Source organism: Cavia porcellus, unplaced genomic scaffold, assembly GCF_034190915.1.
Source record: "Cavia porcellus strain 051 isolate PalLab524CR breed Dunkin Hartley unplaced genomic scaffold, mCavPor4.1 scaffold_22, whole genome shotgun sequence".
Lineage (NCBI taxonomy): Eukaryota > Metazoa > Chordata > Mammalia > Rodentia > Caviidae > Cavia > Cavia porcellus.
In genome coordinates, this window is record NW_026947505.1 from 64033266 (window position 1) to 64177444 (window position 144179).

The window sequence follows — 144179 nt, forward strand, 5'->3', positions numbered from 1 at the left end:
CTCTTCAGTACTAGGAATTGAACTCAGGGCCTTCACACTAAGCTATATCCTCAACCTTTCTCCCTCCTCACCTTCCTTTCTTCCTTTCTTTCTCTTTTATTTTGAGACGAGTTCTCACTAAGTCATTAAGTTGCTTGGACTAGCTTAGATTTTGGGATCCTCCTGCTTCAGCCTCCCAGAATTGCCAGGATTGTAGACATGTGACACTATGCCAAGAAATTATCTCCAGTTTACTTGCTCCTGGAGGAAAGAATGCACACCTCTGTGTTTTTGCATTCCAAAATCAAGGTCAGTATGTGGCAGGATGGTCATATTAATCACATGATAAATGAATAAATTAAAGTATAATTTTATTCAGTGACCTCTTAAATCCATATCCTGGACCCTTAACTGTCCTTACAGTTCCATATTTTCAATCAACAGATGTACAGATCTAGCTTGGTATGCCATGTCACTCCAAAACTCAACCATCTAAAAATAAATTTGTCATCTTCACTCTGAAGCAACTCCTCCTCTGTCACTTCTATTTCTGGTACCAGAATTCTATCAATCAAGCCTCCTCAAAGCCTTCAAGTCATCCTGTGCTACTTCCTGTCTTCACCTTGCACATGAACTCTTGCAAATCCACTCCGTTCTTCTTCCTTGCCACTTATCCCTTCTGGTTAACCCCACTGCCTCCATTTGAATCCTCCAAATCCAATCCTGAAGTATTTCACATGCTGATTTCTCTACACTGTCAACTGTCTCATACATAAATATCCCACCCACAAATTCTCTCTAAACCATGACTTTCATCTCATCAAGCCTCTTTGCAAAAGCAGTTGTGGATCCCTACTCCCTAAGAAATAAAGCAAAAACTTTTAAATCCGTGCTTTTCTCCACCTGTATAGCACCTGCCCTGAAAATGAGCGCCTAAAGATAGAAACCAGGTATCCCTGTCTATGCACTATCAAGTACTGTTTAGTTAAGGTAGAATCTTAGACATATTAAATAGATGAAATCGCTGCCAGCCTTCATTGCTCTAGGTCAAATGTCCTTAGAGAGGCACTGGCCCATCTTTCCAAAAGGACTGCATTCTTTCATAACCCTCTCCCCCACAAAACCTTCAGTTTAAATTAAATGAGTTTTCTCATTGTCTCTTACTGTTTCTCTTATTTAGATAGTTCTTTAGTTCTCTATATCATATTTTATAGAAACTCCCCTGCCTGAATACCCTTCAGTTTCTTCTCCACTTAAAGAAAAGCATACTCATTATTTTAAGTCTCACTTTTCTGGATAATCTCAGCCTCTGAATCCAAAAGAATAGCTTCTAAAACTAACTGTAGGCTTCCCCTGAGTATCCAGTGAATATGTATGAGAAAAGTGTGTTCTCTAGGAAAGAACCATGTGAAAGGATTAGGGTTAATAGTGTCCAGATCTCATAGAGGGCCCCAAACAATACCTGTGCCCAAACACCTTGGAAACCCTTACAACTCACAATACATTTGGCAGAGTACACAAAATGGTTAGTGTTGCTACTGTGGAATAATTACCCATAGACTGAGCACTAGACCCATCTAGAAAACAAAATGAAAAAAAAATAGACACAAAAATATCACAGTCTATCTTGTGGTTCCGATCTGAAACATCTCCTAAAATTCTCACGTGTTCAAAGGCAGGGGTTCTGGGAAGATACTGGCTGATGGGCGCGCTTTGTGCATTGTGAGTTCACAGCTGAATGCATTGTTAGGAGGTGGGTCCTGGTCAGAAGAGGCAGGTCACCTGGAAGAGCGTCTCCTTCCCTGGCTCCTCACTTGGTCTCTGCTTTCTGGCTGCCGTGGGATTGTAAGCCTTCCTCCACTCCCTTCCACCATCCTATTTCAGCCTTGTGGTCTAGCAACCATGATCCAAGACCATGAGCCAAAACAACCCTTTTCTCTTTTAAATTATGAGTATTAGGTATTATGTCCCAGTGACTGGAAAGTGAATATATTTAAGGCTCTACTTTAAAATCGATAAATATTAAAAAGTTTAATACTAATTAGTAAGTTAACAATAATCTATTAATTGGTAGCTGATTTGTACTGGAAGCTCTCCTAAATTTAATAGTAATTTTAAGTACTGATTTAAAATTCATGAAAATTGACATTCAATCAAAAATCATGAGGCATGCAGAAAAGCAGAAAAAATATGACTTCTTGTGCAGAGAAAAATTAATAAATCTAACAGATATTAATAAACAAAAACTATGGGAATAAAGAGGCCTGAATCAAACTTGTAGAAATAAATATTACAATGTACTCAATGAAAGATACACTGAATATTGTATTAGGTTATGAATTTCATAAAGTTGCTGATTTTATTGAACTAGTAATAGAACTATGCAAAATAAAATGCACACAGAAAAGAAAATCAAAAAGTGAGCAAAAAAAATGAACAAACATGAGCTAGCTATGGAGAACTTTAAGAATATAATTGAGAACCAGGACTGTAACTCAACAATACAATATTTGCCTAGCATACATGAGGCCCTGGGTTTAACTCCCAATACCAAATAAAAAGAATACAGTTGAAGTAGACTGTCCACCAGAAAATAATTAAAGAAATAATGGCCAAAATTTTTCCACATTTTATTGAAAACAATAAATCCATTGATGAAAGGCATTCACAAAACCCTAAGCACAAGAAACCCTAAGCACAAGAAACCCTATGCTAAAATCCACCATAATCAAATTTCTCAAGATACTGGTAGAAAAAAATCTTGAAAACAACCATATAAAAGACATGTTATACATAGGGAAGCAAGACAAATTAAAAGTCAGTTTTCCATTGACAAGAAAATTTAAAATCCTTCAGAGTGAAGAGAAATTTTACCAGATGAAAATAGATATTTACACAAAGAAGTGAAGAGTATAGGAACTTGTAACCTAAAGGGTAAATATGTTTCAATTATTATTTAAACTTCTTTTCAAATGAAATTGTACAAGTCAAAATAACAACAAGAAGTACAGAGTTTATAATGTATGTTGAAATAAAGTATTTGTCAGCAATAGAAAGGTCAGAAGGGAAGTGAAATTACATTATAATAAGATTTTATACTATATGTGAAGTGATACTACTTGGATTTGTTGTAGGCAAAAATAAATTAAAGTGTGTACTGTGAACCGTAAATCAATCATTAAAATAAAAAGGAGGTAATTTAATAAGGCAATTAAAAGGTAAAATAAAATCATAAAAATTCTACAAAAGAAGGCAAATAAAATGGAAAAAGAAAAAATAAAGATAAAACAAATAGTAAATATCAAGAGCATAAAGTTAAATCTAAATACACAGCTATCCACTTAAAGTAATCCAACTTAAAAGATAGAAATTCTCAGATAAAATAAAATGTCAAGCCCCATCTGCATGCTACCTACAAAAAAAGACTTTTCATATAAAGTCACAAATAGTCTAAAATTAAAATAATAGAAAAATTATTCCATGTTAACATAAATCGAAATAAAGCTGAGTGGTTATATAAATATCATACAAAGCAGATTTTAAAACAAATAAAATTATATCTTTGTGCATTTTAAGAGTCCATATTGTTACATGGTCAATTCCTCTCATTTTTTTAAAATTTTATTTAAAGAGAAAAAGGCAAAACAAAAAAAGGGTAGTGATAATGCAGAATTTCAAAAACAATAAACATTGAGAAATCACTAGTTCATAAATTACATACTGTCAACTTAGAAATAGTTGTTCAAGTTACAAAATTAAAGTGCACAAAGTGGACATTCAGACAGTGAGACGGCAAACAGTTCTGCTAAATGATCCAACAAAAACTTAGTAATATGGTCAATATCTTACACACTTAAACATACATTCAGTTATATCATTTAGAGCACTTCCTTTTCCTCTGTTTTTTACAATAGCAATTACACACTTTGGGTTTATTATGCCTACATTTCTTATTAGTGTTTACACTAGAGGTACAATGTGATATTTACAAGTATGATTCTTATATATTTCTCTTATGAGGAAAGTCTCAAGTTGCCTCCATTTACCTATGAAGGCCTTAAGGTCACCCAGCACATATATCACTGCGACATGAATTTTTCAATTTTTCTGGGAAAATACTCAGAAGAGGAATACCTGGATTGAATGGGACTTCCAATCCTAGATTTTCAAGAAAATTCCACAATGATTGCCACAATGGCTGCACCAGTCTACACTCCCACCAATAGTGGAGAAGTGCTCCTTTTTCCCCACAGCCTCGCCAACATGAGTTATCATTTGATTTCTTGATGGCAGCCTTACTTTCTGGAGTGATACTTCAATTTCTTCCTTTCCTATCTTTATTCCTTTTATTTCTCTCTCTTGTCTGATTGCCCTGGCTAGTATTTCCAGAACTATATTGAATAGGAGTAGTGATAGTGGACATCATTGTCTAGTTCCTGATTTTAGTGTGAAAGTGTTCAATTTTTGTCCATTTAGTATAATGTTGGTTGTTGGTTTGTCGTAGATGGCCTTTATGAGATTGAGGTAGACACCATGAATTTTGAGTTTCTGAAGGGTTTTTAATCAGAAACATGTGTTGAACTTTATCAAAAGCTTTTTCTGCATCTATTGAGATGATCGTGTGGTTTTAGCATTTTTGGCTCTGTTGTTGTGATATATTACATTCATTAATTTGCATATGTTAAACCATCCCTGCATTCCTGGAATGAATCCCACTTGGTTGTGATGTATAATCTCCTTGATGATTTGCTGCATTTGCCAGTATTTTATTGAGAATCTCTGCATCACTGTTCATTAGTGAGACTGGTCTATAGTTCTCCTTTTTGGTTGGGTCCTTCTTTGCTTTTGGTATCGTAGTAATACTTGCCTCCAGGAATGACTTAGGGAGGATTGCTTCCTTTTCAATTTCATTGAAGAGTTTAAGGAGTATTGGCATCAAATCTTCTCTAAATTTCTTGTAGAATTCAGCTGTGAATCCATCAGGACCTTGGCTTTGCTTTGTTGGTAAGTTTTTAATTACATGTTCAATTTCAATAGCTGATATTGGATTATTCAAAATTGCTGTATCTTCTTGGTTAAGTTCATATAAGTTCATTTGTGTCTACAAATCTATCCATTTCCTCTGGGTTTTCCACTCTGTGTGCATAGACATTTTCAAAGTAGATATTCATGATCTTTTGAATTTCCATGGGCTCGGTTAGCAATTTACCCCTTTTTCAGTCCTTATTGCATGAATTTGGGTTTTTTTTTTCTTTCTTTTTCTTATAAGGTTAGCTAGAGGTTTGTCAGTTTTGTTCAAAAACCAGCCTTTGATTCATTAATTCTTTGTATATTTTTGAGTTTCAATTGCATTGATTTCTGCTCTAATATTTACAATTTCCTCTCTTCTATGAGCTTTGAGTTTTTTTGTTTTTATTTTAAAGAGATTAAGACAAAAGAGGACATAACAAAGCAGATCAGAACAGAACAAAGTAAGCAACACAGCAGTTCACCACAAGAAAAACTGTAATTAACATAACTACCATAATGTCTCTTTCTTTGAAATAGTTGAGCATAACTTCATATACAATAGTATCAAGCATAACAAAATAGTATAAAACGATTCAAGACAATGCAAGTATTACAGGGCATTCAGAACCAAACAACAGAGAATGAACAATGGCTACTGTATTATCTCATTTTCCATAGAAAATTTGTTTATACTATCAGACATAATAAATCCAATAAGATACAATATGATAGAACCAATGGAAACAGAAGAACAAAAGCATGGTAGAACTTTAGAGTAAGATGAAATTAAATCACCATTGGCTTTTTTTTCAAAATAGAAGTTCATAATATCACAGATAATAAAATCAAACAAACTAGGATAAAACCATTCCAACTAATGAATGCAACCATTATAAGGTTTCAAAGCAATGTAATGGGGAATCATAGTTATCATAAACTCTTATGGACTCTTACTTTTTCTTACACGAGGGAGACTATATAGTATTTATGTATGTGAGTTTGATTTATTTCACTTATGAGTATGGTCTCAAGTAGTGTCCGTTTATTTATAAATATCACATTGTGATCATTCTTTATAGCCGAGTAGTACTCCATTGTATAAAAATACCACAACTTTTTATTGATTCCCCCAGTTGTTGGACGCTTAGGTTGTTTCCAAGATCTGGCTATTACAAATTGTGCTGCTATAAACATAGGTGCACACATATCACTGTGGTATGATGATTTCATTTCTTCGGGGAATTTGCCTAGAGGTGGAATAGCTGGCTCAAATAGGGTTCCAATCTCAGGTTTTGAGGAATCTCCAGACTGTCCTCCACAGTGGTTGCACCAGTTTACACTCCCACCAACAGTGCAGGAGAGTTCCTTTTTCCCCATAGCCTCTCCAGTATTTGTTGTTGGTGGTTTTCTTGATCCTGGCCATTCTTTCTGGAATGAGATGGAATTTCAGTGTTGTTTTAATTTGCATTTCTCTAATGACCAAAGATGATGAACATTTTTTCAGTATTTATTTGCCATTTGTGTTTCTTCATCTGAGAAGTGTGTATTCATCTCAGATGCCCATTTTTGGATTGGGTCTTTAAATTTTGGGGGTCTGGGGGCTGGGGATTTAGCTCAGCAGCATAAGTGCCTGCCTTGCAAGCAGGCAGTCGTGAGTTCGATCCCTGGTACCGATAAAAACGTAAAAGAAAAAAAAAAATTGGGGGGGGTCTGATTTTCTTTTTAATTCTTTATATGTTTTAAACAGAAGTCCTTTGTCTGAGGACTCCCAGTCTGTGGGCTTTCTTTTCACTATGCTGGAGATTTCTTTTGAAATGCAGAAACTTTTTAATAAGATATGATACCAGTTATTGATTCTGGGAAGTATTTTCTATGCAGTTTGATCACTGTTCATGAATTCTCTACCTATCACTATGTCTTCAAGAATTTTATGTAATTTTTCTTACAACAGACTTACTGTTTCTGTTTTAATATTCAGATCTTTGATCCATTTAAATTTAGTTTAGTACATAGTGATAGGCATGGGTCTAGTTTTAGTTTTCAGCATATGAAGAGCCAGTTTTTCCAGCACCATTTATTAAAGAGACTGTCATTCTTCCAGTGAATATCTTTGGCCCCTTTATCAAAGATAAGGTAGTTAAGTGTGTTTGTTGTGGTGGTTGTTTCTTCTAATCTATTCCATTGATCTTCAGATCTGTTTTTATTCCAGTACCATATTGATTTTATTACAGTAGCTTTGTAGTATAACTTTCAGTCAGGGATTGTGATGCCTCCTGCCTTGCCTTTGCTGCTTAGAACTGTCTTTGCTACTCTAGGTCTCTTCTGGTTCCAGATGAACTTTAAGAGTGATTTCTCTAGATCTATGAGGTATGTTAATGGTATTTTCATTGGGATTGCATTGAATCTGTATAACAGGCTTGGGAGAATGGCCATTTTCACAATATTTATTCTTCCTATCCAGGAACAAGGCATGTCTTTGCATTTTCTGAGGTCCTCTTTGATTACTTTTTCAGGGTATTATAATTTTCCCTGTATAGATCTTTTACTTCTTTCATGAAATTAATTCCTAAGTTTTTTACTTTTTTGGGCACTAGTGTGAAGGGTGTGGCTTCTCTTATATCTCTCTCAGTGATTTTGTTGTTAGTGTATAGAAATTCTATTGATTTTTTGAGAATTGATTTTGTACCCACCTACATTGTTGAATTTATTTATTTTATCTAAGTCTTTCAATGGAGTTCTGGGGGTATTATATGTAGAGTATCATGTCACCCGCAAATAATGATAATTTAACTTCTTATTTTCCTATATTTACCCCTTTTATTTGTCACTTCTGTCTAATTGCTCAAGCTAGTACTTCCAGTATTATGATGAATATGAGCAGTGATAAGGGACATCCTTGTCTTGTGCCTGATTTTAAGGTAAAGGCCTTCAGTTTTTGGCCATGTAATATGATGCTTACTGTTAATTTGTCATAGATGGCCTTTATCATATTGAAGTAAAGACAGTCTATTCCAATTTTCTGTAAGGTCCTTTTCACAAATGAGTGTTGGACCTTATCAAAACCTTTTTCTGCATCTATAGAAATGATAATGTGATTTTTTACTTTCCTCTTTATTTTAGATTAGATTTATTGATTTACATATGTTGGACCATCCCTGCACGCCTGGGATGAATTTCATTTGGTCATGGTGTATAATCTTGATGATTTGCAGAATCCTGTTTGGCAGTATTTTATTAAGGAATTTTGCATCTATGTTCATTAGGGGGATTGGCCTGTAGTTCTCTTTTTTAGTTGGGTCTTTCTCAGGTTTTGGTACGAGAGTAATATTTGCTTCCAGGAATGACTTAGGAAGAATTGCTTCCCTTTTGATTTCACTGAAGAGTGTGAGGAGTGTCAGCATTAGGTCTTCTTTTTATTTCTTGTAGAATTCCGCAGTGAATCCATCTGGGCCTGGGCTCTTCTTTGTAGGTAAAGTCTTAATTATGTTTTCAATTTCATCAGTAGAAATTGGGTTATTTAGCAGTTTTACATCTTCTTGACCCAGCTTTGGTACTTTATGTTTCTAGGAATCTGACCATTTCTTCTGTGTTATCAAATCTATGAGAGTACAGGTTTTTGAAAAAGGTCTTGATGATTTTCTGTATTTCCATAGTCTGTATTAATTTCACCTTTTTCATTCTTTATTGCATGAATTTGAGCTTTTTCTTTCCTTTTTTAATACGGATGGTGAACAGCTTATTTTTTTTTTTTTAAAGAACCAACTCTTTGATTCATTGATTCTTCGGATTTTTTTCTCAATCTCTGTGGCTTTAATTTTGGTCTGATCTTTATAATTTCCTCCCTTCTTTTGAGTTTGGGCTTGACTTGATCTTTTTTTCTAGATGTTTGAGGTTAGCATCAGATTGTTTATTTGTATTCATTCTGTTTCTCTGATGTGGGAATTCAGTGCAATAAATTTTCCTTTGAGGACTGCTTTCATTGCATCCACAGATTCTGATAAGTTGTATTTGTATTTCTGTTTGCTTTTAGGTATTGTTTAATTTCTTGTTTAATTTCCCTTGTGACCCACTGATTGCTCAAGAGTGTATTATTCAATTTCCATGTGTTTGTGGAGGTTTTGCAGTTTCTTTTATCATTAATTACTAGTTTCATGGTGCTATGATTTGATAACATCCATGGGATAATTTCAGTACTTTTGTAGCTACTTAAATATGTTCTGTGGGCTAGAATATGGTGTATTTTAGAGAATGTCCCATGTACTGCTAAGAAGACTGTATATTTTGATTCTGTTGCGTTGAACACTCTGTATATGTCTATGAAGTCCATTTGTTCACAGGTGTGATTCAGCTCTGTTATTTCTTTGCTGATTTTCTGTCTGGTTGATCTGTCCCATAGTGTCAGTAGTGTGTCAAGGTCTCCCGTTATTATTCTGCTATTGCTAATTTGATTTTTCATTTCTATCGAAACTTTCTTTGGATAGCTAGGTACTCTGGAATTTGGTGCATAAACATTTAAGATTGTTGTCTCTTCCTCTTGAAGTTTTCCCCTAACTGGTATGTAGTGACCTTCTTTATCTCTTAGGATCATTCTTTGTTTGAAGTTTACGTTGTCTGCAAACAGAATAGCTACCTCTGCCTTATTTTGTGTTCCTATTACATGAAGTATTGTTTTCCATCCTCTGCCTCTCTGTGAGTTTCCTTTTGGGTTAGATGAGTTTCTTATAGACAGCATTTGGTTGGATGTTGTTTCTTAATCCATTCTGCCAGTCTGTTTCTTTTAATTGGTTAATTGGGACAATTTAACATTGATGTTTATAACTGTTATACATTGGTTTATTGTTGACATATTATCTTTCTACTATTGCATCTTTTTCTTTTCATTCTGCTTAATTGTCGGCCTTGCTTAGTGGTTTTTTCCTATGTGTATCTAAACTGTCTTTCAGTATTGTGTGGTTGGCTTGGTGATCATGAAGTTCTTCAGCTGTTCTTTGTCACGGAAGTATCTTATTTCTCCATCCATTTTGAAGGACAGCTTTTCAGAGTACATCACTCTAGGTTGGAAATCATTTTCCTTTAGCATATGAAACACTTCACTTCATGCTCTTCTTGACTTCATTGTTTGTGTTGAGAAGTCTGCTGTGATTCTGATAGGTTTTCCTTTATAGATGATCTGTCTTTTCTCTCTAATAACTTTTAATATTCTATTCTTATATTGGATTTCTGGGATGGTGATCATTGTATGTCTGGTGGTAGTTTTATTTTGGTTGTGGCTACTTGGAGTTCTTTATGCTTCACTAATTCATATTTCAGTTTGCATTCTCATGTTTGGGAAATTTTCAGCTGTTACTTCTGTAATAGCCTCTTGATATCCTTTGTGTTGTCCCTTTCTTTTTCATTTATCCCTATCAATATTATGTGGTATATCTTTGCATCATCTTGCAGCTGTTGAATTGTTTCCTGATTCCTTGTAATTTTTAAAAGATCTTTCCTTTCTTGTTCACTAGTTGCAATCTTTTCTTTGAGGTCTGAAATATTATCTTCACTTTCATTAAGGTGGTTTTAACAAGTTTTAATAGAATGTTTGATTTCCTGTATATCTCTTTGAATCAGCTTCATGTATTCTGTTTGTTTCTTATTTTGTTCATCCAGGATTCTATCTTTCTGGTTTTTTTTCCTCTAATTTTTTAACTGTATCTTCTTTAGATGTGTTCAGCATCTCTTTCATAGTTTTATCATTTCTTCTTTTACCTGGGACATCATTTCTAGTTTGAATTCCTTTAAATTTTCCCAGAGTTACTTCTTTATTTCAGTTGCTATTATTTCAGGTATTTCAGGCGTATGGCATATATTTTCTTCTGTGTACATGGCTCCTATGCTTTCTTGGGATGGGCTGGATATTTGAGACTGCATTTTGGTCTTTTGTTTTATAATTCTCCTATATTTCCATGTTTCAAGTGTTGTTCCAAGGCCTCCCTTGGGCATGTTGGAAATCATCTCCTGTGCCCTTGGCTCCTGGGACTGAATGGACGTTGCTGAGTGTGGTCCAGTCAGGCCCACAGGACCTCCTGTGCCACCTCCAGTGTTCCAGGAGGCTGGGCAGGCACCTAACCTCTGTGAATGATGGTCTAAAGCTCTCCCCAGGCAAGAACCAATGCACTGGACCTCGCTTTATGTGCTCTGACTCCCCTGATTGAAGAAGGTCACTAGGTATAATCTAGTCAGTTTGCAAAAGCTCCCAAGTCTAGTCTAGTGTGGCTTGAAGCTGGATGGGTCTTTGACTACTGGCAGCAATGACCTTATACTCTCCTGGGGCTTGGAAGGGTTAGCAGGAACTCACCACCACGAGAAGCCCAGTTCCCTTCTATGGCAGCACAATTCCCAGAATTGAAAGAGGTTTAATATGTGTGACCCAGGCAGGCCTCTAACCTGCAGTTCCCACTCTAGTGTTGCTGGAAGCTGGGTGGGTCCTTGACCACTGGGAGTAATGATCTTAAACTCTCTTGGGGCTTGGGATGGGAAGGGAAGCAGGAACTCACCCCTGCTGGCAGCCCAGTTCCCTCCTCCAGCAGCACAGTTCACCTGATTGAAAGGGGCCTTGGGTTAAATGTGCTCTTCTTTTTATAGACGCTTGAGGTGAAGCATTAGGTTGTTTATTTGTGCTCATTTTGTTTCCTTAATATGACAATTTATTGCTATGTATTTCCCTCTTAAGACCACTTTCATTGCATCACACAGACTGCAGTATGTTGTTTCTGTATTTCCACTGAATTGTACATAGTGCTTTATTTCTCCTTTACTTTCATCTATAGCCCACTGGTTGTTCAGAAGGTTATTTAAATTTCATATTTTTATGCAGGTTTTACAATTTCTTTTGTCATTATGTAGTGACCTTCATTATCTATTTTATTCATTTTAGGTTTGAAGTTCACATTGCCTGCAAATAGAATAGCTACCCCTGCTTTTTTCTGGGTTCTTGTTTCATGGAATAATGTTTTCCAACCTTTGGCATTTAATCTATGTTCCAGTTGTTTGCTTTCTGCTTTTCCCCTTTGTTTAATTGCTTGTCCCACCTGTCTGGAAGAAACTAGGAACATGAGAGGAAGAAGCAAAAGGCAGTCTCTGGCCTTGAACTCAAGCAGGACTGGTCCGGGAGATGTAAAAACAGAAGAGATTGGCAGTCACACACACAAAGTTTGTGAAGCAAAAGCAACTGAAGTAAAAAATTTCATGAGGCTATAAAACAACTTAGAATACAAATACTATTAAAGATAAAAGAAGAAATGAGAAACATAATAAAAGAATCTCTAAGCACTCCTAAAGAAGACACAGATGGAACAATAGAAGAGCATAGGAAAGGAGGGAAACCTTCAATGAAAATTATAAAAAAAAATTTAGAACACATGAAACAGATTCAAAGAGATTACTCAGAAATTAAAAACTCTATTGAGAGCTAGCAAAACTGCTTGAAAAAAAACTAAAGATAGACTCTCAAACCTTGAGGATGGGTTTGCAACTTGCGATCACAAAAGGAAAGATCTCTTAAAAATAACAAGTAACCAGGAAGTAACAAAACAAAGCTAGAAGAAGAAAAAAGGAACTATTACTTAAGAATAAAAAGTGCTACTGAAGAAAGGGTAAGCAAAATGAAATACAAGGTTACTTACAAAAATAATTAAAGAAAATTTCCCAGGCATAGGAAAAGGAAATGATATTCAGATAAGTGAGGCATACAGAATTCCAGCCAGCTATAATCAAAATAGATCTATACCCAGACATATAATAATCAAGATCCCAGATATTCAACAAAAGAAAGGAATATTAAAAGCTGTCAGAGAAAAGAAGGAGATCACCTATAAAGGAAAACCCATCAGAATCATAACCGACTTCTTGACAAGCCATCAAATCAAGAGGAGCTCGGAGTCAAGTATTCCAAGTTCTGAAAGAAAATAACCTCCAACCCAGATTGATGTACTCTGTAAAACTATCTCTCAAAATTAATGGAGAAACAAGATGCTTCCATGCCAAAAAGGAACTGGGGGAGTTCATGATCACGAAAGCAATCCTATAAAAAATACTGAAGGACATTCTAGAAAAAGAGAAAATAGACCATGGTTTCACGAACAGCAGCAGAGGGGGCTCACTAAACAGGGAAGACAGTGGAATGAAGGGGAAAAGTATACAGCCAATGGCAGAAAAATAGCATGGCAGAGATAAGGCACAGAAGTTTGGCCATATCACTTCAAATCACCACTAAAAAGAAACACAAGCAGAGTGAATCAGGAGATAGAGTCCATCAATATTCTTTATAAAAGAAATACATTTAACCCAAAAAAGGGTTTAGAGACTGAAAGTCAAAGATGAGAAAATGCTTTATGTGATTGGGAACCAGAAATCCGGGGAAGGGTAGCTTGCTCATCAGCTGCAGATTGCTTAGAAAGCCATGACACTTTTAAACAATGGAAAACTACTCAGCCATAAAGAAAGATATCCTTGAGGCTTCTGTAGACAAATGGGTACAACTTGAGATCATGCTCAGGGGTAAAATGTTTCAGAGTCACTTAGGTGAATAGTGCGTTGCCTCCTTAATATAAATACTAAAGAAGTTAATGAGATCCAAAATGTACAATGTACCCTGTGAAAGTGAAAAGGGAGGGATTGTCTAAAAAGGGAAGGCATTGTTAACCTACTATCATTATTTGAAGCCCATATTGTTTTCATTGTTGTGTTTGGTTTTATTCTGTTTCAGTTTGTCTACTCAGATTTGATGGCATGGACAGCTATTCCAAAAATAGCAGGTAACCAAAAATGGTAACCATTTTTTATTTCCTATTAGCTTGACTTGAAGCCTTATATTGCTTTCACTGTTTTATCTTGACTGATTTCATTCTATTCTGTTTTGTTTGATAGTAGCAAGTCTAATGGTATAGGCAAGTATTTTGGAGACAATAAGATATACTATGATACCCATTCTGGTTGGAGTATTATCTTCTCTTGAAGTCCTATAATGTCTCCAATGTTTTGATTTATTGGTTTTGTTTGGTATTGTTTTGTCCAATTTTATTATGCCTGATGATATAGGCAATTCTTTTGAAGATAACAAGAGGCATTATGGTAGTCATTCTTGATCTCCTTGTGTTTTTTTTAAGTTATGTACCATGTTGATTCTTTTGTTTTGATTGATTCTTTTTTGCTTTATCTCATTTGGTATTATTATCTTCAAAAGGAAAAAACAAATTAGCAATAGTTTCTCAGGTAAAGACAGAAATGGCAATCTTAATAAAGGAGTTATTCTTCATACCTAGAGAAGAAATAGATTTTAAAAAAATACAAGAGCATGAGAAATTGACTGAAACCTTGAATTAACAATATACAAAACAAGCAGAATGCATGAAACCAAAGAGATATCAAAGAAATAAATTTCTATTGAAAGCTGGCAAAACTGTTTAAATTAAGTTGAGGATAGAATTTCAAACCTTGAGGACAGAATCACAACAAGTAATCATGGAAGAGTAGAACTTTCAAAAATAACAAAGTACCATGAAATGACAACAGCTTCAAGATGATGCCAAAAGAAACAATATAAGACTAATAGGCATCAATGAAGATGCAGCAGTCAATGTGAATGACATTGGTAAACTATTTGTAGAAGTAATAGCAGAAAATTTCCCAAACATGGGGACAGAGTGTCATATGCAGATAAAGAGGCATATAGAATGCCAAACCATCACAACCAATATAAATCTACACCCAGACATATAATGATTAAGATCCCAGACATACAGCATATAAACAGAATACTAAAAGCTGGTAGAAAAAACACAACTCACCTATCAAGGAAATCTCATTAGAATCATGGCAGACTTTTCAGCACAAACTCTCAAGTTAAGATGAGCTTGGAGTGAAGTATTTCAAGCCCTGAAAGAAAACAACTTCAGCTCAAATTGATGTATTCTGCAAAACTTTCTTTCAGATTTAATGGAGAAATAAGATACTTCCATAACTGAATAAATTCATGCCCATCAAACCAAACCTAGAAAGATTACTGAAAAACATACTAGATAGAGACAAAAAATGATTACAATTTCCAGATCAACAACAGAAAGAAACCACCAGACAGGCTAAGCAATTAAACTAGGGGGAAAAGCAGAAAACAAACAGCAGGAACATAACACAACGAAGTTGAGCCATACATATCAGTTACATCTATCAATGTAAATGGACTTAATATACCTATTAAAAGAAATAGATTGACAGAATGGATCAAAAAATATGATCCCACAATATGTTGTATACAAGAAACACATCTGACTTAAAAGTAAACTCATTGATAAAAGTCAAAGGATGGAAAACAGTAACCTAGGTGACAGGAACTGAGAAAAATCAGGGGTAGCTATTCCATTTGCAGACAATATGAACTTCAAACCAAAAATGATCAAAAGCTTCCACTTGTTAGTGGAAAAATTCAAGAGGAAGAGCTAACAGTTATAAATATATATGTACCAAATACAGGAGCACTCAACTATATAAGACAAATACTAATGGGTATGAAAAATCAAATACACAAGATAACAGTTGTAGTAGGGGACTTTAATACCCCATTGTCACAAAGAGATAGATCAACTAGAAAAACAATCAGCAAAGAAATAACAGAACTAAGTCAAACCTGTGAGCAAATGGACTTAGTAGATATTTACAAAGTGTTCCACCCAAGCACATCAGAATACACTTATTCTCAGCTGGGTATGGGACATTCTCTAAAAGAGACCATTTATTAGCACATAAAATATTCTTACGTAAATGTAAAGGGTTTGAAAATATTCCATGCATATTATCAGACCATAGTACACTTAAATTGGAAATTAATGGCAAAAGAAACTACAAAACCTGCATAAATACATGAAAATTAAATAACCTCCTGAACAATCTACTAGAAGACAAGGTAGGTAGAAATCTTGGAGACATAGGAGTAGGCAAAGAATTCATGAAAAAAAAAAATGCAAACCACACAGGAAGTACTTCAAGCAATTATCAACTTTTGGCACTTCAAAAGACATCACCAACAAAGTGAAAAAAAAAAAAAAACCACGGAATGGGAAAGAATTTTAACCAACATCCCTCAGGCAAAAGAATTATATTCAGAACATATAAAAATTGAAAAACAGCAAGCCCCCCAAATTCAAAGACCCTCTCCAAAAATGGGCATCAGAAATGAACACACAGTTTTCAGATGCAGAAACACAAACGGTAAATAAATACATGAAGAAATGTTCACTACCACTGGTCATCTGAGAAATGCAAATTAAAACAGCATTGAGATTTCATCTCATTTCAGAAACAGTGGCTGCCATCAAGAAATCAAATGATAACAAATGTTGGTGAGGCTGCGGAGGAAAAAAGACATTTCTCCACTGTTGGTGGGAGTGTAGACTGGTGCAGCCACTGTGGAAATCAGTATGGAGAGTACTCAAAAAATAGGATTGGAAGTCCTGTTTAATCCAGGTATTCCTCTTCTGTGTATTTTCCCAGAAAAATGAAAAGGTCATGTCACAGCAATATATGTGCACCCATGTTTATAGCAGCACAATTTGTAATAGCTTAGTTTTGGAGGCAACCAAAATACCTGTCAATAGCAGGGTGTATGGAAAATATGTGGTGTTTTTATATGATGGAGTATTACTCAACTATAAAAAAGGATGATTTTGAGGCTTTTATAGGTAAAGAGGCAACTTAAGACTATGCTCATAAGTGAAATAAAGCAGACTCATATTTGTAAATATCATTGTCTTTCTAGTATAAAAAATAATAAAAACTGAAAGAGTAATAAGATCTAAAATATATAATAGATATTCTAATAATGAAAGGGAAGGAAAGTTCCCTAACTGTATAACTGTACGGATGTTTATATGTGTAAGATAGATAACCATATTATTAAGTTTCTATTAGATCATTGAACAGAATGGTTTGCACTGACATTGTTTGATTGACTGTCCACTTGTTATGATTTGGTTTTGTAATTTGAACAACCATTTCTAAGATAACAATATGTAATTTATCAACTAGTGGTTTCTTAGTGTTATTTATTTGAAATTCTATATTATTTCTACACTTTTCTCCAAAAAAAAAAAAAAAAAAAAAAAAAAAAAAAAAGAATTGACACAGACATTATGTTGGAAGCATTTATATGGGCTCCTAAACACAGCACAGACTTCAGCAGGAACTCACGTGGGTAAAGGCCAAAAAGGAAATAGCAAACTTCAGGAATATCTACATCAGTAGCCTGAGTTCTTGATCTAAAGTCCGAGAGTTCTTGATTTTAAAGGATCCACATATAATCTTCCAGCGCACTATAAACCTTCTGAAAATATGTGAAGAAAGTACGTATATATTTTCCCCTTCTAGAGTTTATCAAATTCTTAAATAGGCCAGTAATCCTTCCTAAAATATTTAGAATAGCTGGTTTTGGAAACAAAAACAAGTTTAAAAAAATATTAGCCATAAAGAAGCCTTACAGGAATACAACTTGAAATGGTAAATTTGATCTATTTTTCATGGTTAAACTAAAACAACCAGTAAATAACAATGAAGCAATCCCTAAGATTGCAAACAGAGACTCCTCCTCAAAGGCCGAGGACACTTGAACGGCTGGGTTAACAGCGTGGGATGCCTCGAGCAGTGGGCAGGAGGTCAACAGTGCCAAAATAAAATTAGTGAACTTTTTACTACAATATCTCTAACCTTTTATTAATCTTAGCAAAATCCTTATTTATAATATAATCCAGAATAGTTCCAAAGAGCTTTCAATCACTCTAGCAAAACAACGACGATTCTCAATTTCAACTATGTTTCAGGCTGCTATTTAAAAATCAATGAGATTTTTCATAACACTTAGCTAACACGTGTATAGGGTGAGTTCCTTCTTCACCAGATAAGAAAAAGGAAATACCTAATAGGGATATGATTAAAGTTCATTTTCTTCACGATGGATAGTGGAATCAAAGTTTAAAATGTTTCTACAGAAGAAACTGGTAGAAGATTAATAATTATGGCAGCAGTACAAAAATTTTGAAATGTAAATTTCATGAACAAAGTATGTCATTTTATGACAGGCAGGAGCACAAGGGAGAGTGCGTCCAGGTGCTCTGGCTCAGAGACACAGTAGAAAGAAGCACTGACTGGGTTTGCCGGGTTTTTTCTCCTTTTTAAAAAATGCAAACTTTCATTTGAGCATGAGCAACTGCTAAAAAGTTATGAGGGTGAGAAGGAACAAGAATGCTTAAACAAGACCAGTCAGGTTCGTTTGCAGCATTCCCGAGGATCTTGCCGTTAAAAAAGTAAAGTAAAAATAAGAAAAGAAAGAAAAAAAACTTTAACACCTCACTTTGATTTGTGCGATGCTTTCCCGTTTCCCGCACTTTCAATCTTCTCTCCCTCCCCTCTGCTCCCATTCATACTGTTGGGTTCTTTTTTAAAATCCATTCCGATTTTCCTCTAATATTTGTGTATAATTTTTCCTCCTTTTAACTAAGCCCCTTTGAAATGCCTCCTTTTGTGCGTCTCCAGGCAGGGGGCAGGGTCTTTGCTCTCCGCTTTGGCCCAGTTTACAGGGCTTGGGCTTCACGGGGAGCTCTCAGGAGAATTGTGCAAATTGCACCCGGGCTTCTGTTGGAAGAGCCACTCATCCCGCAGACCCCGTGCTGTGCCTGAGTGCATCAAGGCCGTGTCAGCCCCTTGATGCTGCCTCACGCTGTGATCTTCCTTTGCACTGTGTCATATGTCAGGATGGTTTTCCCACAATGCATTCTTTAGTTCAGTGTCAGGGAAAAAGAACAAATAATGTGCTCCTGTGGCAGCCAAACATGCTACCTGCAAGGTTGGGCGCAGGACACATTTTCTCCTCCAGAGTGAATTCCCTCGGCTGAAGCTGTCTTTCCTCCCGCGATCCTCACCCTGCCTGCCTCCCCCCGCCCTCCCCTGGCTTTAGCTTCTTTGCAAAGTGCTCTCTGAGGGCTATAGCATTCATCTGACAGCAACATTTGGAATTGCAGACAATCTTAGTGAATTCATTGATCAGAATGCGTGTGCTAAATATATTGATAGAAGACATAATGACATAAAGTATTCCATGTTGTCTGTGAAATGCTTAGTCATGAAATCAGGAAAATTTGAGAGGACAATGGATTTCACGGGAAGGGACCACTGAGAAATCATTTCTAAATGCATGAAAATATCCTTTTTAATTACCAGTTCACTTAGTTATGAGTTTGGTTTTTAAAAATGACTATTAAAGAACATGTCCATTTGCCATTTTAAATAATCAAATTTTGTCGCCCTTAATCTGAAGCTGCTTCTGTGATATTTAATCAGCAGACTACTCAGAATTTCTCACACATGCCAAGCCGTAGCACGTACAGTTTTTAGAGATGTTTCTTCAGATGTTGTATATCCATCTACGTTAGGTAGAAAGTAGCAAGGAAAACACAATTTGTAAATCCTTAGAGCATCTAAAAGGATCAATGAAAACATCGAACTTCCTCCTCACCTCTGAAGATTCTACAGCTTGTTCTAAAGGGCAAAAAGATAAAAAGATGAAATCATAAAACAGTCCTATAGCAAGAAGCAGCTCCTGTGCACACCTGCTGGACAGCCTCACCGGGGAATTTGTCAGAAATGCAAGTTCAACCCTACCCAGACCTTTCAATTCAGAATCTGCATTTTGACAAAATCCTCAGTGCCTTGTGCACACACTAAAGGTTGAAAACACTGCGTTGTGCTGTAGTGCTCAACAGGTTTCTTAAAAGATTTAGTCTTAGCTAATGACATCCAAATATTTTGCCCTATCAGCACATACAATCACCTAACTTGCTCAGGTGTGGTCACAAAGCACTCTCATAAAAGTATAAATGACATTCTTTGTGTCAACAGAGAAAGAGGAAAACAAGTGCAAACACTGGGTGCAAACATTTCTTTCCTATTTGTGGAGAAATACAAGCAGAAAAATAGAATATATATATATATATATATATATATATATTAATGTACATGAAAATGGCTTAGCAACAAAATTGAAGCAGATCCTGGATTGTTATGCTACTAAATGAAGGATAGAGATTCCTGGTAAAGGTTAAAACAAAACAATTCAAATTTGCTGTTTGTGCTGACTGGATAATTCTAAAGGAGTTTGCATTATGGTATTCTACATTGAGTCATTTAGGTACTTAGACCATACATAAATTGAAAATTGTTATTTTCCCTTCTAAATTGAGCTGCTGAATATTCCTGAGCCCAGCTCTGAGAAGCTTGTTTTTCTCTCCTCTCTTTCTCTTTCATCACTCTTGTTGTCAAGTTTTGAATGGCTGGTACTATAGCATGTCTTCTCATGCCAGTAAAAGTATTCTTTAAATTCTTCGGCAGAATTTATCCTCCCTACACCTCCGTTCCACCTCTGCTTTTACAAATACATGTTTACGTTACCAGTTCCACTCTGGTTTGTAACCAGGTGAACTCTAGAGCAATATTTATTACAAGGTTCATGCTTACTTATTGATAGCTGTGTTTCATCATAGGTTTATAAATGGAAAATCTCATTTCACTGATGATAAATCTGAGCTCAAAGATTCTCCAGCAACAGTGTGTAAACATTTGTGAAACAGTGTTATTTCAAACATAGCAAGTCAGGTCCCACTCTCCTATTCTTGAGATACTGCTCATGGTAAACATTAGGAGAATTCTGTTAATTACATTAATTTCTTATTTCCACATCACCTTAATTTTTTTAATGTCAGACACCTTTTTTATTTATTTAAATTTATAAACTAATTTGGGGACAGTTTCAGATCTATAAAAGAGTTGAACATAAATATACAGTTGCCAATACCATCTCAGCCTATTGTTTCACAGTTCTTAACTGAATTTAATAGTTTACATCAAGGTTCACTGTATCTTACGTCTGTGGGCCCAAATACCCATTTTTTATTACAACACTGCTAATTTTTTTTATTTTCTTTCTATGTAATTAAGAGAAATATGTCTAAAGGTATTTCAATTTACCTAAATAGTATGAGAAATATGTCTTAAAATATTTCACATTACCAGAACAACAACTATTGTTCTTTTAGCTTCGTGTTCTTCACAACTTTAAATGCCAGATCTTTCTGATACAGTCATCTATTCAACCAATATTGATGGGACACCTTAGTGCTTTTAAAGTGGAACTAGGAGGAAAAGTAGCCGTACTCCTCATAGCTGCATCCTGGAGACAAATTCCTTATAATTGGTATTTGGTAATTAGTATTTGTATTGATATCAGTATTTGGGTCACCTAAGAAGAATTCCTCTCCTATTATATTTATGTCTAGACTCTACAATACACTCATCTTATCGAGATGTGGGCAGAGGGATGATATAGAGAACAGGAACTCACACATTTAACAAACATCCTAGGGGATCCTTATATATACTGAAGTACGAGAACTACAGACTGCTGTGCCTGTATAAACCTCCTCTTTATTGGTAATGACCAACTTTGGCTTTCTCTGTTCCTCCCCTGTTTGATAACAGACCATAATAACGTCACTTGGCTATTCTTGAAAAACAGCTACTAAATGTTGATGATACTTACCACAGGAACATTTATGGGAGAATCCTAAAATACTTGAAGAAATGTTTCGTAGGTGCACAGCCTGGCATAACCATAAATTCTGAATAATACTGCAGCTGAACAGATATAAAGTTCCACGGCCTCTGCTTCTTTGCATTGTTTTTTTCATTGTTTTGTACACTCATGTGACTCCTTTTTAGTCTAACTGGACATGGAGCTTTTCCCAGTTGGTTAGCTGTTGAAATACAAAGTGAAAAACACCATTATTCCTAGTTTTACTTGCTTTTTAGTAGATATTACCTACAATTCAGTGCCCAGTCTGCAATTAAAAAACCGAACGATGATTCAGAGCTATTTTCCTCAGAATCATGGGGATAAAACTTTAGATTTCTGTCCAAAAAAAGTAAAAATAGAAGAAAAATCAGAGTCCATTATAAGGTGTGCCTGCATATAATGGCACTAGGAAAATACAAAACCCCTCTTTTTGAAGAAAATGTTAAAAACCACTGAAGTTACTAAACAATGCAAATGCAAGGACATGTATAATCAATTACCAGCAAGAAAGAAGTTGTGTAGGAGTTAGTGGTCAGCCCCTGGCTGAAAATGCCACATTACAATCATCATCAAGGGCAAGCTCCCACCTCCTGCCCACCTCCCAGTGTAGGTATCAAGCATCCAATGGAAGCATTTGGGCTCCTTTGTTCTCTCTGAATACTTCACTCCCCGTGCTTATCAGACTGTTTCATGGGGTGTGGTCAACCTGCTTAGGCATAGAGTCAACCAGCTCTTCAAGTTATTTTTATAGCCTCTGTGCCACTCATCTCCATCCAAGAAACTGGTTTTTCAGTTCTTCCATTCTATTCCAATAATGTTTATTATACCTTTTTCCATTGCTGAAGTTATTCACCTGAATGGAGATACAAAGTCAATGTAAATGATTCTCTTTTTTCCTAGTTAAGATGCCCAAAGCAAAAGCAGCTTACTTTGGTTTATTCTTTCTTCAAAAATTTGTAAGAAGGTAAACAGTTGTTTTTTGAGTACATTAGGTTGTGGGTTTAGGCCCTCTACTGGTTGCTGCTCCTGGTGATAAGACTATGTTACTCTATTATTTGTTACATGCCCCTCTCTATACCTAGTACCTGTCCAGAGCTCACATCTAACTCATTAGACTTAATGCTTCCACCGTTAGTTTATTTGAACTATTTTTTTTTTTTGTCTTTTTCATTTTTCTCGGTACCAGGGATCGAACTCACGACCGCCTGCTTGCAAGGCAGGTGCTTATGCCGCTGAGCTAAATCCCCAGCCCCTATTTGAACTATTTTTAATACCATATGCCTGTGGCAGAACATCTAATCATGCATAAACTGCTACCTTCTACAGTCTTTGTCAGAGATCCTCAGTCACATTTTATCTGAGGTACAAGAAATCTACCTTCACAATGTCCAAACTTCATCTAACAATGTCCAATTTTTTACTTTTGGTCAAAACTCTAGTCTTTTCTTATGACTTAGTTAATTGTCATATTCCTGACTACATTTTCTTATTCATTAGATAACAGACTAAATTATCTCATCCAGCGGGACCTACACCTCACCGGTACATCTACACACCGAGAGACTTCCTTCTGTGTTAATGCTGCATCCCCCTCTCTGTACTTAGCACCTTCTTTATCTGCTATCTGTCATATCCCTGGACTTCCCCCAAAACAAATGTTCTTGAATGAGGATAAATATTTAGGGTCACAATCATGTAAGAAAAGGGTTACTCTAGTTTCTCAATAGCTAGAACCTCATAAATAGATGCTTATTGTTGTAAGACAACCAAGGAATGTGCCAGATTCAGTGCTGGGCTTTTCTATACCCAGCAGATGATCAAGTATTTTATATAAAGCATTTTGTGTCTGCTTTCCCTGGACTTGATGTCATTATTGCTGTCTGAATTGTAAAAATCTATTCCATAACCTCTATTTGTTCAGGCAGCCTCCTTTCTGGTTAATAAGTGTTTTAGACATACACAAACATATATACACACAAATATTATATGTATTTATGCACATGTATGTGATTTCTGAAGATGTGGCCCTACACTTTCAGAAATATTTCTCTGCTTAATGCAAGCAATTATTGATGATAAAGACTGTCTAGTAGCTCTTTATAGTCTTTGCTTGGTCATTCCATATTCAACACTTATATTTAATAGTAATTCAGTACAAGAAAAAGAAAATACCTCTGGACCCATCCTTGAGTTTAGAGTGGTGAAAGATAAAAAGTTATGATAGTATTCTAGCTCTGAGAGACTCGGAGTGCCTATTTATTTCTCTTCTGTGGAAGTGCACTTGAGAAGTAAAATGTGAAACCCTACCCCAGCGTGAGATTAAAAGCAGAGGGAGGTTTTCCTCATAACTACAAATGATCTACACGGAAAGAGCAAGTAATGATGAGTTTTTGAAAATGATAAGATTGTAGCAATCTGATACACTGCAAGAAATTGGCAAATTGTAAAACGACCAACACCAGAAGGAGCCACAGTGAAGCTCTAATTTTACAGACCCTCCAGCCTCAGCAAATGGAAGAGACACAGGCAGCAGGAAGGTTTTTCTTCTTTCAGAGGCCTCCAGACCTCCAAAATCATGAGATACAGCAGGTTAGCCATGCAGTCTGCATCTGAGAAATTAAAGGATAATGGCCAGAGGGCACAGGGCAGCTGAGCTACCTGTAAACTCATTTCTGTGATTGTTTTAGGGATACAAATCTTGTTGGTTTTATTGAATGTGGTGAATGCCAGCTTGTTATGAGCATTAACAAGGTCTGCAGAAGTGACTTCCAGCATTGACTACAAGGCTCCCTTTGGAACAAGATTACAAACTCCAGGGATCATGCAAAGTGATATCAGTTTTTAAAAAGGGACCTTCAGCAGCAGGTGAAAATTTGAGAGCCTCTTGGAGCTAGTAGTCATCTGTTGAAAAATAAATCCTCAATATCTACAGACTGAATCTTGTCCAGACTGAATCTTTATTACTTTAGACTGACACTAAGTGCAAATGAAACCAATGAAATGCCAAGGTGATATATACATTTTGTAGATCTCTAAGACCCAGGTACAAAAATTTTTGTTAGGTTTTTGGGATTCTTGGTTATAGTCATAATAGGTGGACCTTGAAAATTGTATTTTAAAAACTTCTTGTTTGCATTATGTTTCACCAGTGAGCAGTTTTATCCTTCCCTATTCTGTCACAACACCGACACACAGCAGCCACTGTACACTCTGCACTCCCTGCATGTTGCACCTTGCTGGTGTCTGGTCTACTGTTCCTGACTGTGTACCGTGGTTGGACCTTGACTTCTCCTTCACACCTCAGCCCGTATCCCTGGCAGGGCTGTGGTTTTCCAGGCTGCCCCTATCTCAGCAGGAAATTGTTCCGTGCCTGAAGATGAGAGACCAATATATATCATCTCTACAAACTGAATGATTCTAGTTTTTGCTTTTCTGCCATTATCTAATAGCTAATGTAAAATCTTCACTGCTAATCATTTTTCAAATGTTAGTATTGCTCCCTACCTCCTTTAGTTTTTGTATTTAAAGACAAAAGGAAGCAATTAGCTTAAATCTTTTTTTATTTAAAGAAAAGGAAACAAAAAAATACGTGGAGATAAAAAAAAAGGGTAGAAATAATACAAAATTACAGAAAAATAAATGGTAAGAAATCGCTGGTTGATAAGTTACATATTGTCATCTTAGAAATAGCTGTTCAGGTTACAAAATTAAAGTATTTAAAATGACATTCAAAAAGTGACACTGCAAACAGTTCTGCTCAATGATCGAACAAAAACTCAGTAATATGGTTATCAGTCCTACACACTTGTTTTACATCTCAAAGAGGGTAAGAATAAACATATCAAAACAGAACAAAACAGTTTAAAAACAATTTAAAAAAATACAATTTCAAAGCAAGTCCACTGTCTATCTAACTGTCTCTAGTTTCTTACAAATTGTTGTCCCCATCTTCACCCACATTATATACATATTGCATATTATAGAACTAATCAAATCATTACAGGATGATGAAGGCTTTTTAGGTCTTCAAGATCTAACATTGGGGAAGACAATAATAACTACTATCGCGTCTCTCATTCTCTTCGTGGTAGCCGCCCCCATCTTTACATATGCTGAAATTGAACTTAAGAGACTAGACTAATATCATTCTGATCAGTGAATAATAGTATTGCTAGAATTTATATCATAATGCTGCAAAATTAGCTTTGGGTTACTTCTTCTTCAGAGTATCTGTCCATTACATCTTGCATTATTTAATCTGTTCCCATAAATAATTTTTTAAAAAAAACTCATGTGTGAATTTCTACATATATATCTATCCTCTCTGTATTATAGGGAAAAACAGGTCATAACAAGACAGCAAAACAAATCCCTAGAAAAGTATGCAATGGATAAGACATATAAGGCCACAATATAGGTGATCTTCCATAGTTACTATGTTTTCTCTTGTTATTTTCAATAGATTTGTCCACATCATTGGCTTAATATAGTTAAACATAGTATTACCTATTTTTATAAAAACACAACTTTGAAAGCATTGTAGGATTTGAGAACTGTTAATAATTATTACCAGTATGGATATCCTTTACATCTTGTCATCCTCAGAGCAGTTGCCTCTACTTTTAGGGTTGATACTAACAAGCATACCAAATTCAAATTAAATCACCAAGGCAAACCCATGGTCTTATGAATCGGATTCAATTAAGATCAGTCATAGTAAGACAATGTAAGTAATACAAGATTTCAGTTTAAGTTAATAGGAAAGTAAGGATAGTTACCATGGTATAACCTGTTATTTTTGGGTCAGATGTCTGTGCCCTCAAATCTGACATGAGTGGACAGACCAGAACAAATTAAATTCAAACTAAATATGGCGATGAGACTACTGTGTATTTTAAATTCTGATACACAATTAACAATGACCTCTGCCTTTTTTAATAGTGTTTCAGAGCTGTCTATATTAAAGACTATAGCTTACCATCTCTGCCTCATGTCTGCTACTCCACTTTTCTGCTATAACTTGTCCACCTTATTCCCTCATTCCACTGTCTGACCTGTTTATTGAGGCCTCTCTGCCACTGTTGCTGGAATCGTGGTATCCCTTCCTCTCTTTTTCTGTAATGTCCTTCAGCACTCTCTGTAGGGTTGAGTTGGTGGCCATGAACTCCCACAGTTCCTCCTTGTCTTGGAAGCATCTTATTTCTCCATTAATTTTGAGAGAGAATTTTAACAGGTATATGAGTCTTGGATGCATATTATTTTCTTTCAGGACTTAGAATATTTCTCCCCATTCCCTTCTTGACTTAAAAGTTTGTGTTGATAAGTCTGTTGTTATTTTGATAATTTTCCCATTGTAGGTTATCTGCTTCTTTTCTCTGGCTGCTTTTAATATTCTGTTCTTTTGGTGGATTTCTGGAATCTTGATCATTATATGTCTAGGCGTAGATCTGTTTTGGTTGTAGGTAGCTGGTGTTCTGTATGCCTCTTTTATCTGGATATCATTTCTTTTTGCTATACATGGGGAATTTTGCTTTAATATATCTGTGAATATTCTTTGTTCATTTTTGGTTGCTCCTGCTTCCAGACTCACATTCTTTATTCATTTTTGGTTGCTCCTGCTTCCTCACTCACATTCTTTATTCTTAAGTTATGTATTCTTTTGTCATCTTCTAGCCTTTGAATTGTTTCTTTCTGGTTCCTTGTTATTTTTAAGAAGTTTTTTCTTTCATGATCATATGTCATAAATCTCTCTTCAAGTTTCAGAAGGCTGGCTTTAGTTTCTGTCAGGGTATTTTGCCAGTGTTCAATGGAGTTTTTTAGTTTCCTGGTGATCTCTTTGGATCTGTTTCATGTATTCTAAGTTATGTTTAAATTCTTCTTCAGAAGTTTTTCTTTTCTGATTTCCTCAGTTCTTCCATCTGTGTTCTCTTGGGTGGAGCTTGTCATTTCCTTAATTAATCTCTTTATATCTTGCCTCACTTGGATCAGGAGTACAGCTTTAAATTCATCTATGAGGTCATGTAGGTATTTTTTAATTTCAGCTGATGCTGTGTCCAGTATTGGATGGTTACTGTGCTTGTTCTCTTCAGTGTTTACTTCTCCTGGGCTTATTTTCTCATGTTGGGCAGCTGGAGATTTTTTTTTACATATCTCTTGTCATGTTTCTGGTTTCTTTCAGACTGGAGTGTCCTGGGGGTTTCTGGCCCTCTCCGTATTGCTTACGGCCTTTCAGAAGCGTGCTGACTTGAGTTTTTGCTGTCCTCCCCAATTTGCTGTCATCTGGCATAGGCTAGGGTGCAGGGGCGGTACAGGCTAGCCTCCAGCCTCTGTGCCAGTCAATCCATAAATTAGGCTGTACTTTCTGGATGTCACTGAGTTGTGACTATTTTGTATCTGCTTATTGGGCCCCAAGCAGAGGCTTGGTTCAGCCCCAGCAGATCCTGCCAGTTCTCTCTGTGCCAGAAGCAGCTGATCAATGTCACCATGGCACAGGGTTCTGCCCAAATCCCAGCTGTTCTCTTCCAGACCTCTCTGTGCCAGGAGCACCAGGACAGCAGGTCTGCCTAATTCCAAGATGTGTTCTACTAGTTCTCTATATGACACTGAAGCCAACACGGTGCCAGGCTCTGCCCAATGTCAAGATGTCCTCCACCAGACCTCTCTATGCCTGGGGCGACTCGGTGATGTCACCGAGCCACAGGTTCTGCCCAACTCTAAGATGTCTTCTGCCAGACTTTCTGTGTTATTGATGTCACTCTGGTGGTGGGCTCTGCCCAGTTCCAAGATGTTCTCTGGCCAATCACAGCAGCCGCGGGACCCAGTGTCTAGTACTCACCAGGGCTCAGTGCAGGTCCTCCTCTCGAGTCTACTGCACACCATGCCACTTATCCTCACTGTGCTCCCAGCACAGCATGGAATGATCAGAAAACTGCACAGCATTCAGCTTCAGAGCTCCAGAGCCTTTCACAATCTCCTCTGGTGCAGCCAGGCAGCCCTGGCTGCTTCATGGGGACCCAGGTTTCAATTTCCAGTCACCAAAAGTCAACACAGCTTTTCCTGTTGGGTCCACTGGTGAGTTTGCCGCATTAAAGGCACAGGATTTGCAGCCTCCCATTATCAGCCTTCCCAGTCTCAGCACGACTTTAAATCCTCCAGCCGCACTGTCTTGGTTAATAAGAATTGTTATCCATTTATTTATCCAAACATGGCCCTCTCCATGTTTTCATATTCTAGCATCTAATATGATTTCTCCGGAGAGACTCTCCGCCCAATCCCCTAGCAAGCCGCCATTTTTGAAACTCTAGCTTAAATCTTAAAGATAGTAAATTATAACTTGTGCTTTACACTAAACTTCAGAACTTAACGTGGTTATTTTCTCAGTAGCAGCACATGGTATTTTTTGGCTTTCATTGACTTATTTAACTGACATTTTTCCTTCCATTTTCTTATTTTTTACATTATCAAATATCTTGTCCAAAAGAGCTTTGCTAGGATTAATGAATCATAACTCATGGTTTCCATTCCTCTAATTATTTCAATGTAAACTTTTCCAAACTGTTTCTATTTTCATTGATTTTCACACATTTTGAAGTTTTCTCCTTTTATTTATTCTAAGTAGTGGACTTTTATTCCTCAGCATGACTGTATTTTAATGCTTCCCTCATCGGTTATATGTACCTTTCCATTGCAAAATAATTGTAACAACAGAGTGTAATTATGTCTTAATCACTGCATCCATTTTGTTCAATGATCCCTTTACTAAGTGGAATTATATCTCACATTCACATCCTTATCAAGTGCTGCTTTTCAAAGAATGTGCTACACAGGCTTGCTGAGTTTTCTCCAGCATTTTCCTTTTCCAGAACAAAGTATTCTTATAGTGGATGATGTACAAAAATCTGATAGCAATTTGGCCTGGAAAATATATTTGAGTCATGTTGCAGGCAAGAAAGAACTGTGAAACTGAATTTCCCTTCCAATACAGAAATTGATGACCTTTAAAGATGTAGTAAATGATTTATCTTTTAAAACTTGACTTTTAAAGATACATTAGAATTGAATTTTTAAAATATTGATAATACTTGCTCTTCTAATGATTTCTTTTTTCAGATATTTTACTAAAAAGAAATTCATTTAAAATAAATAAAATTAATATGCACTCCTCACTATAGTTTTACTTTCGGTTTTTATTTTATCACACAAATTATCCTTTTTAAAAACAGAGTATAAGTCAATGAATAGAACAATATCTTTATAGCAATATTTATTTTTAAGCTCTTAACTACTAGGCACTTTATATGGATCATCTCCTTTAATCTGCAGGCAAAATAATGTTGATCCTATTATTATCTTCATTTTATAGATGAGCTAACAGGTTTTTAAAAAGATTAAATGACTTCACAAAGTCACACAACCGTTGTGATTATAGCATCAATAATGTGACCTCATTTGAACCTACAGGCTGATGAGGTCTGTGAACTTCTGGGTTATATAAGTTAAATAGCATTTCCAAGGGTCAAAAATGGGAAAATCAGAGTCTATTACCTTAAAATCACTGGATGTGAGATATTCATGTTGTGTGCATACGTCAGGCCCTGACACAGTGGGTTTGTGCACCCAGACGTGTTTCTGTGAGATTGCACAACAAACAAGATAGATGAGGACTAAATCACTCTTGGCTTGATCCACAGTCAGTCCATTGACACCACCTGGCTGCTGTTTTATCATTTTAGTATTTAAAAGTGTTTTATAATAAAAAGATTACAAGTTTAAGAAAAAAGGCTGATCATATTTGGAAAGCTTCAAATCAGCAACATTTTGCTATGTCACAAGTGAGTCAAAAAATTGTCAGATATATGTACCTATATTTATATACAGTCTACATAAAATTATTAGTTCTTGTGTCTGCAAAGAACATGGGTCATTTATACACTATTAGCATAGGATATGTGGTTTTCTTTTTTAGTGTCAATTCTCTTATTCAACACGATCTAAATGTAAAATTTTTGAAAATTTTGTGCTCTGAGAAGTAATTACTTATATCTCAGGAATTATCAAAGAATTCCAAAGCAGTAAGCATCAAAGCCCAGGAAAAATCAGTATAATGTCTTTCTTTAGATTGTGAAGGAACTGAATTTCAAGCGTATGATAGAGATTGATAGCATCATTGCTTCAATGAGCTGCAATTATGCCAATTAATGGTAAATCAGATAACAAGATCCTAATAGTGGAAATATTATTATTATTTATACACATGCTGTACATATAATGGTATACATGTGTTTCTTTCCACAAATAAAATGGAGTAGTTTAAGCTCCATTTCTCAGCAAACACTGTAATATAATTCACATTGTTTGTAGCCTAGTTGCCCATAAAACTTTCAACAGTTGAATAAATACCTGAGGCCTGCCCTGTCTTTGTTCCAATTTACTTGCACACCTGTGAGCCCTTTCCCAGTGCTCCAACTGGAACACCAGGCGCCGGGTTCCAAGTGGTTTTACTAGGATCTGAGTGCTTAATTTCCTGCACGCTGTATAAAAAGTACCCTTATATTATGTCAGTCTCCAAAAGCATAAAACAAAGAGAAATAAACACTGATTTTTATATGGAATCCCTCATACATGAATTATCCCAAAGAGCTTTACAAACTAAATCCGACACCGGTACAGAGATGGTATAAACAAGTACAGCACCCTTGGAGTGCTCAGCAGTAACTCAGAGAGGCCACCTTGAAATGCCAAAAAGTGGATTTCTGCCCCAGTATTTCTTCTCCAAACAGAGTGTCTGCCTATCATGCTTGCTGTCAGTCATAGTATTCCGCACATTTAATGCAAGGAAAGTGAAAATCCTTTATTAAGAGATTGATTTAGTAGCTTGCACAAGCACTTCCAAAGGAGAAACACGGTGTACCAACATTAAATCAATTTACTTGGTACCAGGTCACCAGTGACAAGTGTAATTGATGGCTGCTGGGTAGGATTTAAATATGATCCATCACACCCAACCCCATCTTTATTGTTTCCACACCCCACCTAAAGTTTGGGACAACCAAATTGTGTGTGCTTAAGTACTTAGGTCACACTCAGCATATTTCTGCACTCATTTTCCTGTTATTCATTTCATTTTGTGAAATATATATATATATATATATATATATATATATATATCTTCCTCATTACATTAATGGTTTTATAGGACATCATGTGTCATCATGATAGCAATCAGTCTCCTTGAAAAGCAGCACCTGCCCAAGTCCTACTAACCTATCAGTATCTTGACAAAACACTGACTACACAAGTACAATAAAGTAATTCCAAATCATATGCATTAAAAAGAAGAAAGTTATATAGTGTATCTTTAGTTTTTTGGAACCTATATCTAAATCACTAGGATGAAAGATTGGGGTGGTACTTTTTAAAATGTTAGTGGGGGAAAATGAGCCTTTTAAACAACTCATAGAGTCAGTAGATTCAGTACTTCTCCTTAAATTTTCTGGGAATTCCTTTGGATCCAGGGCAAACTGCCTCTGATGGAACAATGTGAAAAGTAGAATGTCAAATACTTGGTTGTTGCCCTCAGGAGCCTCTCCAAAGCATATGTTAGCAGCAACAGCTGTTCATCATCCTCTAAAAACAAGGGAAGAAAGAAAGAAAACAGAACAGAAAAGGTAAAGAACAGAAAAGAAAAGACAGAAAAAAAAAAAGGAAAAGAGAAAGGTCCAGTATTGGCAGGATTGTCCCTGTGTACTTGACAGTTTACAGGAAGAATAATTTTTCTTCTCTTGGGTTTGTAAATGATTCTTAATCACTGGGTTCTTGGATCACCTCATGTCAATCCTCACACACGTGAAGCATTTTAAAAATCAGAAGCTGACAGGGACTCAGAGCAGCCTCCCTGGACACTGATCAAATGTCCCCTCTGCTCACTGAGTCTGACTCTCCTCTGCAGGGGAGGGTATTTGAGAAGTCAGCTGAACTATAATAGAACCTTTTCCCCCTCCGTTGACAGTGGCTTCATTTGGAGCACTGGGCTGTGCTAACTCACCCATCTGTCATCTACCCCAGTCCTTTCAAGCTTCCAGAAGCGCAGACCCTCACTTTGCCCATCATCGCCCCTTGAGCCTCCCTTCCCCTTCTCTGGACCAATCCTTCCATTCTCTTACCTGTGTTCACAGCTTAAGAGAGACCCACAGTCAGCAAGAAACTCATCCCTGGGCTTAAATCTTACCATGCTCCCTTGACTAGGGTTATATTTTGTCCTCCTAATAAACATTATGTTAGGGAAACACCTCAGATGTTAAAATGCAGTACAGGAGCTTCTAGAGCTAGACTGACAAGTCTCAAACACCTTAAGTATGCTGCCTCAAGTCCTCAAGTTGTGTGGTTCTGAGTAATTCTCACTGTGATTCATTCTTAAGTAGCTGTGATAAGAGTGTCTACCACATGTTTCTTTTTTATTTGGATTAATTGAATCAATTTATGCAAAGTGCATTCAGCACATAGAAGCACTGTTATATATTAGTTATTTTGGTCTTTGCTAACACTGAAATAGTTCACCTATGCTACCAACTTCAACATAGGTATTTCTAACATGCACATCCATTTCTAGCCCTCTATTTGGTAGCTTCCAAGTTGCTGGGATAAATTACCTGACACCTATGACATAAAGGAGAAGAGATCTACTGTGGTTTAAGGTTTCAGAGGTTTGGTCCATGGTCACTCAGGTCCAAGGCAGGAACATCATGCTAGAAGGGTGTCATGGGACAAACATGCTTAGTTTAAGGAGGCCAAGGAGCAGTTCAGGGCAAGAGTAATAGAGAAGAGAGCAAGAGCCAGATATAGCACCCACGGTCACAGTTCCATGACTCACACAGACATACCGGCCAAGTGAGTTGATTTCGTCAACCACCACAAAGTCCAGCTGACTGCCCTGATGAGAAAGGTAAATATCTTCTTTGTGATGACTGAACCGCCCAAGCACCTTCCGTCTTGCGATTTTGCCATGCTGTAGGGTCTTGGAATATGGAAAAGAAAAAATTCTTGAAGTTCATTCTCACAATTGAATTTTGGGGCTTCTCATCTGGCCAGCAGACCAGGGAAGAGAGCCAGAAGGAAAAAGGACATTATGAAGCCAGCTGGACTCAACTCCCTCACGTATCCCATTGGTCAGCAGTTAGTCGCCTGCCTGCCTCTAATGAGGAATGCTGTAGACCAGTGGGTCCCCAAGAGGAAGAAGACTGTAGTGGCCACATGTTAGATTAGTCTCTGCCACAACCACCTCAAGGCCTTTAAGGGCAACAATTCCTGAATAAAAGTCAGGCCTACTTGAAGAGAGAAACAAGTTAGACACTAACTAACTCACTTTGTGCTATCAACATTATCTCCTCTCAGTTACAACCTATCTTCTCCCATTTAGTTGTCCTTACCTACATGAGGCAAGGAGGTCCTCCAGCTCGAAGGTCACAAGGCTAGGGAGCCAGGAGTCTTTCCAGCTTGTCTGTGTCTTTGTCATTGGAAAATGCACAAAAAAAGGAATCAGTAAATTAAGTTTGACCTGGCTCCTTGAGGCTGAGTTGTATTTGCATTAGGTACTGTAAAGTAGTATCAGGATTCAGCATAATTATCCAAAAGACACAGTCCTGTCTTTTGCCAAATATTCATCTTAAATTCTATGTTGGAGAGTTCAGTGACAGTTAGGCAACCTCTACGCTGCCAGTCCAGAATGGAATCATCTCTTTGTGGATGATAACTCTTATCTCTTACTGGGTCATGAGCACCTTATACCCAAGGATTCCTTTTCTATCTTGAGGTTTAAAAATAAAAATAAACTGTACAAAATATTTTTCTAGGGTTTGGATTTATTTCAGTAGAAAAGTGTTTACCTAAAAGTAAAAGGCCTGAGTTTAAATCCCGCACCAGAGAGAGAGAGACAGAGAGAGAGAGAGAGAGAGAGAGAGAGAGAGAGAGAGAGAGAGAGAGAGACAGAGACAGAGACAGAGACAGAATCTTCTATGCTAAATCCTTATTGGAGGTTAATGGCTTCACACTCAAAAAACAAAGAACAAAATTTGCATATCTCTACTCAAGCCCCAAAATTCAATTGTGAGAATGAACTTCAAGAATTTTTTCTTTTCCATATTCCAAACCAGCCCTGGTCTGAGGCTTACATTTGGCAGAATTTTGTGCTGCCCAAAATCTTCTCAAATCATGAAAGACCCAAAAGTCTTGACTTGGATACTACATAGGTTATTGGCTTACCTTATCCTTTTTCTTACAGCTGCTCCCTTCAGGCAATATAATGTAGTAGCTATGAGTGTAAGTCTGAAGCCAGATTGCTTAGGTCCAAATTTTTGTTCCATCAGTTACTATGACATGTATCTGACTGGTCTGTTGCTTAGTCTCTACATGCCTCTGCTTCCCCTCATAGATAATTGCAATAACAATAATATCTATCTCCTAGGACTGATAAAAGGGTTAAGTGAGTTAATAGAGCATGTAGGACAGAATGTGGTATGTAGTATTTGCCAACATGATTGTAAGTCAGGGTACACCATTGTTCACTATGTAACAGATAATGTTTGCTGTTCAGCAAAGCTTACCTGACCTCTGTACTCATCCCTGAGCTATGAATGGATATGCCAGGCATATGGATCCCCTCAGTTATCAATTGCTTGAGCAAACTCAGTACTTTATCTCAAACTGCTTACTACAAACATTATAATTTTTCTAGGTGTCATAGTTTGAAAAAGTAGGAAAACATTGCCATAAAAGTTTTGTCAGAGACCCAAAAAGATCTTATTCTATTGAAGTTAAAACTGTAATAATAACAACCAGGGTTGTAGTCAACGCAATTTTCTACCACATTAAGATTAACAACTTCCAATCCAAGTTTCTCAGAAATTCTTGATAGGGAAGAGCATCACATCAGAAGACAGTAACCAGAGAATGCTAGAATTTCTTATGCACTGACCTGAAATATCTCTATAAGTGATTTTTGATCCAGAAATTATGGGTAGTATCTGACAAAAAGTTTTTTTTCATTTTGAGATACCAGAATTCCCACAGAACGGCCATTGCTCACTCCACTATGACTGAAGGAGTCTGCCTCGGCTAATCTTGGAATCTGTGGACTAAATGGCTCCACTGTGCTCCCTTTGCCCCATGTGTTTCAAATGCTCAGCCCTCTCTTCTCTTAGTTATTTGCAAAGGAGATAAATTCAAAGAATGTTTCATCAGTGACCTAGATATCAATCATCAAAACAAAACAAAACAAAAAACGCATATAGTTAAACCATGTCCATATGTGTGAGTTTGAAACAGTAATATTAATACTATATATTTTACATAACAAATTCAAAATGTTTGCCACACACTCAAAAGCATCAGTTCAAAAACAACTTCTTTCAGATCTGCTTAAAATAGGCCTTCAACAAACCATCCCAAAACCAAATGGGTCATTAGAATGGTATTTGTGTCTCAAGTCCATTATTAGAAAATCATCTAAAAACGATAATCACAATGCTTGTTTTCATAACACTTTCCCATTTTAATGGTACATTCATGTATTTTGACCACAGAACAATAAAAACTATTCATCTTATTGTTTCTTAATTTCACTTCCCTCCCAATGCCAGTTCTTCCTGGCCATTATACAATTTCACTTGGGAGGGGACCATGCTGAAATTCTTTCTAGAGTCCAAAAATCAAAGAAAACTTTCTTATACTATATATAATCTATGTAACAACAAAGATAGTATTTCCTAAGCTCTGACTATGTGCCAAGACAAAGCCCACACTGGGTGCAACCGCTTCCTCACTGAAAACGTTCTTTCAGTCAAAGGGATACATTTTTGTAATCACCACCCTGAAACTTTCTTGAGTTACTGTCTTCATTCATTTTCTGTTGCTTCAAAGAATCCTAAGACAAGGTAATTTATAAAAGGATGGACTCACAGTTCCGAAGGAGGAAAGTCCAGGTCGTAAAAGTGAATGCCTTTTACTAGTTTATCTTCGAAGCCTAGTTTTATATGAGAATTTTTCATCAACTCCACCTTTAAAATGTAGCTAATATTTTTTCAAGTTTTGTAATTCTAGGGAAAAGTGTGCTAAATAATCATTCTAATAATTTAATGAGTGTGATATTTTATGTTGGAAAGAAATTTAGCTGTCAGTTTCACATAAGCACACCTAATGTTTAGTAATGCTGTGTTATTACGGGCAAGTGAGAAATACATAATGTCTGCTTTAATTTATCTCTTTTGATAGTTTAAATTTTTCCTATACTTTTGAAAGTTACCTTTTAAAGTCACGTTTTACATACTTATTTAAACAAAACCATTATAATATTTATATCCAGCTGCTGTACACATGAATGTAATATTATAGTCAGATAACAACTGACAGCAAAATTAATTTCATTATTATTCATAATGGAATATTTACCATTATTTCCAGACTTTTACAGCTTTTGTAGAAATGTCTATATTGCCATTTCTGAATCAAAACAATTTAATTTTCTTACAGTTTGAGCTAATATAAGCATACACTTTGACCTTAAATTATAATCTCTAAATTTTTAAATCTAATAAACATGTTTCCTGGAAGACTCCACGGGATAGCAGCAAGTACAAGTTAGAAAATTAATCAAACATGGTTTTGAATGTTGACTCTGCCTACCTATTAGCTCTGTGACCATATAAAAATTCTTACCTTTGTTGAGCCCTTAATTACTTCACCTATCAAATAGCAATTACAACCTGGAAGGTTACCTTGAGGATTAAATAAGAAAACACATATAAAGCCCCAAATAAGGACCATGCCAGCCTGACACTGTAGAGACATTCAACAAATATTTGGTCCTTTTTCTTTTTTTCTTCTTCATCCTAGCTACAAATTTAATTGGCTCTAAAAACAATTGCCTGAAGGGCAATTGACAAATTGATCAAATAAGCACCACTAATTTGCTGTATGAATTAGGGGTACATGTGTCTGTCTGTGTGTGTATGGTGAGATGAGCTACATATCACACTGTAACTTGATTTGCCTTTCTGGCAAAAGCCGCTCTTATTAAATGCTTCCCATTTATTCTTATCTCAGGCATATGTTCAGGGAAACTTTCATTTTTGTTACAAAAAGATTGTTTTATGAATTATTAATCACTTAGCAAATTCATTATATCATGTCAAGGTAAGTAATCCAATGCTTTTAAAATATAATAGCTACCTGAATTTTACTACTGTGACTGACTGTCAAAGAAAATTGGAGACTTTCTCCCTTCTAAATTATTTTCTTATTGTGCATTTTGGGAAACTAATGGGCAGTGAATTTCAGTCCTTTCTCAACTAGAATTGTACTTGAAGGCATTCATTAAGAATTTGTATCACGTCTTCAGTGATTTTGAAAATCTGTGATTCCAGAAAAAAATGGTATGTTAAATTATTTCTATTTTTCCAAAATTGCTTTCAAAGAAAACACAATGAAAAGAGCAGCAATTTTTAACATGCCAGTGTTCGTAGTGCCAAACGCTTTGTTTGCAGCTTTGCTCTTTTTTTTAAATTCTGTCCAGTCTCATTCTGAGTTTTACTGAATCCTCACCAAGTTTTTGGTGTGGGCTTCAGTGCTTTATATAGACTTGCTTTGTTCTTTGAACTCCTGCTCTAGTCCTCCAGAGTCAAAGTAAACTTCATAACTAAATCCTCCTCACTTTCTGCCTTTCAAAGGATGAGAAACTAGAGGCAGTTAAAGTCTAAGAGAAAAATACTCAAGCTCTTATACCTTAACTGATCAAGTTTTAAATTCTAGCTACTGTATTAAAAAAGACATTATTCTGCTATGGACATTTATTTCAACTATTTAGGACTATTTTCTTCTTTATGACAAAGATTAGAGTGTTATTTCATTTATCCCCAGCCATGTTCAATAGTAGCAGTTGAGATGATTTTTGCATAAAACATAAAATTATGCTACCTTGGCTTAGAACTGTTACTGAGCTCCCATTACATTTAAATAAAGCCTAAGTCCCTTTCTATGTGTTCATGATCCTTAAGCAGCCCAGCCACTAAATTCTCCACATGAAAAGAGATTCTCATTGAGTAAGTCCTCCTGAATTCGAGCAGCCAGGCATTCCTTTCTCATCCCTTGACATAGCATATACACCTTAACCTGTCTGGCCAGCTGGGCTTCTGTGGAGGACATTCTGAGTCCCAAGAGAAAACCATAAACCTATAAAGATGGTTCACAATAACTGGCAGCATTAACTATCCAGTGGAGGTTCAGACACCAGCAATATCCTAAAGACATTATTCATCCTTCTACCATCCCTTAGTTCCTGAGCATGTTCCAGGGCTATTTATCCACGTTTCCTATTAAATTATGCATACTACACTCCATCATTTCTGCTTAGGACAGCCAGCACAGTTATCTTAGTCTGTTTTGTGCTGCTGTAACAAATTACCAGGGACCAGATCATTTACAAACAACGATATTTATTTCTGACAGTTCTGAAGGCTGAGAAGTTCAAGATCAAGTTGCAGGTACCTGATACATCTTCCTGGCCATGTTCTCACACGATGGAAAGCGGAAGAGCACGAGAGTGGACCAGCTCCCACAGTCCTCTGCACAAAGCATGGATTTACCTATGGAGGGCTTGGCCCAGTGGCCTGAGCGCCCCCAGAAGCCCCATTTCCCTAAGCGGTCGCACTGGAAACTGTTCCAGTGTATCCGTGTTGGGGTGCAGGCAGTCACACTCCCCTACAGCTGCTGCTCCCGTTGTTTGCAACCAGGAACTTGACTGTCAAGCTGCTGACAACCTCATTGTTGGCAAATTTCCCCCCATGTCGATGGCTTTCTGATTTCACTAGGTTTCTTTTAGTTCCTTAAAAACTTAATTTTTTTCTTTCTTTGTACATTCTTAGAGTGAAGATTAGTCCATTACTTAGCAATTTTTAATTGTTGAGAATACACAATCAGTAATACATTCTTCATAGCATAAATGAACAAAAGCTAAAATTTTATAACTTCTGCCATTATAATCTACATTGTATACAAAGACTGCTCATTAATGTTAATATGAAGTTTAACTACAAGGAAAATGTAAATATCTAACCTTGTATAGGTTTTCTTTCCATATGTTGGCAAGCATAACCCTTAAGCAGCAAGATAAATTATCTGAAGAGTCAGGCTTCAAAATATGAACAAAAGGAGACTAGAAACTTAGACATATTTGAAATTCTAGAATTTAGAAGAGATGCTTTCAACCGACTGTTACAAACTTTATGCCAAAGAATATTTCTTGATATTTATTTTAATGCCAGTAAAACAAAGGACTGATGACTCACAAATCTCTATAGCTTCTCGATAGCAGTAAGCTGAAAAGGAATTCTGCTAGTTTTTTGTTAAAGCCATACTGTTACAAGACTCTTACACTTTCCCCTATGCTTGGGGACATAAAAGTGAATATCTTTCACACTGTAAATCGGAAATCCTGTGACTTGGGGGATACTGAATTAATCTGGGCTGAAGAAGCAAGTAAAGATGACAGCGGAGATTGAAAGATCCCCTCGGCTTCTTGCACCCCTGTGTGGTAGATATATATCATAAACATGATATGTATATTATGGAGGTACTCTGGGACTTTAGCATAGAGCCTTCTGAAAAAGGTACAGTAGTAACAGGCAGTAGGCATGCTAAAGAGCATGACACTTCGGGCACAATGTCATTTGGGGGAACAAAATATTCTTTCCTTCCCTCTTGGAGCAGCACAAAGAGTGCATCTGTGCCTCGTCAATTCCACTTCACATTATTATGCTCTTCACCCCTTCATTAAAGCACTGGTATGCAAGTGATCGTTTCTAATAATAGGCTCTTCACTCTTAGAAGTGGGCCTTTTTCATTTTTCACCAAATTATGAAATAGCTTCCCATTATAACTTATGTTCTGTACACTCCAGCCAAGACTTTTTTCTAATCTTAAAATGGTGTGCTTTAAATGGGCCTCTAATGTATAATTTTATTGTTTGGGCATTTCATTTTCTTTTTGATTTATGTTTCTTTATAGCTAGTTAGACAGCTCTTTGTGATCCTTTGATGAAAGATTCTACATAAATAAAACTGACTGAGAAGAAGGACCTTGATGGTAGCATTGGCAAGTGCTCTCTGCTCTCTACAAACGTAAGTTCAGGACATGAATCTCACATGAGCGATTCAAAAACTATTCTCACATTCCTTCTTTCTAGTTTTTACTCTTAAAATTCAGATTCAAGGTAGTTATTGTATTTAAGCAACTTTAAAAGAGTGAAGAGTTTCAGATTTTTTTTCACCAAATGTAACTGCCAAGGCCAGAGTAGTAAACAAGTACAGTGTAATGATTATGCCAACCGAAGTCAATATCATTTAGCCTTTTAATTGTCAATTTACAATATAGCAACAAATGTTTAGTATGCACACAAAGCAAGTGCCAAGTTATCTGAAAACTTTTAATACTTATGCTATTTCCATAAATCTTTTTCATACATTTTTCAGGATTTTCCTATTCGCGTCTTGCAATTATTGAATTCCAGGAAATAAATTAGTTTTAATTGTTAATGAATCACAGATGTGACTTTTTCGTCATTATATTTTCAGATGGTTAGGAGTGACTCGACAACAGATTATTTTATCTTTCAACAGGATTTGTCACACTTCACACTGAGGTCTGAAATCTTGTAGTGAATGTCAGAAAATAGTCTGTGCTTCCGGTTAAAGATTATTTTCCTTTTTTTTTCTTTTTTTTAAATATTAACTTTAAATTTCAAATAATAATCACTGCTATTATTAACAATATTTTTTGAAGAATTAACAATAAGATAAATTATATGGAAAATGTATTACTTCACCAATATGGGTGATGAGAAGCGCCTCAACTCATTTCCACAATGACAGTAACAGCAAACATCTACTGAGCAGGTACGATGCACTGGACATTTGCAGTTAGTAGTTTAAAATTACTGCCTTATTTCCACCAATCGGACAAACCTATCGTATGGATACCATGGTGACCCAGCTGAAAGAAGAGTCAAATGGGTTGAAAGCTGAGCTGGAAGATGCTGCAATTGCAGGTTAGGATTTACTGAATATGAGACTCTGGAGTGCTCAGTCGAGAGTTGGAAATACAGTTTGGGTGCTTAGGAGATAGCATGTTGGGTTAATAGAGAAAAGGTGAAAATAAAAATGCACAGGCTAAGGAAATGTATTTATTCACTTACTCAGAAAATTATTTTGACTCCCTCATCCTCAGAGTTCCTGGCACAAGGCAGACAAGACATGGGCTGGCTTTCCATAAGGATACAGTGTAGGAGAAGACATGATAGATGGATGTGCTGTAGTGCCCAAGGAAAGGAATGTACAAACACACACATGCTAATTCACCCAAACGTTATCTAACCCTGATCTCCTTTTCCTCATAAACAAAGTATTAATATCAGAAACTCAGTCAGCTGTTCATGAAAATACTCTTTGAATTTTCTTTTATTCAGTTTATCAGATACACACAAGTGCTGTATATTGGTTATACACTAAAAAGGAAAAGTTTTCAACTATATATCACAGCAAACTTCCCAACAAAGTAAGTAATGGTTTAAAATTCAGTTCACCCAGGTATTTTAAAAATGTTTGCCTATGACTGGAAATCAAGAAGATTATTTCTTAATAGTATTGTGAGTAAAATGTTGGAATTTATGAGTTAAACAGAGGGCATAAGAGAGGTGGTAGTCAAAGGGCACAAAGTTTCAATTACACGGGGTAAATAAATTTAGAGATCTAATGTATAGAATGTGAATTCTCCTTAAGGCTGTATATATTTGCAATTTGCTAAGAGAAATTGATAATAATGTGAACATATGGACATATTAATTACCTTGAAGTATTGTTTACTGTATATAATATCAAAATATAGCATTGTAAACCTTAAATACATAAAATTTTTCTCTACTTTTAATTTTTACTTTAAAAAATTTTAAGTAACCAAAAAAAAATCCTGTTAGATTATTGAACAAAAGGGTTTGTACTGTCAATGTTTGAGTATCTAGCCACTTTTTATGCTTTGATTTTGTAACTTTAACAACTATTTTTAAGATGACAATATGTAATGTTACTAACTAGCAATTTTATTATATGAAATTTTTTGAATTCTGTATTGTTCTGCTTTTTTTCTTTTTTAGTATTTTTCCTTTTTTTAAAATAAAAAAATTTTAAAAATTAAAAAAATGTTAAGCCACATATTGCCCCCAGTTAAGACACTCAACTTTCTTTCTTTCTTTTTTTTTTTTTTTTTGTCTTTCCTTTTTACCGGTACCAGGGATGGAACTCACGACTGCCTGCTTGCAAGGCAGGCGCTTATGCCGCTGAGCTAAATCCCCAGCCCTGACAGTCAACTTTCTATAAATACTCTGAATGAAAATGGAAAATTTTAAGTGTCAAAATTCTAATAATGTATGCAAAAGATATGGTATACACAAAATAAGGTTGTAAAACTATAAATGTTATACTGATAATTGGCTTTCTCTACTTTTAAAAGTACCTGACTTATCTTCCTAACACTGATCATTTTTAAATCATTTTTATGTTTCTTTAGTTTTTATCAACATTATGATTAAAAACTGAAAACTATAAATGCATTGTTGAATAATTAAGTGACAATAACAATGAGCATATGAAAGAAAAAGTCTTATAAATTAAAACCAGCGTCTCAGTTACTTTCCCAGCCCTGGGGCTCAATGCCTGACATCCACATAAACAGGTTTACTTTGACTCTCACATTTAGTCCATGAGCAGCTGGCTCAAATACAGAACAGCAAGGTGTTTGAGCCTGAGGTGCTCATCTCGGCTGGCCAGAATGCAGACAGAGAAGGCAGGCACTAGGGGTAAGGACACGTGGTTTTGAGTCACGCCTTGGTGAGCAACCTTCTCTGACTGGGCCTCCAAACAGCAGAGTCGACTAAGAACTAATTAATGGACTAAGCCACTGATGAGCACACTGCCCCGGGACCCAATTTTCTTCCAAATATATGAGGCTTCTGGGGGATATTTTGGATCTAAATCAAAACAAACAACATAAAATTTTAAGTTAGCTTTTCAATGACGACTTGGGGCAAAAAGTCACTTTACAAATTATATAGCAATCTAATGTGAGGCAATTTAAAAATTGTATTTTTTCTTTATAGAATGGATCTGTCTATGTGAATTTGTGCAAATTGATAAAATTTTTGTCTCGTTCACACATGGTCTAAAACCCTTATAATATAAAATCATTTAAATAAAGATTTCAGCTAAGTGGATATTATAAAGTAATTCCAGTGAAAGTAGTATCGATGTTTATATTGACAGGAAATCCATCATCAATGAAAGAACCCAAAATCACCATGACACTACTTCACGGCTTACTTACTGTTCATAGTACATGTCTACTGCATTTCAACAGCAAGATTTGCTTTATACAGTCCTTTAGATTGATATGGCATCATCATAGTGGATAGAAAACAGCTCTTCCTTAGTCACTAGCAAGGTGAAAAAGGGGAGCTCAGTAGTTCAACATTTCAGCCCAGCAGAAAAACTAGTCACTTAGGAAGTCAGCAGTTAGATGGTGCTATGGGTTGAATATAATACCTCCCTTAAAAGCCCATGTGTTGTTAGAGGCTTGGTGCCAGCTGCTTGGCTTTGAGGAAGTGACTCAATCTAAAGACTGACCTCGTCATGTACACCAACCCATTACATGGAAGTGATAGAAACAAGAAATAGGGACTAGAAGAAAGAAGCAGGTCGCAAACACTGGCCACGGGACTGGTTCCCTCTTCCTTTTGCTCTGGCTCCCTTCTTCTCCCTGCTTCCTGACTGCATGAGGTAAACAGCTTTCTCCTGCCACCCTTCTGCCATGACATTTGTGCCTTGACATAAACCCGAAAGCAATGGAATCAGCTGACCATAAATGTAGGCCTCTAAAACTGTACGCCAACGTAAACATTTACTTCTTTAACATATTCTCAGGTATTTTGTCACAGCAACAGAAAAGTGAAGTCCAGGAAAGTCATTTTTATTGATTCAGAAGAGATGAGTGCTAATAATGTCTCCTGTTGTGATATTTGTCACTTCTTATTTCTATACATTCTATTTGTCTCCCCAAAGCCTTAGCTTCACAGAAAATTAGAGAAAAAACAGGAGAATATCAAGCAAATTTCAGTCTTACTTTTCCTATTAAAGAAGTAGTTACGCAAATTTGGACAGGCTAGTTCAACTTGGAGTTTGTTTGACATAACCGAAAGTGAAAAAACTGATTTTAATACTCTCACATGGACAAAATTACGTGAATCTATTCCATACATTGTTGCCAAATAAAATAATAATTATCCTAGTCATTAAAATGTTTTTGGGCTCTGGGAAGATGGCAGGATAGTAAGCAGCAGAGTAAACAGCTTCTCTGAGAGAAACAGTCCAGAGAATGAAGGGAGTCCCCTGACCCAGCACGAATCTAAAGTGAGAATTAAAACCCATAGAGAGAATAAATTTAAATGAAGAAAAATTTACATAGGAAAATTTAAGTGAAGAAGATGGCGGTTGCTGGCAGTGCCTTCACCTTGAGTCAGACCCATTGTGTGAGAGGAGCTGTTGGAACCTTGGCGACACATGGCCATGGTGATGGTGGTGGCTTTTGACCCCAGAGGCCTCTGCAAAGAGAGCTGGCAGCAGAGGGAGGTGGCAGATGCAGAGGACTGCACTGGCTGGCCTTGATGTAGAAGACACAGGCCTCCCATGGGAGAGAGCAACTGGCTGGGAGCCATGCTGGAGTTGGGTTGGATAAACCAGAACCAGAACTGCTGCTGGCTCCCTGCATGAGCTCCTAGCTAAGCAGACGGGTGAAAATTGCTCAGACTAGCCCCACCCCCACATGCATTTCAGCAGCCACCACTGAAGTTCCCCCGCCAGTAACCAGCTGGCCTTGAAGTGGCAGCCAGCTCTACCCACACATGCACTCTGGCAGCCATCTGTAAGCCAGCACAGTCTGGGAAAAGCAGCGGACAGCCCTGCAACAGTGCACCCAGTGGCCACCAGCAGATACCGGTAGCCAGCACTGGCTAGAAGAACCAAACAGTCTCACTTCAGAGAAATTGCAGCCAATGCAGGAAGTGCTTGGGACACCATTATCCATTTCCAAAAGAACCCAGAAATATGTAAAGGCAAAGAAGCAAAAGCAAACTCTGGCCTCCAACCCAAGAAGAGCTGGTCCAGAAGATGTAAACATGGAAGAAATTGGGAGTTACACACCTGAAATTTCTGAAGTAATGGCAACTGAAGTAAACAAATGAGGCTATAAAAGAAATTAGGACAGAAATACTATCTCAGGTTAAAAAAAATGAAAACCTTAATAAAAGAATTGCTAAGCAACTCTAAAGAAGATATAGATAAAAAAAGAGGAGCATAGAAAAATGAGGGAACCCTTAAATGAACAATGCAAAAAAGATGTAGAATACATGAAATAGATTCAAGGAGATATCCAGAAAACTAAAAACTCTATTAAAAGCTGGCAAAAAAAAAAAAACCCTTGAAGACAGGTTTGCAGCTTGCAGTCATAAGGAAAGATCTCTTAAAAATAAAAAGGAACCAAGAGGTAACAATTCAATAACTGCAAGACAACACAAAGAAACATAAGAATAATAGATGTGAGTGAAAAAGTAGGGGTCAACAAAAATGACATCAAAAGTCTGTTTACAGAAATAATATCCGAAAACTTCTGAAGTATAGGGAAAGGAAGAGGCATTCAGATAAGTGAGGCATATAGAACTCCAGCTAGCCAGAACCAAAATAAGTCTGCACCCGGACATATAGTAATCAAGATCCCAGAAATTCAATGCAAAAACAGTATATTAAAGGATATTAGAGAAAAGAAACAGATCACCTATAAAGGAAAACTCATAAAAATCATGGCAGATTTCTCAACACAAACGATCAAGTCAAGAAGAGTTTGGAGTGAAGTATTTGAAGCCCTGAAAGAAAACAATTTCCAACCCAGATTGATGCACCTTGCAAAACTATCATTAAAAACTAATGGAGAAAAAAAAAAACTAATGGAGAAACAAGATACTTCCTTGACAAAGAGTAACTGGAGGAATTCATGACCACCAAACCAACCCCACAAAGAATACTAAGGGACATTCTAGAGAGAAATAAAATAGACCATGGTTTCAAGAACAGTGACTAAGGGGGAATCACCAAGTGGGGCAGATAATGGAATAGAGGGAAAAATTAAGCAACAAACGGCAGGAAAGTAGAATGGCAGAGATGAGGCAGAGCACGTTGGCCATAACCACTAATCTAGATGGCCTTGATTCACCAATAAAAAGAAACACAGGCAGAGTGGATCAGGAGACAGGATCCATCAATATGCTCTACATAAGAAACACACGTAACCCAAAAGGGAATTCATAGACTGAAAATCAAAGGAAAGAGAACAATGCTCTATGTGACAAGGAACCAGAGAAAAATGGGGGTAGCTAGCCCATCAGCTGCAGAGTAGGTAAGAAAGACGTGGCACTTTTATACAATGGAAAGGTACTCCACTACAAAGAAAGATAACTTTGAGGCTCTTGTAGGTAAATGGATAGAACTTGAGATCATGCTCATGGATGAAATGGTTCAGAGTCACCTGAATGAATGTTATACTGTCTCCCTAGCATAAAAAGTAAAGGAGTTAGTGAGATCCAAAATGCACAATACATACTGTGAAAGGGGAGGAAGTGTCTAAAAAGGGAAGGCAGGAGCCTTGTTAATCTAGTGTCATGATTTGAAACCTGTATTTTTTTCATTGTTCTGTTTAGTTTAGTTTAATTTTATTCTGTTTCAGTTTGTGTAATTTTATATTTGATGGCATTGACAGCTATTTCAAAGTTAGCAAAATACATTATGGTAGCCATTAGTGAATTCCTATTAGCTTGTTTTGAAGTTTTGTATTGCTTTCATTGTTTGTTTTGACTCATTTTATTCTGTTTTTGTTTGATTGTATCACATCTGATGGTATAGCAACTACTTTGAAGATAACAAGAGGCATTATGGTAACCACCATTGTTTTGAAGTCCTATACTGTTTTCATTGTTTTGTTTTTATTGGTTTTATCATGTACTATTTTGTTTAATTTTATTATGCCTGATGATATGGGCAATTCTTTTGAAGATAACAAAAGACATGTGGTAGCCTTTATTGATTTCCTCATATTTTGTTTTGAAGTCACATACCATGTGATTGTTGGTTGTTTTATTTTGACTGACCCTATTCTGTTTTATTTTTTGGTTTTATTCTCTTCAAAATAAAAAATAAATAATAAAATGTTTCTAAAATCATGTTACTTCACAAAAACTCCATTGAGAACATGCTGCTTTGTCCTTTATGTTCATAGTTTTCATGTTTTTTCCCAACATTTATCAACAGAATTTGACTTTCAACTTTAGAAGCCAGTATGAAAATATTAATAGTCTTTTCCTTCCCCTTGCTTTCCTTTACCCTCCAAATTCTATGTTTGCTCATTATATTTACATTATATTCTGGCATCATAATTATGTCTTTTGCATTGTTGATATTAAGCTTAAAAGTTGGACTTTGGGCTCTGTAAATATTGCTCATGGGAAAACACAAGTAGTAAACTGTAATTACATTCACTTTCATATAAAGTTCTTTCTTTCTTAAAACTTCTCATTGTTCTTCTGTCTAGCAACTTATTAGTCTGTCATTCTCTTCATTTTGTCAATTCTCCATCTAATTGAACATTCTATTTTGACCTTACTCCAAAACTTTCATTTTGAGATTGCTGCTCTTGATTTTTAATCTAGACTGACTGCTCCTCAAACAAGCCATGCTGGAACCCTGACTCCTCTTTGTAGTTTTCCTGGGCTAGTGCTAAAGTCCCCTGCATTGCATGACTTCTTGTTCTTGGTCCATTTTGTTAGGTACACAATCAAATATATCCATTTCGTTAGGTACACAAAGGTTTTCCTGATAAAATGGGCTTGAGAGATGTCATACCAATTTGCTCTTCAGGGTAAGGATAGAAACCTGCAGTAAGTATCAGTAATCAACTAAACTGTACATCTCACTCAGAACTCTCAAAGTGTCCCAGTTGCCTTCCAGTTCTTTAATCAGCATTCCAGGGCTGAAGACTCCTTTTAGGCATACAAAAAGTAATACTGTCTGAAACCAGTAATCTAGAAGTATATGGAACTACAGAGAGATTAACATCTGCTAGTACCTGCTGGTACATGCTGGGTACATACCTAAGCAATAAATTTCATGATGTGTACAGGCACCCCAGTTCCTTCAGCCCTTGAATGTAGCAATCTCAAGATAAGTACTTGGTACCATTTCCAGTTTCTTTCATGATTACAACAGAAACAACTGATGTCTTTGCTCTGTGGTACAATAACAAAATAACACAGACTGGGTAATTCATCATGAACAGAAATTTATGTGAGTTTTGAGTGAGGATGGAAAGTCCACCCTCAAAGGGCTACGAAAGTCCAGTTGTTTCATCATGATGTAGTAGAAGGCATCACAGGGCCAGGCAGGGTGAGGGACCAAAAGAAGACCAAGTTGGCTTTTGTAACAGGTCTCACAACAGCTAAATCATTCCTCTGACAACAGAATTAAAACATTTGTAAATAATAATCTAATCACTTCTTAAATACAACCCTATCATCATTATTGCGTTGGGGATTAAGATTTCAACACATGAAACTCTGGGGCATATTCAAACCACAGAAGAAGGCTTAATAGTTACTCTGCTTGTATCAGCTACACTTCTTCCTGTTTTTATTCTCCTCATTTCCCTACAGTGGTTGCCTCCCACATAAATTTTTCACATTTACATGTGTGGCTCAGGTTCTTCTTCTAGAAAAACAGAAATAGCAGCACAATTTGTAATAATTAGATCTTGGAAATCATCTAAATGCCCATCCACTGAGTAATGGATAAAAAAGATGTGGTATTTTATATAGTGGAATACTATTCAGCCATAAAGAAGGATGCACTGGAAACTTTTACAGTTAAATGTATGCAACTTGAGACCATGATCATAAATGAAATAAATCAGACACATATGTATAAACACTGTACTGTCTCACTAGTGTAACAAACTGAAAGAAAAACATAAATGTGTTTATATATACATATATATATATATATATATATATATAGTTAACATTGTTATACTGCTGATTTCTCTCTGAGTTCATTGAAGAAAAAGATTTGTGCAGTATTGTTCAGACAATTGACTGAAGAAGTCTTGTGCTCTAGGTGAATGATTTGGAAATGACAATTTGCGAAGTTTGTTTGCAAATCATTATTGCCCTGATTGATGTGTTTTGAAATTTTGTTTTGTTTTTTCTTTTTTATCTTTTCAAAATCAAATAAACTTTTTTAAAAACAGCAGTTTTAGCTCATACTTTTGCTACATAGTACATCATTTAATCTCCACAATCATCTGAGAAAAATGATTAGAGATTAGAATAACACAGTATTCAATCACAGATGCAGGAATGGAGATCAGAGAGTCTAGGGTACACAAAACACAGGATCTCAGCTGTTCCTGCAGAGGTCAAAGCCACGGTCCTGTTCACTGCACTGTGTGCCTACACTGAGGAGGGCGATCACCTCCCGGAAGCCTCTATCTTATTCTGGAGAAAGGCTGTGAACCTATAACCAATACAAACCTTTTTCCTTTGCCATCTCAAATCCCTGTGATACTACACAGTATTCATAAACATACATTTTTTCCATACCTACTGTCTAATTTTCAATAAGCTAGCCCTAATTTCCTCCAGGCCTATGTAGGCCAGTGCTTATTTTCATGGCTGATTAATGGTTCTGATTAGTCCTTGAAGCAGGAAATCCAATATCCCTTAGGGGAACCCTAAAGATGCAGATGACCATGAATTCAAGGAAGCCTATTCACAACAGAAATCAATGGAGAAAGGAGGCAATGTTAATGCAGGCAACATTCTACCAGTTTCTAAATGCAAGAGCTCAGGGAGAGCGGAGGGAGGGGAGGAGACAACAGAGAATGTATTCAGAATACCACATTGCAGCTTCATCACTCTAAAAGCCAGCTTTAACAACTCCCTTCCCATTGTGGAAATTTAAAGCTTCCTTTTTGTGACTTTTGACTGCTTTATAGCCCTGAAAGAAAACTTCACCTCTCTCAGAGATTACCTCTTGGATTGAATATGTGGCCAGGAGCTGAGAGAGCTTCATTGCACAGAAGTCATATCACAGCCATATCACAGAGAGCAGAATAATTTCAAGAATATTAACATCAAAACAACTGTAGAAATGTAAAAAATACACAAATTTTTATAGCAAGTAGCTTATTTTTAAGATGATCATAACATTTTCTAATAAGTTTTTGATACATTTTTTAAAAATCTAGCTAATAAAACTGTCCCTTCGTCACCATGTAATTATCCTGCAGGTTAATTCTTTACAGATGCAGAGATGGTGCTGTGTCCCTTCAGCCTCCTCCTAACTATCCAACACAGCCCCAGTACGCAGGAGTGGGAAGAAGAGCGGGTTTTTCAAGGTCAGTGTGACGAGGGAGACAGGCTTTGCTCAATAACTGCTTCTCTCTCTCCTTTCCACGCGTGACTCAGCCATGAAGCCCTGTATTTTTCCGGAAGATCTTTCTTTTATCCTACATGAGTTCCATTAAAGCCATTGTTAAATAGTAGTTTGAATTGAGAATGACTGTACACAGCAGATGAATCAGAATAGTTTACATCTACATTGTGAACAATTGTCGACAATTATTTTACTTGGAGATTGGCTCTGTGCTGCTGCAGGTAGAATGCAGAGCAGCTATTTTCACACAAATTGAATAGTGTATTACATGCACAGAGCTTCAGAATGGTGTCATTCATTCTTTGCAGTATCAAGTAATTGATGGAAAGGGTAAAATAAAGGAGCATGCATCCATTTAGTTCAGCTATATCAAATGTTGTTATTTTGCTTTGGTTCTATAATCCAGTAGATAATTTATTCACAAAATCATGTTACAAAGCAAATTTTTCCATTGGAAAACAAAGTGAAAAATCACCTTAGATCGGAGGCTCCAAATCCAGGTCATCCCAAGGAATAGCCTCTCCTACACACACACACACACACACACACACACACACACACACACACTAGCTTGCAAAAAAAGATGATGCCCCCAAACAAAAAACATTTTTGTGCTACATGAAGCACTAGCTCACTGCCTGTGATGAAGCTGAAATGTAAAAGCCATTGATGCTTCTGAGTGACATCTGTTGTTTCAACCATCCAGTGCCCATCCTCCAAACTGGCCTTGGGGAACAACTAGCTCTATTCTCAACATATGCATTTAGACAGAATTTACTTTACTGCCAAGACAAAAGACAGGTTCTAATTGGCCTAAAACAATTGGTAAAGCTCATTCCTTTCAGACTGGGATAGGCACATGAGCCAATCTAAGTTAGAGTCTTTTGCTGAAAATTTTGAAATAGACTAAGAATTCTTCCCAGATGGGACCTGAACCTTGAAAAAGGTCGTTCAAAATGGCTACTGCCATCTTTTCTCCAGTTAAATTTTGAGAACTAAGCTAAGGCCCAGAGCAAAGTGGAACCAACAGATGATGAGAAACAGAGTGTTGATCACTTTAGTTAAGCCATGATTAGAAAGCAAATTTCTGGGTCATTCTGTTAACATGAACATGAACGTAATGGTGTAATCTGGGGTAAAGTTAATACTCTGGAGTTTGCAATCTGGAGGAGTCCTAAGAGATACAATAGATAAGACTTCTTTTTGTCTTTTACAAATCTGACAAATTTATGGAACCCTGGTATTGATATAATTATGACAAAACATTCAAATTACCACTACTGTAGTCTTTCTGGGACTTCATACGTTCTTCTTATGCATAGTAGCATATTGTTCATATTGGCTATGCTTTTTGACTTTACATCCCCACTCATAAACATGTAAATAATACATGGAAGTCTTTAAGTACCTGGAAGTATTTCAAAAATGCTGGCAAAGACTAAGCTATAGAAACAAAGATGAGTGCTATCCTAACTCTCCCAGGTACAAACCTGGAATTTTATAGAAGATAACATAGTCTACTAAAATCGGTAAATGGCATAAATTAACATACATCAAATTCTAAGAACACATGATTTCAGAGTTACATTGTGAATTTTAGCAAATTTGTCAAAAGTTTCATATCCACATGTATCAGACACCTGGCCAAGATTCCCAATCTACCAAATGAGTGTATAGTAAAGGCTTAAATAAATGAGACAAGTGGTGTGATTTTAGGGCTCCAGGAGGATCTAAACCCTCTTACAGAGTTCAGGACTCCGGGCGCTAAGACAAGGAACATCTCTGCATAACCTCTATTTATTTAGTTTTCAAACAGGGAAAACGTTAGAGTAGAAAATGCAGGAAACCAGACCAGGACCTTGGGAGTGATTCAAAGACTTTTCCAAGTAACAGTCTATGTTAATTCAGAAGAACTAACTTAGGAGAAAGTCTCCAGTTGATTTTCACTACAGGAGTGAAATGCCCACAGCTACAATCTGTTCGGGGTTGGAGCCAGGAATCCTCAGCTGTGGCCTGTCTTGCCCTTCGAAGTGTCTCTTTGTTCTCAGTTCAACCTTGCCCCAGCCATGCTGCAGCCTTGCACGAGTATTCAGTTGCAATTGCTCCCTACATGGTCTTCCATTTTGTTTTGTTGTTCTATGGGATGTGTGGTCCGTGGAAGCTTGGAAAAGCTGCGTTAGGAGAACTCCCACAATTAAACCCTGTACAATCCATCAACCTATAACAGTGGTCAGTTACCAGTGTAGCCAGCAATTATCAGAAGGTGTTAGTGATTTGTGCCTTTTTTACAGCTGACTTTTTACTATGGCATTACATTATATCTCCTGAAGCTACACTTTTCTGCAGGAGGCTCAAGACCAAGTTAAGAGGAGACTATATTAAATATAATCAGTTTCTTACTATCAAGGTCAGTTGGGTCTCCTCAAGAATTTTCTTGGAAACCATGCATAGCACCTCTTGGCTCTTCTGTCAATGTCAACTACCTGGGTGAGTCACAGTCATTGCTTGACCAAGTTGCTTTCCATGAAATTTGGGAGACTTTTTTTTTCTTGGTTACTCTCCTTAGGCACCCCTTACATTGAAGTGTATGGGGTCTCCTGTATGGTCTCACACTCTTCTTGATCAGAAGACCAGGAACTCACTGAGTATCTTTGGGTGGTGAAAACAGTTCTTTTATGTCCTGGGTCCTCATTGACCTTGAAGGGCTGGGGCCAAAATATTGGCTACCCATTTGTCTCTCTAATTTTTGATTTCTAAACCTCAGTTGTTGAATTTCCAGAAGAAAAATTGGTAACAATACAGCATATCAGAGGCAGTAAGCTTAACACTACTAACTTACCTAAATATGAATCACCTTAGAACATTAAATGAAACTTTTGTTCTACTACCCATGGATAATTTAATATTTAAATACCTATAGAATGTTAACAGTTACATATTTTACACATAAAATCAGAAATTGAAACCATATACAACATTATAGTTTGACAATCATGACATTTTGTAACATACCTGGATTTTCATTTTGACATAAAATATCCCTTTTGGTCAGTCATTTCTATCTAATACATAAGATGCTTTTACCTCACTTATTGACCTTTAGTGGGATGTGAATCTCATAAGTTTTTGGTCCTGGCAGAGGTCTGAATATGAAGTCTATTGCCATAAATAATCCCCATTTTACAGTTTGGAAGACTTGTATATCTGGAGGCATGAATATGTTTAATGCATCATGAGGTGAGTAACAATTAATTATCACGGCTGCATGAAGACCTTTGTATCAGAGCACCTTTAAGTAAGAAGCTTATTGTCTAGAAAATGTAATCTCTTGACTATGACCAATGTGAGCATATCTCAATAATATATTTTAAAGAAAATTTATTGGGATGTCTCCCAAAATGCTATGGAGATTATTGGAGCTCCCTTGTTAATGAACAAGGACTGGAGAAATTTCTCCAGGCAGCTACTTCTTTATTCATCAGTTGGAATCCTGTCCAATCGCTCCTCCAAGCCTGAAATGTCCCTCAAAACTTCAAAATTGCAAAAAAAGGAAAAAATATTTATTGGGCTCAATTATAACAGCTGCTTACAGAATAGACAAAACAAATACTCACAAAACAGTTTATATAATCAGAGTACACTCAAATATATTTGGCCAATTTGAATTACAAAAACTTTTATAGTTTTCATATTTGTAAATATAAATAAAATAGTCTAAACATTTCTTTAGGTCAATTATCTGAGATCTCTTGTAATAAGAATTAGAAGGAGTAAAACTTTTTAAGATATGCTCTAGGTTGATGGTTTATCTGATTGGAATTTCCAAATTGTGGTTTTAATAGTCACATGTAGGTGTTTCTGCTAATGGGAAAGAATGTCAGTGGTGATTTTAACTATTTGGGGGTGAGCAGGCCAGATTTGTGTGTATAAAGACAATGTCACTGAGAGCAGCCAGCTTACAAGGTATTCTGGGGAGATCATGAGCAGAGGCAGTCCTCTGGGGCCTGGGGCTGTGCCTATTTTTAAATGCCTGTTTCTGTTTAAAGCTGTTATTAAATTTATAAGATTCGCTAGGAATATTTTGTCCTATCAATGAACCTATCCATGTTATAAAATCAGTCAGCCTCCCTTGTGTTGTAAAAACCAGCCAGCATTATTCTTGAGCAGAGGAGTTAATCTCCAGTTCTACTTACAAACTAAAAAGCAAATACATTTGGATTAAAACTTGTACATTTATTTTCAAGAGCTTCAGGATTATATCTAGACCTGATTTTGAGTATTACCCATAGACAAATAAAGATCTCTTGGTCTCTGGAAGAGACAAAAGAAGGGAAAAACTTAACATTCTGACAATTTGTACATGGGGGATTAAATACTGCCATGTACTGGAATTTCTCAAGGCTAGGACAGTGAAGAAGTGACATAAAAGTGACTCCAAGTATGGCACAAGAACCAAACCCTGACCATTCAGATGCAAAAGTGAAATAAAGTTAAGAATCTTCCCAGGCTGTATAATCTTTAGCAAAACATGCCTCTAGAAGCAGAAGTTATGAGTGATTCCAGCCGCATGGTCAAACAGAAAATTAAATCAATAATCAAAGAATCAGAAAGGCTGCTTTTAACATTCTGAAAGAGAGTGAAAGAAAATGAGAGTGTCCCAATTCCAACTTTAGGGCTTAATTTCTTATAAATGACTTTCAGCAAAAGTTCCAGAAGCCTGTAAAGAGATCTACCACCTCTGGGGATGTACAGAGGCCAGTAATTGTCCAGAAGAATCAGCGGGGAAAGAGTATAACTGAGCAATGAAATCACCAGGTTCAGTTACACTCATGTCAGTGGAAGACACCGCAAGTGATAGTTCCTGATGAAAGTCACTATTTACTATAGTAGGAATTACAGTAACTCCCTTAGAGATTCAACTGGATTTTCCCAAGGTCCCTTGTAAAGGCTCCAGCTCCTGCTGAAGCAGTTCCTCCAGAGACTCTCCCTTGGTGGCCGTAGCCTCAGCTGAACGCTCCTTTACTTCCTCCATGGCCAAATCAGAAACCATTGACTGCGAGTTCTGTTACAGACTTAAAACTGAGTGAACCAGATTCCAATTATTAACACCTCAGGGGAAATGATTTTTCTTGCACTATGTTACTTTTTAGTATTTTTCCCAACTCTTTCCCAATTATCAATATCTATAGTTCCTGTCTGAAAGAACCATGGGTTATATTTGGTTACCTCTTGCAACATTTTGCTAGGTCTTTCTTTGGCACATGAGCTCCTGAGCATCTGAGCAGGTATTTGCTCTGTGGCTGAAAACTTTTCTCCATTATGCTCCCAGATAGAACAGCTTGTTCACAGTGGGAAGACTCACCCTTGGTCTTCGCCCTCCTCTCCAGCATCCCCAGCAAAATTTTCTCCCTGTGAAGCCTTCCCCATTTCCACGCTTTCCACTCTAGGTAGACTTATTCATTCTGGCTAAAATTTCTAGTTCGAGGATTTTTAGGTGCTTATTTTAGGAGCTAGTTATCAGGGACCTGAGCAAGATTCCCAGTCTCCCAAATGAGTGTTTGGTGAAGGATTAAGTAAATGAGACAAGTGGTATGATTTTAGGGCTTCCAGAGGATCAAAACCTTCTTGCAGAGTTCAACACTTGGGGGGCTAAGAGGAGGAATATATCTAGGTAAACTGTGTTTCTTTAGTTTTCAAACAAGGAAGGGGTTAGAGTAGAAAATGCAAGAAACTTGAGCAGGACCTTGGGAGTGGTTCAAAGACTTTTCCAAGTAACAGACTATGTTAATTCAGAGAACTACCTTAGGAGAAAGCCTCCAGGTGACTATTACCACAGGAGTGAAATGCCTGGGGCTACAATCTCTGTCTTATTAATTGGGGTTGGAGCCAGGTGTCCCCAGCTGTGGCCTATCTTGCTCTTTGAGACATCTCTTTGTTCTCAGTTTGGGCAAGGCTGGGCCATGCTGCAGCCCTGCATATGTATTGAGCTTCAATGGCTCCCAGCACACATTTCACTGCTCCTTCAAAGAGACTATTCTACTTAACTGGAAACACTCTCACCACTGCAGTAAATATTTGGACTTCACAGAATCGTAACACACTCATTGGAGTATTTCCAATCATGGAAAATCTTATTGTTGAACAGAAGATATCATTTTGGGGAAAAATGATTTCAGTGCTGAATCCTATGCATGAGAATATTGAACTAGCTGATTAATATCACTTTGTTCAAAAATAATGTACAATAAGTCCCCACCTTCTGACAGAGTTCAATTTTTGGAGAACTTTCATAAATAGGATTCACTCATAAGTGCAACAAAGTGAGTCTTATACACCTTTGACACAAATATAAAATGTTAAATCTACAAAACCAAATACACACAAAAATTCTGTAAATAAACTATTTTTACTTTTATGGTTCCCTTAAAATTGTGGTAGAGTACAGTACAGTACAACTGGCATATGCAGTATAAGAAAAAGCAACATCAACTATCGCTTTGCCACAGTCCAATCTCTCAATTATTTTCACTTTGTTTCCATGATTATTGATTTGCGATTCCTAACATTCCCCTCCACTTCTTTGCTTTTCCTCTTGCGTCTGGACATCCTAGGCTCTGACTGAGCTCTGTACTACTTTACACACTGTCACACTGTACAGCAAGGACACAGCAGCACAAGTGTGAAAATGACCATCAGATACATTAGCTGTGATTTGTTCACTTCTATGAATGTTTGTACTGTGAGGCCTGTTTGTATTTGTGAGAGTTTGCAACCTGAATGTTCATGAGTTAGGAACTTTCTGTAGAATAAGAGTAATGTTTGCATGAGTTGAAAAAGACTATTATAAAAGACCTCCAAGTATATTTTAAGAAACTGTTATTAAATAAACTTCTAAAGATGTTTTCTTACACGGTAAATAATGCTTGGGTAAACGTTTAAGATCGTACATGCATATAAAACTACTAGCCTCATTACTTTTGGCCTGGTCTGTTGAACTTAACTTAGTTTCCCTGACAAGATATGTTGAAAATAACAAACTCTTGCAGAATGCAACTTATAATCAAAGCTCATATTACTCTTCATGTCATACATATTTGAAGACAGATTTGAAGATAAAATATTATTAAATTTTAATAATGATCACAATTTGTGATTTTATTAGTCATTCTCATCACTGAGATAAAATACAGGACACCTTCAACTAAAAAGTGAAGTTTATTTTGCCTCACAGATTTCAGAAAATTTAGTGCAGGGTTCATTGTCTCCAAAAATGAAACCTCGTAGCTGAAAGGCATACAGAGGGTGTTCCATCCATGGCAGCCAGCCAATAGGGAGGGAATGCAGTAGCCCAGGAGTAAATATCCCCAGGGATGTTCCTCTTCTAACCAGGACCCACATGACTCAGTGGACTACTGCGCAGAAGAGTAGAGCGCCCTGTAACCCAATCACTTTCCAAACACATGAGACTTCAGGGGTCTAGATCTAAATTATGAGAAAGAAAATATCTCACATGGTATCGCTTCCTAAATATTTTGATGAAATGAAAGTAAGTCTGAAATATGAGTTTGAGAAGATACTTTTAAAAATAAACTCATTGGGATAAAACACAGATTCACGCAAATGCAAAGTACATGTCAGATACAAAAATAATTTTAATTTGCACATGCTTGAAGAAGTTTAATAAACTTCTGTTTGTATAAGTAATGGAAGTACTCATTTCTTAGGGTAAACAAGTAGGTAATGGTGAAGAAAGTCAGATTTCTTTCAAATTGATTTATTCTACTTATTACACATCTATCAAGTCCATCCCTTATAAAATCTTCATGATAATAAGATTTTATCCCTGATTCAATGGCTGAGTTGAAGAAAGAAAAGGCAATTAAAAGCATTTCTCAGGAACTCTCTGAACCTTGTACTGCACAACTCGATCTCCCTTGGATGCGTATGTGAAGGAAGCAGCAACGTTTTGGGTAGACTCAACTTCAGCACCTCAGGCCTGGCACGAGACAGACATTGCCAAGCTCTGGAGCTGACCAGTTCTGAGGCTAGACAAGAATCCTGCACAGCACACCTACCAGGGGAGAATTATCTTGTTGATGTATCATTTGCTTTTTCTAAAGTGATGTTGGGCAGTTTATAGTTTACACATAGAAGTCACCATTAAAATTATCCACCATTAATACACTGTGTTTGAATATTCTTGACAGGATCCTTTGGAAGGCACCGTCATGTAATGCCAAATAAATGTGTCATAAGTCTCACACTATTAAATTATGTGTGTTATCAGAAGAGCTTCTAAGAATATCATAAAATGAAGAGAGATAATGACCCCTGAGAATTATAAAGAAATTCACTATTTTATAAAAGTTTAACTCATTTCTATCTTCTCATAAGTTTCATGATACATGTTACTTTGAATTTATTCAAAATAAAACAATAATTTGAATACAACCTCAGAAATTATGTTGGTATATGTAAAGTATATTTAAGTGTATATCAAAATATCCTATGATAACTAAAGTATAAGCAATTGACATATAATATTTCAGTGAATAAAGAGTGTATTGAAAACCTTCCTTATCCTAAATTATTCCCCTATAACTTGTCTTAAATTATTAAACCACTCAGTTTTAGTTTTTATAGTAAAACCTTTTAAACAAACATAATTGTAGAGAATGGTATAAAAAGTCCTCTTACCCAGCTTCAAAATTTACTCAGTTGTGGATACCTACTTGGTGTAATACTCTTTCTGACGCACACTTAATTTTGTTGCTGAGGATTTAACCCAAGGCCTTGCACACGATAACACATGCTCTACCATTGAATTATACCTCTAGCACACTCAAGCTTTATATTACTTCATTTATAAATACTTGAATATGCATGTCAGAGGAGGAAGCCTTTACTCTCTTTACCAAGATTTCACCATCCCTAAAAAAGTAATAAAACCTTTCCATCTCACCAATATCCCTGATTATCTTATGAATGAGGTTTTTAGTTTAAATCATAACATAAATGAAGTTGATACGTTGCATCTATTTCAATTATCTCTTAGAATTCCTATAAGAGCACAGTCCCTGTTGCTTTTTGCCCCTTTTCTATTTAGTTAAAAAAAGGCCTATTTGTCCTGTAAAGTTTCTTACATTCTGGCTTTGACTGATTAAAGCTATACTACATTAATACAATCTTCTGTCCACCATATATCCAGAAAATTGACAGAACCAGAAGTTTAGTCAGGTTCAGACTCAACTTTTTAGCAAGAAGCCTTCAGAGGAGATATTGTGCACGTTCTCACATCACATCCGTGGATTCACACCGAATGTCTTTCTTTGTGATGAAACTCTTTTAATAGTTCAACATTGCCAAACTTCTCCACTGGTTATAGTCCTGTTAGTCTTCCAATGAACTTTCAGCAGCCATTGGTAATCGTTGCCCAGAACTATTACTTCTAAGGTCATATTTGTGTGAATATGTGTATAGCATCTGATATTCTAGAAAATGTCTTCACAACATGGTGCCATTAGATATCACATTTAGTTATAGTAGGCCTCTTCCAGTCAGCACAATACATTATTTTCTATTTAGGTGCTAGGAAACAAACTAGGAACTCATTTATTCTAGGCAAGTAAGTGTTTTACCACTGAACTACAATCCCAGCCCAAAACATGCAAATTCTTATATTGCCTTTCTGTGTTTCACTGAAGCTTTGTGGCAGAATAGGTATGTTTTCTTAAAGTAAGATATTTTTTAAATCCATCACAAATGTTGCTTACATTTCCCTAAATTCATTTCTAGTATATTTTGCACATTTACATTTTAATATTTTAATTAAAAGTTTAACTTTGTTTTAATACAAAACTTTAAAACAGAAAATGACATAAATTCTAAGGAAAAACCTTAAATATTTTCCAATGTAAATACACCTGTGTAATTACCACCTTGATAGAAATAGAGAACATTATCAGCATTCCAGAAAGGAAAGATAACTAATAACCTTTCCCAGGCAGTATTCCCCCAGTCTAACCACTAGTCTAACATCTACCACTATAGATTAATTTTGCCTGTTTATGAATTTCATATAAATAATTCAAAGAGTAGAGATATGTTTGTGTGTTTCTTTTTATTCTTTTTTATTTAAAGAGAAAAAAGAAAGGAAATTTAAAAACAGAGCAGTAAAAGGGTACAAGTAATACAGAATTTCAAGAAAAAAATATACAGTAAGAAATCACTAGTTAATAGATTACATATTGTCTTCTTAGAAACAGTTGTCCAAATTATAAAATTAAAGCATATAAAGTGGACATTCATACAGTGAGGTTGCAGACAGTTCCATTCAATGATCCAACAAAACTCAGTAATATGGTTTTTCTCAGTAATATGATTGTCCTACACACTGGAACATACCTGCGGTTATATCCCTTAGACCACCTTCCTTTCCTCTCTTTTTGCTCAGTGTTATAACTGGAAGATTACTCATGTTGTGTGTCCACATATGGCTCATTCTGTTTGCACTGTTTTATAGTATTCTCTTCTATATTTATACTGTGATTTATATATTCATAAAGTAATTTAATTTTTATTCTCTAAAATTAAGTAAATTTCATTAGTATCTTTTAATATTCTCTTAAACTCCTAGTCTGTTTTGTTTGCCTCTCATTAATCTACATCAATTATCACTCCATCATATAGTGAAAATTCAGTAGAAAGTAAATTGGTAAGATAAAATTTATTAAAACTAAATGATACCAAGAGTAAAAGATAATTTTCCTTTCTCCAAACTGGCCAGGTCCACTACCTTGGAAAAACTGCCTCCTGAGTAGCTATAAGACTGAACGGATTTAGTATCTTAACTATGGTTTTACTATGTATTTATTGTTCCATCTCATCAATAAAATTAGTGTAATGAGATTGTTTTACTTTCAAAAAAACTAAATAATAGGTTTTAAACTTAGAGATTCAATTAAATGGAGATAAAAAGAAATTTAATTAGTGTGACACTGAGACTATCCATGTCTTCCTTAGTTATGCTCAGCCATTGTTTTATTGTTTTTCTTTCTTCTTTTACTTGAGATAGCATTTCTGATCTAATTTCTTTTATAGCTTCGTTAGGTTGTTTCTTTGCTTTGATTGTCATCACCTCAGAAACTTCAGGTGTGCAACTTCCAATCCCTTCCACATTTATATCTACTGGACTTGTGTTGCGTGGGTTGAAGGCCAGACACTGCCTTTTGCTTCTTGGTTTTAACATTTTCCTGGGTTCTTCCAAACAAGCGGGTTGGGGTCCCAGCCACTTCCTTCGTTGGTTGTCCACCCACAGGGTGGGGGCTGGATTAGGCACATGGGTTCCCAGAGGAAAAGCTACTCAGCTATAAAGAAAGATAATCTCAAGACTCTTGTAGATAAATTGATGCAATTTGAGATCTTGCTCATGGATAAAATAGTTCACATGAGTGAACAATGTATTGGCTCCTAGAATAAGAGATTGAGGGAGTTAGTAGGATCCAAAATGTACAGTGGGTACTGTGAAAGGGGGAAAGTCTTTGAAAAGGGAAAGTGACAGTCATTGCTAAATTTCTTTTACCTTGTTTTGAAGCCAGATATTGTTTTCATTGTTCTGTTTTGTTTGATTTTATTCTGTATTGTATGATTTTACTATATCAGATGGTATGGGAAACTATTTCAAAATGACAAAATATATTATGGTGGCCATTGCTGATTTTACATTATCTAGGTTTGAAAGCCTACATTGCTTTCATTGTTTTATTTTGATCATCATGTTTTGAAGTCCTAGGTCCTGGTCACTCTTTTGTTTTGATTAGCTCTATTCTCTTTTGTTTGGTCTTATTCACTTCAAAATAAATGAAGGCCAGGAATTTAGCTCAGTAGCACAAGCACCTGCCTGGCAAGCATGAGGTCATGAGTTCAATCCTCAGTACCAAATAAATATATAATAAAAAGAACTACAAGTATAAATACAATCATCTAGCTTATCTTTGATTGCCCAGATATTCCACTTCTAGGCATATTCCCAGAAGAACTGAAAACATCATACCACAGTGATATATGTGCACCCATGTTGATAGCATGGAATAGCTGGAAAAAATGGGACCTTCAATCCAAGCATTTTGAGAAATCTCCACACTGACCTACACAATGGTTGTACCAGTCTACACTCTCACCAACAGTGCAGGAAGGTTCCTTTTTCCCCACAGCCTCTCTAGCATTTGTAATTGGTGATTTTCTTGATCCTGACCATTCTTTCAGGAGTCAGATGGAATCTCAGTGTGGTTTTAATTGGCATTTCTCTACTGAGTAATGATGATGAACATTTTCTCATGTATTTATTTGCCATTTGTATTTCTCCATGTGAGAACCATATATTCATCTCAGATGCCCATTTTTGGATTGGGTCTTTGAATTTCAGGGGTCTGTTCTTTTTAAAATCTTTGTATGTTATAGGCAGAAGTTCTTTGTCTCAGGAAAGGTTTACTAAGGCTTTTTCTCAATTTGTGGGTTTTCTTCTCACTAGGCTGAAGATTTTCTTTGATGTGCAGAAACTCTTTAATAAGACATGATCCCACAGTGACCTCCCAAACTGGGAAACTCAGCTAGTGGCTGGAGTGAATCAGAGCCATCCCCAGCACTGGGTAGACTTTAAGAACATCTGTTCTGGGACTCAAGGACCTGCCAAGAGCCCAGCCACAGCAGGCTGCCCATGGCAGGATTCAGGCCTTCCCAGGACATGCCCAGTGACCTCCCAAACCAGGAAACTCAGCTGGCTGGGGTAAATCCCTGCACCATCCCAAGCCCTTGGGGAGAGTTTAAGATCAACTCTTCCAGAGCTCAAGGACCGCCCAGAGCACAGCCACACTACACTGCCCTTAGCAGGTTTCAGGCCTGCTCAGGACATGCCCAGTGACCTCCCAAACCGGGAAACAGCTGGTTGGGGTAAGTCTGCACATCATCCCAAGCCCTGAGAAGATTTTAAGAACATCTGTTGATAAGCGCCTGGGCGATTGCAAGCAGGCAGTCGTGAGTTTGATCCCTGGTACCAAGATAAAAAAAAAAAAAAAAATCTGTTGAGGATCTCAAGGACCCACCCAGAGCCCAACCACACTGGACTGTGCTTGGCAGGTTTCAGGCCAGCCCAGGACACGTCCAGGGACCTTCTCCCAAACCAGGAAACTCAGTGGCAGTGGAGGTAAATTTGCGCTACCAGGAGCCCCAGAAGACTTTAACATCATCTCTTCCAGAGTTCAAGGACCCATCCAGAGCCCAGGCACACTAGACTAGCCTTGGGAGGCTTTGTGGACGAACTGTATTAGGCCCAGTGACCTTCTTCAGTTGCAGGATTTGAGAGTAGGTGAAGTGAGTTCCAGGGCATTGGTCTTCCCAGGGGAGTGCTTCAACCCACCATCCACAGTGGTTAGGTGCCAACCCAGCTACCTGAAACACTGAAGGTGATGGGGGGGGGGGGCTAAGGCCCTAACTGGACCAGGCTCAGCAACTTCCACTCAGTCCCAGGAGCCTAGCGCACGGGAGGTGATTTCCAATACATCCAGGGGAAGGCTTGAAACAAAACTTGAAGCATAGAAATATAGGAATATGACAAAACAAAAGACCAAAATGCAGGGGCTGAGGATTTAGCTCAGCGGCATAAGCGCCTGCCTTGCAAGCAGGCAGTCGTGAGTTCAATCCCTGGTACTGATAAAAAGGAAAAAGACAAAAAAAAAAAAAAAGACCAAAATGCAATCTCAAACCTCCAGCCCATCCCAAGAAACCCCAGGAGCTATATACATAGAAGAAAATATATGTTGTACACTTGAAATATCTGAAATAATAGCAACTGAAATAAGCAACTCTGGGAAGCTTTAAAGGAATTCAGTCTAGAAGTAATCTCTCAGGTGAAACAAGAAATGATAAAAGTAATGAAAGAGATGCTGAACATACCTAAAGAAGACACAGTTAAAAAATTGGAGGAACTAAACCAAAAATTAGAATCCCTTGATGAACAATATAAGAAACAAACAGAATACATAAAGCAGATGAAAAGAGATATACAGGAAATCAAAAATTCCATTGAAACTTGTAAAAACTGCCTCAATGAAAGTGAAGATAAAATTTCAGAGCTCAAAGACAAGATTGCAGCAAGGGAATAGGGAAGGCAAGATCTTTTAAAAATAACAAGGAATCAGGAAATAACAATTCAACAGCTGCAAGTTGGTGCAAAGAAAAACAACATACAATTGATAGGGATAAATGAAAAAGAACAGGATGAAATAAAAGAGGTCAAGAGGATATTTAGAGAAGTAATACCTGAAAATTTCCCAAACATGAGAATGGAAACTGACATCAGAATCAGTGAAGAATATAGAACTCCAAATACTCATAACCAAAATAAAACTACACCGAGACATATAATAACCATCATCCCAGAAATCCAACATAAGAATAGAATATTAAAAGCTGTCAGAGAGAAAAAACAGATCACCTATAAAGGAAAACCTATCAAAATCACAGCAGATGTCTCAGCACAAAAAATAAAGTCAAGAAGAGCATGGAGTGAGGTGTTTCAAACCCTAAAGGAAAATGATTTCCAACCTAGACAGATGTACCCTGAAAACTGTCCTTCAAAATAGATGGAGAAATAATATACTTCCATGACAAAGAACAGCTGAAGAACTTCATGATCAAAAAGTCAACCCTTCAAAGAATACTGAAACAAAGTTTAGATATACTTAGGAAAAACCCACTAAGCAAAGCAGACAATTAAACAGAATGGAAAGATAAAGATTCAACAGCAGAAAGATAACATGTCAATGATACACCAACATATAACAATTATAACCATTCATGTAAATGGTCTCAATGCACCAATTAAAAGAAACAGACTGGCAGAATGGATCAAGAAACAACATCCAACCATATGCTGACTACAAGAAACCCAGCTAACCCAGAAGGATACTCACAGACTTAAAGCCAAAGGATGGAAACAATACTTCATGCAACATGAACCCCAAAAAAGTAGGGGTAGCTATTCAGTTGGCAGACAATGTGAACTTAAATCTAATAATAATCAGAAGAGATAAAGAAGGTCATTATATACCGCTTAGGGGAAAACTTCAAGAGGAAGACATAACTATCTAAAATATATATGAACCAAATTCAAGAGCACCCAGTTATATAAATCAAGTATTAGCAGAAATGAAAAACCAAATTAACAGTAACACATTTATAACAGGAGACTTTAACACACCATTGACAACAAGGGACAGATCCACGAGACAAAAAATCAGCAAAGAAATAACAGAACTGAATCACACCTGTGAACAAATCGACTTGATAGATATATACAGAGTGTTCTACCAAACAACATCAGAATACACATTCTTCTCAGCAGTACATGGGGCATTCTCTAAAATATATCATATATTAGCTCACAGAACATATTTAAATAAATGCAAAAGAGTTGAAATTATCCCATGTATGTTATCAGATCATAGCACCGTGAAATTAGAAATTAGTGATAAAAGATACAGCAAAAACCCCACAAACACATGGAAACTGAAAAACACACTGTTGAGTAATCAGTGGGTCACAAGGGAAATTAAAGAAGAAATTAAGCAATACCTACAACAAACGAAAATACAAATAGAACTTACTCAAATATGTGGGATGCAATGAAAGCTGTCCTCAGGGGGACGTTTATTGCACTGAGTTCCCACATCAGGAAGACAGAACGAATACAAGTAAACAACCTGATGCTACACCTCAAACAGCTAGAAAAAAAAAAAAGAGTAAGTCAAGATCAAAGCCAAAAGAAGGGAGGAAATTATAAAAATCAGAGCAGAAATTAATGCAATAGAGACTAAGAAAACAATTCAAAGAATCAATGAATCAAAGAGTTGGTTCTTTGAAAGAATAAATAAAATTGATAAGCCCTTAGCCAACCTTATTTTAAAAAGGGAAGAAAAAGCTCAAATTCATACAATAAGGAATGAAAAATGTGAAATCATTACAGACTTCGTAGAAATAAAGGAGATCATCAGCACTTATTTGAAAACCTCTACTCTCAGGTTTGATAGCACAGAAGAAATAGATAGATTCCTAGAAACATATGAAGCACCAAAGCTAGGTTAAGAAGATGCAAAACTGCTGAATAACCCAAAATCAATTAATGAAATCGATAATGTAATTGAGTCCTTACCTACAAAGAAGAGCCCAGGCCCAGATGGATTCACTGCGGAATTCTACAAGAAATACAAAAAAGATTTACTGCCTACCCTACTCAAACTCGTCAATGAAATTGAAAGGGAAGCAATCCTTTCTAAGTCATTCCTGGAAGTAAATATTCTCTAGTACCAAAACCAGAGAAAGACCCAACTAGAAAAGAGAACTACAGGCCAATTTCCCTAATGAACAGAGATGCAAATATCCTCAATAAAATATTGGCAAAAAATATGCAGCAAATCATCAGGAAGATCATACACCATGACCAAGTGGGATTCATCCGAGCAATGCAGGGGTGGTTCAACATACATAAAACAATAAATGTAATCCACCGTATCAATAAAGTCAAAAGTAAGAATTACATGACCTTTTCTATAGATGCAGAAAAAGCTTTTGATAATGTCCAGCATTCCTTCATGATAAGAACCTTACAGAAAATTGGAATAGATGGTCTTTACCTCAATATAATAAAGGCTAGCTACAACAAGCCAACAGCCAGCATCATTTTAAATGGACAAAAATTGAAGGCCTTTTTACCTTAAAATCAGGCACAAGACAAAGATATCTCTTACCATTGCTCCTATTGAACATAGTACTGGAAATACTAGGCAGAGCAATTAGGCAAGAGAGAGAAATAGAAGGGGTAAAGATAGGAAAATAAGAAGTTAAGTTATCATTATTTGCAGATGACATGATTCTCTACATAGAAAACCCCCAAAACTCCATTGAAAGACTCCTAGATAGAATAAATAAATCAAGCAATGTAGCTGGATACAAAATAAATACTCAAAAATCAATAGCATTCCTACACACTAACAACAAAATCACTGACAGAGAAACAAGACATGCCATACCCTTCACACTAGCAACCAAAAAAAATGAAATATTTAGGAATTACTTTCAGGAAAGAAGTAAAAAACTTATACAAGGAAAATTATAATACACTGCAAAAAGAAATTGAAGAGGATCTCAGAAAGTGGAAAGACATTCCTTGCTCAAGGATAGGAAGAATAAATATTTAGAAAATGGTCATTCTCCCAAAACTGCTATACAGATTCAAAGCAACCCCTATAAAAATACCATCAACATACCTTATGGATCTAGAGAAATCACTCCTCAAATTCATCTGGAACCAGAAGAGACCTAGAATAGCAAAGACAATTCTAACAGCAAAGGCAAGGCAGGAGGCATCACAATTCCTTACTTGAAGTTATACTACAAAGCAACCTTAGTAAAATCAGCATGATACTGGAATCAAAACAGATTCAATGGAATAGATTAGAAGATACAACCACAATTACAAACACACTCAACCACTTTATTTTTCATAAAGGGGCCAAACATGTTACTGGAAGAACGACAGCATCTTTAATAAATGGTGTTGGAAACCTTGGCTCTCCATATGCCGAAAACTAAAACTAGACCCATGCCTATCACCATGTACTAAATTAAAATCTAAATGGATCAAAGATCTGAATATTAAAACAGAAACACTAAATTTATTGGAAGACAAATTGGATAAAAACCTTGAAGACGTAGGGGTAGGTAGAAAATTCATGAACAGGAATCAAACTGTGCGGGAAATACTTCCCAGAATCAATAACTGGGATCGCCTCTTATTAAAAAGTTTCTGCATGTCAAAAGAAACCTCCAGCATAGTGAAAACAAAACCCACAAACTGGGAAAAAAATCTTAGTGAACTGTCCATCAGACAAAGGACTTCTGTCTAAAACATATAAAGAATTTTTAAAAATCAGACCCCAAAATTCAAAGATCCAAACCTAAAACGGGCTTCTGAGATGAATACACACTTCTTCAAAGAAGAAATACAAATGACAAATAAATACATGAAAAAATGTTCATCATCATTACTCATTAGAGAAATGCCAATAAAACCACACTGAGATTCCATCTGACTCCTGAAAGAAAGGCCAGGATCAAGAAAACCACCAACAACAAATGCTGGAGAGACTGCGGGGGAAAAGGAACCCTCCTGCACTGTTGGTGGGAGTGTAGACTGATGCAACTATTGTGGAGGTCTGTCTGGAGATTTCTCAGAAAGCTGGGATTAGAAGTCTCATTTGTTCCAGCTACTCCACTTCTAGGCATATTCCCAGAAGAACTGAAAGCATCATACCACAGTGATATATGTGCACTCAGGTTTATAGCATCACAGTTTGTAACAGCCAGATTTTGTAAACAACCTAAGTGTCCATCAACTAAGGAGTGGATAAAAATGTTTTGGTATTTTTATGCAATGGAGTACTCCTCAGCTATAAAGAATGATCACATTGGGATATTTATAAATAAATGGGTGCAGCTTGAGACCATACTCATAAGCTAAATAAATCAAACTCACATGTATAAATAACAAATAGTTTCCCTAGTGTAAGAAATGGTAAGAATACATAAAAGTATGTGATAAACGTGATTCCCCATTATATTGCTTTGAAGCCTTATAATGTTTTCATTAATTGGAATAGTTCTATTCTGGGTTGTTTGATTTTATTGTCCGTGATGGTATGAACAGTCATTTTGAAGAAAACAAGACAACAAAATAGCTAGTGCTGATATAATATCATGTTATTTTGAAGTCCCATGAAGCTTTTTTTCTTTTGTCTCCATCAGTTTATTATGTTGTATCTTATTGGATTTTATTATATGTGATAGTATAAACAAAATTTTTTATAGACAAGGAGATAATATAAAAACCATTGTTTGTTTTCTGTTAGTTGGTTCTAAATACCCTGTAATACTTTCTTTTTTTTTTTTTTTTTTTTTTTTTTTGTCTTTTTCGTTTTTTATCGGTACCAGGGATCAAACTCATGACTGCCTGCTTGCGAGGCAGGCGCTTATGCCACTGAGCTAAATCCCCAGCCCCTCTGTAATACTTTCACTCTCTTGAATGGTTTTACACTCTCATGTTGTGTTTGATGCTACAATATATGAAGTTACACTCAAATATTTCGAGGAAAGAGACTATTGTAGCTATTGTTATGTCGGGTTATCTTGTGGTGAAACACTGTTGCTTAAATTGTTTTGTTCTGATCTGTGTTATGTTGTTATGTCTTCTTTTATCTTAATCTCCTTCTTTCTTTTAATTTTTATAATTAAAAAAACAATGTGATCCCAATTATTCATTCTGGGAAGTATTTCCCATGCAAATTGATTCCTGTTCATGAATTCTTTACCATCTCATATGTCTTCAAGATTTTTACCTAATTTGTCTTCCAACAGATTTAGTGTTTCTGTTTTAATATTCAGATCTTTGATCCAGTTAGGTTTTAGTTTATTACATGGTGATAGGCATGGATCTAGTTTTAGTTTTCAGCGTATGGAGAGCCAGTTTTTCCAGAACCATTTATTAAAGATGCTGTTGTTCTTCCAGTGAACATGTTTGGCCCCTTTATCAAGGATAAGGTGGTTGAGTGTATTGGTAGCTGTGGTTGTGTCTTCTAATCTATTCGTTTGATCTTCAGGTCTGTTTTGATTCCAGTACCATGTTGATTTTATTACAGTAGGTTTATAGTATAACTTCAAGTAAGGGATTGTGATGCCTTTGGCCTTGCCTTTGCTGCTTAGAATTGCCTTTGCTATTCTAGGTCTTTTCTGGTTCCAGATGAATTGTTGGAGTGATTTCTCTAGATCCATAAGGTATGTTGATGGTATTTTTATTGGGATTGCATTGAATCTGTTTAACAGTTTTGGGAGAATGCCCGTTAACACAGCATTTATTCTTCCTATCCATGAGCAAGGGAGGTCTTTCTATTTTCTGAGATCCTCTTTGATTTCTTTTTTTTATTTAAAGAAAGATAAAACAAAATACAAAATGGCATAAATAGTACGTGCTTTCAAAGAAAAGAAATAAACACTAATAGATCAATAGTTGATATATACATATTATCCCCCCACAAATAGTTGTTCAAGACACAAAGGTGGAATATGTAAATGGAATTCAACCAAGGAGACTGCAAATCATTCTGTTCAACTATCCAACAAAAATTAAATAATATGGCTTATCAATCCTGTACTCTTAGACATGTACGTATTTATCCATATCTTTGTTTATGTTGAGACCTAACAAAACTTATTACATTAAAATCCTTCTGAACAAAGATTAATAATATTGCTGGATTTCACATCATAACACTCCCAAATCAGCTCTGGGTACTGCAGTGCCCCTTTCTTTCCTTCAAAGTATTTATTTATTTCATCATGTGTCATAGCATCAGTTCTCATAAACTGTTTATAGGTTTTACACAAGCATGAGTCTTAACATGTAGTTCTATCCTTTCTATATTAGGAGAAACAGAACAAATCAGAACAGAACTAAACACATTCCTATAGTCACGTAAAACTAAAAAGACATATAAAACTGCTTTATAAGGAGTTTCTTGTTATCATCAACCGAATTGGCTATATCATCAGATAAAGTATAATTGAACATATCAATACATAACAGAATTAACAGAAATACAACTTTGTAGATAGTGTAGAGCTACAAAAACAGGTAGTAATCAAATCAGAATGGATATTATGGTGAATCATTGTCATTTTCAGTATAGTTGTCTATATTCCTCAACTTGATACCAGCAACCTAACAATTTTGAATAAAATCTGTCAATAATAAGCAGCTATCAAACAAGTCAGATTTAACTAAGATCAGTCATGACACAACAGTATAACTCATACAGGGATCCGGATTGAGTTAATAGGAAATTAAAGATGACCACTGTGCTATGTCCTGATGTCTTCGGGACAGCTGTCTGTGCCCTCAGATCCAGTGCTTGTATACAAGCTAGGATGGAAGAAGTTCCAACCAAGCAGAGTGGTGCGAGTAATAAGGGTTTTAATTCCTGATACATGATTAGCTGTATCTTCTGCTGGCTTTTTTTTAAAGACTATTCCTCCCCTTTTCTCCCCCAGAATGAACTGTGTATTTTTGGGTCTCCCCATCACTCACGGTTTTATATTGGGAGGGGGGCAACCTGCTACTTACCTAAGTGTTTCTGAACTTTCTCATTCCTGGGCTGGATTTCTAGTTATATTTCTTCATTTATTAAAGCCTGTCTATTCAACCTATCCGTAATTACTGGCCCAGTTACTCCTATTGCTCTCTGATTCCATATCACATCAAGTTCCATTTTCTCATATTTGATTTTGGTCTATATAACCTTCTTAAGGCTAATTATATTTCCTATAAAGAGCCTCTTGGTGGACCCTACTTGATGGACCTTCTTGATCCACTCTGCCTGCGATTCTCTCTCTTTTCCCTTAAGTTAGTGTATTTAGGCCATCTATAGTGGAAATTATATCCACTCTTCTTTGCTTCATTTCTGTTGTGCTCTTTTTCTGTCATTAGTTGTCTGTTTGTCTTTTTCATTTCACTTTCTGTTCCATTCATTGTGGCTTCTCTGCCATTGTTTCTGGAATCCTGGTACTTTTCTCTCTTTCTTTAGAATGTCCTGCAGTATTCTTTGTAGAGTTGGATTGGTGGTTGTGAATTCCCCCGGTTCCTCTTTATCTTAGAAGCACCTTGTTTCTCCATTAATTTCTAGGAACAATTGTGCAGGATATATAAATCTGGGCTGGAGGTTATTGTCTTTCAAGGCTTGGATTATTTCACCCCTTACTCTTCAAGATTTGATGGTTTGTGCCGAGAAGTCTGCTGTAATTCTAATGAGTGTTCCCTTTTAAGTGATCTGTTTCTTGTGTCTAACAGCTTTTAATATTCTGCTCTTATATTGGATTTCTGGAATCTTGATTATTATATGCCTGGGTGTAGTTCTGTTTTGATTGTAGGTGGCTGGAGTTCTGTATGCCTCATACATCTGAGCATCTTTTCCTTTTCCTATGTTTGGGAAGTTCATCTTGATTATTTTTGTGAATAGTTTTGCAGTTCCTTTGTTTGTACCCCTACTTCTTCTTTCACATTCTTTATTCTTAAGTTACAGATCCTCGTTTCATCTTCTAGCCTTTGTGTTGTTATTGCTTGTTTCCTTGTTATGTTTAGGAAGTTTTTCTTTTTGGGATCCCACATTACAAATATGTCCTCCAATTTCAGATAATCTATCCTAAGTTTCTTTCAAGCTGTTATGCCAGCTTTCAATAGAGTTTTTATTCCTGGTAATCTCTTTGAACCTGCTTCATGTATTCTATGTTTTCTCTATTTCCTCCATCAGATAATTCTCCCCCTTTTTTTGTTCTTCCATTCTATCATCTGTTTTTTTCTTGGGAGGTGCTTAGCATTTCTTCAACTATTCTACTTATATCTTGGTTTACTTGGTTAGATACTTCACTTTTGAATTCATCTATGAGGTCCCAAAGATATCGCTTTATGTCTGTTGGTGCCATGCCTGATATTGCATGTTTTCTGTCCTCATTCTCCTTTGCATTTACCTTTCCTGGATCAGTGTTCTCAGGATTGGGGACTGAGGGTCCTTTCTTGTTGCCTCCTATTCTTATATTTTTGTTCCTTCCATACCAGCATATATAGGAGACCCAGTTACTTCCTTTGTGGGTTTCAGTTTGTCTGAAGCATGCTGACGAGGTGGTCCTGCCCACTGCAGTGTAGTAGGAGGTACAGACCCGGGCAGCCTATGTTGGCTGCCCCTCCAGGTCAACCTACTGAAGGCTTCACTGCATTAGGATGCACTGCCAGGCACAGGGACCTGGTTTGGGCTAGCCTATTGGGCCTCAGTCCATGACATCACCCAGGTCCAATGCTCCCCACCAATCCCACTTGAGAGGGGAATATGTGACTGAAATCACTGAAGTGCCCTCTTCCAGCCAGTCTGCCTGGTCCCAGAATGTCTGTTGAAGCCTCATTGTCTTGGAAGGGTCCCTGTTCCCCTCACTCACCACAGGTCGATGCAGGGTTCCCTGCCAGCTTTGCTCTCAATTCCATTCACTAATTCCTGCTCTCAGAGCGTTCACATCTCCAGTGGGTTGAAACTAGCAGGCTATCCTGGTTGTGCCAATTCAGGCATGGCACCAGTATTCAAGACACGGGTTCCAGCGGTAGCACCAAGACTTTAGCTGTTCCAATCATAGAACCAGGATTGCATTTCCAATTGGTTTCTCTCAGCTTAGTTCATTCCTGCATCAGCAGGGTACATCTCCCTCTGCTTAGGACTCCTCACACTGCACCATTCCTGGAATCTAAGCTGGCTATCTCAGAGAGCCTCTGTAGCTGCTGTAATCTATCCACCATCTTCTCCAGCATCTCTCTTTGATTTCTTTTTTCAGGGTATTATAATTTTCCCGGTAGAGATCTCTTAGTTCTTTCATGAGATTAATTCCTAAGTATTTTTTTTTTTGGATGCTAGTGTGGAGGTTATAGCTTCTCTTATTTCTATCTCAGTGATTTTGTTGATAGTATATAGAAATGCTATTGATTTTTGAGAATTGATTGTATATCCAGCTACACTGCTGAATTTATTTATTGTATCTACGAGTCTTTCAATGGAGTTTTGGCGGTCTTCTATGTAGAGTATCATGTCATCTTCAAATAAAGATAATTTAACTTCCTCTTTTCCTATCTTTATCACTTTTATTTCTCCATCTTGTCCAATTGATCTGGCTAGTATTTCCAGTACTATGTTCAATAGGAGCAATGATAAGGCATATCTTTTTCTTGTGCCTGATTTCAAGGAAAAGGTCTTCAGTTTTTGGCAATTTAATATGATGCTGGCTGTTGGTTTGTAATAGATGGCCTTTATAATATTCAGGTAAAGACCATCTATTCCAATTTTCTTTAAGGTTCTTATCATGTATGTTTGTTGTACCTTATCAAAAGCTCTTTCTGCATCTATAGAAATGATTATGTGATTCTTACTTTTGCCTTTATTGATATGGTGGATTACATTTATTGATTTACATATGTTGAACCATTCCTGAATTCCTGGGATGAATTCCACTTGGTCATGCTGTACAATCTTCTTGATGATTTGCTGCATTGTTTGCCAAAATTTTATTGAGAAATTTTGCATCCATGTTCATTAGGGAGATTGGCCTGTAGTTCTCTTTTTTAGTTGGGTCTTTCTCAGGTTTTGGTATTAGGGCAAATAATATTTGCCTCCAGGAATGACTTAGGAAGGATCGCTTCCCTTTCTATTTCATTGAAGAATTTGAGGAGATTCAGCATTAAGTCTTCTTTGTACTTCTTGTAGATTTCCACAGGGAATCTGTCTGGCCCTGGGTTCTTCTTTGTAGCTAAGGACTTAATTACATTTTCAATTTCATTAATAGAAACTGGGTTATTCAGCAGTTTTACATTTCTTGACCCAGTTTCGGTACTTCATATGTTTCTAGGAATCTGTACATTACTTCTGTGTTATGAAACCTATCAGAGTAGATATTTTGAAATAGGTGTTGATGATCTTCTGTATTTCCACAGAGAGTCTATAGTGATTTCACCTTTTTCATTCCTTATTGAATGAATTTCAGTTTTTTCTTTCCATATTTTAATAAGTTTGGCTAGGGGCTTATCAATTTTGTTTACTTTTCCAAAGAACCAACTCTTTGATTCTTTGGATTGTTTTCTTGGTCTCTGTTGCTTTAATTTCTGCTCTGACTTTATAATTTCCTCCATTCTTTTGGTTGGGACTTGACTTGCTCTTCTTTTTCTAGATGTTTGAGGTGTAGCATCAAGTTGTTTATTTGTGTTCATTCTGTTTTCCTGATATGAGGCCTCAGTGCAATAAATTGTCCTCTGAGCAGCACTTTCACTGCATCCCACAGATTCTGATACATTGTACTGTATTTTTGTTTGCTTGTATGTATTCTTTAATTTCCTCTGAGATCCACTGATGGATCAAGAGTATATTACTCAATTTCCATGTTTTTGTGTGGTTTTTGCAGTTTCTTTTATCATTAATTTCTAGTTTCATGATGCTATGTCTGATAACATGTGTGGAATACTTTCAATTATTTTGCATTTACTTAAATATGTTCCATGGGCTAGTATATGGTCTATTTTAGATAATGTCCCATGTACCATTGAGAAGAATGTATATTCTGATGTTGTTGGATGGAACATTGTGTATACATCTGTCATGTCCATTTGTTGACAGCTGTGATTCAGTTCTGCTATATCTTTGCTGAGTTTCTGTCTGGTTGATCTGTTGCTTTCTGCCAAATGTGTGTTAAGATCTCGTGTTATAATTGAGTTATTGATTATTTGATTTTTCATTTCTACTAATACTTGCTTTGTACAGCTCAGTGCTCTGGAATTTGGTACACACCAATTTAAGATTGTTATCTGTTCCTCCTGAAGTTTTCTCCTAACTAGTATGTAGTGACATTCTTTATCTCTTTGGGTCATTCATGATTTGCGGTTGACATACTTTGCAAACAGAATAGCTACCCTCAATTTTGGGAGGGGTTTGTGTTCCATGGAATACTGTTTTCCATGCTTTGACTTTCAGTCAGTGAGTTTCCTTTTGGGTGAGATGTGTTTCTAGTAGACAACATATAGTTGGATGTTGTTTCTTGATCCATTCTGCCAATCTGTTTCTTTAATTGGTGAATTGACACCATCTACATTATTGGCTAAAACTGTTACAAATTGGTTTATTGTTGACATGCTATCTTTCTGCTGTTTCATCTTTATCTTTACATTCTGTTTAATTATCTGCATTGCTTAGTGGTTTTTTCCTATGTGTATTTTAACTGTCTTTCAGTAGTCTTTGCAGGGTTGGCTTGGTGATCATGAAGTTCTTCAGTTGTTCTTTGTCATGGAGGTATATTAATTCTCCATCCATTTTGAAGGACAGGTTCACATGGTACATCAGTGTAGGTTGGAAATCATTTTCCTTTAGGACCTGAAATACCTCAATCCGTTCTCTTCTTTATTTCATTGCTTGTGCTGGGAAATCTGCTGTGATTCTGACCAGTTTTCCTTTATAGGTGATCTGTCTTTTCTCTCTGACAGCTTTTAACATTCTGTTCTTATGTTGGATTTCTGGGATATGATTATTATATGTCTGGGTGTAGTTTTATTTTGGTTTTGTGTATTTGGAGTTCTATATGCTTCACTCATCCATGTCACTTTCCATTCTCATGTTTGGGAAATTTTCAACTATTACTTCTGTAAATAGCATTTTCATAACATTTTGCTATCCCCTTCATTTTCGTTTATTCCTATAAATCTTATGTTGCATTTCTTTGCACCATCTTGAAGCTGTTAAATTGTTATTTCCTGATTCCTTGTTATTTTTAAAAGATCTTTCCTTTCATATTCACTAGTTGCAATCTTGCCTTGAGGTCTGAAAATCTCTTCATGAGCCACTTTCATGAATCTGGTTTTAACAAGTTTAAATGGAATTTTTTATTTCCAGTATGTCTCTTGGAATCAGCTTCATGTATTTTGTTTGTTTCTTATTTTGTTGATCCAGGGATTCTATCTTTCTTTTTTGTTCCTCTAATTTTCAAACTATATCTTCTTTAGATGTGTTCAGCATCTCTTTCATTGCTTTTATCATTTTTTCTTTTTTTTTCTTTTTTTTTTTTTGTCTTTTTCATTTTTATCGGTACCAGGGATTGAACTCATGACCGCCTGCTTGCAAGGCAGGTGCTTATGCTGCTGAGCTAAATCCCCAGCCCCATCATTTTTTCTTTTATCTGGGATATTATTTCTAGTTTGAATTCCTTTAAAGCTTCCCAGAGTTGCTTCTTTATTGAATTTCCTGTTATTTTAGATATTTAAGGTGTATGGCATATATTTTCTTCTGTGTACATGGCTCTTAGGCTTTCCTGGAATGGGTTAGAAGTTTGAGATTGCATTTTGGTCTCTTGTTTTGTCATTCTCCTATATTTCCATGTTTCAAGTGTTATTCCAAGGCTTCCCCTGGGCATATTGGAAATCATCTCCTATGCCCTTGGCTCCTGAGACTGAATGGAGGTTGCTGAGTGTGGTCCAGTCAGGCCCACAGGACCTCCCATGCCACCTCCAGTGTTCCAGGAAGCTGGACAAGCACCTAACCTCTGTGGATGATGGTCCAAATCTCTCCCAGGAAAGGACCAATACACTGGAACTCCCTTTATGTGCTCTCACTCCCCTGATTGAAGAAGGTCACTGGGTGCAATCTAGTCAGTTTGCAAAAGCCCCCAAGCCTAGTCTAGTGTGGCTGGAAGCTGAATGGGTCCTTGACTACTGGCAGCAATGATCTTAAACACCCCCCCGCCCCGGCTTGGAATGGTTAGCAGGAACTCATCCCCACCAGCAGCCCAGTTTCCTCCTCTGGCAGCACAGTTCCAAGGAATGGAAGAGGTCACTGTTCATCACCCAGCAGGCCTGAAACCTGCAGTGCCCACTGTAGTACATATGGAAGCTGGGTGGGTCCTTGACCACTGGAAGCAATAAACTTTAACTCACCTGGAGCTTGAAATGGTGAGCAGGGTCTCACCCTGGCTGGCAGCCCATTTCCCTCCTCCAGCAGCACAGTTCACCTGATTGAAAGGGGCTTTGAGTTTAATTTGCTCTTCTTTTTCTAGAAGCTTAAGGTGAAGCATTAGGTTGTTTGTGCTCATTTTGTTTTCTTGATATAACAATTTATTGCTATATATTTCCCTCTTAATACCACTTTCATTGCATCACACAGATTGCAGTATGTTGTTTCTGCATTTTCATTGAACTGTACATATTGCTTTATTTCTTCTCTAATTTCATCTTTAGACTATTGATTGTTCAGAAGATTGTTATATAAATTTCATGATTTTATGCAGGTTTTATAATTTCTTTTTCCATTATGTAGTGACCTTCATTATTTTTTTTAATCATTTTGGGTTTGAAGTTCACATTGTCTACAAATAAAATAGTTAACCCTGCTTTTTTCTGGGTTCCAGTTTCATGGAATAATGTTTTCCATCCTTTGGCATTTAATTTATATTCCAATTGTTTGCTTTCTGCTGTTTACCTTTGTTTAATTGCTTGCCCCACCTGTCTGGAAGAAACCAGGTACATGAGAGGAAGAAGCAAAAGGCAGTCTCTGGCCTTCAACCCAAGCAAGACTGGTCCAGGAGATGTAAACACAGAAGAGATCGGCAGTCACACACAAAACGTTTCTGAAGCAAAAGCAACTGCAGTAAATAATTTCATGAGGCTATAAAACAACTTATAATACAAATACTATTAAAGATAAAAAAGAAATGAGAAAAATAATAAAAGAACTTCTAAGCACTCATAAATAAGACACAGATGGAACAATAGAAAAGCATAAGAAAGGAGGGAAACCTTCAATGGAAATTGTACAAAAAACTTAGAACACATGAAACAGATTCAAAGAGATTACCAGGAAATTAAAAACTCTATTGAAAGCTGGCAAAACTGCTTCAAAACTTGAAGACAGGTTTGCAACTTGCGATCGCAGAAGGAAAGATCTCTTAAAAATAACAAGGAACCAGGAAGTAACAAAACAAAGCTAGAAGATGAAAAGAGGAACTATAACTTAAGAATTAAAATGTTAATGAAGAAGGAGAGGTAAACACAAATGAAACACAAAGTTTATTTACAAACATAATTAAAGAAAACTTCCCAGGCATAGGAAAAGGAAATGATACTCAGATAAGTGAGGCATACAGAATTCCAGTCAGCTATAACCAAAATAGATCTATACCCAAATATACAATAATCAAGATCCCAGAAATTCAACACAAGAAAAGAATATTAAAAGCTGTCAGAGAAAAACAAACAGATCACCTATAAAGGAAAACCCATCAAAATCATGGGTTTCTTGACAAGCCATCAAATCAAGAGGAGCCTGGAGTGAAGTATTCCAAATCCTGAAAGAAAATAATCTCCAACCCAGATTGATGTACCCTGTAAAACTATCTCTCAAAATTAATGGAGAAACAAGATGCTTCCATGCCAAAAAGGAACTGGGGGAGTTCATGACCACCAAACCAATCCTATAAAAAAATACTGAAGGACATTCTAGAGAGAGAGAAAAAAAGACTATGGTTTCAGGAACAGCAGCAGAGGGGGCTCACTGAGCAGGGCAGACAGTGAAATGAAGGGAAAGATACACAACCAATGGCAGAAAAATAGCATGGCAGAGATAAGGCACAGAAGTTTGGCCATAATCACTAATATAGATGGCTTCAATTCACCAATAAAAAAAAAAAAACCACAGGCAAAGTGGATCAGGAGATATGGCCCATCAATATTCTTTATATAAGACATACATTTAACCCAAAAGAGGGTTTAAAACTTAAAGTCAAAGATGAGAAAATGCTTTATGTGATTGGGAACCAGAAAAAGAGGGGAGGGTAGCTTTCTCATCAGCTGCAGATTGCTTAGAAAGCCATGACACTTTTATACAATGGAAAACTACTCAGCCATAAAGAAAGATATCCTTGAGGCTCTTGTAGACAAATGGATACAACTTGAGATCATGCTCAGGGGTAATAAGTTTCAGAGTCACTTAGGTGAATAGCGGGCTGCCTCCCTAATATAAAAACTAAAGGCGTTAATGGGATCCAAAATGTACAATGTACCCTGTGAAAGTGAAAGCAGAGGAATTGTCTAAAAAGGGAAGGCAGTGGCCATTGTGAATCTATTATCATTATTTGAAAGCCATATTGTTTTCATTGTTTTTTTGTTTTGTTTTTTTTTTTTTTGTCTTTTTCTGTTTTATCGGTACCAGGGATTGAACTCACGACTGCCTGCTTGCAAGGCAGGTGCTTATGCCGCTGAGCTAAATCCCCAGCCCCGGTTTTCATTGTTGTTTTTGGTTTTATTCTGTTTCAGTTTGTCTACTTATATTAGATTTGATGGCATGGACAGCTATTCCAAAGATAGTAGGACATAGTATGGTAACCATTTTTTATTTCCTATTAGCTTGACTTGAATCCCTGTATTGCTTTCACTGTTTTGTTTTGACTGATTCTATTATGTTTTGATAGTATCTTGTCTGATGATATAGGCAACTGCTTTGAAGACAATAAGATATACCACAATATCCATTGTGATTGGACTATTTTCTTCTTTTGAAGTCCTATAATGTCTCCAATGTGTTGATTTTATTGGTTTTCTTCAGTATTGTTTTGTTTAATTTTATTATGCCTGATGATATAGGCAATTCTTTTGAAGATAACGAGAGGCATTATCGTAGTCACTCGATCTCATTGTTTTGTTTTTAAGTTATATACTATGTTGATTTTTTCTTTTGATTGACTCTATTTTGTTTGGTCTCATTTTGTGTTATTATCTTCAAACTTAAAAAAACAAATTAGAAATAGTTTCTCAGGTAAAGACAGAAATGACAACCTTAATAAAGCTGTTGCTCTGCATACCTAGAGAAGAAATAGATAAAAAAATATACAAGAGCATGAGAAATTCATTGAAACCTTTAATTAACAATATAAAAAACAAGCAGAATGCATGAAACAAATTCAAAGAGATATCCAAGAAATAAAAAATTCTATTGAAAGCTGGCAAAACCATCACTGGGAAACTATTCAGCCAGTTGCAAAAAAGGAGTGTGGGATATATATATATTAATTAATATATATATATATTATTAATATATATATTAATAATATATATATATTAAACTATTCAGCCAGTTGCAAAAAAGGAGTGTGGGATATATATATATATATTAATCTTCAGCACTTTGATTATACTGTACTAATTTTACATGCATCATCTCATTTAATCTTCATGTATGAAATTGACAGTACTATTAATATTATTTTACACATAAGGAACAAGTAAACAACTTTACTCAATGTCTTATGAATAGCTATGAAATTAATAATATTCTATAAAAACCTGACTAGCAGACTGGAATCAGTGTCAATAATTTAAAACAAGTATAGTTTAAAGTGTTACTGTGACTATTGGAGATACACACAAAGAATATCTAAAGATATACATTACCATATAATATTAATACTCTAGAAATTACCTAAGTATCTAGTAATAAACTTATTAAATAAATTATAAAATATCACACCATAGAAGAACTGGAGTTTCTGACATGTTAACATGCAGTTAGTAACTGCATGTTAAAGAATATTTAACAGAATGGGGAAATGGTTGTAATATATCCTCAAGTGTGAAAAATAAAACAGGTTGTGAGAGAAAAAATATGAACAGTGTAATACAGATTCTAAGTGGTGTAAGTACGTGTTTGTATTCTATGGTAGGTATTTGCTGCCTTAGACTACCAAGCATCCCTCCCCTACTCTTCTTAGCATTTTCTAGCTCTCACTCCTAGAGTCTGCATGCTCTGAGAGAAGTTTCCCCCTCACCTTGCTCCTGAAATGAGGCTTCTCTGATCTATGCAAATCCCACATCCACAATTGGCAATCAGGCTTGCACACAAAATCCATTCCAGGCATTGAGGTACAATATTTCTCTGGGAGCTTCTGAGAGGCAAGGAAAATAGCTTTCTTCTCTTTAAACATAGGAACTAAAGGAGTCATTCTGCTTCCTCTGGTTAGCACAGTGTCAGAACATGCTGTTTGATACCGCTGCAGCTATTTCCACTAACCCAGGAGAGCCAGCCTGAGGTCTACATTGGCACAAAAAAGGGAAAACCCCAATCATAGAAAATTGGGCCCCAACTTCTTTGACAATCATAGATTAACCATAGATTAAGCCATGCCACAGCCAGAGATGCACCTTGGCTTGATTGGTTCCATAAACTAATAAATTGGTTCCATAAGCTAATAAATTTCTTCTTAATCCCATTTGGATGAGAGCTATTGAAATCTGAAGAGTCTCAGTTCTACAGATTCTGAATACAAAAAGTTTGGAATGCCTGGGAATTTTTCTCTATTCCGCAAGTTTTCCACAATACATGTTATTTCATCATCAGTAAGAACAATAAATACTACATTAAATAGATCATCCAAACCCTCCATTTTGAATGTTTCTTGATTATTTATATCTAAGTTCACCATGCAATTGAAAAATCAGTCTACTTTGTAGAATCTTAACACTTGAACGACACAAATGACTGAATGATTATAATAGCACACATTGTGTAAGACTTGATTGTTTTCAAAGCACTTTCCAATTTAGTAATCTGAACAAATCTGCAAATTAAGTTAGAGAGTATAGCAGACTTCTTTGAGTTCAGAAAACATTATTTTTTCCTCCTAGGCTCACAGACACGTAGAGTTTCAGAACTTTTCTTCAGCTGGGTAAGGCCCTGACTGAATCAACCTAATGGACCAGCAGTAGAGCTGCAGCAGTGCTCGGGTCTTTCCTCTTTCTCTTTCTGTGTCTGCTGGTCTGATGCAGGGAAACAGAAATGAACTTCAAGGCCCTATAACTAGGGAAGATATAACATAGAAGGTGCTTGACTCATGGACTAAGTAGAGGGTTACATGCTAACCAGAAACATCTACATCTGAGTTGGAAAGAAGTGAGATTTTACTTTATTAAACTGGCACATGTTATCTATATCAATAATATAAAACTGTCATAAAAAACAGAGAAACAATTTACGTGGTGTAATAGTGGAGCAGGGAGAAACAGAAATTGAGAGAGAGTTCTATTTAAAAATCCCATGTAGTCAAGCTTGTTGTCCAACTCTCACTGCCTGGCAAATGGCAAGGGCTTCATCTGAACTTTCTCACTCCTACTGATTTTCTAAAGTCTTATCTAAGTTTCCTTCTTTGCAGAGCTTTTTCTTTTCACTACACCTGCCTTCTCAGAATATGCTTCTTCAAAATAGGGTATTAGAGGAAATCATTTATCTCATTTGCCCTCTCTCTGTGTCTCTCTCTCTGTCTGTCTCTCTGTCTGTCTCTCCCCCCCCCCAATCTCTCTTTCCTTCCCCCTGTATTTCTCTCTTTATCTCACTTTAGCATCCTCTCGGCACTTCCTAAACACTGAGGGTAAGGCAGGGAAGAGCACCACTCTCTACACAAGAATCTTCTTCTTTTTCTACCACTTTTTGAAGCTTATTAATAAGGAAATGACCCTTTTCTTTATGTGACTGCTATTGGGAACTTGAGACTAGATCCTTTAAATTTTTTAGGTTTTGAAAGGAGGGATTTCTTTTTTTTTAATTTTATTTAAGGAGAAAAAAGAAAAAAAACAGAAAAAGGGTACAAGTTATACAGAATTTCAGAAAAAATAAACAGTAGGAAATCACTAGTTAATCACATATTGTCATCTTAGAAATAGTTGTTGAAGTTACAAAATTAAAGCATATAGAGGGAACTTTCAAACAGTGAGACTGCAAACAGTTTTGTTCATTAATCCAACAAAACTCAGTAATATGGTTATCTATCTTATACACTTAAATATATATGCAGTTATATCTTTTAGAGAACTTTCTTTTGTACAATGACAATTACACATTTTGGGTTTTATTACTCCCACAGTTCTTATTATTTTTTTTGAAAAAGGAAAACCAAATGTGACATACCAGGACAGAGTCAGTCAAATCAAAAGGGTGGACATAATACATAATGTAAAAACAAAATACAAGGTGATCAACAATGGTTACATAATGCTTCTTGTTATCTTAAAAAGAATTGCCTATATCATCAGTTATAATAAAATTGAACAAAATAGTAAAGAATAAGACCAATAAAACCAAAATATTGGAGACATTAGAGGACTTCAAAAGAAGATAATAGTTAACCAGAATGGGCGTCACAATGGATCTTATTGTCTTCATAGTTGTTGCCTAGACTTTCAAACTTGGTACTATCTGGCATAACAGAATAGAGGAAAATCAGTCAAAACAAGATGGTGAGAGCAATACAGAGTTTCAAATCAAGTTAATAGGAAATCAAAGTGGGTTACTATAATACATCCTGCTTTTTAAATTTATTTTGCCCTTAGTTAAAAGCATAAATATGAAAAAGTAGATAATAAAAAGGAGATTGAGATAAAAAAAAAAGAGGGCATAACACCAAAACAGCGCAGGTTAAAACATAGCCATTTAAGCAAAATAGTGTTTCACCACAAGATAATCTCGACATAATAGTAGTTAGCATAGTGTCTCTTCCCTTAAAATCTTTGGGTATAACTTCGTATACTGTAGCATCAAACATATCAAGACAATGTAAAACCATTCAAGAGAATGACAATATTACAGGGTATTTAGAATCAACTAACAGAAAATGAACAATGGTTTCTGTATAATCTCCTTGTCTATAAAAGTTTTTGTTTATATTATCACATATAATAAAATCCAATAAGATACAACACATTAAAACCGATGGAGACAGAAGAACAAAAGCTTGATGGGACTTCAAAACAAGAGGATATTAAATCAGCACTACCTATTATGATGTCTTGTTTTCTCCAAAATGGCTGTTCCTACCATCCAACCTTCTCTACCCCGGGAGAATATGGCAGACAAATAACAGCAGCCATGGAGGCTCTCTGAGATTACCAGCTTAGAATCCAGGAGTGGTGCCTTGTGGGGAGTCCTACGCGAGGGGAGATGTACCTTGCTGACCCAGGAACAAAGTAAGCTGAGAGAGACCAACTGGAAATGCAATCCTGATGCTATAACAGGAACAGATAAAATCTCAGTGCAGAAGCTGGATCCCGTGCCATTGGAAGCCGCGATTTGAATTTCCTGCTGCCTCTACTGCCTCCCGATCCACGGCAGGGAGAGAGGCTCGCGAAAGCTCTGAGAGCAGGAATCGGCCCAAACAGCGTTGAGAGCGGGACTGGCAGGGAGCCCTGCATCAACCTGCGGTGAGTGAGAGAAATGGGGACCCTTTCATAGACTAGGAAGCTCCAACAGAGGACATTCTGGGAATGGGCAGACTAGCCGGAACAGGGCCCTGCAGTGACTTTAGTTGCATATTCCCCTCTCAAGTGAGAGTGGTGGGGAGCACTTGGCCTGGGGATGCCGCGGACTAAGATCCTGTAGGCTAGCCCAAATCAGGGCCCTGCACCTGGTGGTGCACCCTAGCAGTGAAGCCTTCAGTAGGTTGACCTGGAGGGGCGGGCCCAGCAGAGGCTGCCCAGGTCTATGTCTCCCTAGTACACTGCAGTGGGCGGGGACACCTAGCCGGCTAATTCAAACATACTGTAACCGAATAAGAGAAAAAAAAACTGAGCCTCTTACATATGCTTGTATGGAAGGAACAAAAAGTATGGGAAAAGGGAGCAACAAGAAAGGGTCCTCAGTCCCCAATCCTGAGAACACTGATCCAGGAAAGGTAAATACAAAGGAAAATGAGAACAGAAAACACACAATATCAGCTATGGCACCTATAGATATAAAACGGTATCTCCGGAGCCTCATAGACGAGTTCAAAAATGAAGTATTTAATGAAATAAAGCAAGAAATAAGAATAGTTAGAGAAATGCTAAGCACCACCCAAGACAAAACAGATGGTAGAATGGAAGAACAGAAAAAAAGGGTAGAATTGTTTGATGGAGAAAATAGAGAAAACATAGAATATGTGAAGCAGGTTCACAGAGATTAGCAGGAAACTAAAAACTCTATTGAAAGCTGGCATAAAAGCTTGAAAGAAACTAAGGATAGATTATCAGAACTGGAGGACAGATTTGTAAGGTGGGAGCATGAAATGAAAAACTTCTTAAAAATAACAAGAAAACAAACAGCAATAATACAAAGACTAGAAGATGACAAGAGGATCTATAACTTAAGGATTAAGAACATAAAAGAAAAAGTAGGGACTCAAACAAATGAACTACAAAAGCTATTCACAGAAATAATCCAGGAGAATTTTCCTAATTTAGTAAAAGGTAAAGATACTCAGATGTATGAGGCATACAGGACCCCAGCCACCTACAACCCAAACAGAGCAACACCCAGGCATATAATAATAAAAATTCCAGAAATCCAATATAAGAACAGAATATTAAAAGCCATCAGAGACAAGAAACAGATCACTTACAAGGGAACACCCATCAGAATTACAGCAGACTTCTCGGCACAAACCATCAAATCACAAAGAGTGTGGGGGGAAATAATTCAAGCTTTGAAAGGTAATAACCTCCAGCCAAGATTGATATATCCTGCACAATTGTCCCTAGAAATTGATGGAAAAACAAGGTGCTTCCAGGATAAAGAGGAACGAGGGGAATTTGCAACCACTAGTTCAACTCTACAGAGATTACTGCACGATATTCTAAAAATGAAAAATACCAAGATTCCAGAAACAGTGGCAGAGCGGCCACAATGAATGGAGCAGAAAGCCAAATAAAGAGGACAAACTGACAACTAGTGACAGAAAAAAAGCTCGAAAGGAGGGATTTCTGTGATCCTTCTCCACTGTGCCTTCTAAATTCCTAGAATCCAACTGAACACATTCAAAAGGAAACCCTTCTATGAAAATATTTTTAAGGAAAAGTTGTCCTATTTTGCAAACTAGATTCATGATATAATTTCAAGTAACAGCTTGGCAGAAGACAATCAAACTTAAAGCCAAAGACAAAAATGCAAACTTCCAAAGCCATTGAAAAAATTCTGAATATTTTTCCATAAAAAAATACTTTTATTTCAATATATAGCCTTGGTGACCATTTTAAATATACCACACAAAGATACAACCTTTATTTATAAAGCTAAATATGGTTCGATCCAAATTATTTAGTATACAGAATCTAGATAAGTTCCAAAAGTATTATACCTCTACCAAAGGCCATTCATTATAATAAAACTCAAATGAAAATAACCTTATTTTTAGGTAAGTCTGTTATAGGCCTTAATTCACTTGTTTGTGCCTATCATTGCACAGAGCCTCGTGCTAACTGTTCCACTGTGAAGGCAGAAGGATGGGCCTGGTGACCTCTCAAGGTCAACTCAAGTCTTCTGATTATACGAACTGTGTGCAGAAAATTACATGCTAAAATATTGACCCAAAAGCTCTGTCATTTTCCTTCTATAGCTGCTGTCTTTAGGGTTTTATGTTTAAGTTGTATACCCGTGTTTACTTGTTTCTAAAATGGTTTTTAAAACTGTTAGAGGCCATTCTCAACTTTCAAAGCAATACAGGCAGATTTCATATTAAGTTAAACAAAACTGACTGCATGCTGCGTTTTGTACGTGTTGTTATGGCTTTTGCTTTACTTTGTTCTGTGTAGAGACTCCAAGACATACATATCATAACTGTGCTTTTAACTGCCCATGTTTATATTTTCCATTTTGAATATTAATACCACCCATACTAAACTATCTATAAAATAAAAATCATCAGAGTTGAACCTGTTCAACAGATTTTACCATATAAATTTGCATGCTATGATTAAGCTTGTATACTTTTTTTGTCTGTATTAGATAGCCACGATTAACTCTGAAAGTAAGTATTGCACAAACTCCTGCTTTTTAAGTGAAAACTGCCAAGTTGGGGAACTTAAAATTACCTGTAAAACAAAATCAACATAGTTGACAAGTGAGTTTATTTATCCCTGACTTTGAATGTTTCAGAATTTGGTGCCCATAATTCTAGATTTGTGGTACAAAACTCAAACTTTTAGAAGAACATTTCCTGAATACTGAGACTTCTTTTCACATGTTTGTTTTCTTTGATAGACCTTAAATTACCCTGGAAAAAAGCTGAATAAAGACTTTTTTGGCATCTAATATATCATCTACACCCCCCTTTCCCTCTCCCTCCCTCCCGTGCTCCTTGGATCTGCTCTCATCATCCTTGATATTTTGTTCTCTTTTTTTTTTTTATCTGTCACTAATGCACTCTTATGTCTGGAGAAATCCAAGCGTTTTTTCAACTTAGTATTGTTTCATTCTTTTTTATGTTTTCCTCTATCTAGCAGCCTTCAGCTACTTACATTTTCTTAGGTCTATTTTAATAACATATTATTGTTATGCTCTTTAAGTTATTATTTGGCTAATTCATTTATACATTGTTATGATATTCAGAGAAATTTTACTGCTGTATTTATTTTTCTTCCATCAGACACTAACCATATTCAAAACAATTTCTGCATTCTATTAAAATTGGCTGTTTTGAAGTTTACTTACTTCCACTGTATTTTGTTTCACTTTCATTTTCATCCTGATCACAAACACAATGAGATTGTGATCACTGTTTCCAAGATTCCTTTGAACCATTTGGCCTGCAATCAGACCTCATGCATCTCACACAATGCCCAGGCTGGTATTGTTTCTGTTCCTGATTGGCCACTGCACACACTGAATGAGAAAGCAGTCCTGGGTCAGAGTTATAAGCACACGGCCTTCCTTATCTGGTCTGCTCCAAAAAACACAGTCTATTCACAAGAAATTCAATTCTGCTGGTCACCGCTGGACCTTTGATGTCTGCACATTTTTTAAAAATCATGCAGTAATTTCTTTGTTTGATTGCTTTTTCTAATTGTGTGATTTACTATTTTAAAAATTACTATAAACATTTTCATTTTCTAGTGAGATTGTACAGCCTCAAGGTCAAAGATTATTTTCTCTGTCAGATGCAATACCATATATTCATTATTTTTCATTACTTAACTTCTATAAATTGATAATATTAAAAATGCTTTGAATTAATATCAAAAATAAAAACTATGAAATAGCTTCCTCTAGTTTTCCACCAGAAACAAAATTTTTGAGTTCTTTATATTGCTAAAAAGAACCTGAAGTTTTTAATTCAGAAAATAGGAAAGAAACAAGGAGAATGTTCATCAGTAAGTGTATTGTTGAAAAGGTAAAGTTACCATCAGCTCTGGAACATGTCATCAGCAAAATTAGGTACTGATATACCAACCTATTTGAAAAGTACATGTTTTTATTAGAAAGACTAAATATATAGCCAAAAGTATATTTGCTCTTATATTTTGTAATCCAAATATTATGCATATATGTATGTGTGTATATCCATGTACATACACAGGTATCATACATAAACTTTAGGTGTTTCTGATATGTTTTATATCTAGTGTCCCCCAAAGCCTCATGTGCTCATAGTGTGGCTTTGGAAAGTGCTTGAATTATGTAGGTTTATAGGTTACTTGCTATTAGGATGTGGGATCTGGTCAGAGGACTCTGGTCATTGTGAATGTGGCCTGGAGGATCTAGCTCCCTCCATGCCATGAGCTGTTTCTCCTCTGCCAGGGCCCCACTGCCCTGCTGTCCACCCTTGGACCCAGTCAACTATGGATGGAAACCTCTGTGAGTCAAAATATATCTTTCTTCCCAATAGGTATAGGTGTCAGGTAGGGAGACTCAGGGAAGAGAAAAAGGACAGTTTCATAAACACAATTGTAGACACACACATGTATGCATGTCTACATTTTATAAAACAAGCAATGATATATTGTTACAGTGTTATGCATACTTCAGATGAAAATAGATTATTAAAGCATGTTACTTTCAATAAGGTAGAGTGATTTTTAGTGGAAGAGAAATATTAGAAAAGGAGAAAGAATAAGACAAAACTTTAAAAGTATTTAAATCTTATATTGAGAGAATGTAAAATAATGTGTCATGTTGTTTGTGTGTATAAAAGCATTAACCAAGATATTAATGAAAGAGCATTGACCAAAATATTAATGATCCCAGCTGAGGGAGATAGGATTTAACTTCCTTTGTATTTTCTTACTTAGAATTCTTTGAAATTGCTTAAAATTTTTTTTCAATGTGCAGGTTGTCTGGTAAATTATTGGGAAGAGTGAAGTAAAGCTATTTCCATTGTGCATAAATGAAGGGAATTTGTGATGTTTTCTCTCATCATCTCCTTTGCCAATTTCTCTGATTGAGAGACTCCAGTTAAGACAAACCCAACCTGGAGAAGAACAAATTAAAGCAGAGGACTCAACATCATGAGCTTTGTGTGTAGCTCTGACTGATGTCGTGGCCAAAACACAAGAACACTGCAGATTCTCTTCTGGCACAACTGATCTGTACCAGCCCGTCTTCCAAAGGGAGCACAGTCATGTAGAGAAACTGAATCCAGCTTTCTCCAGTGTAGCAGGAAGCCTATTTCCAATATGTTCAGCTGCTGATGGCCTGTGTGACATGAGCTTGAGTAGACAAGAGGCAGGTGCCTGGGTCCAGACCTTGTTGTTACCACTTGCAGTTCTTCAGTTTCCTCATATATAAAATAGGTATAAAAATATATCCTAGTGCACAACACAGGGGTCAGAATCAAATATCAGCTTTAAACTGTGCCTACCACACAGTCCATGGTCAGTGTGGTAATTGCTATCTAGGTGTCCTTGTCATTTCAGATAGAAAATAAAACTTCAATTTGATACTTTTCTTTAATTTTTATTGTTTTCTTAGTTAGTCATTTTACTCAATTATTTGTGCTTCACAAAGCCACATTTTAAAAATGCTACTTTGAAATCACTATAAATATTGAAATAGTGATATTAAAATTTGAGATTTAGGCAACAAATAGTAAGTCCTACAACATCCTATAATCAGTCCATTTGAATATGAGTAAAAAGTGCCTTTTTATGTATTGGACCCCAAAAGTCTCATATGTTGAAGGCTTGATTATGAATAAAGCAACTTTCACAAGTAAGGCCTCAGGAGGTGGATAGACCATGAGGGCAGTAACTTCATCAGTGGGTGAATCCACTGGGTTACTCTTCACCTTCCTCATCCTTTGGTCTTCTTCTGGGTTACTTTCTTAAACAGAACTGTGTACCATTTCAGATGTAGAAGACAGCTTACTGTGCTTTGCATGACTAACCTGCATTAATGTTTCCATTCCCAGCCTGTGCAAGCACTTGTCATCTGGTACTCACATTTGTCACACCTCACTTCCAAAAGGCGACTTCTTCTGGAAACCTCAGTAATTCTCAAGAACCCTATCTCCACAGCCCCATCCAGGGGAACCCCAAGAACAAGGAGACGATTACACTAAGTAAGTGCTAAAGAAAGACAGGTGTGCCTCATAGTTAGGCACCTTAACAAAGTGATAATTGTTACTCACTTTTCTACTGCCATCTGCACATCAATCTTGGCCAACTAAGTGTGCTGTACTACTTTAAAGAGGTATGTATTTGTTTACTGAATATTTCTGTACTATTTACTATGTTCAGACACCACTAGAAGTCTTCTACTAATAGCATATTTAATTTTCATAACAATAGGTAGATACAATTTTGGTTCCTATTTTACAGGAAAAAAAAAAAAAAACTAAGGCACAGATTCTTGAGTAATGAGTCTGGGAACCAGTGCCATGCACAGGCTGCCACCAGACCAGAAACAGCCAGACCCAAGCCTCTCCCCATGAGTCAGCACCATTTATGGCCTGCAGGGAGAGAGAACAAGGTCACACCAGCAAGCAAGCCCAGTCTGAGAACCAGCATCATGTGTGGGCTGCCACCTGACTGGGAACAATCAGACACAAGCCTCTCGCCGTGAGTCAGCGCCATTCATGGACTAGGGAAAAAGAGAATAGGCTGGCAAGCAAGCCCAGTCTGGGAACTAATGCCAGGCACAGGCCTCCACAAGACTGGGAACAGCCAGACCCCAGCCCCTTCCGGCACACCGGCAGGCACACAAGAAGTACAAATCATCTACCCCCACTCCCACATAAGCAACTGGCTTATCTGGTGGAACATGGGCTGTTCCTATGATAGGTATGGAGGTGAAATGCAACTGGATGCCTGTGGTGCTTTGTGATTCACCAACATTGCAGGTCTAGGGCCAGTGGTCTGATCATAGGTTCAGAGGATAGTGGTACACAGTGTAACATCTAGAGGGGATCTCCTTCTGAGGGTTGCAGCCATTGCTGATTCCCTATTATTTTGTTTTGAAGTTCTATATCACTTTCATTGTTTTATTAGGTTGGGTTTTGTTCTGTTTGTTTCATTTGATTTTGTTATATCTGATAGCATGAGCAACTGTTTCAAAGATAGTAAGATATGGTAGCCATGTTGGACTACTTTATTTTTTCTATTCTGTTCTGTTCTGTTTGATTTTTACTATGTCCAAGATTATCTGCAGCTATTGTGAAGACATCAAAAGGCATTATGGTAACTATTGTTGAGTTCATAATGTTTTGAAGCCCTGTAACTCTCACACTGGCTTGTTTTGATTGGTCTTGTTCTGTTTTGTCCTCTTGAAAATACAAAAATAAATGATATATTTTCCAGTAGCTGTGCTGGGACTCAAACACATTAATTTCACTCCAGAGTCAATATGCTCGAACTAGAAGATCTATCTCTAGAATATGTTATATAAAACTCTTTAGTAAAACTCTCAGTGGTGTATGGTCCAACCCAAACCTTTTATTGTAAACTAGAAATTGCTACTTTCCCAGCATATGAGGCTCAAAATATCTCTTCTTCCCCTATTCAAACATCTCGTTCACCTAAGATAAATGCAAATAAGTGCTGGTGCGCACAATGCTTTCCAAACCACTAAAGAACGGGTAGTTGTGACTTCTAAGTTTTCCACATATTTTCACATGGGTGGCATCATTGAAACTAATGTTATAATCTGATAAAGGAAACTTGCTACAGAGAAATTTATTCAGTGACCAGAAGTCTGATAAAGTATCCATCTTATTATAATTTCAGTCAGGAGTGTCCTTCAAAGTTCCATTACACCTTTTCTGAAAACCAGGAGGGCAATTATTCCAATCTGTTCAGATGACAAATAGGTTTTGTTTAAGAGATTGCCTGGGACATTGATGTGTGTAAAAATTTTTTAATACTCAAGAATTTTTTGTGAATTGGTGTTGGCTACTAGGAATATTTTATAGGAATGAGTCGGGGTTGCTCAATATTCTGAGAGAGTCAAGGCAAGGTCTGTACAGAAATGGTAAGGTGCACAGGTTGGGGGAATGAGTCCTTATGGGATATTGATTAGGTTCTGGTGGGTTATTGATCTGGATTATGCTTGGTGGATGGGTTATGATGAATGGATTATGCAAACTATGTCTTTGGCAATCCTCTAAAAGAGACTTTTAACAAAAAATCTTGTTTTCTATATATTCTTTCCTACCCTCTCACTCTCTCCTTCTCCTCTCTTTAACTAAATGATACCCAGAAAGTACATGGATATTTATGAGCCCTTTTTAAAAACAATTTTGCATTTATTTCAAAAATTCTATATATAAGGAAAAATGTTGATTTATTTAAATTAGTAAAAGAAAATTCTGCAGAGTACCCACTTCAACTACAGTTCCAATTATTTTTTTCTTCTGTCATCACAATCATTTGAAAATAATAGAAGTCACAGCACCAAAGTTTTCAAACTCAGGAAATAGAGTATTTTTTAAAGTTCATTCTTTGAAAATAGAAATAAACATTTCTTTAAGGCATCAAAATTTACAGGTAATGCAGATAGTTGAAATGGATTATTCACAATTATTACTTTATCATAATAATTGACATACTATACCAGTTATAACCCTAATAAGTTACTTACTGATAATAAAATGTTTTCAACAGACATATTTAGAGCTGATTTTAGCTACACTTTCTCATAGATATGAGCTGTTTGATAGCCACTAGCTATCAAAATTTATTTTAAAAAAGATTAAGATAAAAGAGGACATAAAAACACAGGTCAGGACAAAACAATTTAAGCAACATAGTGTTTCAACACAAGACAATCTGACATAACAGTAACTACCATAGTGTCCCTTTCCTTGAAATATTTGAGTATACCTTCACATACTATAGTATTAAACATAACAAGACAGTGTAAAACCATTCAGGAGAATGAAAGTATTACAGGGTATTCAGAACCAACTAACAAAAAACAGCAATAGTTACTATATTATTTCCTTCTCTATAAAAATTTTGTTTTTACCAACACATATAATAAAATCTAATAAGATACAACATGATAAAAATGAAGGAGACAGAAGAACAAAAGCTTGGTAGGAATTCAAAACAAGATGATATTAAATCATCACTAGCAATTATAATGTCTTGTTTACTTCAAAACTGCTGTTCATACCATCACAGACAATCAAATCAAACATCGCAGAATAAACCCATTCCAACCAACTTTATACGGCTTCGAAGTAATATAATGGGGAGTCATGATTACCACATACTTTTATGTATTCTTACCATTTCTTACACTAGGGAAACTATTCGGTATTTGTACATGTAGGTTTGATTTACTTCGCTTATGAGTATGGTATCAAGCTGCATCCATTTATTTATAAATATCCCAATGTGATCATTCTTTATAGCTGAGTAGTTCTCCATTGTATAAAAATACCACAACTTTTTTATCCATTCCTCAGTTGATCGACACTTAGGTTGTTTCCAAGATCTGGCTATTACAAATTATGCTGCTATACACATTTGTGCACATATATCACTGTGATATGATGTTTTCCGATTTTCGGGGTATAAGCCTAAAAGTGGAATAGCTGGAACAAATGGGACTTCCAATCCCACTTTTCTAAGAAATCTCCAGACTGACCTCCACAGTGGTTGCACCAGTTTACAATCCCACCAACAGTGCAGGACAGTTCCTTTTTCCCCACATCCTCTCCAGCATTTGTTATTGGTAGTTTTCTAGATTCTGGCCATTCTTTCAGGAATGAGATGGAATATCAGTGTGGTTTTAATTTGCATTTCTCTCATGAGTAATGACCATGAACATTTTTTCATGTATTTATTTCTCATTTGTATCATCTTAGAAGTGTGTATTCATCTCAGATGCCCATTTTGGATTGGATCTTTGAATTTTGGGGGTTTGAATTTTTTTAAATTGTTTATATGTTTTAGATAGAAGTCCTTTGTCTGAGGGAGAGTTCACTAAGATTTTTTCCAAATCTGTGGGTTTTCTTTTCACTATGCTGGAGATTTCTTTTGATGTGCAGAAACTTTTTAATAAGAAGTGATTCCAGTTATTGATTCTGGAAAGTATTTCCCGTGAAGTTTGATTCCTGTTCATGAATTTTCTACCTACCCATATGTCTTCAAGGTTTCTACCTAATTTGTCTTCCAATAGATTTAATGTTTCTGTTTTAATATTTAGATCTTTGATCCATTTAGATTTTAATTTAGTACATGGTGATAGGCATGGGTCTAGTTTTATTTTTCAGCATATGGAGAGCCATTTTTCCAACATCATTTATTAAAGAGACTGTTGTTCATCCAGTGAACATGTTTGGCCCCTTTATCAAAGATAAGGTGCTTGAGTGTGTTTGTAGTTGTGGTTGTATCTTCTAATCTATTCCATTGATCTTCAGCTCTGTTTTTATTCCAGTACCATGTTAATTTTACTACAGTTGCTTTGTAGTATAACTTCAAGTCAGGCACTGTGATGCCTCCAGCCTTGCCTTTGCTGCTTAAAACTGTCTTTGTTATTCTAGCACTCTTCTGGTTCCAGATGAATTTTAGGAGTAATTTCTCTACATCTATGATGTATGTTAATGGTATTTTTATTGGGTTTGCATTGAGTCTGTTAAGCAGTTTTGGGGAATGGCCATTTTCACAATGTTTATTCTTCCTATCATGAGCAAGGGATCTCTTTCCATTTTCTGAGATCCTCTTCAATTTCTTTTTCAGGGTATTATAATTTTCCCTATACAGGTCCTTCACTTCTTTCATGAGAGTAATTCCTAATACTTCATTTTTTTAGTTGCTAGTGTGAAGGGTGTAGCATGTCTTATTTCTCTGTCAGTGATTTTGTTGTTAGTGTATAAGAATGCTATTGATTTTTGGGTATTGATTTTGTATCCAGGTACATCGCTGAATTTATTTATTATATCAGGAGTCTTTCAATGGGGTTTTGGGGGTTTTCTATGTAGAGTATCATGTCATCTGCAAATAATGATAACTTAACTTCTTATTTTCCTATCTTTACCACTTTTATTTCTTTTTATCTAATTGTTCTGGTTATTATATCCAGTACTATATTAAATAGGGGCAGTGATAAGAGATATCCTTGTCTTGTGCCTGATTTTAAGGTAAAGGCCTTCCATTTTTGGCCATTTAGTATGATACTGGCTGTTGGTTTGTCATAGATGGCCTTTATTATATTGAGGTAAAGACCATCTATTCCAATTTTCTATAAGGTTCTTATCATGAATGAATGTTGGACATTATCCAAAACTTTTTCTGCATCTATAGAAATGGTCATGTAATTCTTACTTTTGACTTTATTGATATGGTGGATTACATTGATTGATTTACATATGTTGAACAATCCCTGCATTCCTAGGGTGAATCCCACTGGGTCATGGTGTATAATCTTCTTGATGACTTGCTGCATCCTGTTTGCCAATATTTTATTGAGGATTTTTGCATCTGTGTTCATTAAGGAGATTGGCCTGTAGTTCTCTTTTTTAGTTGGGTCTCTCTCAGGTTTTGGTACTAGAGAATATTTTATTCCAGGAAGGACTTAGGTAGGATTGCTTTCCTTTCGATTTCATTGAAGAGTTTGAGGAGTGTCAGCATTATATCTTGTTGGTATTTCTTGTGGAATTCTGCAGTGAATCTGTAAGGGCCTGGGCTCTTATTTGTAGGTAAGGACTTAAATACATTTTCAACTTCATTAAAAGAAATTGAGTTATTCAGCAGTTTTACATCTTCTTGACGTAACTTTGGTGCTTCATATGTTTCTAGGAATCTATTTTTTCTTTGTTATCCAACCTATGAGAGAAGAGGTTTTCAAAATAGGTGTTGATGATCTTCTGTATTTCTACAGAGTCTGTAGTGATTTGCCTTTTTCATTCCTCATTGCATAAAATTTAGTCTTTTTTTCGCTTTTTTTTATTTAGGTTGGCTAGGGGCTTATCAATTTTATTTATTCTTTCAAAGAACCGACTCTTTGATTCATTGATTCTTTGGATTGTTTTCTTAGTCTCCATTGCATTGATTTCTGCTCTGGTTTTTATAATTTCCTCTCTTCTTTTGGCTTTGAGCTTGACTTGCTCTTCTTTTTCTAGCTTTTTGAGGTGTAGCATCACGTTATTTATTTGTATTCATTCTGTTTTCTTCATGTGGGAACTCAGTGCAATAAATTTTCCTCTGAGGACAGCTCTCATTGCATCCCACAGATTCTGGTAACTTGTATTTGAATTTTGTTTGCTTGTAAGTATTGTTTAATTTCTTCTTTAAGTTCCCCTGTGACCCACTGATTACTCAAGAGTGCGTTATTCAGTTTCCATGTGTTTGTGGGATTTTTGCAGTATCTTTTACCATTAATTTTTTGTTTCATGGCCCTATGATCGGATAACAAGCATGGGATAATTTCAACTCTTTTGCATTTATTTAAATATGTTCTCTGAGAGTTCTAAGCAAGCAGGTGGGCACCCAATTTCTCTGGAGCCCAGTTTGTTTGGGACCCTCACACCTTCTGGGTGCACTGGAACAGCTAGGCAGGTCTGGGGCACCTGCATCCACCTGCCCATGTGCTTGGAGAACTGTGGAGTTCTAAGCAAGCAGGTGAGTGCCACCAGTCCCAGAGGCCCGGTGGCCTGTGGGTACTAGGTGCCAGAGTCCGCTGAGGGCATAGAAGTAGATTTCCAACAGACCGTGAGGAACCTTTCTAATAACACTTGAAAGACAAAAAAAAAAAAAAAAAAAAAAAAACACAGAAAAATGACAAAATGAAAGACCAAATTACAATCTCAAAACTCTAGCCCAAACCAAGAAACCTTAGAAGCGATTTATACAGAAAAAAATATATGCCATGCACCTCAAATATTGGACATAATAGCAACTGAAATAAACAAGCAACTCCAAGAAACTTTAAAGGAATTCAAAGTAGAAATAATCTTAAAGGTAAAAGAAGAAATGATAAAAGAAATGAAAGAGATGCTGAATATATCTAAAGAAAACACAGTTTAAAAATTGGAGGAACTAAACAAAAATATAGAATCCCTGGATGAGCAATATAAGAAACAAATAGAATACATAAAGCAGGTGCAAAGAGATACACAGGAAATCAAAAATTCCATTGAAAGCTGTAAAAATTGACTCAGTGAAAGTGAAGATAGAATTTTAGACCTTGAAGACAAGATTGCAGCTAGTGAACAGGAAAGGAAAGATCTTTTAAAAATAACAAAGAATCAAGACATAAAAATTCAAGAACTTCAAGATGACACAAAGAAAAACAACATAAGATTGATACGGATTAATGAAAAAGAAGGGGATGACATAAAGGACACAAAGAGGATATTTAGAGAAGCAATAGCTGAAAATTTCCCAAACATGATATCAGAAACCGACACCAGGTTCAGTGAAGCATATAGAACTCCAAATATTCATAACCAAAATAAAACCTCACACAGACATACACTAATTATTATCCCAGAAATCCAATGCAAAAATAGATTATTAAAAGCTGTCAGAGAGAAAAGACAGATCACTTATAAAGAAAAACCTATCAGAATCACAGCAGACTTCTCAACAAAAACAATAAAGTCAAGAAGAGCATGGAGTGAAGTATTCCAGATCTTAAAGGAAAATGATTTCCAATCTAGACTGATGTACCCTGCAAGACTATCCTTCAAGATTGATGTTGAAATAAGATACTTCCATGACAAAGAACAGCTGAAGAACTTCACGATCACCAAGCCAACCCTGCAAAGAATACTGAAAGACAGTTTAGATACACATATGAAAAACTCACTAAGCAAATCAGACAATTAAACAGAATGGAAAGATAAAGATTCAACAGCAGAAAGACAACATGGCAACAATAAACCAACGTATAAGAGTTATAACCATTAATGTAAATGGTCTCAGTGCACCAATGAAAAGAAACAGACTGACAGAATACATCATGAAACAAAATCCAAACATATGCTGTCTATAAGAAACGCATCTAATCCAGAAAGATACTCACAGACTGAAAGTCAAAGGATGGAAAACAATACCTCATGCAACAGGAACCCCCCAAAAAAGCAGGAGTAGCCATTCTGTTTGCAGACAATGTGAACTTTAAACCAATAATGATTAGAAGAGATAAAGGTCACTACATACTCATTAGGGGAAAACTTCAAGAGGAAGAGATAACTATCTTAAATATATATGCATCAAAGTGCAGAACACCCAGTTATATAAAACAAGTATTAACAGAAATGAAAATTCAAATAATCAGTAACAAAATAGTAACAAGAGATCTTAACACACCATTGACACCAAGGGACAGACCAACCAGAAAGAAAATCAGCAAAGGAATAACAGAAATGAATCACACATGTGAACAAATGAACTTGATAGACGTATACAGAGTGTTCCATCCAACAAAATCAAAATACACATTCTTCTCAGCAGTATATGGGTCAGTCTCTAACAAAGACCATATATTAGCTCACAGAACATATTTAAATAAATGCAATAGAGTTGAAATTATCCCTTGCATGTTATTGGATCATAGCACTCTGAAATTAGAAATTAATGATAAAAGATACTGCAAATATCTCACACATAGAAACTGAATAACACTCTCGAGTAATCAGTGAGTGACAGGAGAAATTAAAGAAGAATTTAAACAATACCTACAAGCAAACGAAAATACAAATATAACTTACCAGAATCTGTGGGATGCAATGAAAACTGTCCTCAGAGGAAAATTTATTGCACTGAGTTCCCACATGAGGAAAACAGAATGAATACAAATAAATAACTCCCACAAGAAATTTAGGAAATACTTAATGTCAACACTCTTCAAACTCTTCAAGAAAACTGAAAAGAAAGCAAATCTCCATAACTTGTTCCTGGAGGCAAGAATTACTCTTACCAAAACCAGAGAAAGACCCAACCAACAAGGAGAACTATATGCCAATCTCAGCAATGAACATTGATGCAAAGAGCTTCAATAAAATACTAACCAATAGAATGCAGTAAATCATCAAGAAGATTACACATCATGACAAAGTGGAATTTATCCCAGGAATGCAGGGACGGTATAACATATGCAAATCAATAAATGTAATGCATCACATCAAGAGACCCAAAGACAAAAGTCATATGATCACCTCAGTAGATGTCAAAAAAGCTTTTGATAAAGTCTAATATTTGTTTATCATAAAAGCTCTACAGAAACTCAGAATAGATGGCATCTACCTCAACCTGATAAAATCGATATACAGTAAACCAACAGCCAACATCTTACCGAATAGACAAAAACTGAAAACTTTCAACTTACAGTCAAGACCAAGACAAGGATGTCCATTATCATCACTCCTATTCAATATAATTCTAGAAACATTAACTAGAGCAATACAACAAGAGAGAGAAATAAAAGGAATAAGAATAGGAAAAGGAGAAAGTTAAATTACAATTATTTGCAGATGACATGATACTCTAAATAGAAGGCCCCAAAAATCCATTGGAAAAACTTCTAAATGTAAAAACAAAATTCAGCAATGTAGCTAGATACAAAGTCAACACTTAAAAATCAATTGCATTCCTGCACACAAACAACAAACTCACTGAGAGAGAAATTAGGGAAACCACATCCTTCACAATAGCATCCAAAAAATTAAATACTTAGGAATCAGTCTAACAAAGGAAGTAAAAATGTATATGTTGAAAATTATAATACTCTGAAAAAAAAATCAAAGAGGAGTTCAGAAAGTGAAAAGATATTCCTTGTTCATGTATTAGAAGAATAAGCATTGTGAAAATGGCCATTTTCCCAAAATTATCATACATATTTAACACAATTTCAATCAAAATACCATTAGCATACTTCACTCATCTAGAGAAATCTTTCCTAAAATTCATCTGGAACCAGAAGAGATATTTTTGCAAAGGTAATTTTGGGCAACAAAGGCAAGACAAGAGACATCACAATCCCTGATTTGAAATTATACTGCAAAACTACTGTGATAAAATCATCATGGTACTGAAATAAAAACAGACCTAAAAATCAGCACAATCGATTAGAAGATACAACTACAACTACAAACATACTCAGTCAACCATGTCTTTGACAAAGGGGCCAAACATGTTCACTGGAAGAAAGATAGCCTCTTTAATAAATGGTGCTGGAAAAACTTGCTTTCCATATGCCAAAGACTAAATCTAGGCCCATGTCTATCATCATGCACTAAACTAAAGTCAAAATGGATCTAAATATTAAAACAAAAACACTAAATCTCCTGGAAGACAATGTAGGCAGAAATCCTGAAGACATAGGGGTAGGCAGAGAGCTCATGAACAAAAGTCAAACTGCTAGAGAAATACTTCCCAGAATCAACAACTAGGATCTCATCTTATTAAAAACTTTTTTCATGTCAAAATATTCTCCAACAGAGTGAAAAGAAAATGCGTGAACTGGGAAACCATCTTAACTAAATATTCCTCAGACAAAGGACTTCTATCTAAAACATATACAGAATTTTTTAAAGATTAGAACCCCAAAATTCAAAGACCCAATCCAAAAATGGCCATCTGAGATGAATACATACTTCTCAGATGCTGAAATACAAGTGGCAAATAAATATATGAAAAAGTGTTCAGCATCATTGATCATTCAAGAAATGCAAATTAAAACATGTATACAATGGAGTAGTAGTCAGCCTTAAAGAAAGATCACATTGAGGCTTTCTAGGTAAATGGACACAACTTGAGACCATACTCCTAAGTGAAATAAATCAAACTCACATGTGTAAATACCATATTGTCTCTCTAGTGGAAGAAACTGGAAGAGCAAGTAAGATCCAAAATTTACAGGAAATATTTTGTAAGGGTAAGAAACTGCTCAAAGGGGAAAAGTAACTGGGACAGAGGGAAAGAGGGAAGAAGGGAGAGAAGAGGAAAAAGATATATACACACACACACATATAATATAGCTAAGATGACTATTCTACTAACTCTATTAGTTCTTGGAAAACAGTTAAGACTCATGATTAGATCAATTTTGCATGTCTTTATCTGGTAATCTAAGAAACGTTTTGAAGATAAACATATACAATATAACAACCATTGGTCAATTTCTATCATCTTGTTTTTGAAAGCCCATATTCTATTGATTTTGGTTTGTTGTTATTGTTTGTCTCTTTTGCTTTTGTTTTTCTTTTCTGTGCTTTTTTTTTTTTGTCTTTTAAAATAAAAAAATTTTTAAACTACTTAGTTGAATTAAAATGGAACATAGCCTACTGCTGTGGTTTGGATAGGATTTGTCCTCCAAAGCAAGCTTGGTCCCAGTGTGGTGTGGAGAGGTCATGAATCGTTAAGACGCAAGGCCGCATGGAAGAGGATCAGGTCATGAGGTGCCACTTTGGAAAACAATGACATAATTTCTGACGGTTTAGGTCTCTCAAAAGCAGGTTGTTCAAAATAGTTCATCTGATCTCCCCTGCCCCTGCCCCGTCTTTTGCTTTCTCACTGACGCATGTATCCCTTCTGCCTATTCTGTAAGCTTTTCTGCCACATTGTGATACAGACGGGGGCATTATCAGATGTCAGCACCATTCTGTTTGGACTTCCCAGTCACCAGAACCCTGAGCCAAATAAGCCTCTTTTTATACATTACCTAGCATCAGATATTCTCTTTAAAAAACACAGAGCAGACTAAGGCTCCCACTTGCTCTGATTAGATGTATTTAGGGTGCTCTACAAATTAGCTCTAATCTATGTGAAATCCTCGTAATTGCTCCAGAATACTTTTCCAGATCTACAGTGAAGATCCTTAAGAGGGATAGCAGATACCGTGACTGTATCCCCAGCAAGCAAATTCCCATTTCCTCCTGCTGAGACCCATGTCACAGAAGGGGGCTGACATCACCAACTCACTAACAAAACAGTACAACCTTTGTTCAGTATTCAGCATATCCTCAGTGTGCAGTCCAGCCAAAAACAAATTTTGCCTTCACTCTCAGTCTGATCCTGACAATCACTTTCTAATGCTGACAACTATTCTACAAATACTTATTCATTCTACGAATGGGTGGTTAAAACCTCTTTTATGCAAAGAATTATGCTTGACAGTGGAGACAAAACCAAATGAAGCAGGGTGATAATAAGTAGCAAATCAATGTATTATTAAAACCTTTGAGATGCGATAGTGGAAGAGAAGCAGTAGTCTAATAAAAGATTATGAGAGTGAGGTGGAACAGACCTCAGATTCAATGAACAGGAAAGACATCTTAAAGCGGAGACATGTACACTGAGACAGAAGCACAAGAACATGTAAGCACAGTAGAAACACCAAATACAAAATGACTGATAAAAATAAAAAGTACGTTAATCAAGGGACAAAGAAGCAGCCAGTGTGGCTCAAGAGGAAAGTAACAATTTAATATATTTTAGGTTTGTCATATAGGAAAATCTGTGTAATATTTAACTGCTATCACTGATTTATTTCATTTAGGATTATGGTCTCCAGGTACAGCTATTTTCTTACAAGTGACTCAAATTGGTGCGAGGAGCTAAAGATGGCAGATAGATAAGCAGCAGAATACAGAGGCTCCCTGAGACACACAACTCAGATGCTAGAATGAAACATCCTGGGAAGGTCCGGACAGAGAGATGAATCCTCTGACCCAGGAAGAAACTAAAGGGAACAGAACCAGTCAAACATGCAGTCCTGGGGCTACCAGTGGAGCAGCTAAGATTAGCGGCCACAGTGCTCTCGCCCCAGTACCTGAACTCATGCCCCGACTTGCCAAGCTGCCCAAATTCCTGCTGCTGGAATCAAGCTGCCCAAACTCCCCCCACTATAACTGAGCTGCCTGAACTCTCGCCGCTGTGACCCCCTGGAACCTTGGGGGCACTGAAGTTGGAGGTCAGCGAGCCCAACTGAGAACAGAGCTGGCAAAGGACCTGCATTGACCCACAGTGAGTGCTGGAAATAAGACCCTCCCACGAGAAAGGGGCGACCAACTGGACAACATGTTGGAATTGGCCAAGACTAGCAGAAACAAGGAACAGCAGTGACTTCAGTTGGTTGTTCTTTTCCCAGATCAGATTGGTGGGATGTGCTGGCCTGGGTCACACCCCTGGCAGGGACCGAATAAGTCACCCTAAACCAATTCTTTATGCGCAGCGCACACTAACGAGGTGAAGGCCTTGCAGGTTGACTGACCCAAAGGGGAGGGCCAGCGTATGCATCCTGTTTGCACCTCAGTGACCAATGGCAAACTGGAGAGGGCAGAAATCCCTAGCCAACACGCTCCAGAAGAACCATAACCAACAAGGTAAGGGACTGGAACCTCCTCTATACACCTGTTTGGAAGAAACCATGACCAGAGAAAGAAACAAGAAAAAGTCCCTAGCCCCCAGCCCTGAGAACACTGATCCAGGAGAGGTAAATACAAAAGAGATTGAGGGCAGCAAACATGTAATATCAGACACGGCATCAGTGGACATAAAGAGATCTTTGGAACCTCACAGACGAGCTCAAAAGTAAAATATTTATCAAGTAAAGCAAGATATAAGTAGATTAATAAAAGAAATGCTAAGCACCTCTCAAGACAAAGATGGAAGAATGGAGGAACACAAAAAAGGAGAGAAACATTCAATGAAGAATATAAAGAAAACCTAGAATACATGAAGCAGGTTCAAAGAGATTACCAGGAAATGAAAAACTCCATTGAAAGCTGGTAAAAATGCATGAAAGAAACTAAGCATAGACTATCAAAACTTGAAGACAGGTTTGCAATGTGTGATTATGAAGGGAAATTTTTCTTAAAAGTAACAAAGAAATAGGCAGTAACAATAAAAGGCTAGAAGATAAGAGGATCTATAATTTAATAATAAAGAATGTGAACGAAGAAGCAGGAGTAAAAACAAAGGAAATACAAAGGCTATTCACAGAAACAATAAAGGAAAACTTTCCAAGCATAGGAAAAAGAGATGATATTCAGATGTACAAGGCATATAGAACTCCAGCCACCCACAAAAGGTGACTCAAATTTACCCTTCTTTATAAATGATTATCACATCATTGTATACAAATATATTTTCTTTATTCAGTCATCTGTTGATGGGCCCATAGGCTGCTTCCAAGATTTAGCTTTTATGAGTTATGTTATATATATATATATATATATATATATATATATATATATCTGAAGATGAATTAGACACCACAAACTGAAAAAAGAAAGAAAGAAAGAAAGCAATGACCATATTATTCCCACATTGTACATGGCTTTCTTAGCCACAACAATTGAGATATTAAGTGCTGTGCAAAGCTCTTGAAATGTTTACATCAGTAATATAGAAATTCAATAATATAGAAATTGGATGAGTTAACAGGTGAGTGAATGACTGAATGTACTTCACGCTCAGCAAGTATATTTAAAATGGACGGAATCCTGTAGTACTTTAGGGCAGGCATGTCCAACCTGAAGCCCACACGCAGCCCTCAACCAGTAGTAATGCAGTCCCACAAGATCATAAATTGTTAACATTATTATGTATTTTGCATTCTCCAGCTGGGCAGTGCTATGGTGCAGACCATGTACGTGACAGTGCAATGCCATGTAGAAAGAGACACACTGTCGCACTAACTCCGTTTCCCAAGTCCACCACACACAGGCAATCAAACTGAAACCCACGTGCATGAAACACTGCATGTGCTTCTGTGACTTGATAGGTAGGACACAGCATTCATTGATGACAGTGATTCAACCTACATACACATGTGTATGCCTGTATAGGCAGCAGCTGACTGTGATTTGGATGACATATAAGTTTTCTTTGAATTATTAAACTTTGGCTTATTATGTGAGTCCATAAAATAATTTTAAAAGTTAAAATATAAAAAAGTAAATTTTGTTACTTATTTATACTAACTATATTACGTCTTTTATATGCAGCCCAAGACAATCCTTTTTCATTCAGTACCACCCAGGTAAACCAAAAGATTGGTCATCCATGCTCTAAGGTGTCTCTTTTCAGTACACAGCGCATTTCCTATCTATTTGACTCCTGGCTTTCTTTTGAATTAAGAGAGTGGTATATTTGACTGAGATACTGGAACCAACTCTACCAAACGCCCACATTCACTTTTTAGAGCGCAGTATTAATCAGATGGCTTTCCTGAGCCCTTCAGGGAGAATCAGGTTTTCCCTCCTCAGGGCTCCTTCAGTGCTTAGCACATTCTTTAACGGAAGAGTTACCACCCGGAATTATAAGTAAGTGTTCTAACAGGCTGTGAGCACAGTGAATGGTCTCTGCCACTCTACTTCCCAGCACAGTGGGCCTTCTGCAATGTTTTCTGAATGCTGAAGAATGAGGAGAGGATGGCAGGGGTTGGGGGAGTGCTTCGTTAGTCAATGTAGACTTAGAAGCAAATTTCTATGCTAATTTGTGCCAAAAGAAGATTAATTTACTATTTCTGTAATCATCTCCTCTGACCTGATTATGCATTGGAGTCCTGAGGTTTTCTACAAATATTATATTTATGCAGCATGTAAATTAAAATAGCTCTTGGAAAACTAAGAGGTTTGCGTTCCCATTCTATAATACAGGTCTTCTCAATTAATTCAATGTATCCTTTCCTAAATAATGCTTGAGAAGCACCAATAGTTCCACCTAGCAATTCCAACTTTGTCAAAATTAATTCTGTCTTCTGTGTATCCAGAAAGTGGTGCTTGATCCTCCTGTCCATGGGACATAGGCAGTAAAAACATTTGTATCCTTGTCTCATAATAAAAACATAACCCCTTCTGGAAAAACTCATTTAAAGTCACCCATCTTGAGTGTAGAGGAGCCCGCATTACCAGAATTCATTTCTGAAAACACCTTTCTTTTATACCAGTGTCTGGATCAGTAGTTCTCAAAGCGTGTTCCTCAACCAACGGGAGCACTTCACTGGGAACTTTCTAGAAATGAAAATTCTCCTTCCCCCACAGATTTACTGAGTCAAAAATTTCTGGGGGATTAAGGAGAGGGAGGAAAAAAAGCCAGCAGGCAGTATTCCAACAACTCTTCTATTTGTTCTAATGTACCCTGGGAGCTCCATTCTAAATAGTATGGCTTTTAAAAGATTAATAATAAAAATATAGATTCAAGCCATATACAATTTAGTTCATATAGTACAAAACTCCTTAAACTGGGAAAAACGCACCCTGAAAATTTGGAAATACTTATTATCAATTCATTATTCTTTATGTTTGCAGATTGCCTCATTGAATATCATTTCTACAAGAGCCTAAGTTTATGTTTGACATAATACTATAAACATTTTTGTCATAACCTTTCAGCTATAGTTAAGCATGAATTAATTCTGAAAAATTGAAAATTAAACTTATATTTAATCCAAACCCATCAACATTAATATCAATTTTAGTGTATACAGTTTGCCCATCATACTTACAAGAGCAAAAGGATGTGACAAACATGCAACTGTAGAGTCCACTTGAGGAAAAAGTGTTCATAGGTTGAACGTTAAAATAAATGGACTGAAAAAAATCATCTATGAAATAAATTTGGTAGTTTCTCCTGGAAAAGTCGACTTTGTTTTTTGAGGATCCCTAAATGATTCCTGACTTACAGCCTTCAAGCTCTGTTTAATCATAAGTCTTTCTGAGAATCTCAGAAAGATTCTTCTTTCAGGGACATAAACAATGTGCGCTATTAATGTGTACAGCACAATCAGACATTGAAACCATGTAGAAACAGAGCAAATATTCTTACATGAACTTTAGTTAATAAATACTTGAACTTAGAGGAAAACACTTACGTTAATGAGCCTAGTTTTTTATGAGTTATTTTCTCTAATGAGTAAGCACTCTAGTGTTGTTGAACAGTATCTGTTTGTGGTCCAAATGGAGAAGTTTTGGTCTTTATTTTGAACCTTTATTGCTTTCTAAAAGAGGAAAAATATCAGTGTCAAATCAGAATATTTTGAAGCTGATAATCCAGTCTTAATATTATGGTCTTTTACAGTATTTTTAACACTTAGCTACTGAATGACCTCCTTTTTCTCCCCTTTTCTTCTCCCCCCTCCCCTTAAATTCAAGAGATTTTAGCAAGCCATTAACATTCCTTGATTAGCTCTGGCAGATTCTGCAGTCTCTAAATCATTTTCATGGAGGCACATTGCATTCTGGGACAGGTTATCAATTTTGGGTCCCAATGACAGTTTGTCCTTTTCACTGTCATCCTTTACTCCCTTTACAAGGGGAATTGATCCTAACTAGAAAGTAGAAAACTACTTGAGGAAAATTCTAAAGTGTGTGAGTACTGACAAGAAAAAGTTTGGGCTAAAATAGGCACATGTTGTTATCTATGGACCTACGTACAGTGAATTATCTAAGATAAAGTCAGCCCTCAACTAGAATCTGAATATTTAAAAATATTAATAGTTTTATCTACTATTGATGATACACTCTGTGTACCAGGACACATTTCCAGATGAGTAATCAACATCATCTCCTTTAACCTTCATGACAGCGCTCCCTAGGTAGGTAGCACCATTCTCATTTTATAACAGGAAACTGAACTTCAGAAAAAAGTTGTGTAACTATAACTGCACAAGACCTTGTAGAAGTAACATCAAACCTAAGTCTCCCTGATCCCAAGATCTATATTCCTTTTAATATAAAAAATGAAGAATAATTGTTTTTTCCATGTGGGTTCACAGAGATATTTGAGAGCCCTGATCCTCAAGCGTTCTTTTACCCACAGCAGATGGTTTCTTTCTTAACAAAAAGTCTGCTACATAATCTTTCTAAAATATTTTTATTTGTAATTGGCTCTCAGTAATTGCATATATAAATGAGATACGTTGTGACATACATGTACATAACGTATAGTGATCAGATCAGGGTAATTAGCATATCACCTCAAACACATCATTTCTATGCATTGAAAACATGAAAAATCTCTTTACTGGCAATTTAAAATATTTAGCTAACTTTGATTAACCATTGTTATCTTATTATGTGGGCTTGGTGGAGGTTACAGCCCTCAAGTTAACTTCCGTAGGCCCAAAGCCTGCTTTCTCAGTGCTCTGCTGTGGGTCATTTCCTAAGACAGGACCAGCAGGGTTCAGTCACAGGCTGGATTGAGTGCAGCAGTCACCAAGCTCCATGGGCAGAAGGGGTAAGAAAAAGCTTGAAGCAGGAGTGGAGAGGGCGGTAGCTGGGACCAGAGGAAGCCATCAGGAAACCAGGGCAGGCCCTGGGGGAGACCCAAGCCAAGCATCACCTCCCACAACACTCTGCTCAGCTCAACAGTACGTACACGACACTCACAAAACCAGACCAAAGGTTCCTGCAATACCTAATTTGGTACAGAACAACTGCCCAGGGAGTCGATAAGCTTTAGTATAAAAGAGCTATAATGCATCAGCAGAGGACTATAAGAGAAGAGGAAGAACTGTCTTTAATTTTTGATCTAGATATTTCTTATTTTTCATATCAAAAACACATAAAGCCTTATGTAGCTTAGTTTTAATCAAGGTAACACTGTAGTCATTTTGCTCACATCAGTAGAATAGAAGTTCTCAGAGGGAGAAAAATTTATATCATAGACAAACTGTGGATTTTTTTTAAGTCTCAAAATTATTAATTCTTCCTTTGGAATGTTACTGTCTTCCAGAAAAAAGAAACAATCTTTGTAACACTGAGATAACATGAGGATAAGAGGAAAAAAGAAAGAAAAAGAAAAAGAAAGAAAGCTGCACTTAATACTTTTTATTTAACAAATGTTTACTGAACATTTTATGTGATAGATTCTGAGGGAAATAAAAAATGAATAAGACTGCTCACTCTGGCATTCTACTTGAGAAAATACATACATAAACAATTGTAAAACAATTCAACTGGCATTTTAATAAAGGTTCATACCAGGTCTTGCTTGAACACAGGAGGAAGCATGCATTTAATCTGTCCCTCAGAAAACTTCACTAGAGAAAGGACATTTGAGCTGATACCTGAGTGCAAGCTGCCAGAGTTAGGGCAATACGTGGCCTCTCTGGGGAAGTGCCATATACACACAGTGGAAGAGGTCTGTTTGTGACTTTCTTTAACATTATTTAGTTAACATATTCTTTTAAGCACTTTGTAGGCACTTTGTATACTTAATTCTCAAAATAGCTTTAAAAATAACTCAAATTTTACAGAAGATAAAACAGAAGTTTGTATGAGCTAAATAACATGTATAAGATATCCCTTATGCAAAACTAAAACAGAAACCCATACAGATGGACATTATCACAGATTCAAACCCTAACAGAGCACAACCCACATGCTCATGTACAGAAAAGTTGATTGGGGAAGACTTTACACATCCTGCAACTGAGTTTAAACTTGGTAATGTCAAGGCAACAAAACAGGACAAGATTTGGGTTACAGAAATATTACTACTGCGGTGGCAGTAGAAAAAACGGACTATAGATCAAGAAAATAGGGTAGGGCACCTTAGAAAACCATGTAGAAAAAGCAGAAGCAAGAGCCACTGAGGGTCTCAATCATCATCAGAAAGGGAGGAAAGTTTTCATAGAAGAAAAAGAGTAAGAAGTGGTAGTTAATGGTCCTGCGAGCACCAAGTGGGGAACGAGGAGGAGATTGACCATCCAGGATGGCAGTTTCTGGCTGAGGCTAGAGTTTTAGCCAAGCTGAGAAAGGGGAGAAAGATCTGAAGCAAAGAAGGAAAGAATAAAAGAGAGGACAGAGGGGAGGAGGGAGGGATAGAGGGAGAGTGGAAGAGAGGAAAAGAAAGGAGGAGAATGGGAGAAATGAGACAGAAAGGGGCATTGAAGAAGAAAAACCTTGAACAAAGTACTGAAATACAGGCCATCTTCTAGAAATTTGTCACAAACTTCAGGAATAAAACTAAATCATTACAAAAAATTGAAGGGACGGGGCTGGGGATTTAGCTCAGCGGCATAAGCACCTGCCATGCAAGCACACAGTCATGAGTTTGATCCCCAGTAACAAAAAATAAAAAGAAAATTGAAGGGACACTTTTGTGTCCCATGTTCCAGGCATTTTCCACATTTGTTTTGCCATAAAAGCAAGTTCAGAGCATTTAACAAATAGCATTGGTAATTTTTTCAATGAAATGAAAATTGTACTAATTAATAAATACTGGCACTTGGCAATTATCAGCTTGTGATTTGTCTTAATTTATTAAAACAGATGAATATCTGCACTACTGAATAATCACTGTCCATAAAAGTCATATTGTATAATATACAAAGAGAACTAGACTCCATTAGAAATATATTCTCAAACATGTAAGGGTGAACTTATGTGTGAGAAAATTGTAAAACATAAACAATGTGGCAAGATAAACAAGATTTATAAATGGGCATAAGTGTTTGCTTCCTAGATGATATACTTGAGTTCAAAAGCAGCCAGAAATAGGGATCATCTATGAGTCTCAGAGCCAGCAGTGAGTAACATACAGACTTGCAGCTTAACAGGTAGAATTGTAGAAATGATTAACTTCTGTGGTTAAATTACTTTTCTCTTTGTTATTTGTCATTTTGTTGGTTTGATTTCAATACAAATAAAACTATAGATGCAAATTATTGGCAATATACATACTACAAGAGGTACTATTTTGCACTTGTGTAGTGGTTGTGTCAAGGAGACATTTAGAAGCTTAACTAAATGGGTTTAGCAACTCTATACCCAAGGATGTAGAAGACCCACCCTAGGGTGGCTCAGCACCTGGAGGTATAAAAGGGGAGGAGGAAGGACGAATGCATTCCATTTTGGGAGAAGCTCCAGGCTTCTCCTGTGACTTGGACCTCATCTCCTGGCTTCCAGTGTAGACTCTTCAGCCTTTCATCACAAAGCCTTCAGCCTTCCGTCACAGACCCATCAGCCTGCTGCTGTGGACTTGCACAAGACACTAGGTTAAACTCCAGACCTTGAATTGAATGCTTCAGCCTCCAGTGTGTAGACACCCTCTGCACGCACCCTCATCCGACTCTGTGGCTGACCATCATAAGCCAATCTTGTTCCTTTTACATCTGTATATCTCGTATTATATCTGTTTTCTCTATTAAAACCCTGGCTAATACAACTTGTTTGAATAGGATAATAAAATTTAAGCAGCACAATTTATCCATATGTCATATGAATGTATTACAAATTATACAATTAATATATTCTTCACAAATGTGTATATGTTGTGCAAAAATGTTGTATATAAAATATGGTAAATTCACTAGTATTTCAAGTGTTTGTTACTTAAAAGAATACTATGAAATATAGGATTCTCAAGCAAAATAACTTCTTAAATTTGTTTTTGGATTCCATAAATGAATCAATCTTCAGTGTAGATTCCTAACAAATTTACAAGTAGTCATCTTAGAGTATGGCATAGCCACATTGTCAGTGCTATCAAATCAAATCAGTAGATAAATTTCATGATTCTAGCTGGTTGTAATTGTCCTGATCTGATCTGATCTACAGGTTTAAAGAGCCATGGTCTGCTGTGTAGAAAATTAAGTGTAGATGGTTTGATGGAAGCTAGTGATTCTAATAGGAAGGTCTTGGACTGATACAGAAAATATGATGAGCTGGATTAAGACTGGGGTGTGGAGATGAACAACAAATGGGTAAGGAATATTTTTCAGAGTCACTGGAAATATACTAATGAATTGGGTATGGGAAAGAAAAGCAGTGCATGGAGAATAACTGCATAAATGTGGTGTACCTTTCTGATATGGAGAAGACTTCTTCAAAGTAAGTCTAGGAAAAGAGTTCTTTTTTTGGCAATATTAAGTTTGAGCTGCTTACTAGATATGCAGGTGATGTCAGTTTTCTCCCATGTTAGGTATTAACAATGATGAGTATTTTGAAGTATTATTGTTAGAGGAGAAGTGATGTATTTAACTCAGTCAACAGACTGGATAGTGTATGAGTGCTTAATGTTAATAATTGTTTTTACTATTATTTGAAGTGCTCAGAAAATAGTAAATGTTATTGAAACTGACAATAGAGAATAATCAGACTTATTGATTTAGACTGAAAAACCACATGATTGTTAATTAAGTTAAAATCAACAGACATTTTGAGGACCTGACATGACCCAAGTATTGCATGAAGTACTAAGAATATAAATAAGAATGAAAAAAGACAGAATATTTCACAAAAAATCAGAGCAAATTATGGGAAAAAAAGGACCACTCTCAGGAAAGACTTCACAGAAGAATAGAAAAAGACTACAAATTATTGACTATCTTGCTGAACATGCAAGAATGCAAAGGGTTTGACAGAGGCAGCTGCGATGAGTAAGGCAGGAGAGAAGCAGTATGACATCACCTGGGTAGGCTCAGATTCATTTCCACCAGAGGAGACGCGCTTCAACAGGGGAAAGTTGATCAACAGTATTAGCTAGAAAAAAGATTAAAGGTAACTCAAAGCTGAGAAAATGTCAGAAGATCACAGGTGACTTTTATCACTCACACATACAGGAGAAAGCCAGACACCCAGGACTAATGAGAAAGCAGTGAAGAGGCGGTGTCATCTAGGGTAATGCGGTATCATGGCAAAAGTTTGGCACAGTAAAGAGAGAAAGTTACATAGCAGGACCTAATCCTTAACACTCAAGGCTAACAAGGACACAGATGAAAGATTTTCATCCTAACTTTCCACAAAAGAGAAAATTTAAATTGAGCAAAGGTCTGGCCCTGAAGCAACTACAAGAATTAGCAGTAATTTGAACCTTCTTAAAAATGTTTCTTTTTATTTGCATGATATATATATACATCGAGAGAGAGAGAGAGAGATGCCTGAAATCTAAACATACATGTCTACATGTACCTTAAGCAAAGACATACATGTCTTTGTTTGTCATGTCTCTTCTTGCATGCATATACATTTAAAAGCCTCTTTTTATCGATTTATGTATGTCCATAGATATCTTTTATGCATGTCCATTCATACAATAAATTCTAGGCATATATGTATGTCAGAGAGTGTGTGTGTGTGTGTGTGTGTGTGTGTGTGTGTGTGTGTGTGTGTCTGTTTGTATTTAAGGATCTCTTTTTACCAACCATTTTCACCTTATGAGAAAATTGGACCAGTATATCCTAAAGTCATGGCTATAGTTTCAAAAAGAACATTAATTTTATGTTCTCATACTTGGGTGTTTCTTTCTTAATAATATATTGCAAAATGTTTCACTGTGAATACAGGAGACCCATGGAATACAGGTTCTCTACCCTGCCTTCAATATTAACAGATGCAGCCTCTGGACAAGCATGAACTTGTGCATACTACGGATAAGCCTCTGCATGAATTTATATTCTTACCTGAGGATGGTTGGAATGCTCCTTCATATTGTCAAATAGTGTGAGTGTCTCACTCTCTGGCCACCCTAAAGAGATGAAAATTCATTCCAAGCCTTTAAAAATTAAGAAATTTAATTTTAAAAATAGTAAGCCTGATACTGCTAGGTTTTAGAAACTGGTATAAAAGCAGATACGGTCAACAAGGTAATAAAGTACACTGCTCAGGCAGTGGGATAAAGTCACTGTAAGAAAATTCAGGAAAAGACTCTGCCCAAAGCCCAGACTGTTCGGAACCCTCCAGGCTTCCAGGTGCAGTGAAGTGGAGAAGTTGGTTTGAGGCCTCTACATCCCCATCCCGGTTGCACTTGGAGAACTGTGGAGCTTCCAATGGGTGGGCGGGCGCACGCTATCCCTGGAGCCCAGCCTGTTTGGGACTCCCACATCTCGCCATCAGTGTGCAGAGGAGGGGCTGGGCGGATCTGGGGCATCTGCATCAGCCTCCCCGTGTGTCTGGAGGACTGTGGATGTCTCAGCGGGCAGTGGAGCATCACAGGTTCTGGAGGCCCTATGGCCTGTGGTGAGTGCTGAGCTCACTCTGCCCAAGGCCCAGACTGTTCGGGACCCCCCAGGCTTTCGGGTGCAGTGAAGAGAAGTGGGTTTGAGGCCTCTACATCCACCTCCCCATCCCAGCTGCACTTGGAGAACTGTGGAGCTTCCAACAAGTAGGCGGAGCACGATATCCCCGGAGCCCAGCCTGTTTGGGACTCCCGCACCTCACCATCGGTGTGCAGAGGAGGGGCTGGACAGACATGGGGTGCCTGCATCGGCCTCCCCGTGTGTCTGGAGGACTGTGGCTATCTCAGCAAGCAGGGGAGGATCTCAGGTTCCAGAGGCACCGTGGCCTGTGGTGAGTGCTCAGCGCACCCTGCCCAAAACCCAGACTGTTTGGGACCCTCCAGTCTTCCGGGTGCAGTGAAGTGGAGAGGTGGGTTTGAGGCGTCTGCATCCACCTCTGCATTCCAGCTGCGCTTGGAGAGCTGTGGAGCTTCCAACGAGCAGGTGGGCACACAGTGTCCCTGAGGCCCAGCTTATCTGGAACTGCAGAATTCTGAACAGCAGAGGAGGGCTATTGGTTCTGCAAGCCCAGTGGCTTGGGGTAACGGGGTGCCACAGTCTCAGGAGCTGCAAACATAGAAGGGGATTTCCAATATACCCTGAGGAAGCTTTCAAATAACACCTGAAACACAGAAATATAGGAAAATGACAAAACAAAAGACCAAAATTACAACCTCAAACCTCCAGCCCATCTCAAGAAACCCTAGGAGCAAAGTATATAGAAGAAAATATATGCCATTCACCTCAAATATTGGACACAATAGCCACTGAAATTGACAAGCAACTCCAGGAAGCTTTAAACAAATTCAAACTCGAAATAATCTCGCAGGTAAAACAAGAAATGATAAAAGAAATGAAAGAGATTCTGAATATATCTAAAGAAAACACAGATAAAAAATTGGAGGAATGAAACAAAAAGATAGAATCCCTAGATGAGCAATATAAGAAACAAACAGTATACATAATGCAGATGCAAAGAGATATACAGGAAATAAAAAATTCCACTGAAAGTTGTAAAAACCACCTTTATGAAAGTGAAGATAGAATTTCAGACCTTGAAGACAGGATTGCAGCTAGTGAACAGGAAAGGAAAGACCTTTTAAAAATAACAAGGAATCAGGAAACAACAATTCAACAACTGCAAGATGATGCAAAGAAAAATAACATAAGAATTATAGGGATTAATGAAAACGAAGGAGACAACATAAAGGATGTCAAGAGGATATTTAGAGAAGTAATAGCTGAAAATTTCCCAAGCATGAGATCAGAAACCGACCTCAGGTTCAGTGAAGCCTATAGAACTCCAAATAGTCATAACCAAAATAAAACTACACCCAGACATATAATAATCACCATCCCAGAAATCCAACACAAGAATAGATTATTAAAAGCTGTCAGAGAGAAAAGATGGATCACTTATAAAGCAAAACCTATCAGAATCACAGCAGACTTCTCAGCACAAACAATAAAGTCAAGAAGAGCATGGAGTGAAGTATTCCAGATCCTAAAGCAAAATGATTTCCAGCCGAGACTGATGTATCCTGCAAAACTATCATTCAAAATTGATGGTGAAATAAGATACTTCCATGACAAAGAACAGCTGAAGAACTTCATGAACACCAAACCAACTCTGCAAAAAATATTGAAAGACAGTTTAGATACACAAAGGAAAAAACCACTAAGCAAGTAGATAATTAAACAGAACAGAAAGATAAAGATGCAACAGCAGAGAAATAACATGTCAACAATAAACCAGCATTTAACAGTAATAACCATTAATGTAAATGGTCTCAATGCACCAATCAAAAGAAACAGACTAGCAGAATGGATCAAGAAACAAAATCCAACCATATGCTGTTTACAGGAAACCCATCTAACCCAGAAGGATACTCACAGACTGAAAGTCAAAGGATGGAAAACAATCCTTCATGCAGCAGGAATCCAAAAAAAGGCAAGAGTAGCCATTCTGTTTGCAGACAACATGAACTTTAAACCAACAATGACCATAAAGGACAAAGAAGGTCACTACATACTTATAAGGGGAAAACTCCAAGAGGAAGAGATAACTATCTTAAATATATACGCACCAAACTCCAGAGCACCCAGTTATATAAAACAACTATTAACAGAAATGAAAACTCAAATTATCAGTAACACAATTGTAACAGGAGACCTTAATACGCCATTGACACCAAGGGACAGATCAACCAGACAGAAAATGAGCAAAGAAATAACAGAACTGAATCACACCTGCGAACAAATGGATTTCACAGACATATGCAGAATGTTCCACCCAACAACATCAGAATACACATACTTCTCAGCAGTACATGGATCATTCTCTAAAATAGACCACGTATTAGCTCACAGAACATATTTAAACAAATGCAAAAGAGTTGAACTCATCACTTGCATGTTATTGGATCACAGCGCTCTGTAATTAGAAATTAATGATAAAAATTACTGCAAAAATCCCACAAACACATGGAAACTGAATAACACACTCTTAAGTAATCAGTGAGTCACAGAAGAAATTAAAGAAGAAATTAAACAATACCTAAAAGAAAATGAAAATGCAGATACAACTTACCAGAATCTGTGGGATGCATGAAAGCTGTCCTGAGAGGAAAATTTATTGCACTGAGTTCCCACATCAGGAAAACAGAACGGATACAAATAAATAACTTGATGCTACACCTCAAACAGCTAGAAAAAGAAGAGCAAGTCAAGCCCAAAGCCAAAAGAAGAGAGGAAATTATACAAATCAGAGCAGAAATCAATGCAATAGAGACTAAGAATACAATCCAAAGAATCAACGAATCAAAGAATTGGTTCTTAGAAAGAATAAATAAAATTAATAAGCCCCTAGCCAACCTCATTTTAAAAAGGGGGGAAAAAAGCTCAAATTCATGCAATAAGGAATGAAAAAGGTGAAATCACTACAGACCCAATAGAAACACAGAAGATCATCAACACTGATTTCAAAAACCTCTACTCTCAAAAGTTTGATAACACAGAAGAAATAGACAGATTCTTAGAAACATATGAAGTACCAAAGCTAGATCAAGAGGATGTAAAACTGTTAAATAACTCAATCTCTGTTAATGAAATTGAAAATGTAATTAAGTCCTTACCCACCAAGAAGAGCCTAGGCCCAGATGGATTCACTGCAGAATTCTACAAGAAATACAAAGAAGAACTAATGCCGACACTCCTCAAACTATTCAATGAAATTGAAAGGGAAGCAATCCTTCCTAATTCATTCCTGGAAGCAAATATTACTCTAGTACAAAAACCTGAGAAAGACCAAACTAAAAAAGAGAACTATAGACCGATCTCCCTAATGAACACAGATGCAAAAATCCTCAATAAAATATTGGCAAATACGATGCAGCAAATCATCAAGAAGATTATACACCATGACCAAGTGGGATTCATCCCAGGAATGCAAGGATGGTTCAACATACGCAAATCAATAAATGTAATCCACCATATCAATAAAGCCAAAAGTAAGAATCACATGATCATTTCTATAGATGCCGAAAAACCCTTCAATAAGGCCCAACGTTTATTCATGATAAGAACTTTACAGAAAATTGGAATAGATGGTCTTTACCTCAATTTAATAAAGGCCATTTATGACAAACCAACAGCCAGCATCATACTAAATGGCCAAAAATTGAAAGTCTTTACTTTAAAATCGGGCACAAGACAAGGATGTCCTTTATCACCACTCCTATTTAATATAGTACTGGATGTACTAGCCAGAGCAATTAGGCAAGAGAGGGAAATAAAAGGGGTAAAGATAGGAAAAGAAGAAGTTAAATTATCATTGTTTGCAGATGACATGATACTCTACATAGAAGATCCCCTAAACTCCATTGAAAGACTCTTAGATACAATAAATGAATTCAGTAATGTGGCTGGATACAAAATCAATACTCAGAAATCAATAGCATTCCTATTCACAAACAACAAAATCACAGAGAGGGAAATAAGAGAAACTACACTCTTCACATTAGCAAGCAATAAAATGAAATATTTAGGAATTACTCTCATGAAAGAAGTGAAACACTTATACAGTGAAAATTATAATACACTGAAAAAAGAAATTGAAGATGATCTCAGAAAATGGAAAGACATCCCTTGCTCATGGATAGGAAGAACAAACATTGTGAAAATGGCCATTCTCCCAAAACTGTTATACAGATTCAATGCAATTCCAATAAAAATACCATCAACATACCTTATAGATCTAGAGAAATCACTCTTAAATTTCATCTGGAACCAGAAGAGACCTAGAATAGCAAAGGCAATTCTAAGCAGCAAAGGCAAAGCAGGAGGCATCACAATTCCTGACTTGAAGTTATACTACAAAGCAACAGTAGTAAAATCAACATGTTATTGGAATCAAAACAGAGCCGAAGATCAATGAAATAGGTGAGAAGATACAACCACAATTACAAACACACTCAACCACCTTATCTTTGATAAAGGAGCCAAGCAGGTTCACTGGAAGAACGACAGTCTCTTTAATAAATGGTGCTGGAAAAACTGGCTCTCCATTTGCCGAAAACTAAAGCTAGACCCATGTCTATCACCATGTACTAAATTAAAATCTAAATGGATCAAAGATCTGAATATTAAAACAGAAACACTAAATCTATTGGAAGACAAATTGGGTAGAAACCTTGAAGACATAGGAGTAGGTAGAGAATTCATGAACAGGACTCAAACCGCACGGGAAATACTTCCCAGAATCAATAACTGGGACCACTTTCTATTAAAATGTTTCTGCATGTCAAAAGAAATCTCTGGCATAGTGAAAAGAAAACCCACAAACTGGGAAAAGATTTTAGTGAACTCTCTCTCAGACAAGGGACTCTTGTTTAAAACATATAAAGGATAAAAAAAAAAACTCAGACCCCCAAAATTCAAAGATCCAATCCAAAAATGGGCATCTGAGATGAATACGCACTTCTCAGATGAAGAAATGCAAATGGCAAATACATGAAAATATGTTCATCATCATTGGTCATTATAGAAATGCAAATCAAAACCACAATGAGATACCATCTCAGTCCTGAAAGAATGGCCAGGATCAAGAAAACCAACAATAACAAATGCTGGAGAGGCTGTGGGGAAAAAGGAACTCTCCTACACTGTTGGTGGGAGTGTAGACTGGTGCAGCCCTTGTGGAGGTCAGTCTGGAGATTTCTCAAAAAGCTGGAATTGGAAGTCCCATTTATTCCAGCTACTCCACTTCTAGGCATATTCCCAGAAGAACTGAAAGCATCATACCACAGTGATATATGTGCACCTATGTTTATAGCAGCACAATTTGTAATCACCAGATCTTGGAAGCAACCCAAGTGTCCATCAACTGAGGAATGGATAAAAAAGTTGTGGTATTTCTATACAATGGAGTGTTATTCAGCTATAAAGAAGGATCACATTGAGATATTTATCAATAAATGGGCACAGCTTGAGACCATACTCATAAGTGAAATAAATCAATCTCGCATGTGTGAATACCGAATAGTTTCCCTAATGTAAGTAATGATTCAAATATATAAAAATATATGGTAATCATGATTCCCCATTATGTGGCCTTGAAGCCTTATAAAGTTTTCACTTATTAATTGGAAAGGCTTTATTCTGTGCTTCTTGATATGGAAATATTTGAAGCTATAGTATATGACGTCTTATTCAAATATTTCAAGGAAAAAGACAGACATTATGGTAAGTACTATTAAGTCACGTTATTTGGTGGTGAAGCACTAGGTTGCTGAAACAGTCATGCTTTGACCTCTATTGTTATATTGTTATGTCCTGTTTTATCTCAATCTCTTCCTTATTCATTAAAAAAATTATTTAGTTATTTTTTATGTTTTTTTTAATTAAGGGGAAAAATCTAAAAAATTAGCAGGATATATAATAGTAACTTTTTTTGATTTCCTATTAACTTGTTTTGAAGTCCTGTAATATTCCCACTATCTTGTTTTGACTGATTAGACTCTGTTCCATTCTGTATGATAGTATCAAGTTTGAGGGTATAGGCAACTACTTTGAAGGCAATAAGATTCACTAAGATGCCCATTCTGGTTTGGCTATTGTCTGCTTTGGAAGTCCTGTAATGTGTACAATGCTTAAGTTTTATTGGTCTTGTTCTCTACTGTTTTGTTCAACTTTATAATATCTAATGAGATAGACAATTCTTTTTAAGGAAACAAGAGACATTGTTGATAACCATTGTTGATAACCTTGTACTCTGTTTTACATCATGTGCTATGTCTATCCTTGGTTTTGACTGACAGTTTGTTTTGCCATATTTGACTTTTATCTCTCCCAAAAAAAGTAATAAGAACTAAGGAATAATAAAACCCCAAATGTGTAAATTTTGTGGGAAAAAAAGAGCTCTAAAGAATACAACAGCAAGTGTGTTTAGGGGTGTTAAATAGCTGACCATATTAATGTTTTTGGTTGGATCATTGAACACAACTATTTGCAGTCTCACTGTTGGAATGTTCACTTTGTATGCTTTGATACTGTGATTTGAGCAACTATCTCTAAGGTGATAATATGTAATCTATTAACTGGTGATTTCTTACTTTTTTTTTGTAGTTCTGTATTACTTGTACCCTTACACCACTTAGTTTTGTTTTGTTTTTTCTCTTTTTCCTTTTAAATAAAATTTTTAAAAAATTCAGGAAAAATAACACAAGTCCATGTGTAGGACAAACATAATTGTACTCTCCAAAGGATAGCATCTATATTGGTAATTATATTAATAATTTATTTACTGGTTTATATAACTGACTCACAGACTAAATTTAACATGCACAACTGTTTCAGAAAGTTCTGAAAAACAGGCTCTTTTTTTATTTAAAGAGAAAAAAAGAAAGGACATTAAAAAACAAAGCAATAAAAGGGTACAAATAATACAATATTTCAAGAAAAAAATATACAGTAAGAAATCACCAGTTAATAGGTTATATATTATCTGCCCAGAAACAGTTGTCCAAATTACAAAATTAAAGCATATAAAGTGGATATTCATACAGTGAAATTGGAGACAGTTCCATTCAATGATCCAACAAGAGCTCAGTAATATGATTTTCCATCTTACACACTCAAACATACCTGTCCTTATATCCCTTAGTCCACCTTCCTTTCCTCTCTTTTTTACAATAACAATTAGACTTTTTGGGTTTTATTACTCCCACAGTTCCTATTACTTTTTTTGAAGAGAATAAAACCAAATGTGATTAAACAAAACAGATTCAGTTAGAACAGAAGGGTGGGCATAGCACATGATGCAAAAATAGAATACCAAGTGATCAAAAGTGGTTACATTGTGCCTCTTGCTATTTTTAAATTGAGTTGCCTATATCATCAGGTATAATAGAATTGATCAAAATAGTACAGAACAAGATCAGTAAAACCTACACTGGAGAACTTACAGGACTTCAAAAAAAGGATAATAGTCAAACCATAATGGGCATCATAGTATATCTTATTGCCTTCCAAGTGGTTGCCTATACCCTGAAGCTTGATACTATCAAACAAAATAGAATATAGAATAATCCGACAGAACAAGGTGGGGAAAGCAATACTGGGGTTCAAATCAGGTTAATAGGAAAACCAAGAAAGTTACTATAATATGTCCCGCTATTTTTAATTTAGTTTTCCCTTAACTAAAAAAAATGAGAGAAAATAGATTAATTTTAAAAGGGAGGGGGAGACTGAGATAAGAGGACATTGTAACAGGACAATGCAGGGCAGAACCGAACCATTCAAGCATCATTGTGTTTCACCACCAGATAATCTAACATAATAGTAGTCGCCGTAGTGCCTCTTTCCTTGGATTGAGTGTAACTTCCTATGTTATAACATCAAGCATATCGAGACAGTGTAAAGCTATTCAAGAGAATGCAAGAATTACAGGGTATTTAGAACCAGCTAATAGAAAACAAATAACAGTTTCTTTATTATGTCTTTGCCTATAAAGAATTTTGTTTATACTACAGCATATAGTGAAATATGATAGATAGAGCAATAGCAAGCGGAAATACTGAGATACCAGCCAGGATTTGGAAGCAGATTTATTTACATTTACATTAATGGGTACTGATCAGGACCATCCTCAAACTGCCAGGCCCTGATCACTGGTGGTCTAGGGCTTATATGGGGTAACCAAGCAGGAAGTACAGAGGCAGAATGGCTTGTCAATTGGGAATTGGTTTATACAGTGTGCAGCATAGGACCAGCTATGCATCACAGTGTCAGCCATTTCTAAAAGATAGAAGCAACTGGCAAAGAATAGAAAGTATTATCTGGGCAACTGAGAAACTGAAATACACTGGATGGGGAAGAGGGACATTTCCTCCCTGGAAAATCTTTCTTGAGTATATTACCCATGATCTTCTGTGACAACATTCAACTAGAATCAGTAACATTATGGTTGTCAGTGGTCCTGGGATGGGCCCTAGTCAAACTCCTCAGAAGTTTTTCCCTAAATTATTTTTAGGGAGGGACATAATTTAGGCCTGTCTATTCTGTAACATTACTCTGGCAAACATTATTCAGGAGGGTTAACCTGACTTAGGAAGGTGTCCAATGTGTCTTGGATGCTCATCAAATCTTGGTCAAGTGTTCAATTGATTTAGTTTCTTGGGGCAACTGTCCACAGAGTTTAGAAAACAAACAGCTAGAAGGTGGTAGCAAGGACTGGGATAAGCAGAAACCACAGCTAGCAGTGTGGCAGAGAAGCAAGGACTAGGGTAAGTAGAATGCAGGTCAATAACAAGAGTCATAGCTACCAGGGGGCAGGGATGCAAGGACCGGGGTAAGTACCCTGAAAAGACACAAAAATCAAGGGAAATAGGTATGCACCAATCCTGTGAATCATGTCCTCAGTTTCAGCCATGCATGGACTGGTCAACATGCAGAATGACTGGAGCAGGACTTTGAGTGCATCATCTCTCCAGTGTGAGCCTCAAAGGAGCTGTCTAGGAAAATATTTTAGCAGATCTAAGGCTGGATTTCTGAAATTTGTACAGGTAGTTAATATGTACCTGGGTTATAGGTGTGTGCAGAAATGTCTACAAATATAATTGGTATTCTAACCAAAAGCAAACTTTTTAAAAACCTTTTTTAGAGCTTTTTGGCCTGTATGCTGTATGTAATTTTTACTTAACCTGGTTTTTGAGTTACTTCTGCTACAAATTCAGGCCCATTATTACTACCAATGATCGAGTAGGCCATATCTAGGAATAATTTTTTATAGCAAGATCCTACAAGGTTTTATTGTCTTCACAGTACGGGTAGGAAATGGGAAATCAGGGCTGGTGACACAGACCTGAGCTGACTTCAAGAGTGCAGGTGCCAGCACTGTGGTGTAAGCTTGTAGAATATACGGTGGTGATAGGTCTGCCTCTGCACCATTAGTGGCAGCTTTCCAAACAGTGGCAGAAAGCAGTATCAGGAAAGTTTTGGCTAAAATAACTTTGCCCAGTGTGACCACAGCATATTTAGCTTGTAGTAAGAAAGCTACTTCCATTCATAAACAGTGTACTCTGCATCTGTCAGGGAGGGTTATTGTTTAAATTTGATCAGCTTTACAACAGTTTATCAGACAGGCAGTCACAGTCTGTTGAGCCCAGCTCTGTGGGCAGGTATGTGGCAGGATTGAGTGAATTTATCACCACAAGATTCAGGCAAAAATTTTTGTATAGAAGTTGTTGGTACTGTGTGAGATCCAGCAGAGTATATGGCATCTGGACAGTCAGGTCTTGGCCTAAGGTGAGCTTGTCAACTTTCTTGATCAGAAGGACAGTGGCTATTAGATCATGGAAGCAAAAGGAGAAGAAGCCCTTAAGGACTAAATCCAAGTATTTGTGTAGGTAAGCCAGTGGACGCTCCCAGGGACTGACAGTCCAAGTAAATATCATTGCTTTTGTGAACACAAGGATCTAGATTCTATAAAAGCTCTAAGAAAGTTTAAGTTTCTCACTTGTAACCAGTTTCTGCCAGATATTTAGTAGAGCTTTTTTGCCTCTCCAGAAGGTATTTTGGGTATCATTGATCAGAAGTGCTTTTTAAAAGAGAAAACAAGTTTTTTAACCTCTGAGAGGTTGAATCCAAATCAGTTAGCTTTTGAGGCCATAACTAGGATCTTTTCATTTATAAGCAAAGAAAGGCTGGCTGACAGGAGCCAATCAAAAGGAGAAAAAGACATTATTTGGGTCCAAGTTGGTGTACCAGACCAAGTTGGTGTGCATGGCAGAAGACTGAGGCAACGTATACAGAGGGCAATCATGGCAACAATGGCAGCTTGGAGATGCTGAAATGTTTTTACAGGAAGGAGAAATGAGTTTCAACAGTTTGATCATCTATTAACATTGTGCAGTTCTAAAACCTCTTGATTTGTGGTTGAATTCCTAGCCAAATCTCTTGTGGCGAAGGATACTGTTTGTTGCAGGTAGGGGTTGCTCTGGGATACAGTTTCACAATTAGAGACAGGTAAGTAATGGTATATAGGCAAAAGGATCTGGAGGTAGGACCTCTGTCATCAAACACAGGCAATGACTAGCTGGAACCAGTTCAGCTGACTAGAAGTAAGTGCATTGGGAATGAACAGTAAAGCTACTGGTGTTAATTTCACTGCAGCAGCTGACAAGAGTGCCAAGGTGGAATTCTCAGGAAGAATGGGTCTCTCTGTTTCTCTGTCTCTCTGTCTCTCTGTCTCTCTGTCTCTCTGTCTCTCTCTCTCTTTCTCAAACACAGGAAGCAGTTTGGTTTCATTTTTAATTCTGAAAAGGCCCTTTTTCTTGCAGCCAGGGACTGTGGGCTTTAGAAAATTAGTAGTTCCCGTCTCTGACTTCCTAGTGTGTATTGTATACCCTTCAATGATGATGCAACAGACAAAGGATGGAGGTACCTCAAAGAGAAACCATTCAGATGCCCACCTGCCATGTCTCTCCTGGGGCTTGGGAATGACTTAGCTAAGGAGGGTGCAAGGCCTCCATTACACCATATGTTGATCACCACAGAGCCATAGGTGAGGGCCCAATCAGCCATGACAATTTCCCAGTGTTGGGGTACAGATGGAGCAGCCTATTGCTTACACTGTCTGTTCTATTCATTTACACATTCATTCACCAGGCACTCAGAGGTTAAACATTCCAACCCTCTTCCCTTGAGGGGGTCCTGACTAACAGGAATTGATCAGACTTCCCCTTCTGCTTGAACTAAATAGGACTGACAGACAGGCGAACTATGGTGCCTCCAAGGGCTTTACCAGAATCAGGCAGGCAGGCAGGTACACAGACAGACAGACTGTGTCCTCCTCCTTTTGGGGACTGATATAAGCTGCTCAAGCAGAGAGCTAGGAATCCTCCTCCATACCTGTAAGGGAACTCAAGAAATTTTGAATTCCATCAGGACCTGGAGAGGTTCTTGCTCCATCCACAAGGACCACAACCAGTGATCAAAAAGATCAGCTTGTTTGGTCTTCCTGGCCAATTTGCCAGATGTAATGTCCAGCAGGAACACCAGAATGACACCCAGAATTTAGAGAAAGATTTAGTTACATTGATGGGCACAGATCAGGATCATTCTCAAAATATCAAGCCTTGATCCTTGGTGGTCTAGGGTTTGTATGAGATAAGCAAGCAGGAAGTACAGTGGCAGACTGGCTTGTCAATTGGGAATCATTTTATACAGTGTGCATCATAGTGACCAGCCAGTTATAAGAAAGAAAAGTAACAGGAACTGGAACAGGAGCTATTATCTAGGCAACTAAGAAACTGAAGTACTGGCTGCAGGGAGGGTGTGCTTTCTGTTATAGCAGATAGATAGATATTATTCTAATGACTATATTAAATAGTTTCACACATAATATTAGCCAGTTGGGTGCTTACTCTGTGCCAGTGCTTGCTTTACATATATTAGTTCAGTGCTCTTAGCAACCACATGAGGTACAACTCTAATTCTCATCTTATAGACAAGAAAGCCAGACAAAATGCTTAAATAATTTATACAAAGTTATCAAACAACTAATTGGCAGCTCCAGAATTTTAAACTCAGGCAGTTTTACTTATGGTCTTTCACCTTCTCCATCACTTTCTACTCTCTGCTACAAATATTTATCTACTATCTATGGTCTTACGATCATTTTACTATGCATTGGGACACAATAATGAGCAGACAAATAGGCCTGAGTCTTCATGCACTTACAAAATATTGGAGAATCAGACCAAATTAAGAGTCAAAATACAGTGTACTAAGTATAAAAATGGAAGATACACAGGCAAAATAACTGAAGCCTAGGGGCATATAGGAGAAGCACAGTTTAGGTATCTTTGCAGGGAGAGTGAAAATTAAAGAAAGATCCTTGAAGCAGTAAACAAAAACTAGAAAGATAAGTAGGAGAAAGGAAACTGGAGGTAAGATTGTGAAGATTAGGACTGAAGACTGAGTATGGACAAAGGGAGGAGAAAATATTTGCAGAATGGAGCAAGTTATTACTACTTCCAGAATTGGAAAAAAGAAAGGCATGAGGCAGAAGGTGAAGTTGGAGATCACATAAAGATTTACACCATCTTTAAAAGCTTGGGTTCTGTTCTAAACCAAAAAGCTGCTCTTAAATGGTGTTAGAGGAAAAGAGGTAGGAGGATCACATGTTCAGGTACAGCCTAGGCTATTCAATGATTTAGCAAGATCCTGTCTCAAAATTTGAAAACAAAAGGGAAGTGATAATAGGGAAAATATAAAGGACAAATTTAAGAGATTTTGGGCTGGGGATTTAGCTCAGCAGCATAAGCACCTGCTTTGCAAGCATGCAGTTGTGAATTCAATCCCAGATACCGATTAAAAAAATACTCAAATTTAAGAGATTTTGGATAAGGAGCACAAAATGTGGTAAGGAAGAGGATGTGGAGGAAAATCTATCAGGGTTAACTGTAAATTCCTGGTCTGATAAATGATCTTTTTATAACAGGGCACATCAACTCGATACCAGGCTAGAGGACACAAAAAGCTAAACTGAACCAGAGTTCAAATTCTGCAGGTGTGTGGGATCAGCGACAAGTGAGTGGAGGTTGCTAGCAAGAAAATAATTTAAAAGATGGTGTGCAGAATCCAAGCTGATGAGGACAGGAGGAAGAAAGAGACAGAGACAAAGACAAAGAGGCAATGTGAGAGACATGGAGAGAAGTACAAAATTCAAGGAACTAGAGGTCCATCAGGTTGTAGAGGAAGAGATATTGTGCAGTGAGTGAAAAAAAAAAAGAAAAAAGTCATGGATTGTGGTCAGCAAATGGGAAGCTGAAGAAAGAGTCTCAGGAAATACAAGATCTAAAGTAATGCCAACTGATGACATGACCTGTGTTGATACCAGGGCACTAAACAAGTAATAATGTGTATAGTGTGGAAGCAAATAGCAAAGAGAAGGATGTTACCTTGAAGTAGCTGAATTATTGAAACAAGAAACTGCTGAATGTGGAAGAGAGTAATGGGAACAAACAGTGTTAATATCTGCCTTCCCCTATCAGAATCCAATCTCATGTAAGGACTGGAGCTAATCCCTCATCTTTGACAATTTTTGTGCATTCAGTTTAGCTCCTAGCAGACAGAAATGGAACAAGAGACTACACAGCCAAACCACGGAGGAAGATAGTCACAGCCCAGAGTGCTTTATTCTCACAAAGCCTGAGGGACCTTTATGCAAGCTATGACATAAGGCTGTAGGCCTTCAGATGCTGTGATTCTTGTACACACACAAAAAGCAAAAGGTTGTAATATTTTCTCCTACACTTATATAACTCACAAAAGTCTATCCAGTCATCCATTCAAAAATATTTATTAAATGCCAGCTATCAGCCAGGCACTGAGAGCATAGATAGTGTCCCATCTAGGCAGGCGCTCAGACCCCGTTTGCATGACTTTCAAAACGACTATGACAACCTGCAGGTTAAGAAACCCATCCTGTGCTCACCTGGAATAGACGTCCCACTCACTCACATCATGACTGGGGAAGTGAGAAGTAAACTTACTGTGATAAGTAAACTGAAAGGGATTTTTTAAGAGATAAACAAACTATTCTTCTCACTATTATTTCTTTCACTAGTACCTTGAAGGAAAAACTGAAAATTGGAAAACATCAATATGCAAAATCATGGACAAACATAAGAGAATTTTTCTGCTTTTCTAAGGACTAAGACTCATCTTCGAGTCATAAAAACAAATATATTTATGTAGGAGAACTATAATATATATATATATATATATATATATATATATATATATATATAAAACCCAAATAAGTCATACTTTTAAGTAAAATAAGTAATTATTTTTATGACATAAAAAGGTAATAATTTAGATGTTAGGGTACATATAACTCTTCCCAATAACAAGATCTCTAACCTGAAATTTTATTTTTAAAAGAACTACACTTTTTTGATTTCCAAGAAAACACCCTGAAAATTGTTTACTAGTGGAATGATCTAAGTTTTTCTTCTTCATTGATAATGGATTTTTTAAATAAATTTATAAATATGTAGCCCACTAAAATCTTCAGTCTCAACAAAGCCTAAAAAAATCAAGATAGTTTTAATACCAAATAGATCAGAAAAAATAGTAAAATATTTTTCAGCTGTACCGACGCAGCTACAAACACTCAGCTTGAAGCTGTAGGGAAAACGTAAAGCTTTTTCTGCCTGCTTGCTTACCATGCTATTTATCAAACTCAATTTGAACATATTATTTTACATCAGGCCAACATCCTTTTGGCAGACTAAGACTTGCAACTGAATAAAGTAATGATATCTGTGTTCTTTGTAGATATGAGAAAGGAACTCACTTTTATGCATATACATATAAAACATATTCTTCAAATATGACACAGATTTTCTTAAAGATGTCAACAACTCAGTGACTTTCCCATCAGCGTGGCTAAAATATTAAAACTCTTGGTAGTCTGATTGTTCCTTAGTTCTGCTTCAGAGCCCCACGTTCAAGTGCACGCAATGTCCACAGAGGCGGAAATGGGACGCTGTGGGTCAGCGAGCATTCCTTTCCAGGGTGCCTCTGAGATGAAGCCCCACGATTAACACAGGGCCCTTAATGATGGGCGGGGGACTAAGCATTCCAAGATTGGCCTGGATTCCTGCCAGAAGGGAGAGAAAGAGGTCTTTGTATGTGGACATCTGAAGGGCGGGCATAAACATGTTAGTCGATACTTAACACCCAAACCCGGTGCCAAAACCGTTAGCTCCCCTCAATAGCCTGCTCTGGTTTCAACTGTCCACAACAATGGACAGCCACCTCGATGTACAAAACTTGCTCTTTAAACACCCTCAGAGGAATTCCCAAAATAGCAGCTGTTGGAAGCAAACAAGACTCTAATTCATTGACATATGCAGACGTTTTAATGTTTTTCTGGACACGTTTCCACTTTTTTTGCACCTACATGATCTATGCATTCTCAGTAATTACCTTACGGATTACATGGTGCGCTCCCTCTAGGCACTTGCAGAAGGAGCCCCTGAATTCACAGGCAGATGAAATTGTTAATTTTTAAGGCAAGAGACCCGGCTAATTGATGTGGCGACTTTTTTCAACACGTTTCCCCTGGTTTCCTTCCCAGCTGTCCTCAGTCTCTCTTCTCCGGTACAGTAAGAGATGCTGGTGAGCCCGCTGCAACCTCTGCCTGGTGGCTGATCCAGCAGACTGGCCCACAGCGGAGCTCAGCCGAGTGTGCAGCCTCTCCACAGCCGGCTCCCCGGAATCCCGTCGGGGATCCCTCTCTGCCAGCGCTGGAGCTAATCTCACGCCTTCAATAGCTTTTGTGGGTTCAGTTTAGTTCCTGGCGGACATAAATTCCGCCCAGAAAGTAAGCGAGCTCCTGTCTCCGGAGAACCATTGACCAGACAGGTTGCTGTGGAGGCTGCTCCAGAGACTGTCGCTTATAAGGAGCCTTGTGCAGCCAGATGAGGATCTCATGGAATGTTTGCAATTCAGAGGGCTGTGGCTCTCTTCCCTTCTCCCGTATTTATTCATGCAAAGTAGTAACTGTACATTAGTCGTCGGGTGATATTTTTATATTTATAAGACAATCCTCTAGGTGGCAAATAGTAAACATATTTTCAAAGTGAAGCAGAGTACAACTCTGAAATACTAGTTTTCAACAAGCAGTTTGGATCAGGCTGCTACAGGACATTGACATCACTGTGAGTGCTTACTTAGACATCATTCCTGTAAGCCTTCACAGACTAGATAATTATTCTTGATGAGGAAGTCATTTAATGAGCACAATCACAACACTATTAAATGTGAAAGTATTTAACACTCATGTGAAACTAAATCCAAGACTATGTACAATAGTTTTCAAGTATCAATCTGATAATATATAATTTGTATAGTGCTAACATATAAATTTTATTACTCTTAACTACTTTTCATAATTTTAATCATCAAATACTGTATTTTATAGAGTGATAATACATAGTAGTTTTCTTTTTTAAAACTTCTTTGCTTACTGGAGTAGAATCACTGTCCAGTGAGTAATAACACACTGCTTCTATAACAAGAAATTCTGGGGAAGGTGAAAAGTAGACATTACAAACTTAACAAGCCTTTTGTGTGACCTAATTACATTAGAATATATTAGGAAGGCTGCATATTGTAGGTTTTATGTTTCATTAGAAAGGTTATCACTGATTTGGGTTGAATAGTTAAAGAAAAAAAGCTGCATTAGCAAAGTGCTCTTTGAGGGATTGAAAGATGAATATGTTTTGCTTCATTAGAATTATCTCATTGTAACTCAATTTTTTAATTTTACAGTAGGAAGAAACAATAGAGAGCTCCTGGAGCCCTAGATTCCATGTTCCTCTTATTATAAACAGATGAGTAATTGCACCATGACACTATTTTTCTACAATTCAAATCTCACATAATAAAAGCAGTTAAACTGTGTGTTCTTTTGATTATTATGAAGAAATCAGCCAATGACATGATAAGCATAGAAGACCTTACCTTCAATTGTACTTTTTTTTTTTTTTTTTTTTTTTTTGCTGGAGATTGAATCCAGAGCCTTATTCACACTGAGCAAGTGCTGTTCCATTGGGCCATTCCCCAAGTCCCAAATTATATCTTATCATTTGAACTGCTGCTTTGGGAAGTCTTATGCTATCTTAAAACAGCACAATTTTACTCCCAGAATTATTGCACAAATTATATTAATATTTCAAGATTCATATATATAATTATATGTTTTATAGATTTAACAAAACATGAATCTCAATAACTTTTAATTGGTATTAATTATCACAAGAGAAAATTATAGTTGTATTTCTACCACTAACAGCAATGAGAATAAACTTGTATAGTAATTAACCCTGACTGAATTTTGTTAAAATCTTCAATGTCTACAAAGGATAATAAACTAGCCTATCATTTAATTTATAGATTCCACAGGCAAACCCTTGTGTTGGTCTCTTTTCAGTTATGAGGAACAAAAATACACAGCTACCTTATACATTCAGCTTTCTTGTAAGGGTGTCCAACAGGATAAGGTAGCGCAAACCGCCTAAATACCGCCTACAATACGAGAAGCTCCACTGCAGATTCAGGAATCTACCAGTCATCTGCCTCAGCTCTGTTTCTCTTTATCCCATGACTGCTCTCCTCCTTTCAGGCCACGTTTGTGATCTCTGCTTCTTTTTGTCAATTTTCAAGTCAACAGCCCTAGGAGCAAAGATGCAATTCGAACAATTAGTACTTATCTAGATGGAGCAACTGCAAGAAACAACTCCTCAAATGCTCCCCTGAAAGGTGGTTTTTGACTCAGTTGTGGATCCCAGTCCCCACTCTGGCTGTGGCATCAGCAGCAAGGTCATGTGACAAAGTAGAAAATATTCATACAAGGAACACTGTGTTGCTAAAGGGACTGTGGGTATCAAGTGGGCAGCCACAGCACTGTGAGTGCTCATAATCTCAGTAAACACAGGAAGTACCCTCGCAGAGAAAACAGTCTCAAACTGCCACCACCAATACAAGAAGGGCTTGCTGGCTATCCATTCCTCTAGGTGACCAGTGTCTGTCTAAAAGCTCTCACTGATGTCGTACGGTCTTGATCCTTAATGGAATTACTTAAACTGCACTATTTTTTTCATCTTTCATGTTAATGGAGATCTGGTTGAATATTTTTCATCATCCTTTATTTCATTAAATCCTTTAAATTAAATTCTTTGTTTTATCGGATATATGAATGTTGCTGAAGGCAACGTTCAGAACTTTCTTATATGCCTCTCTATGACAGAAAGAAATTTCCTTCAGGACTATGTACTAAGAAAAAATGTATATGCCCAAGATAAAATGCTGGCTTTCTTGTCTTGAACAAATGTCCAATTTTGCTTTCTCACTTAGGCACAACTATCTCCACTGTGTTCTATTTTGTTTCTGATCTTCACTCTTCTATTTTCCTTAATCCTATTTTTAAGTATTTTGCACTATGCCATTCTTTTTATAAATTAACTTTGAAGCAAATAAACAGCATGATAATGTTTTTAAGAGGCACACAGGACAAAAGTTAAAAACAATTTGAACTTTATTAAATCATTATACTCTGGCTTTTATAACATACAAGACAAGGTATACATATTTTATCCTATCATACTAAATTTCTGATGAAGTAATAAAGATCCCCTGATATCTCCCTGTTCCACAGAACTAAGAATAAAGTCAAAACCACAACGCAGGTAGACCCAATGATAAAGGACTACCGTAAGTATCAGAAGCAATGTTTATGAGAAAGTTGCCATATTTTCAACACTCATATACTTTCAAATATCAATTTAAATTATCATAATTAGGACATTATTCTGTAAAAGTTTTAGTTAACACAATTTATAACATTTTTGACATGGAAAATATTACATAGAAATAACAACTAAAACCAAAATTGATTACATACTGTTGATACAAATAGGAAAATTAAAACTTCCTATAATTTGCCAATAAAAGGGAAGAGGGAATAGTCAATATGATCAAGTATTAAAGAAAAAAGTTTGCATACTTCAAAGCCCTATTTCTTGTGTTATTTCCATAGTAAGATAGAGTGAAGAAATTATTTCTATTTTTAGAAGTAAATATAGTGACAAAATGTTTATGACAAACTCTGCTTCTCCAATGCTCTTGAATAGTGATTTGTCCACTAATGCACAACGTTCTACTACTGAAATTTAAACCACCGTCCATATTTACAAATAGCACCTGAAGTAACTAGGTACCATTGACCAAAATGGTCCAGTCTCAAGAAAAAGGCTAAGGTTGCAGTAAAATGTGTAAATTCAACACTAAATCTTTCTTAGATTTAGTCTTATTTTTTGTGTTGATTTCCAAACATAATATTCTTACAAAATACACACACACACACACACACACACACACACACATACACATACACACACATCTAGCAAATTAAGATAATTTGTTGTATCCACCTATCCAGGTGATAGGTTGCCTCAAAATCAAACAAGAATAAAATTAAGGAGAACTCTTCATTCAAGGTGGATGAATTTTCAAAGTGATAAAGCAGACTCCTAAGTTTCCTTCCTCTCTCTAATGAAGATAAAAATCATGTTAAACACCAAATACACTTGTCTAATTACATCAGGAAATACTGCTCTGTATTTGCTAATGAAATGTGATGCCACTGTATTCACTGAGAGCCAAAACAAAGTGGAGCTATAACATTTTAATTACGAAAAGGCAATTGGTGGAATGGTTGTATGCTTTGAATAGTAATAAAAATTAATAAAATTATTTAAATACAAACAGTTACTGAAAACTTGGCACTCTAGTTTTAGAAAAACCACATGACATATTGACTTTAGAAACTTCAAGACATTTTTAACCTCATTCCTTTCACAGAAAAAGGACTAACAAGAAAATGTTTGTGTAAAACACTAATATTTGTTTTAATATATTTACTTCATTGTTCTAAGTATGACAGTCACCTCACATCCTTTTGGCAGGAAGAGGCAAATCTTAAATGAGTGAACATAAGCACAGGTCTTCCATCCACAAGCATTTTGTAAGCTCCCAGCTAAGTAATACTGATGCATTTATAGATGTCTTAATGGCCTTAGCACGTGGGTCTTGGTAATATGCAGGAGGCAGGGGGCACAGAGTACCCTCTGCTGGTATGTATTTCAAGTTAGAAGAGAGATACACCACACATTGCTGTGTACATAGAGCATATCCCTTGACCTCCATGATCAGACCTGTGCCATAACTGAGATCCTTGTAATAGATTATTCCCATAGCCTGTGCTTAGTAATTCTCCACAGTGGGCCTTGTACTGTATTAATGTTTCATCCAGAAAATTCTTCGTAGCTTTAAATGTTTACTCAAGAAATGTAGTGTCTTTAAAGTCAACCTCAGGAATACATGTTTTTATTAATTTTTTAATAATTCAAATATAAAACTCATTATGAAAATTCTTATGGACTACCCTTACATTTTAATTCTTTAAAGAAAGATAACGGTGAAATGATAAGCTTTTTAACTTTCATCACATAGCAATAAACTGGTCAAGGAGTGAATATGGCTGTAAACCAAATAAGCAATCTTAAAACTCTTCAAATGTTGTGTCTCTGAACTGTCTGAATAAATACCACATTCTTTACTAACAGTCTTCAATGATAAATGTGCTTATTTGCAATATACTTACTCAAAGAATTATAAAGAGACCACAGATAATTTAAAAGGTCGCTACTTGCTTTAGTATGCAGCAAAAAAAAAAAAATACTGTTTCAAGTCTGAAAATATATAATGGAGAACACATCTTCCATTTGGTTCTGATTGCTTTTTGTAATCTACTGGGAGTTAACATAAGAGCACATATCTTCTGTCCTGCTATTGGAGAAGCCTTCCCCAAGGTAGGTATAAGAATTATATGAAGCTGCTAGGGATGTGAATTTGCTCTGGTAAAATTGCTACAAATACACAATCAAAATTATGTATGTAATTTGGGGAATAAAAATTGGAAAGGTTGGTATTTTAAGTCACTTTCAGGATATAATTATATCAACAAGGCAGAACTTAATCCATAAAAATATATACTTTTCATGTGGATCTTTAAAAATCTCTTCAAATATCTAATACACTGTGACAAAATTGGAATAGTATTTAAAACACCCAGATTAAATATCCAGATGATAAATATTGCCTCATAGTTCACATCTGTTCTTTGTAGTGTTTTCTAGTAATGCAGCATAGTGCACCATTTCAGCAAACCAATTCAAATATGAGAATCACTACAAAGGAAAAGCTCTTGTCAGTGTTTGTGATTGTCTAATGGTATATGGTCCAATCATAAGAGGCAGCTGACAGGCTGGTGTGAGATATGAGTTTTCTTCCTCTGACACTTCAGGGTAAGGCCTCTTGCTGTAGTGCAAAAAATCTTTTATGCAAAAAAGAATACACTATCTTCCAGCACAAGATTACTTTTCAAAGATTCTGATTTGGGTTTTTTAGTGAATTTTTTAAAATACTGACACAAAATTGCTCAAGGAGCAAACCAGACCCAGATTTATACCTTATCTTACCCTTAAGTCATGTTGTGACTTCAGGCAAATTGTCTTTCTCTATACTTTCACTTACCCATCTTTGAAATGGGGATAATTATAAAACACACTTTCCCCCCATAACAAAATCAGAACTGATGGACATCTGTTTTTTAAGAATTTTTAACTTACATAGAAAAATGACACTACCCAGGTAGTAGTGGGGAAAACAGTGTTGTCGTTTCAAGCACTTAAAGAAATAATACACTAAAAGCCCTAGTCAAAAGTAAAACAACAATGTTGCATAAAATGTAATGCCTCAGATGTTAAATATTTTAGAAACATTGCCAAAAATGTAAGCATTTTCACTTGCTTGACACAGAGATTAAACAGCAGAACTACTGGGTAAATCCATGTGAGAACACTACTCTCTTAAACGAAGGTTAACATTTGTATCTGTGGACTAGGCCAACCCTGTGGTAAATATATTTATATTCTCATCCAACCCTCAAGACTTCTATATGAAATAAACACTATTAATTTCACTTTGCAAATGAAAAAAAACTGAAGCCTACAGAGTTTTTAAAATTGTCCTCTAATTAAACTTTCAGGAGCAGAATGATGTTTTGACCATTTTAAGAGCTCAAGTCGACAAGCCCGAGTAGCCTAACCAGTACTGTGCTACTCAGTATTTATTCCTTTGATGAGATGGCCTATTTTCATGGAAGGACTGGAGGGTGAAAATCACCAATAGGTGTTTTTACTGGAGAAGGGACAGGAGATTGGTGTTCAGCAGGGACTGCCAATCTCGATTCTCTCTGTAAACCACAATAGGAGAGTGACCACAATGGAAGACTTAGGTGAGCTGAAGGGTAGGTGGGGGGCGGCATTTCTGAGCCAGCAGCAGGGGCTCGTGGACTTCATCTAAACTGGTGGAAAAATCAAGAAAGAGTGAGGAAAAGGATTGGGCAGGTGGGTGTCCCCGGGGAGAGACAAGTATGCTTATGCCAATAATAGAGGGAAGGCAGAGACTGGGAGGCAGGCCAGAGGCAGGCTAGTCACCTGGGAAGGGACCTCTGCAAGCAAGCGCCACTAATGACTGTGATTTATGTGAATTCATGTCCATAAGACTGTATAAATGCAAGCTGTTATTGCTTGAGGAGTCTTACATTACCCAGACAGGATGTGTCACATGGGGAGAAATAAGATATTCTGTGCAAATTAACTGAGGTCGCTATTCTGTGACTAAGAGCATCCTACCTCTGGCTGAGAACCCCATTACTTAGTCTGAGATGGTCAGAGGATGGATTAGTGATTCTTTCAGAGATGGGAAGAGAAATCTTCAAAGCACACCCTGACAGACGCAAAGGTACAGTTGAAGTTTTTAAGAAGCAAGAATGAGCCTCATCCTCTGGGGAAATTGGATGTCAAATGGAAATACTTAGAGGGAACCTCTGGCTTGAGGGATGCCTGGGAAGACTGAGGCAGTCCGGTGTAGGGTGCACTAGGAGGGGTTCACAGCAGAGGCTTACAGGTGAACCTGAGGACCCTGAAGTTGAATAAAACACCAAGTTGCATGCTTATGTACAAGCATGTCTCGAGTCAAGATCCATGAACATATTTTGAGAAATCTAAGAGTTGTTTTAAAAGAAACTCTTGTCATACACTAAAATCTTTTCTGAGACTAATACTTTAGAAAAGAATATGTGTCCAAGGAACTTTTTATGAAAAGAAAACACTAGGAATAAAAATTCTACACAAATATGAATATCTTTCATGATGATAGATGACAACCAGGCGCACAGAAGCCTTGTAGGTTAACCACAGCATTTGGTGGAGTGGGAACAGACAGGCCAAGGCAACACTGAAGGTCTGACCTAACCCTGCACTGCACTGGAGGCCAATGTGACAAGCTTCCACACCTGCCATGAACAGCAATTGAAAGAACTTTGGTTTTCAGTGGGGGACAAGTATTGTAATGTACAAACTCTGGAGACACTCCAGAATCAATTAAAAATGAAAGAATTTATTAACAGTTATAATTACTAGAACCTTATACAAAGCAACGAGTTTCACTGTGACATTTATATATGTGTTTGGCACAGTTTGATTATACTCAATCCCCCTCTTGCCTTCCCCTAACCCTATCAGCTCCCCTTGGGCCTTTCTCTTCCTTAATGGATCCCCCAAACTCAAAGATTCTTCCAGAATCTTGTGTCTTTGAGAAAAAAATCAAAGAACCCTGTCAGCAAATTATATTCATGACAAATAATCTCTCTAAAAGGATGACGATGACACTCCTACTCAACTTTGCTATTGTGTTGGTGTGTATGTGTTTTATAGTGGTAGCTGTCAGAATCAGTGATTAGAAGTCAGTGAGTACGACTTCAAATCACTGTTCACAATGTCATAATAACTACTGGTAGAGTGTCAGCTACTTATGAACACAGTACTTTCTCATGAACAAATAGATAACTGATTTATTATACCTGACACTATATATTATTTTAGCATTAAATGAGGCAGAAATTATGAAAAAAAAACTCTAGTTCAAGTCTATAAAATGCTAAAAATAAAAGACCCTTAAATCTGATTTGACTTTGAAAGCCAAAACCAATAACTTAAACAATGACTTAAATAGATTTGATTATTCTACTGTGTCGAAAATTATTAGGATTCTATCTTATTTCTGAGTAGCTTCATCAAAACTAGTATGAAATCCCTCAGAAAGAACTCATTATTGAGTTAGTTCCATGCCTAATCTGTTGTTTGAGATGATTTTCAAAGTTGAGATGATTTTCAAAGAAAAAACGTTTCAAGCTTTTAAAAGATCTCTTAAAAACAATTCCAGGATACTGCAGGGGTGCCAAGATTGTAAAATGTAAGTTAAACCTCAAATTAAAAACATACATAAGATAAAAGAAATTAGAGAGGGGTTTTGGTTTGGTTTAGGAGTTTCTTTTTTTTTTTTTTTGGTTTGACTTTTTGAGTCAGAGTCTCACTATGCAGTTCATGCTGGCCTGGAACTTGAGGTGATCCTCCTGAGTGCTGGGATTACAGGTATTCACCACCACACCTAACTAAATCCAAGTTTTATGGAAACTTAAACTTACAAAAAGTGGAGAACATTTTAAGAAAAACATTTTAATTATTAATAAAGCATATACATGTGAATATTTTCAAATGAAGCTAGGGGAACCCAGGAAATTAAGGTTCTAAAGAGTCAATATCATTAGCTTCACAACAAATCTACCTTCTAGAAGAAGCTACAAATTATTATGCTCCTTCATCTTCTGAGTTATACAATGCAAAATAGTTCCAGATCTTTTCAGTAGAATAAAATTAAATGCTATCTTCTGTCATAATTAGGACAGCAATAAAGAATTCTATAAGCTTCAAGAACCAGGAATACAATGATCAAACTGGAGTTAGACATAAGTCATGAGTAATTCTGTAGTTTTAAAAATTTAACAAGTATCACTTATAAGAAAGTAATAAGGCACTAACTCATAAGGCTAAACCTTTAGTTGTTCCACTTCCCAGAGATGTGTGTGGTGTACTATGCAATTATGTTGCTAAGCAAATATCTGTGAATGCATCATTGAAGAATGTTGTACAGATCAGACAACAGATACCCAAATATTCAGAGAATTGTGCGTGACAAGTCATAATAATAGCCTAAATATTCACTACTAGATAGATAAACTGCTATTTCTCTTTTAATAGAATATTAAACAACACTGAAGAAAACAATGTGGCTCAATCTTAGAATCCACAAAGGGACTTCCAGGAAAATGGTAAAGTAGCAAACACAACAACTCAGCCTTTCCAAAGCCCAAATCCAGACACAAGGAAATAATAAAGCAAGGGAAAAAGGAGAAAGGAGGTGAATTCCCAGATCCCAGAAAAGACCTCGTAGGAAAACCGGACCTACAGAGAAATTGAGGAGGCGGAGAAACACGGCCAAGGGAGAGGCGATCAGCAAGTTCTCTATGGCCAGTATAAGAGTAAAAAAATAACAAAATTCTAGCCCATCTTAACAAAATAAGGGAAGTTATAATTAGAAACTTTAAAAAGATGAAAGCACAGTGAGTTGTGCAGAAATCCAGAGAATTACCAGTAGCTACTTTGAGAACTTACACTCTAATAAATGGAAAATTCAGAAATGGGTTAATTCCTAGACACGTATAACTGCCAAAGCTGAACCAAGAAACATAAAAATCTTTAATAATCTTATGTCAGTAAAATTGAAGTAATTTAAAAACTATCAACTAAGAGAAGTCTAGGTCTCAATGGATTCATTGCCTAATGCTGCAAGAACTTTAGAGCAGATCTAACACCAATGCTCCTCAAATTCTTTAAAGAAATTAGAAGAAAAAAAGCACTTCAGGAAGCAAGCCTTACTTGAGTCTAAACCCAAATGAAAAAGATCCAACCAAAATCTCAACCAATAAAAGAGCAATTTAGGCCAACCTCTTTAATAAACATAGTTGCAAAAACCCTTAGTAAGATACTTGCAAAAAGAATGTAGCAAGTCATCAAAAATATCATGACCAAGTAGGATTCATGCTAGGGATGCAGGAATGGTTCAACATATGCAAATCAATTGAGTGTAACATACCACATAAATAGAAGCAATGACAAAAATCACATGATAATAGATGCATAAAATACATTTGACAAAATCCAACACCCATTCATGACTTTGAAAACTAAAATAAATAGGAATACAAGGTCTTTATCTCAATCTGATAAAAGGCAACTATGACAAGTCAACCACCCACATTATACTAAATAGAGAGAAGCTGAAAACATTCCCCCTAAAATCAGGAAAAAGATCAGGATATTTATTGTCATCACAACCGTTTAACATAATTCTCAAAACATTAGGGAGAGACAAGAGAAAGAAAGAAAAAGGGATACAGATAAGAAAGAAAAAATTTAAATTATCATTATTTACACAATAACAGATCCTGTAGACAGAAGACCCTAAAAACTCCACTAAATAACTCCTAGAATTAATAAACAAATTCAATAGCATAGTGGGACACAAAGTTAACATTCAAAAGTCAATACTATTCCTGAATGCTAATAACATATTCACAAAGAGTAAAATTAGGGAAAAAACACCTTTCATAAGCATCAAGGAAAATGAAATACTTAGGAATTAACCTATCTTAGGAAGTAAATGACTTCTACAAAGAAAACAACTCTGAAAAAGGAGACCATGAAGAGGATATCAAGAATTGGATGATTTCTTGTTTCTGATAAGATAGATTTGAGATAGTCAAAACAGCCATACTTTCAAAACCGTTTTACATATTTAATACAATCCCAATCAAAATACCTATAGTGATCCTTACAGAACTAGAGAAAGCTACCCAAAACTTCATGTTGGGCCGGAAGAAATCTAGAATGGCAAAGGGATGAGGCAGGGAGCACATTGGTCACAGCTCACAATGATATAAAACTACAGTGATAAAAACAGTATTGGCCTTGTCAAAAAAACACAGGCTTGTGGATCAATGGAACAGAAGAGAAGATGCAGAAATAATTCCAAACACATTAGTTACCTCATCTCTGATAAATATACCAAATCCTTTCACTAGAGAAAAGATAGCTTCTTTAACAAATGGTGCTAGGAAAACGGGCTATCCACATGCTGAAGATTGAAACCATATTTCCCACCAAGCACTAAGTTAAAATAAAAATATATTTAAGACTTTAGAACAGAAAAACAATCTGTTAGAAGACAACGTAAGTAAAACACTTTAAAACACAGGTATAGACAAATACTTTCTTAACAAAATCCCAGTTGCAGAAGAAATAATACCAAAAATCAACAAAGGGTATCACATCAAATTAAATGTCTTCTGCACAGCAAAGGAAACCACCAACACAGTGAAGAGAACCTACAAAATGAAGGAAAAATTTTTCAGCTATCCCTCAAATAAAAAATTAATACCTACAATGTGAAGAACTCAAAAAGTTAGATCTTTTCAATTAAAAGATTTAACCAAAAATGAGCACTTGAAATGAATAGACACTTCTCAAATGCAGTACAAATGGCTGAAAAATACATGAAACAAGGGTCTGGGAATTAGCTCAGTGGCATAAGCACCTGCCTTGCAAGCAGGCAGTTGTGAGTTTGATCCCTAACACTGATTTAAAAAAAAAAATACATGAAACAATGTTCAACATCCTTGTTGTCTTAGTTACTTCTTACTTGTCACTGAGACAAAACACTTGATTCCCAAAGTTGGAAAAAGAAAGGTTTATTTCTTACAGTTTTTTGGAGGTTTCAATCCATACTCAGTTGGCTCCATGGTGGGGTGGCATGGCAGGGCCGCAGTTCATGGCGGCTGCAAACAGCAGTAGAAACCAGCAAAAGAGTGAGACATACCTTCTTCCTGCCATTACATTACATCCTGGCTCCACCCCTAGGCCAGTGTAGCACTCACAACCCCAGCCCAAGCTAGACAATGAACCA